Source organism: Hemicordylus capensis, chromosome 5 (assembly GCF_027244095.1).
Source record: "Hemicordylus capensis ecotype Gifberg chromosome 5, rHemCap1.1.pri, whole genome shotgun sequence".
Taxonomy (NCBI): domain Eukaryota; kingdom Metazoa; phylum Chordata; class Lepidosauria; order Squamata; family Cordylidae; genus Hemicordylus; species Hemicordylus capensis.
The window spans coordinates 60,527,774-60,649,669 of NC_069661.1; the positions used below are offsets into that span (position 1 = coordinate 60,527,774).

At 44.2% G+C, this 121,896-nt stretch overlaps 2 protein-coding genes across 7 annotated transcripts; both read left to right on the forward strand.

The window, feature by feature from the left end:
- Positions 1 to 40,837: 40,837 nt before the first annotated feature.
- SMAD1 (SMAD family member 1) lies at positions 40,838 to 101,187 on the forward strand. 6 transcript variants are annotated; one of them, XM_053255433.1, is made up of 8 exons: positions 41,055 to 41,184; positions 63,749 to 64,341; positions 80,470 to 80,727; positions 84,295 to 84,411; positions 93,286 to 93,507; positions 96,987 to 97,243; positions 98,785 to 98,853; positions 99,800 to 101,187. In XM_053255433.1, exons 2-8 carry the CDS (start codon positions 63,942 to 63,944, stop codon positions 99,941 to 99,943), a joined length of 1,467 nt encoding a protein of 488 aa, XP_053111408.1. In that variant the 5' UTR covers positions 41,055 to 41,184; positions 63,749 to 63,941; the 3' UTR covers positions 99,944 to 101,187. The 6 variants fall into 6 exon arrangements, with proteins under 6 accessions (XP_053111411.1, XP_053111408.1, XP_053111410.1 ...); XM_053255432.1 differs by lacking the exon at positions 41,055 to 41,184 and adding an exon at positions 55,967 to 56,092; XM_053255436.1 differs by lacking the exon at positions 63,749 to 64,341 and having other exon boundaries at positions 40,838 to 41,184.
- Positions 101,188 to 113,070: 11,883 nt separating this feature from the next.
- On the forward strand, positions 113,071 to 121,186 carry MMAA (metabolism of cobalamin associated A). The gene is made up of 7 exons (XM_053252233.1): positions 113,071 to 113,656; positions 115,254 to 115,725; positions 116,697 to 116,819; positions 117,776 to 117,946; positions 119,057 to 119,142; positions 119,912 to 120,061; positions 120,832 to 121,186. Exons 2-7 carry the CDS (start codon positions 115,290 to 115,292, stop codon positions 121,117 to 121,119), a joined length of 1,254 nt encoding a protein of 417 aa, XP_053108208.1. The 5' UTR covers positions 113,071 to 113,656; positions 115,254 to 115,289; the 3' UTR covers positions 121,120 to 121,186.
- The last annotated feature ends 710 nt before the right edge of the window (positions 121,187 to 121,896 follow it).

Consider the following 121,896-nt stretch of genomic DNA (forward strand, 5'->3'; position numbering starts at 1 on the left):
CAGTCTGGCAAGATCAGGGATGGCTCCTCTACACATTGAAAATTCCCAGGCTGGGACCAGCATTGCAGTGTATGCAGATCAGCCGCTGTGGGGAGGAGAGCTCCTATTTTCAGCAATCCCTGGCAAGCAGGGTGGCTGTACTGAGCACAAATCAACATGCATATGTGCCAAAGGATGACCAGACTGCCAGAGTGAGTGCTTTCACACCTGCTGTCTGCCAGTTGCAGCAACCTGTAAAGGTGTTGGTGTGGTACCCTTCCCTGGGGCTTGTATGGATCTAGCAAGGAGGCTGGGTGGTGACAGCCCTTTGGCCTGCATGCATGACTCATGAAAGCACTGTCCTTGGGAGACACATTATTAATGATTCAGCCTCTGAAACACCATCCCAATGTACCCAAAGATGGTGCTTCTCATGAATAATGCCATAGAGTGCCTGCTTGCATCCAAAGGAAGGGGCTGGGCCCCCATTCCCCTACACATTTGTGCAAAAAATAGAGCAGAGCCACTCAAGAATACCAGAGGCTGCCTTTCAACCCAGATGCCGGGCTTCACTCCACTGGCATGTGTTCACTTTCTGGGCTGCCTGGTTTATGGTATCACCAGGATTCCATGTGCTTGTGCAAATATTTTTTGATTAGTTGAGACCGCTTCACAAAGTGCCCATCTTGTCATCCCAGACCCTTTTCCTTCCTGCAAATTGCCAAAGGAGGGAAACATGAGACACAGTGGAAATTGGGCACACACACACCCATGTGGCTTTTCCCTTTGACATGCTGTGAAGCTTGGGATGTGGCAATGCAGTGTCCCTGTTGCTAGGCAACAGCTGGAGGAGTGCAGAGACAGCAGAGGGTGGGGCAGGTTCTCAGAGGGGCGGGCGGCGAGAAGCGCGATAGCAATAGCAATAGCAATAGCACTTACATTTATATACCGCTCTATAGCCGGAGCTCTCTAAGCGGTTTACAACGATTTAGCATATTGCCCCCAACATTCTGGGTACTCATTTTACCGACCTCGGAAGGATGGAAGGCTGAGTCAACCTTGAGCCCCTGGTCAGAATCGAACTTGTAACCTTCTGGTTACAGGGCAGCAGTTTTACCACTGCGCCACCAGGGGCTCTTTATAGGCATAGAGCTGGCGCATTTCTGGCCTGGTCTGAGCCGCCCTCTCTATGGTTTTGGCAGCAGCCACAGCACAAAACTCAGGTTACAGCAGCAGCAGAATTCGGACAACACGATGCTGCCCCCAAACCTCAAGCTGGAGCAGCAAAACTCACTACAAAACAAAGGTTGAGATTATGGTTTTGGCTCAAAACCCTCAGGTCGTTTTTGTGATGCAACCACAGTTTCACACATTCGGACAACCACAAAATGGAACTACTTATGTTTGAAGGCGGCCACAGATTCAACTCATAGAAGAGAGAATATGTTAGCTCCAAAGAGAATGCACTTTTCCCATGGTTCTTCCCAATTTACATGTTTAATATTTACATGTTTCCTATGATACTGCCCAATTTACATGTTGAGTATTAACCACCACACTTGTTTTGCTTATTAAAAATATTTTTAATCCTGCCTTACTATCATAGGATAGGAACATAGGAAGCTGCCTTATACCACATCATGGTATAAGACACCTGGAGAGGAGAGCTTGCCTGGAGAGTAGAGCTGGTCTTGTGGTAGCAAGCATGACTTGTCCTCTTAGCTAAGCATGGTCCACCCTGGCTGCTTAGGAATCGGAGACTAGAAGTGTGAGCACTGTAAGATATTCCTCTCGGGATGGAGCCGCTCTGCGAAGAGCAGAAGGTTCCAAGTTCCCTGCCTGACTTCTCCAAGATAGGGCTGAGAGAGATTCCTGTCTGCAGCCTTGGAGAAGCCGCTGCCATTCTGTGAAGACAATACTGAGCTAGATAGACCAATGATCTGACTCAGTACATGGCAGCTTCCTATGTCATACCATTGGTCCATCTAGTTCAGAATTGTCTGATTTTAAGTGGAGATCCAGTCTGCAGGAAAAAGCATGAATTTTCTCCTTTGTTAAGCAGGGTTTGCCTTGGTTTGATTACATGTGAGCACTGTAAAATATTCCTCTTAGGGGAGGGTGCTGTAGCTCAGTGGTAGACCTTCTACTTGTATTCAGAAGGTCCCAGGTTCAGTCCTTGGCATCTCCAGGTAGGGCTGGGAAAGACTCCTGCCTGAAGGCGTGGAGAGTCACTGCCATCAATGTAGACAATACTGAACTAGATGGAACAATGGTCTGACTCAGTATAAGGCACCTTCCTTATGTTCCTATGACTATGTTCCTATGACTCTGCACTGATGTTCCTATGATTCTACACTGACTGGCAGCGGTTCTCCAAGGTTTCATTTATGAGCCTTTCCCAGCCTTCCCTGGAGATGCCAGGAATTTAATCTGGGACCTTTGGCATACAAGGCAGATGCTTTTCCAAGCCACGGAGCTATAGCCCCATCCCCAGTTATCCCAGACAGCTAACAAAATCAAAATACAAAAACACAAATCATCATTACACAGGTCCTAAAAGAGACAGCAGGTGCTTCCAAATGGAGGGTTCTTTCCCCACTTATTTCTGTGGTTGTCTGCATTGACATGCATGTGGAAGAGAAACAGAGCTTCCACATGCCACAGTTTCTTTTTTGTACTCCTTTTGCTATTTCCTGACTCTTCTAGGAGAAGGAATGTTGCCAGCTGTTTGTCTGTACCTCTCCTTCTCCCTCCCATCTCCCAGCAGTGCTTATTGTGGCCATGTGCAGAAGAAGAATGTTAACCCAAGTACATTTAATTAATAAATAAGTACATTCTGCGTTATGGAAGTATGGAGAACTAAAATAATTCAAAGAGAATGAAAATAATTAAATTGAAATGGAATTAAAATAATTAAAAATTTTCAAAGTGCAGACACAGAAAGGATTTTAAAAAAAAAACTTCACAGAAGGCTGGATATGGGCAGACTTCTGGGGAAGGGGTCAGTCAGTGAGAAAGGCTTCTAATGTCTGGCTACCCACCCCACCTCGGGGCTGGAGGAAAACTGAGAGCGAGGGTGTCATGGCTCTGACCTCAAGCAACAGCCAGGACTTGCATCCTGAGAGGGAAGAGCTGGGCAAATCCCCATCACTGACACCAGCTGCCATGGCACAGGATCAGGCCCCAACAGTAGTGAGGATTGATCACATTACAAGGCCCTAGGAAGGGAACCCAAACTCAAACCACTGTCCTGCCTGAGCAGGACTCACCCAAGGGGTTAGACCCAAACATACAAGAATCTCTTGCCCTTTTGTGCACCAGTTCAGGCAACACATAAGGTATGAGGCGGCTGAGTAACAGTACAGTGCTCAGCAGTAGACTTGGTGGCTGACCCTTTAAAAATCCACAATATATAACAGAGGGGTGGAACCTGAGAGAGAAAGTCCGGGCTAAGAGATATGAAAGGGTTAAGCTGGAGCAGGGATTCCACAGTATCAGCTTGCTCCCCTAGCCACCCAGAGAACAATTTGTTATGGGGCAGCTAACAAATCAAGTTTATTAATTTGTTGTTGTTGTTGTAGCTCTCCGAGGTCCTGCAAACTGGCCTGACCTCATGGGCCCCTGTAGGAGGCCAGGTCAGTATGCGTCTGCTGAGAATGAGAAGTTGCATTTTGGACCAATTACAATTTCTGAACATTCTTCAATGGCAGCCCCATGTAGAAAAATTTATAGTTGACGAATCTGGAAAGGCTGGCAGGCAGGCAAATGGATGCTCCTTATTGCAGGACATCACCACTGTGTATAACGTAACTGAAGTGCTTCTAACACATCATAAAACTCAGCAGAATAGGCACCACTGTTCCACCATATACCTTATCTTTTAAACTCGCTCTGGGAAGTTTGTACTGCAAAGTATCTATGGCATGTAAAACTTCTTTGCACCTGTTCAAATATTTGTTTTGTGCCATTGACTCTTTTGAAGGGCTCAGCAGTGCATGAGGATCCAATTCCACACATGACCTGGTAAGTGCAGGTGCTGTGCTCTTCTTCAAATGTTGCAGTCTCATGCTATCCCCTGCGTAGTTATGGTATGGGGCAACCAAGCTCCCCGAGATCAATGGAGGTAGAATGACACAAGTCAACTTCAATTAGTACCATCATTTTGTGTGATGGCAAACAAGAAAGTAAGGGCAGCACAAATGTAATCTACACACCATCCCTACCCTAGACAAAGATCTCCCGTGAGAAACTGATGTTATATTATTGCTGAACACTTCTTTGGGGTTGTGGCATCCTACTGGGGGTGGAGGAAATTATGCACAGCAGCTGGTCTGCCCCAGCACACAACTTGCAAGAACTTTTAAAAAAACCACACATGTGTGAGTGAACAGAGAACAAGAACAAATGGCAAAAGTAAGGCAATTTGTCTAAATTTAGTGATGCTAACAAATGCACTCTTATTACTTCATAAATAACCAGAAACAGGAGAGGAACAGCAGGCACTAGACATGCTCCTCTTGAATCATGAACCACCCCCACCTGTACTATTTTTTGTTCCAAGGATGTGAATAAGGAATGCAAGATAATGCCACATGACAACACAAAGTTGAATCCAAATGGCCAACACAAAATGGAGAGAAGCTGCCTGGGAAAACCAACAGGAGAACTTTTTCAATGGATGATGCAAAAAAGTCATTAGGGGAATTGCTAATTTAGGAAAGGTTGATGGATAGGCCTCATATCCATGCTTAGCATGCATCCATGCTTAGCAAGCTTACCACAAATTTGCTTGGCTGATTATCCTTTGAATAGGACGGAGATTCAGGTTATGTTTTCCAGCACTGCTGTCTCTAACACCTCACCATGTTCATACCTCTAGGATCTCTCTCCTCGAACCATGAAGTCAAGAAGAAAGTTTTTAAAAGCAAAAATGTAAGTTCAAACTAAACAGGATACTCACAATTCTAACCATAAACCGATTCTGTTAGTTGAATGAATATATTAGGATATGAAAAATCTATTCTTCCTACATCAGGTTGGGCTAAATGTTTTGGCCAAGATTAATATGGAGTCAAACAGCCTAATCCTATGTTTACTTCCTTAGAAGTAAGCCCCACTGTTTAAAAGGATTGTGACTTGCGTTTCTGTGCTATTGATGTTGAGTGGTTGGAGAGATTTTATCTGATACTGAAATTGCTTGAAACAATGAAGAGATTGCTGTTGGAGGAACATCTGTTAAAGTCTCCTATGGATCTACTCCAACCTTAACTTCCATTCCACTGGGAGTTTGCTTGAACATGATCTTGTAATGCAATTAAAATAAGCATTTACGACTAATTTTTGCTCATCCCTGATGTATAAAGTTTCAAAACCATATGCCAAATGTATTGTCTCATATGCTGTAGCCCCATTTAATCATGAATGGAAATCTCAGCGATGATAATTGATAGTAAATAAATTGTTTTCCACCACACATAGTAAGATGCAAAACTAAAAAAACAATTTTATATCTGCCATTGTTGAGATTATACTAATGGGGTTCTGTTGCATCTGTTGATACCTTACAGGCCCCAGTGGTTCAGGGAGTGTCTCAAATCCACAAAACGCCTCAAGGTACTCAGTTTTATCATTTGCATCTCTGGCTTAGCAGACAGATGTGGAAAAAACACATAAGAGTCAGAGAGCTGCTTAGTAATGTAACAGCTGCAGATACTAAAAATGGCTACAGTCAGCATAAATTTATATTCAGATGCTTCCTCCTGACATGCCCTTTTACTAAAAAAATAAAATAAAATTGAAAAGGCACAGTCCAACAAGACATTTTCCTGCACAAACCATATTGAAATGCTTGCATGGTAGTGTTCTTGCACAGCTTCAGTTTATTTCAATGAGGTTTGTGTGGAGATCTTGCCAATGGATTATGTCAAATAGTAATAAGGTTCATTCTCACTATTAATAGGATAGGAGAAGCCTACTTCACTTTTTCCACTCTGTGCATAATTTTAGAAGCTTCGATCATGTATCCCCTCTATCATCTTTTTTTCTAAATTAGAATTCCCCAGATACTGTAGCCTTAACTTGTAAGGAAGGTACTTCAACCCGTGATCATTCTGACTACCCTCTTCTGCACCTTTTCCAGCTTTCCCTCAGCAGTTTCAGAAACGATTACATTGATCCACAGTGGAAATATGGGAACCTGTTCCTTTGTAACATGTGAAGCAGCTCTTGTACTATACTAGTACCCTCCCACTTTAATTAAAACAACAACAACCAGTAATTCACAAGGTGCAGCAGGAGTGTGCATTCTTGGATCAGCTTTATCTTTTATTCAATCATCTTCTTGAGTTTCTCAGAGCTGAAATACAACATTGTGTCTTTCAGTTCATTCAATTAACTCTTGCTCCTGGCCATTTAATTCGATTTTCAGAAAAGCCTAGAGCACTCTCGCTGTTAATGCTGGTTGCTCTCCCTGACTTGCTGGGAATTCTGTCCTTACCCCCACCTTCCTAGGACCACCGGGTACTGAGATCACCAAGAGAAATAGTCTCTAGGGCTGCAATCAAGGGCTGCAATCCTAAACACATTTATTTATTTATTTATTTATTTATTTATTTATTTATTATTTTTATGTATTTATTTAACTCACTTCTATACTGCCCAAAACTCACGTCTCTGGGCGGTTTACAACAAGTAAACAAAAAGTTAAAACATTAGTTAAAATAAAAAATAGTAGTTAAAACAAAATAAATGACATAGTAAAAGTTAAAACATTACACCAATTTAAATTTTTAAAACAACAGTTTAAAAAGATGTTAAAACTGTTAAAACAATATTTAATTAAAAGCCTGAGTGAATAGGTGCATCTTTAAATACTTTTTAAAAGTTGTCAGAGATGGGGAGGCTCTTATTTCAGCAGGGAGCACGTTCCAAAGCTCTGGGGCAGCAGTGGAGAAGGCCTGTCCCCAAGTAGCCACCTGCACATGGCTCTCTCCTGATGATCTCAATGGGCGGTGGGGTTCATAACAAAGAAGACGTTCTCTTAAATACCCAGGGTCCAAGCTGTTTAGGGCTTTATAGGTTATAAACCTTGTATTTTGCCCGGAAACTTATCAGCAGGCAGTGTAGATCTTTCAATACGGGAGTAATATGGTCTCTCCGAGATGACCCAGAGATCAACATGGCTGCTGCATTCTGAACCAGCTGTAGTTTCTGCAGAGGCGTAACGAGAGGAAACAGTGCCCAGGGCAAGCACTGAAATTGCCCCCCCCGCCCCTTACCGCAGCCACCTGCTGCCGTGCGTCCTCTGAGGTGAGGGGATGGCCGTGGGCAGGGGGGGGATTCTTCTGCCATTCCTTCCCTCTCCTGATCTCTCCCTTCTCCTCCAAACCTCTCCCTGCGACAGAGCAGCGGAGGTTTGTTTGGGTCTGGCATGCAGGGGAGATGGATCCCACGACCACTGCAGCCACCACTAGCCAAGCCGCCCCCCCCCCGGAGCAACACAGGACACACACACACCCCATTCCCATACTGGCAGGAGCCAAGCAAAGTGCCGCCCAGCTGGCAGCGTGCACACCTGTGCCCTGCAGAACAATAAAGTCATTGTTGTCTTCCAGATAAAAAGGTTTGGGGCAGATCTCGGGGGAAAGGGAGGCTTCGCGACACGCTGCTTGCCTTTCCCATCAGGCATGCCCCACCTCCCGAGAGCAGCTCCCGGAATCACCTTCCAGCTTAGCCCTTAGGAGGCTGGGGCAAGCACGAAGAGGGATCTCTTGGATGGCCACATGGCAGGCAGGGGGATGGAAGCAAGATGGGGGAGCGGGGAGCAGCTCTGCGAAGAAGCCTTTACCTGGAGCCACCTCTGGCAGATGATCCTGGAGTCGTCCATCGCTTCCCAGCGCCGAGAACTCGCCCCATCGACTCGCTAGTCTCCTGTGAGCAAAGCCCAAGCCCAGTGTGGCTGCTGCCTCCCGCGGCGTCTGCAAGGCCCTGGCTGGCTGCTGGGCTGGCCACAGAGGCGGGAGCGCAGGGCGGATGGGTCGCCACCGCCTCGCCTCCTGTGCTGCTGCTGCTGAAGCTCGCGGATGGGGGGCGCCATGTCAGCGCGGCAATTTGGCGGGGGGTGAGAAAGCAATGGCCTTCACTTGCTTCACCCCAGCAGTGGGCGACAGCGCGGTGGCGGATGTGTAACACGGAGCGATGCCGAGGCCTGCCGTTCGGCCTGGCGTCGCTTCTCAACTGCGAGGCGCGCCTGCGCAGTTTTCAAGCTTGAAACTGCGCAGGAGCGCCTCGCAGTTGAGAAGCGACGCCAGGCCGAACGGCAGGCCTCGGCATCGCTCTGTGTTACACATCCGCTGCCACGCTGTCGCCCACTGCCGGGGTGAAGCTCGCAGAGGGGGTGCCGTGTCAGCGTGGCAATTTGGTGGGGGCGGGGGGGTCATGGCAGCGCTTTGGTTACGCCCCTGAGTTTCTGGACTACACACAAGGGCAGCTTCACATAGAGCACATTACAGTAATCCAGTCTGGAGGTTACCAGCAGATATACCACTGTTCTGCGGTCGTTTATCTCAAGAAATGGACGCAGCTGGCGTATCAGCCGAAGCTGATAAAAGGCACTTCTGGCCACCGCCTCAACCTGGGAGACCAGGGAGAGGCTCAGATCCAGAAGCACCCCCAGACTGTGTACCTGTTCCTTCTGGGGAAGTGTGACCCCATCCAGAACTGGCAGATCAAACTCATCTCCCAAGTTTCATCCGTGCATAATGAGTACCTCCATCTTATCTGGATTGAGTTTGTTATCCCTCATCCAGCCCATTACCGCCTGTAGTAAGGCATTTAGGGAGGTTATGCCCCCTTCCAATGATGTTGACATGGAGAAGTAGATTTGGGTGTCATCAGCATACTGATAGCACCCTGCACCAAATCCCCTGATTATCTTTCCCAGCGGTTTCATGTAGATGCTAAACAACATCAGAGACAATATGGAACCTTGAGGGACACCATACAAAAAGTTCAGATTTTGAAGAACAACAGTCTCCAAGAGACACCATCTGGAATCTGCCCATGAGGTAGAAGGAGAGCCACCACAAAACAGTGCCTCCCATTCCCAACCCTCTTAGATGCTCTAGAAGGATACTTACTTACTTACTACGAATATTTATATTCCACTCTTCAACAAAATTCTCAAAACGTTTTACATCGAAAAATAAATAATACATAAATAAGATGGTCCCCTGCCCCCAAAGGGCTCATAATCTAAAAAGAAACTTAAGGTAGACACCAGCAACAGCCACTGGAAGGATGCTGTGCTGAGGTTCAATAGGGCCAGTTGTTCTCCCCCTATTAAATATAAGAGTATCACCACTTTAAAAGGTGTCTCTTTGTTCATTTAGCAGGGTTCTATATTCGATAGTATCGAAAGCCATACTATGGTCAATAGTATCAAAAGCCGCCAAGAGGTCCAAAAGGAACAACAGAGTCACACTGTCAATTCCCAATTGCCAATTCCCAATTGGAGATCATCCATCAGGCCAACCAAGGCAGTCTCCACTAGGGATGTGCAAACAGATTCAATGTTGAACGTGCTCGACGTTGAACCTGTTCAGTTCAACGGTTCAGGGTCAAACTGAACCATCACCTGTTCAGTCCGACCCCCAACTGAACACCCCCCAACTATTTGGGGGTTCACGGACCATTTATTTATTTATTTTATTAAAAATTGTGTGTCACTTATCCTCTTTGAGGGAGTTGTTGGAGGCGGCGGGGGGTGTCCGCAGAGGTTCCCCCTTCTCCTGCTGGCCTTCCTTGCAGCCCAAGCCGTTCAGCCAGCTCTTTGGTCTGTTCGGGCCTTCTTTCGCCGGTGAGGTGGCCATTTTGGAGCAATTGGTTCCAGCCGGTTCCATGCACATCCCTAGACTCCACCCCATAGCCCACCTGAAAGCTAGTTTGAAATGGGTCTAGATAATCAGTTTTCTCCAAGACTGTCTGGAGCTGGAAGGCCATCACCCTCTCAATTACCTTGCCCAGCCACGGAAAGTTGGAAACAGGCCTGTAGTTGCTCAACTCCGAGGAATCCAAGGCAGGCTTCTTCAGAAGCGGTCTAATAATTGCCTCCATAAGACAAGGAGGCATCCTACCTTCCCTCAGAGATGCATTTATAATATCAACCAGGCCTTTTACAACAACCCCTCTGCCAGATAGTGTAAGCCATGTTAGGCAAGGGTCAAGAGGACATGTGGTATGTTGCACTGTTCCAATCAGCTTGTCCACATCCTCAGGAATCATAAACTGGAACTGATCCAACTTATCCACACAAGAGGAGTCGCTGGACACCTCCACATCAGACACTAAAGTAATTGTGGAGACGGAATCTAAGTCGGCCCAAATATGAGAGATTTCCCCCACAAAGAATTAATTAAACATGTCACAGCAGGTAATCGATGGTTCCAGGTTCTGATTCAAGGGAGGAGGGGAACATACTAGCCCTCTCACAACCCTAATCAGCTCCGCCAGACATGAACTTGAATATGCAATATAGGCAGAAAAGAATTGCTTCTTTGCTGCACATATCGCCTGAGCATAGATCTTCAAATGCGCTCTATGTTGTAATCTGTTTGATTTGAGTTGAGTCTTTCTCCACTTGCACTCCAGTCATCTACCTCGCCACTTCATCCCCCATCGTTCTTCCGTATACCAAGAGGTCAAATTTAAAGCAGGTTGGAGAAGGCACTTAGGAGTGATCATGTCTGCTGCCCCAGTGAGTTTGCTGTTTCAGTTTTCCACCAGGCCATCAACAGGATCGCCGGCAGAGCTAACACTAAATCCCTCCAAGGCTTCTTGAAATCTGGTTGGATCCAATAACCTTCTCGGGTGGACCATCCTAATAGGTCCCTCACCCTGCAAAGGTGGGAAGTGACTGTAAGTCCAACCTTCACCAGATGGTGGTCCATCTATGACAATGGGGAAATCACAGGGGTCCCCACTCACAGAACACCACCCTGATCAGAGTGAAAGACCAAGTCAAGTGTGTGAGCTGCAATGTGCATTGGTCCTGAGACCACTTGGGATAGGCCCATAGTCGTCATGGCCACCTCGGACAAATTGATCCCAAAACGAACATTGAAGTCCCCCAGCACCACAAGTCTGGGGGACTCTAACACCAAGTCTGAGACCAAGTCCATCAGCTCAGTTAGGGACTCCGTTCAGCAGCGGGGCGACTGGTATTAATTATTAATTATTATTATTATTATTATTATTATTATTATTATTATTATTAATTCAATTTCTATACTGCCCTTCCAAAAATGGCTCAGGGCAGTTTACACAGAGAAATAATAAATAAATAAGATGGATCCCTGTCCCCAAAGGGCTCATAATCTAAAAAGAAACATAAGATACACACCAGGAACAGTCACTGGAGGTACTGTGCTGGGGGCGAATAGGGCCAGTTACTCTCCCCCTGCTAAATAAAGAGGATCACCATGTTAAAAGGTGCCGCTTTGCCAAGTTAGCAGGGGTATACCAACAGAAGTCCCAGTCGATCCCTGGTCCCCAAACTTAATTACACACATTCAATATGGTCCGACACTTTAACAGGGATCCTGGTCAGGGAGACGTGATTCTTATAGACCACAGCCACTCCACCTCCCTGTCCCTGGTCCCTCACCCACTCCTCAACAGAGTATTCTGGAGGGAGAAGCTGGGACCACACCAGGCCACCAGCCTCCCCCAGCCAGGTCTCTGTAATACATACCAGGTCTGCACCTTCATCCAGAATCAAATCATGGATGGTTTCTGATTTGTTCTGGACCGACCTGGCATGACAGAGGAGCAAGATGAGATTCCAAGGGTGGTCGGCACTGCTCCCCAAGGTCAAATTGCTGGCAGGACAGCCAGAAGGGGAAACAGATATTAGATTTCCAAGTCACCTCCCCTGTAATGGCCCACCGACCTGCCAACATTACTTCTTCTGTTCCCCACCACCACCGGAATTGCCACCCCACAGTCAATGGACAAACCCCCGTCTCCCCATCTCCAGGTAAGCCAGGTAATTTACTGGGAAGCAGGGACCAGCCAGGGAGCCATCAGGGAATAGCCAGCCTGCTCACGAGCCTGAGGCCACATACCCATTGGAGGGCCCAGTCTAGCCCAGACAGCCAGCCCCCACTGCCTCCAAAGCTTCCATTTTGGGTTCTGGCTTATGGGGATGCTCCTCTCAGCAGCAGCAGCACCATTTTAACTTCCCATGCCTCTTGATACAAAGAATGAGTTGACAGGTTACTGCAGCAAAGGGCTTATGATTTAAATATGTACAACAGGGAGACGACAGAGGAGGTTAAAAGGAAGTAGAGGCAGAGTGAAAATAGAGACAGTATATGTGATTGTTCTACTGAAGGAAGTAGGAGAGGAGACATCATGCAGGAGTCTCAGAAGGCAGTTCAGGGCCTAAGGGACACCATGAGAGAAAGGGTAGAGTTATTTGAGGAGGCCAGTTATTTGAGGGACCAGATAACTGAGGGTGGATTCCGAGAAATGAAGGGAAGGAATGTAACAGGAAATGAGAACTGAGAGGAGGAAAGAGGCAAGGCCATGGAGAGATTTGAAGGTGAGGACAAGAGAACTGGCATTTGGGAACTGACAGAACGGAGGTTTAGGGAGAGGTGTGATGTCATTGCAAGGAAAGAGAGGATATTAAATTCAGCATGAGGGTGCTGGATGGAGGTGCGAGGACCAAGGTGAACCAATGGAAGACTAGAGTGAACTGATTTTGTACTTTCATTATTGTATTTGTTGCTGGTTGCCTTGAAAATCAAAATTGATAGAAAGGCAAGAAATAAATACCATATGCAAACAAAGTTGCCATCTGATACAAGGGCTGTATTACACCAACCATAGGTATAAAAAAGTTGGTCTGTAAAATGATTGCCCAGTGTACCCACTGTGGCTTAGGGACATGAGCCACAGAATTATAAAGCTGAAGAGTGGTGTGTGTGTGTGTGTGTGTTTTTGTGTGTGTGTGTCTTATAGGCCTCCTGCTCCAAACCCACTGATTCAGTGCAGGGAATCCAAAGCTAGAACATCCAGAAAAGAAGGCTATTCTAGCATCTAAGACCTCCAGTGAAGAAGATCCACCCCACTCCTCCAGTAATTGGTTCAGCTATTGAGCTGCTCTTACCATTAAGAAGTTTCTCCTAATGTTCAACCAAAGTCCACCTTCCTGTAACTTAAGCCCATTGGATCTCAGCTTGCCTTCCAAGGCAGCAGAGACCATGCCTTTGCCCTTCTAGGTGACAGTCCTTTCACTGCCAGCATGAATGTCTACTGCCTTTAAAAGACTTGCAGGCACTTGCTACAGATAATGCTCTGCATTTGTATAAGAAACACCTGTGTACCTTCAGGGGCCTTTATTTTCAACACTTGTAGAAGTTAGTAAGTGGGTAAAGATAAGCATTTCTGACAGCCTTTTTCCATAAACAAAAAGTTCTTGCAATGTAGTGTTTCTCATTTCAAATGCCTTCATTGTATGTTTGACCAGGTCACAATTCAATCCTTAGAAGTTTTTATTTTATTTTTTCCAAATTGTTGCTTCTTGGAGCTGATTTTACTGCTGCATTTTTCTTGCCTTTTATGCTTTGTATGGTAGGTTTTCATTTCAACACATGATATGGCGTCTAGATACACTCTTAGGCAGTGTTGGGGAGGAGACAGCTGTCGTGGTGCACGTCAGCACCAACGATGTGGGGAAATGTAGTCGGGAGGTCCTGGAAGCCAAATTTAGGCTGATAGGTAGCGTTTTGAAGTCTAGGACCCTCAAGGTAGTATTCTCAGAAATGCTACCTGTTCCACATGCAGGTACAGTGAGACAGGCAGAGCTGAGGTGTTTCAATGCGTGAATGAGAGGTTGGTGCTGGGAGGAGGGGTTTAGATTTGTTAGGCACTGGGATACATTTTAGTGCAAGCAAGGCCTGTACAAAAGGGATGGGCTGCACTTGAACCAAGATGGAACCAGACTGCTGGAGCTTAAAATGAAGAAGGTTGCAGAGCAGCTTTTAAAATGACTCCTGGGATATAGCCGATGGGAGCTATATTTCAGATGCTGGCTGGTATAGTTCTTTGTGTACTGCTATCAAGCCAATTTTGTATGGGAGCAAGCTCCATATAGTTTTTCTGATGTGATCCATGTGCAGTAGCTTCAAGGGCTGCATTCTCTCTTGCAACAGAGCAGATTATTAGAGAAACAGGAGGGTTCTCCTAGGCTGCTTTGGGCACCTTTTTATTGGAATGGTTGGGTCATGAGAATAGCCCCATTATGTTGTACATGCATTCAGGTGTACATGTTTTGTTTGTTTGTTTGTTTTGTTTTTTAAGATTTCTATCCTGCTCTTCCTCCAAGGAGCTCAGAGGATATATGTGAGGATTAAAAAGTGTTCATTTGTATCCTCACAACAACCCTGTGAGGTAGGTTAGGCTGAGAGATACATGACTGGCCCAGAGTCACCCAGTGAGTATCATGGTTGAATGGGGATTCAAACCCGGGTCTTCCCAGTCCTAGTCCAACACTCTAACATGTGTTCATTTTAAAAGTGAATCTGGGTGCAGGACCCTCAAATGCATGGTAAGATAGGAAGGATACTGCTGTATATGCATTCAGTATAACATGGGAATAGCTGTACCTTTGTACAGATTTGTACATGTATACACTGTACATAGATTGTATGTGCATTGAACATACTGTGTGAATCAGGCATTTCCAAGTGGTGCACAATATAAGGCATTAAAATATGGTAACTGCTTGTGCACTTGCTTCTGTGTCCTTGTCATTGTGATCCAACCCACACATATGTAAATAATTATTACAAAAACACAATCTGTCATCAGTCCTCTCTGCTTCAAAGGATGGGTGGATATAAACAGAACTTGATGCAAAATAATCACCAACAAGCTACGATATGGTTCACATATTTCCTTCTAAAAAACTAAAGGGCCATTTATATCTAGAAGACTGCCTGCTCTCTCTCTCATGAATCTGCCTGAACATTGAGATCATCTTCAGAGGCTAGAGAGGTGGTGAATGAGGAAAGAGCCTTCTCTGTGGTGGCACCCTGTTTATGGAACCCTCTCCCCAGAGAAGCTCACCTGGTGATATTTGTTTTTTTAAAAAATACAGGCTGTCAAGCATCAACAGAATACAGGGCACAGTATAAGAGTGACAAACACATTATAGGGTAAGTACGTCTACTCAATTCAGCCACCTAATGGCACAGTGGGGAAATGACTTGACTAGCAAGCCAGAGGTTGCCGGTTCGAATCCCCGCTGGTATGTTTCCCAGACTATGGGGAACACCTATAATGGGCAGCAGAGATATAGGAAGATGCTGAAAGGCATCATCTCATACTGCACAGGAGGAGGCAATGGTAAACCCCTCCTGTATTCTACCGAAGACAACCACAGGGCTCTGTGGTCACCAGGAGTTGACACCGACTTGACGCACACTTTACCTTTACTTACGTCTATCCAAAATGATCCATGGCCTTTAGTTCTATGTCTGACCTGTCCTTATTCATTTGCAAGATAAATGGGTTCTCTTGATCAATAAAGGAATCAGAGTGGGACAGTCCATTTGATAGGTGTGTTTATTGGTTGAGCTTGTCCACCAGTGCTCATTTCCATAGTCTTTGGTACCACTGAATTTTTTTAATGTGTAGTAAAACAGAACCCACAAAATGATAATGTTAGGCAGTCTTACCGTGGCAGCTGTAGTGAGTGAAATGGTCCAAACATAAGTCTGTGCTACATGATTATATGCTCACTTTGTTCCTATGTAAAAGATAACCTAACTCTTGCAAATCTCTAAACTTTTTTTCCAGATTGTTATTGGACATGTTCATATGATTACCAGGTCCCCTTATCTGCTGAGGAATCTTTCCATAAACATCCTATAATGTTAGAACTAGAAGCCCATGATTGTTATGTTGGAGGCCTGGATCACATCTGCCGGCATTCACCATTTCCTCATATGGCTTCTCTCTGCATTTCAAAGTCTTATCTGTAGGAATGTTTTGAGGAAGCAAGTCTTTGACATCTGTTTGTTATGTGCTCTTTAGGTTGTGGGGGCTAGACAGGTAGATGACCTACTCTTCCTAGAATTGTCTGTTACACCATGGGAACTGTCCATCTGGGCGAAAAAAAAGCCTTGGACACAAACATTATCTGTTATTATGAAGATGAAGCTTTGTTATTCAGTCAGATATGATTCTGACCAACAGCAAATAGATGCCTCTAATACAATGGTTTATATCCTCTGTCTGTGGCTTAGCTCTGTTGACCCCAGATCTGGAAAAGCGTCCAAAAGTGGCACAGCACAAGGACTACTAACAGTTGAATCATCACTCTCATTTCCTGCAATACTTGTGGCTTTTCTTTAACATCCTCCATCCAACTGCCAATCGTACCTGGCCTGCATCGCTTGAAATATGATGAGCTCACACTCTTTGGCTGTGTAAATGCGAGCCGTAAATCTGAGTTAGGTTCCTCCATCCTGTTGGCTACTCTGACTAGTGTGTATCTTTGCTGTTATTTAATGAGTGCTGAGGCACAATTCTGTGTTTTTAATCATTACTTGTTACAAGAGTATCTCTAGGCAGATTACTACATGAGGCCTATTTATTCAATTGATATTAGAGATGCTACAAGGGGTATTCATGTCCCAGACAAGTATATACCATCTAAAAGGACTGTGGGGTTTGAGCAATTTGTTTCTCACTTTTGCCTGTCTTAAACTAGGACTGCAAGAAAGATGACTTTGCATTATTATTAATTTTTACATTTATATCTCGCTCTTCCTCCAAGGAGCCCAAAGCGGTGTACTACATACTTAGGTTTCTCCTCACAACAACCCTGTGAAGTAGGTTAGGCTGAGAGAGAAGTGACTGGCCCAGAGTCACCCAGCAAGTATTTGGCTGAATGGGGATTTGAACTCGGGTCTCCCCGGTCCTAGCCCAGGACTCTAACCACTACACCACGCTGGTGTATGTGTTTGCATGTAATTGCCATCTTTTTGCATTCTCTTGCCCTTTACTGAAAGCATGTTCTCCATGTGTGTTCCAGTTGTATATGCTTGGCCCTGTATTTGGTATATCATGTAATTAATAGCATGCTTTGCACTCTATATTTAATACTGCACTATTAATAAGGCTTTACAAAGTAACAAGCAGACAGAGAAAGAACTCTCTGCCATAAAGCACTTAAAACCAAAATTTAACAGTGGGCAGACAACAAGGAAAGGGTAACAAAAACAGAGGAGGGTGGTGGTGTGTTTTTTAAAGAGAGGAGGAAAATTGCCCAAGGACCATGCCCTGCACATATCAACTGAATTTCAGTTTTTGAAAGGCTCTGACCCTTTTCCTTCCAAGGCAATAACACTGATCAGTGAAAATTTAAGCCCCAGGCTAGCAGTAATTTCAGCAGGGTTTTCCTTGCCCTTCATTTAGTGGGATATTGACTTCAGTGGAGGGATCTGCTTTTATTGTCCTGTTGTTTGACCTGCATATTTAATCAACTTATAGTCCATTCACTCCTTTTGTCCTCCTCTCTCCCACACTCCCAGGAAGACAATAGCTTGGCTGATAGCCTGGCTGGAGGAAGGGTGATGGAGTCATCACCCTAGACAATAGCTGCAAAAGATTACTGGCTCAGCTCAAAGGCCTCACAGAAGCACTGCCTAGCATTTCTGCCTTTCAGAATCCCACTAACTTGGATGTCCAAAAACCATCAAACAGTGGGGGAAATCATCATCACACACACCCCACTATCAGGTGGTAATGTCCTTGTGCCATGAGCCAACTAATTTATATGCACCTTTGAAAAACAAATTATACTTTTGTGTATGATGCATTACTAATTAGACAATGTTTTAGAAATGGAATCCGCTATTGCCACATCTTAGCAACAACAATAGCCTTGGTCTTTCATTGCCCCTCTCTGCCTTTGCCGGGATGAGGAATTTCAGAGTCCAGGCCACATAATCTGAGGGCACTTCCTGATGGTGGTTTATTTCATCATGAACACCGATTGTTACAGGGGATTTTGCAGGGGGTTCAGTTGATGTTCTCTGCATCCTGTGTTGGATTTGCCCTACTCTCATAAAGCACCTGTTGAACACAGGAAGCTGCCTTCTAATGAATCATACCATAGGCCCATCTAGTTCAGTCTTGTCAATACTGTCTGGCAGTGGCACTCCAAGGTTTCAGGCAGGAGTCTCTCCCAGCCCTACCTGGAGATGCCAAGGCTTGAACCTGGGACCTTTTCCACACACAAAGCAGATGCTCTACCACTGAACCACAGCTCAGTTATTTTGACCTAATAATGTAAACAGAACAACTTGCACAATGAGGAAAGGTGTAGAGGGACTGTAATGCAACTTGTTTGGAGCCGAAGAGGAGTGTTGTGTAGGGTTGTTTAGGAATTTCCAATAGTCCGATAAGTCCCTCCCCATGTCACTCAGGTCCCATGACTCCCATCTCAATCTCAGACTGCCATTTAAGCAAATTAGCTTCCTGCTGGCAGGTCAATTGTCCCCTCACCCATAGCCACTTTTAGACTGCTACATCAGAAATTTTGATCAGAAATTTCTAGTAACTCACTTCCTCTTACTTCAGGATGCTATTATGTTCTAAACTTAGGACACAAGGTCCAAACATGTTTTTTAAAACCTAGGACAAAAGGCACAGACATTGTCCACAACCAACCACAATGATGTAACCTGTCATGCTCCATGGGTCTGACCCCTCTTCATCTGAGGCGGACCCTGAGATAGAGTCTGATGATGCAGAGGAGGAAGCAGTCTATCCCTTGAACCCCCTCTTCAGCCTGAGAATGTCCTCCAGGACCTGGAGGACCCTATATCTCCTGCACCTCCCCTTTGACCTGAGGATGCACCATTGCTCTCTTCTTCCTCTTCTAGTTCAGAAGAGGAGGCTGAAGCCACACAAGTCCTAGCACCAGTGCTTTGGCTGTGCCACAGCTAACGATTACAGATTAAGGCATGGGCACTTTAATCCAGCAGCAGTACACACAGAGGGGTGTGGCCAGGAGGAACGGCTAGAGTGCCAAGACCAGCTTAGAAAGGAGCTTCCAGTCTGTGGTGAACAGGTTGCACACTCCCAAACCATAGTTCCTCGCCAGGGTGTGGATGGCCGACTATTGCTCCTGCAGGCGCCAGAGCAAGAGAAAGGTGGAGTTCCACCACTTCTCAAGTTCCCTAGGGATTGTGTGTCCAGGTAGGCCACGCTCATGCTGCCTTTCCAGAAGCATCTGCCTACCCTTCTCACTGTTGTGGAAGTAAGCTGCTATCTTGAGGCACTTCTCCACAAGAGCAGCTGTGGCAGCAGCAGGCCCTGCAGTGGGGGAGCCCCCTATGTTCCCTCACTCTAGCCTCCTTGATGCCAAGTGCATCTGTCACAACCAGGTGCAGAGTGTGTGCCATTCAGGGTATGGACACAAACTGCAGCTGGCATGGTGCCCTCAGCATATTGGCACCATTGTCAGTAAGCATGAAGCCCCGGCAAAAGTTTGGCCACTCGGACAGCTATTCCTCCACCAGGCACCTGATGACTGCCGACAGCTCATCTGCCGTGTGTTCTGTGTCTGGCGGCTCCACATGCAGCAGAGAGCAGCTGGGCTTTGCTGCCTGGGATGTGGTGGCAGTGCCAACAGCAGCAGATGCTGTCCCCTTTCTCTCCTGCCCCCACCAGCATGCAGTGAGGAAAGCAGTCTGCACTCTACTGCAGCTGGTCCACACTTCTGTAGTGAAGTGAAGACTGGTGTCATGCTCTGCTGACTGCAGCAGCCCTGCATGCCCAGTACAGGGAGGGCTCTACCCTCCTACTGAAGGTGGTGAGTGGGATCTGGTACTTGGGGCAAGCTGCTGGACAAGCCAACATTCTCCACCATCTGAAACAGCTGGTCATCCAGAGCCATCATCTCTCTAATGGCCAGGGTTTGAGGCATGCCTCCAGGAGACCAAACTGCTTGCCATCAACTGCTTGAGAGCAGGAGCACATTCCTTGCCACCACTAGTCAAGGGCACAGCAGGCAGCCTAGTGCCACCAGCAGGAGTGAGGACACCTGGATGATGCCGTTTGATGTGCCTTCACATCGATGATGTCCCCAGAGGCTTGCCTTCCTTTCCCTTGCTGACCTGTGCCCTGCAATGGTTGCAGACAGCACTTGTAGGCTCACTTTGGGAGATCTCAGAGTGGAACATGGGAACATAGGAAGCTGTCTTTTACCGAGTCAGACCATTGATCTATCTAGCTCAGTATTGTCTTTGCAGACTGGCAGCAGCTTCTCCAAGTTTGCAGGCAGGGAACTCTCTCAGCCCTATCTTGGAGAAGCCAGAGAGGGCTTCAGACTACTGGTCCATCTTGCTCAGTATTGTCTACACCAGTGATTCTCAAACTTGGGTCCTCAGGTGTTATTGGACTTCAACTCCCATAATCCTCAAGCAAAGGCCACTGAGGCTGGGGATTATGGGAGCTGAAGTCCAATAACACCTGAGGACCCAAGTTTGAGAATCCCTGGTCTACACAGACTGGCAGTGGCTTCTCCAAGGTTGCAGGCAGGAAGCTCTCTCAGACCTATCTTGGAGGTGCCAGGGAGGGAACTGGGAACCTAGATGCTCTTCCCAGAGTGGCTCCATCCTCTGAGGGGAATATCTTACAGTGCTCATACTACTAGTCTCCCATTCATATGCAACCAGGGCAGACCCTGCTTAGCTAAGGGGACAGGTCATGCTTGCTACCACAAGATCAGCTCTCTACCACAAATCAGTTCTCAAAGTGGTCCCCCAGGGTGCTGCCAATGGTCCTGGACCACTTGGGTGCTGGCAGTACTACTGGGCGGTACAATTGTTGGTTGGCCACCACCAGTACCCCCACCGCCCTCCATTGTCTGTGGTTGAGAATATCCAGGTGCAACAGGAATGACTTCCTCCTGCTCCACCTCAGTCTCAAACTGGGCAGGGGTCACACTGAGAAGGGGGAATCTGACTGTGCTAGCAACTGCCACCTCCTCCCCTGCTCCCACCAAGGGAAGAAGACCTTCTTCCCTGACAGGGTTCCCCCCTACTACTTCCACCTCAGCCACCATAGATGGCTGCGCTGCAGGAGCAGGAGTCACCGAAAACATGAGCCTGTGAGCAACGACCTCTAGGAGGACACTGGCGACTTGGGGAGTAGGCCCCTCTGGAGCCTGGCTGATGAAACTGGCCCTCGCAGATGCAGCTCATCAGGGCAATCAGGACAGTGGCTCAGGCTGGCAGAAGGAATTCCAGCAGCAGGTCTTCTCTGCTGGGCAAGGCCGAAGGGAGGAGGCAGGGCCAGCTCAGCAAATCTCCCTGCTCAGGCCAGGGAGATTCAGGTGGAAACAGAGTTCCTGGCCTCTCAGCCAGCCCTCCAGTCTTCCTCACTGCCTCTGGCTTGCCCCAGTCCTTTAAAGTCCTTTACCTTGCTCCTCTGTAGACCTGACTTCCTGGCTTTCCGGCCTTGGCTTGTTACTGGACCTGCTTCACCTTACTCTCATGTAGACCTGACCTCTCTGCTTTTTGACCTTGGCTGGGTGACCTTGATTTATGTGGCTTCACTCCCTTGGTGAGTCCTTGCTGATAGACCAGAACAGCCCTGCCCTGCAGGACATGATATAATAACCCATCTCTCTTAACCCTTGCATAGCCTTATTGAGTCATCTATAGAGTGTAACCAGTCACTCTCCTTCAGTTGGCCCAAAGTCATGCCCTCCCTTCCACTCCTGAGTGCACCTTTGCCTGTTTCCTTCCAGTCATTGACTTTTGCAGTTCTTTCCCCCTGAGGTCAGTTTGATCACTTTCTTTCAACTTACCCCCAGCAGCAACAACTGTAACAACTGTTGGCACCTTAATTCTAGCCCAATTTAGTCATTATCAACACAAGCAACGCTCACACTTATAGTGGTGGGGGGGAATAGGGAGGAAGTCCCACCGCCTTGCTGTCACTCATCCCCTCCTGTCCAATGAACATACATACAGTGCTGTTTGTCTGAAGGGGCTGCAACACAGAGACTCACAGGTGAACACATTTAAGGTGCCTCCCCTTTCAGCCAAATGGCACCATAAGCCTGTTCGTCAGGCAGGACTCAGATAGGGTTGCCATATTCAAGCTTCCCAAATCCAGTGACCTAATTTGCATATTATGCAAATTATGTGGCAATCAATTTGTTATTTATTTATTTATTTGTTTGACAGATTTGCATACTTTCCCCTCATTCTCTGCCCTCCCATGTGATTGGATCCAGAGTAAAATCCGGGCAATACGGGCAGCGCATTTGAAATCCGTGTAAATCCGGGTGGAATTTAGCAGCTGGGTGGAGGAGCCAAAATCTGAGGACCACCCTAAATTCCCGGGGACCTGGCAAGGCTGGACTCAGAGGGGATGAGTGACAGGGGGTAGCAAGACTTCCTCCCCTCTTTCCCCGCCATAAGCGTGAGCACTGCTCATGCTGATAACATCTGAAGAGGGCTCCGGTCCCTAATGGCCAAGAGCTGTTATCCTTTGTTCCTGGGATGGCAGGAGTTGGCAGGGAGCATGCAGCGTGCTCCAGCCGCCTGGGATGTTCTCAAGTAAGATGGACCAAAAATGCAGAAGTGAGAGAGGCTGCAGCAGTGGCTGCCATAGAGTTGGGGGAAGCAAGAGCTCTCACGGTGCCCTTAATAGCCCCCAATAGCAGGATCGGTGGTGCAGTCCTCACTGTTCCAGGACCTTGACTGGCAAGAGCACAAGCCCAGGGGAGCAAGCAGAACTTTTGTCTCCTCACCTCTCTCTCTCTCCCCCGCCTTCCCTCACCAACCCAGCCCACCTCCTACCGCCAACCCAAATGTTGCCCTCATCTCTCTCACCACTGGATGCGCTGCACTGCTAGCTGCCACTGCTTGTTACGTGTACACCATGAGACAGCAGCTAGCGTGCATCCAAGCCACAGCAGCAGCGTTGCACGCTGGCCTCTCCTCTTTGCTGTGGCACTAGTGCCAGCTCTTTCTCCCTCTCCATCTCATTGTCTCTCCCTTCCAATCACCAAACTTGTCCGGAGTCAAGTGGTACGAGAGCGTAGTGGTGAAGAAGAGAGGCCAGCATGCAAAACTCCCAGTGCTTGGATGCATACTAACTGCGGCTTGCATGAACAGCGGTAGCATGTGTCATCCAACACGCAAGGGGGAAGAGGGCAGTGTCTGGGCCACTGAGAGATGGGAGACAGCCAGCAAGGGGGCGAGGTGGTGTCAGTGTCTGGCCCAGGGGGTGGGGCCGGTGAGTGGGGCAGAAGGGCTCATTGCCATCCACCTCAAGCAGCAACAAGCCAACAACTGCTAAATAAGTTATGTTTTACGGACAATTCAGAAATCCCACTGAAAATAAACAAACCCACTGACCACAGTTGGAAAAACTACCACACTTCTGAGTGACTGCTAGATAGCAATTTACTCCACTTCATACACTGAAAAACCACGACATTCAGCAGGAAAACCACCAGGTTGGCAAAGATGACATTGACACGGGGTACAATGAGAGGGCTTTGGACCACAGGCCTCTCACAATGTTAAGAAGCAAATGTGTTTTTTGGGGGGGCAAGCTAAGCAGGGGGCTTTTGTGGCCTGTGCTGAAAGATTCTATTCTACAACACCCTAACTTCCCCGGAGCCATAACATTCAGCTGACCCCTTTCTCTGCCTTTTATATGCAGCTTTCCAGCCATGCCCACTTCCTGCCTCCCTTGACTTGCTTATGAGTAGGCTTTTTCAAGCAGACTATTGTTCATGAGGAGGTTTCCCACTGTCTCAAGGGAACCAGTGATTTGGAAGGGTCTGCTGCCTCCACCGTGAGGCTGCTGTTTCCCATGAGACTCCCCCCCCCCTGCCGTTCAACCTTCCATTACTTGTTACACTGGCCAGGGTCTCTGCCCTCATATTTGGGGGCTTTGGCAGTGCCCCCGAGCCCACCCTCCCACTACCTCTTATTCAGTTATATATCAATTTTCAACAAAAGTTCTCCAAGCCGTTTACACAGAAATAATAAGATGGTTTCCTGTCCCCTAAGGTCTCACATCATAGTCTAACCCCCCCCCCAACCACTAGACACCAGCAATCAGAGGTGCGCTCACCCCAGGACTTCTGAGCCTAAGTCCACTGCCTCCACTGCTCCTGGGGCCCCCCATATCCTCTTTAGTCTGTCCTGGGTGGTGTGGTCACCCAGCTGAGCATGATGATGCTTAATTTTTGTGTGTTGCGGGTGGGGGGTGGGGTGGGGGGGCTCCAAAGGCCTTTAGTCCAGGCTCCAAAATTACCTAGGTGCACCTCTGCCAGCAATAGCCACTGGAAGGACACGGTGCTGGGGCTGAACAAGGCCAGTTGCTCTCTGATTCCACTGCTAAATACAAGAGAATCACCATTTTGAAAGGTGCCTCTTTGCCCAGTTCTCAGGGGAAATTTAGGCCCTGGTCTCATGACCAAAAGCCAGGTTGGAGGAGCATCCGTGCGTGTTTCCAAGACTCAGTCATGTGTTGGCAAAAATCGAAGTAGAAGGAGGGGGAAGTGAACATGTACTAGCCATGACATGGGTAGGTCAGTGGCGGTCAACCAGAGTATTGTAATACGAGTGGAGAAAAAGCCCATCCTGTACTGTCCTATCCAAATCACACCTAGCACACGATGACTTTCCCCTCTCCCTACCTTGATTTTTGCCGACACATGACTGGTTCTTGGGAACATGCATAGGACATGTGGCCTGTTTGGATGCTCCTTCTTCCCAGCTCTTGGTCATGAGAGTGGGCTTATTGTCTTACTGTTGGCTGCAGTGGTGGTACCAGAAAAAAAAAAATGAAGGGGGCCACAGAAGGGGCAAAAGTGCATTTGTGTGTGGGTGAGCTGTATTCCACATAATAGATTTCTGAAACAGAAATGGGGAGCAGGTAGGGGGCAAACTACTAGTTGGGGGGGTGCTTGTTCCCCCCCCCCAACCCCTTGGTTGGCTGAGGATCAAGTGTAAGGGGGTAAGGTTAAAAAATAACAGGTTAGGATATTTTATCACAGGGGACTATAATGCTGGCAAAGTTTAGATGAAGTATTGCAGTTTGGGATTGAATTCACATTTGCTACAGACTTTGCTCCTGCTGTACCTCTGTTTCCAACTTGTGTAGGCGTGTCACTGTCAGGATGCTTGAAATCTCTACACAACTTGCTCCAGGAGGTGCAAATGAAAACAGAGATTTGTCTCAAGACCATCTGTCATCAAGTACCTGCCAAGAACCCACTGCCCCAGGACAGATAGCTAGACAACCCACATTTTAGCTCCTATTTAAGGTTTACTTGTATCAGGGTTTGACACAGAGCCAGGGAGTCCTCCAAAATATATTCACCTAGTCAAAGAGGAAAGGCGTATGGGAGTGTGGGTGGGCATGCTGTTTGTGTTGGCAGAATGCTGGCTGCTGGCTGGCTGCTAGGTACAATTATAGCTTTGAAAAAACTCTGTTATAGGTGCCAAGCCAAAAATCCTGTATAGAATCTGCACAGTTAGGCAATAAACATTAGAGATACAGCGATATATTATTTCAGTTACTTGAAAAAGCAGATAGAAAAATCAGATAAATTACCTTTTTCCGCACGTAGCCATTATACCTGAAAACAGCTTCACTATAGCCTATATTTCAGTTTGTATCACCTATTTAATTGGTTCATTTAAACTTGATAAATTTGCCTCCTTCTACGAACAGCCTGGTACTCTGATTTGAAACTGATTTGGAAGTTCTCCAACAATTGAAGTATCCTGGTTTTGGAATTCTCTTTTATTTTTTAAAAAACATTTCTGATGTATCAACACATACTTTTAAAAGTGAGCTCAGGGGTGTAGCTATAATTTAATAGGTTGGGGGGGGGATGTCCCTGGCCCCTGATTTGACCTCTAATCAAATTGTAGAATTTGTTTCGTGCACACCCCTACTAGGGATAGGGCCTTTTCTGCACTGGCACCTAACATATGGAATTCTCTGCCCAGAATGACCCACTCACTTACATTTTCAACACCACTCAGATTTTTGATGAATGAGGAAACCATATGCTGCTGGGTTTTTTAAATTTGTTTTTGTTTTTACTACCTTTATTGATTTTATTGCTATGTTGCCTTCATGTGCATTTTGTTGTTCTATTGATTTTTATTTGGTTTTAAGCCACCTCACAAATCCACTAAATTAAAAGGTAGGCTATAGATGTCTAAAATAAATGCACCTTTGACTTATCTGAAGCAGATATTCTCTTAGCAGGTGCCTTTTTGATGGTACTAGCGTCACTGTGAATTTCCTCCATAGGAAGATCAGACTGTCTCTTTCTTGGCCCATGTTTTAGAAAGAGGTCAAAAATATTTTTGTTCCAGGAGGTCTTAAAACTCCTGCATTACCAGATTACCTTGTGCTTTACAGTTTGTATTTTATTGTTTTTACCATTTTGAAATCCCCTTTGTAAATTTATATTTAAAAGTGGGATATAAATATATTAAATGAATAACCAATTCAGCAGTACTCAAAAGGGGGACCAAGTCCACACATCCCTTTATTTGCATAGCCCCAACCTAAATTCTGTTCTATGGTCATGCTAGAATGTGATGAGTTCAGGAATTGCTTCTTAAATATATGATGTCACATATATCTGTATCTAAAGTAAAATGTGTTGTCAAGTCGATGTCAACTCCTGGCGCCCACAGAGCCCTGTGGTTTTCTTTGGGTAGAATACAGGAGGGGTTTACCATTGCCTCCTCCCACGCAGTATGAGATGATATCTTTCAGCATCTTCCTATATTGCTGATGCCCGATATAGGTGTTTACCAGCAGGGATTCAAACTGGCAACCTTCTGCTTGTTAGTCAAGCATTTCCCCACTGTGCCACTTAAGGTGACTTCATATCTGTATCTAGAGATTCCATTATCCAATGACTTTGATGCACACAAGGAAGTCCACTCGCGCCAGGGCCATACCAGTTGTTCTGTGAGTCAGGGGTGGTTCTGTATGTATGCAATGGGGTAGGTACAGACCATTTCCTGACTCTGCAGAGAACAGAATATCCTCTGTGTGCACCAGAGTTTTGTAGAGTTTTGGATTGCAGCCATAATATAAATAATCCAAGTTTCACCATGTTTCCTAGAAGGCAATTACAACCATTTTCTTCTTACTTATCTTCTTTTGAAGCCCTGCTAACTGGGCAAAGAGGCACCTTTTGAACATGGTGATTCCATTTATTTATAAGGGGGAGAATAACTGGCCCTATCCATCCCCAGCACAGCACCTCCAGTGACTGTTGCTGGTGTGTATCTTACGTTTCTTTTTAGATTGTGAGCCCTTTCCAAAGGGCTCACAATCTAAAAAGAAACGTAAGATACACACCAGGGATCCATCTTGTTTATTTATTTATTTATTACTTATCTATGTAAACCGTTTTGGAAACTTTTGTTGAAAAGCAGTATATAAATATTTGTTGTTTGTTCGTTTTATAAAAACCTGCTCATATGATAGTTTTTGAACATGTGTGATTTGTTGAATAGTTCTAAGTATGGCAAAGAACCACATGCAATGTGAGCCTGTCCATATTTACTCTGCAGTAATTCTCACTGTGTTCAAAAGGATTTATTACCACGTAAGTCTGCACAGAACTTTGGCCTAAGTCCTCAAGGGATTCTGTTAGTGCAATGATGCCACTATCCTGTCTTTTAAGGATAGCTAAAGGTCTAGGAGTCAATGGATCAAGCATTTCTTCCCAGTATAATATAATAAAGCAAGACAATGGGAATATACTCAGGACAGTTAGCTGGGAATATGTCGGAGAGGCAACCAATGCTGTTGATAAGCCTTTCTACACTATTTAGTTTATGGGTCTAAGGACCTGCATATATACTGTGTGCAAACAAACTCCCCCCCCCGCCTTCCCCAATTCCATATCATCTTTCCCAGCTGTCTCCAGGTACAGGCTTGTGTGGGGGAAATGTCGATTTGAACCAGGCGATACCTGGACACTGCCCAATAGCAATCTCTACTATCACAGCAGCACTCTTTCCAACTGTTGCTATCACTGGAATTATTGTTGGCAGTTGCCTGCTAGAGCTGTGCAGTCTGGTTCACACTGACATTTCTCCATGAGATCATGTACCCAGGGATGGTTGTATTGTTGAGAGAGAGAGAGAGAGAGAGAGAGAGAGAGAGAGAGAGTTTCCACAGCCACATGCATGTATGAATGGGTTGTGTAAATTTCCTGCCAAACAATGGAGTTTGAAAGTGCCAAATGACTAGTAAAGGAGAAGAACTTTAATTCTGTGCCTACCATATGACGAAATACATGTTAATATACCACTCTGCACTTTTTAACGAGATGTAACTGGGACAAAGCTCGGCAGAAAGTGTAATTAATATGTCAAAGCAGGCTCATATTAAGGGTGTCTTCCAAAGACCATGTTAATCCAGTTATGTAAATGCCTCCAAACAGAATGCTCAGAAGAAATAATTTATTTTCATTAGGTCCAAGGACTCTTTGCAGAATCCTCAGGCTATCTTATTAAGGCCCAAGGGGGAAAGAAATGTGAAGGGACATGAGTGAGCCTGCTAGTGACATGTTTTTCTGTGCTGCAATTTATTCAGCATTGGGGATGTTTGCTTGTAGAAGAGTAATTAAAAAGGACCATTCAAATTAGTACAGATTTATCGACGTCCACTGGACTTTTTCTGGGGGTGGGGCGGGGGCAAAAGCTGCAATCCTGTGCCCACTTATTTGGGAGTAAGCTCAGTTGAATTAAATGGGACTGGCTCAATTGGGAAGGTCCGCTTGCTGCCTCCCAGATGCCCATGTCTAGGTCCCCAGCTTCGACATGAGCAACAGAATTGCTGGATTCTTTTATCCCAATCTAAATTGTGATGACAGGCAATAAGGAAGATAAGAAGCAAGCCTGGCCTGGTATTCTCTCACTCCCCAAACTTTTAATTTATAACCTTTAATCAGGGTCTTGGCTGCTATGGATGGATACATTAATCTTACCCAAGTAATGAATTTTTGTCTGAATCCTGTCAGAGTATAAGTAGCAGAGATAATGAATGTTCAAGACAAGCAAATACTGTTTTTGGCATCTAGAAATACAATTACTGCAGAAGTATTATCTAATTTAGAATAGTGAAATGAATTTAAAAAATATTAGAATGTTTTCATTTCTCTGATGATTCTGTGAGCTCCATTCCCTGTATGGAGAACGTATGTTGAACGATGAAATAGGGCTGTGATCCTTTTTGCTTAGATATGGCAGCAAAAGTTGTCACTCATCCCAAAAGTTTTTCAATTAATTTCCATGCAATATATCTTTTTATTTTCTAGAACAGAATGCATCATAAAGAACATTCGCTTAGGTGCCCTGTCCTTTCACATGGGATGACTCTGACTTGTTTTCGCTTTGGTTTATAATTCTACCTGTTTTGGGCTACTCCTGCCATATCTTATTAAGCCTTTAAACTATTGGTCAGGTAGAGTAGTGTTTTCCCTAGTAAGCCTCTTTCGCCTTTAACTGTGGCAAAGCAGGCAGGAATAAGCAGAAACATCTTCTTCTGGCATGGAGTTTCAGTGATGGGGAAAGTTTTACCTGCTTATTTGCCAGGTTTGTATGAGTCCTGGGGAACCCCTGGGCAAGATACATGAAGCTACTTGCCCTTCTCCAAGTGAGAGCATGTCAAACAATTGCATGAACCTTCATCTACTCTCTTTGCTAGCCTATCAAGCACTAGAAGGAAGATTAGGGCGGACCCAGCAGATGACTGATATTGACATGTACTGTCATCTGCCCTGTCTTGCTTTTATGCACCTGTTAGACACAAGAGCCTTTAAGAGGAGGAAAATCTTTCCGGGCTACCACAGAGTTTAGCAGATATCCCTTATTTTACTGTCCTGAACTCCAGTTCTATACACATTTATCTTAAATTATGTCCCAGTGAATATGATGGAATTTATTTCCAAGGAGGAGCCCTAATACTTTATGGCTGCTTATTTGGAGTACCACTCAGCCTTTCATCTAAAATTATGTGATGGTGACAAATAGGATTGCATGAAGTATGTTGAACAAAATAATATAATTGTTACAAGAAAATAAAAATCTATTACACAGTAGTATAACTACTTGTAAGACTCCAATGGATGAGGTATTCAGTTTGAAGGACAAAGAATATGACAAATACTATCACAACCTTTCCCGCACCAGGGCTATCCAACTTTTTACCAAAGGTGGAGGAGGAGAGAGCTCTCCTACCCTGATTCTCCAGTTGTGAGAGCCCTCGCACCTCTTCTACCCAGATCCCCTGCATGAAAAGAATAGACGTGCATGCACTACCCTGCAAAGCGCACTCTATGATCCTGAAGCTGGAGCAACTTTGGCAGGGTTGTGTCCACCTCCTGATCCTTCATGGCCAATGGGAGGGCAATAATTGAGGTCATGAAGCTTCTCCAGGCTTGTGGCAGCACAAAGCATGCTGGGCAGGCATACACACCCTTGGAGGACCCAGGGGTGTAGCTATAATTGTGTGAATGGGTTCAAAGAACCTGCTCCACCAGCTCCTGAGGGGCCCCCAGTCCCACCCCTCCCTATTTGTTTCATTATCTTCCTCAGTCTGAGGGGCCACAGGAAGAGGGATGAACACGGGTCTTCTTTCCCCTAGCTATGCTTCTGGGAGGACCTTCCATTGAAGAGTGGAACTTGCAGATGCCAAGTTAGCGACACAGCCATGCTCATGTGTTTGCTGGGTTTTTAGAGCCAAGCTGAAGTGATGATCATGTGCTACTGAAGGGGTAGCAGCTTGCCTGGGTTCCTGTCTACTCCCAAACAGTCATGTAAATGAGCCTTATGTATCAAGATTGGTCTTTTTGGTATTTCAAGAGCAATGACCGATCAGTAAGAATTATAAATGTATACCATATTTACCTGAATCCATGACTAGGTTTCCCCCCAAGTTCTTTGATGTTAGAAATAAGAGGGCTGTCTTACATTCAGAGTCCTCTTTCTTTCAGGAACATACAGTTAATCTGTATATTTAACCTCTGTTTTTAAGAGAGTCGTCTTAAATACAGAGTTGTCTCCTATTCAGGTAAATGTGGTAAAGGTGCTTAGATTTGGGAACTTTTATCATAGGGGTACCAACTTTTGGAGGGGGTAAATCAAATTAAATCCTTGCAAGAGTTTATGGATAAGTTGAGATAAGAGCTCAAATAATGAAGGATCTGTCCTCTTGTACTTCGTAAAGCTCCATGTGCACAGATGACACTGTATTATTAATTATTACTAGCTGGGCTGGGCACAGAGCATCTCCACCTCCTAGTTTGCCTCAGCCATTTTCTCTTTTCCCCCACCACCCGCGCTTATTTCCGGCCAGGGGCCTGCCCACAGTCCCGCCGGCCACCTTGACCTGCCACCTCCTCCTGCCCGCCATCCAGTCTGGCACCTCCTGCCGGCGGCCACCTTTTCTTGCTGGCTGGCTGGCTGGCCCACCACTTCCTCCAGCCCACTGATGCAGTTCCTCCCAGCGGCCAGCCAGTCCGCCACCTCATCCTGCCCACTGGCACACTTCCTTCTGCCGGCCGCCTTGGCCCGCCACCTCCTTCTGCCCACCATCCAGCCTGGCACCTCCCACCGGTGGCTGCCTTTTCTTGCTGGATGGCTCGCCGGCCACTTCCTCTGGCCTGCCACTGCAGTTCCACCCCGTGGCCCACCACTTCCTCTGGCCCACCACTATGCTTCCTCCCAGAGGCCAGCCAGCCAGCTGGCCCACTGGCCACCCACCCGGCCGCCATTGCTGTTTCCTTCCTTGTTGCTATCCGGGCAGCTGCTCGTGAACTCTTGTGAGAGCTGCCACACATGGGATTAACAATGGGTACGTTTAGGAGAATTATATATAGAGAGAGATTGTTGCCGTTGTTAATAATAAATTATAATATAACAATAATAATTGGGTTTTGTTTTATTTTGTCAATTAAAGATCCTATTTACAAATTGTATTACCCCCAAAATAATTTACTTTACCATCTTCAGAATGCAGTCTTGTAGGATGACCAGAGGAGATGAAGGAACTGAGCATACTTTAGATTGTCAAATGCTGGCATAAATATATAATGTGTCCAATACAATTGGGAACAGAAACCTTTTCAACAAAATGGTGCTCAAAAATGAGTTTCTTTTCACTTGAGTAAATAGCATGGTGTCATTACAAGTGTGGCACAACCCACACAGAGCTTAGAATATAGAGAATAAAACAAAAGAATAAATACCATAATTGTAATAATAGCATGTGAAATAGTGCTCATAATTCCTACTCTAAGAAGTCACACGTGTATCTTTTGTGGTACCCTGCAGAAGATAATCCAACTCTTTTTATATAGCAGCCTAGATATCTTCACTGATCAACATTTGGACTTTTCAGGTTGTCTTTTTTTCCTCCCCTCAAAGGAGAAGAGCATGCTGAACCAGGATGCTAAGCTATGCAATAGTTATATAAGAAGGCTTTTGATGAGCTTGGCATCACAAGAGAGAATGCATTTACATCTCTCTTTTTGAAAAGGATTAATGACTAGGAGGAGGGCACTTCTTGTGAGTCCAAAGCACAGGAAACAGGCCCCAAGAAGAAACGATTTCCTTTTCCTGATCTGATCCTTACCTTGACTTAAAATTAAGCTGTTCTTCTTTACATCTGTGGTAGCTTCAGTTCTGCTGTGAGTATAATCTCAGAAGGCTCTTTTCTCTAGTATTTGAACCACATACATAAAATCACTAATTGTAATTCCAGAATGATTAATGTGGAAAAACCCTACCACTACCAACTTGTGTTTCTATATGCACAATTACTAATGTGAATTATCATCTGTTCTCCTGATAGGGTTGCCAACTCCGATGAAACTATTCCGGGAGATTTTCACCATATCAAGCCATTAAAATCCCTAGGGTTGTTTAACGGTCTCCTGGAGACTGATGTTGATTTGAGGAAACTTCTGGCCAACCCTGGAGGGCTGGAAACTCTAGCTCTCCACTCCCAGACATACACTGAAGGAAAGAAGATATGGGTGTACGTGTGTGTGTGTGTGTGTGTGTGTGTGCTTCCTTTCACCAGTTGCTAGCCACCTTGACCATGGTTATGGAAAGGCCGTTAGAGTATATTGAAGGGTAACTGCACAGCACTGAGTGATCTTCATCACACGTCTTCCTCTGGCAAAATGGAGCTTTATTTAATTATAAGTAGGGCTTCCAAATAAGTCATTGGTACAATTTGTTTATTAGCTGCTCTTCATCCAAAATGCTCAGGGCAGCGTGCAATAAAATATGCCATTAAAAATATAAGCAGCAAACATGTAAAACCTAAAGAGCAAAAGAGAGGAGATAGAATTCCAGCAAAAAACCTCAAGTTGTAATTGGTGCTGGCTCTGAGGGGTGAGAATTCCCAGAAACTGATTATTTAACACCCCCTTAATCCCCTGCTTCTTCTCCTCCCTTCTCTTCCCCACTTAACTAAGGTTTGTCAGGTTTTAGCCAAGAATTGGATTTTAATATCAGCCTTGGAATATATGAAGTAGCAATGGAGTGTCTGAGCATGCACAGAGTGCCCTTTTCTCACTGTTATGTAACTCACAACCAGGATCTATGTATCCAGTAGAGAAAGTGCCTTCACAGTTAAAATACTTCCAGAGAAGCTTGCGTTCCAGTACTACTTCTCACTAGAAATTAAGCATCCGCTCTGCCTTCTCTCCATTTCTGCTTTTTCACAAGTTATTTAACTTTACCAGCCCTGGGAACACAGGATCACATCTTTATCATTTCACTAGAAATAACCAACCACCACCATCTCTAGCTCTGACCTCACAATCGCATGTCCTACTTGGACTATAGCCATGTATAAAAAGAGGGGCATCAGACATAAGACTCAGAGACACTATCAGACCTAACGTGGTGCACAACAAACTAACATACTTCTCAACCAGATTGACCCATCTTTAGGATGAGGAAACCTGTGTCAGTAATAGACACAGTTTGCAAACGGGCAAACTGGTTCTTTCATTCTAATGATAATTATCATAACATTAGTATGTTATCATACTCATGATATTCATAATAGAAGTATTAAAGAACAAATATACCCCTGCTAACTTGGCAAAGAGGCACCTTTTAATGTGGTGATTCTCTTTATTGAGTAGGGGGAGAGTAACTGGCCCTATCCACACCCAGCACAGTACCTCCAGTGATTGTTCCTGGTGTCTATCCTGTGTTTCTTTTTAGATTGTGAGCCCTTTGGGGACAGGGATCCATCTTATTTATTTATTATTTCTCTGTGTAAACCGCCCTGAGCCATTTTTGGAAGGGCGCTTTGGAAAATGAATGAATGAATGAATGAATGAATGAAATATTGCATAGGAAGCTGCAGTACCAAGCCAGACTATCGGTCCCTCGAGCTCAGTATCATCTACACTGACTGGTAGTGGCTCTCCAGCTTTTCAGATGTTATTTCTCTACCTGGCTATGCAACCGATTGAACCTGGGACCTCCTACATGTAAACCAGATGCTCATCCTCTGAGCTACAGGCCATCTCTTATATTGCCAGAGCGGTAGCAGTGGTTTTCTAATTTTTCCAATTCATGCCTAGTTATTTTATTTATTTATTTATCTGATGCATTTTTATACCGCCCTAACCCAAGGTCTCAGGGTGGTGTACAACAAATAAAAACAAAACATTAAAATCAATTAAATATTAAAAACAGCTTAAAACAAATCAATAAATAATCCAGAAGTTAAAAATTTACAAAGTTAAAAAGCTAAAAGGCCTGGGTAAAAAGATAAGTCTTTAGAGACTTTTTAAAAGCTGCTAGAGATAGGGAGACTCTTATTCCCATGGGAAGCGTGTTCCAAAGTCTCGGGGTGACAACAGAGAAGGCCCGTCTATGGGTGGCCACCAGATGACATGAAGGTAACCACAGACGAGCCTCCCCTGATGTATACTCCCCTGATGGACGATGGGGATCGTGCTGAAGAAGACACTCTCTTAAATACCGTGAGCCTAGCTGTTTAGGGCTTTATAGGTTATAACCAGCACTTTGTATTTTGCCCGGAAACTTATTGGCAGCCAGTTCAACTCCTGTAATATAGGAGTAATATGGTCTCTCCGAGATGACCCGGAGACCAACCTGGCTGCCGCATTTTGTACTAATTGCAGTTTCCGGACTACATACAAAGGCAGCCCCACATAGAGCGCATTGCTGTAATCACGTCTGGAGGTTACCAACAAGTGTACTACTGTTTTGAGATAATGAACCTCAAGAAACGGACGCAGCTGGCGTATCAACCGAAGCTGATAGAAAGCGCTTCTGGCCACTGCCTCAACCTGGGGAACCAGGGAAAGGTGTGGATCCAGAAGCACTCCCAAACTGCGTACCTGTTCCTTCTGAGGAAGTGTGACCCCATCTAGAACAGGTAGATCAATATCGCTTCCCGAGTGATGACCCCGCACAATAAGTACCTCTGTCTTGTCTGGATTCAGTCTCAGTTTGTTATCCTTCATCTAGCCCACTACTGCTTCCAAGCAGGCATTCAGGGAGGATATGCCTTCTCCTTACGATGTTGACATGGAGAAATAGATTTCGGTGTCATCAGCATACTGATAATACCCAGCACCAAATCTCCGGATGATCTCTCCCAACGGTTTCATGTAGATATTAAAAAGCATTGGAGACCGTATGGAGCCCTGAGGGACCCCATATAAAAGCTCAGATTTTGAAGAGCAACAGTCTCCAAGCGACACCATCTGGGATCTGCCAGAAAGGTAGGAGCGGAACCACTGCAAAGCAGTGCCTCCCACCCCCAACTCCCTCAGACCTTCCAGAAGAATACGATGGTCGATAGTATCGAAAGCCGCTGAGAGATCCAAAAGGACCAACAGAGTCACACTTCCTCTGTCAAGTCCCAATTGGAGATCATCCATCAGGCCAAATAAAGCAGTCTCCACCCCATAGCCCGTCCAAAAACCAGTTTGAAATGGGTCTAGATAGTCATTTCCTATTTGCTAGGTGGGAAATTTGGCCCTATGAGCTATTTGCATTTGATATCCCTATCTTCAAAAAATGGGGAGTAAATCTCCCTTTTTGCCATTTATTAACCATCTTTGTAAATATGACAGGGTGGTTAAAGGTAATAATCAAAGGATAAATAACCTTTGAAGGACCCTGATTATGGCTTCATTCTCACTGAAGTGGTACACCTGTCTCAAGGCTGTTCCACTTCAGACTGATGGGGGGAGGGGCTAAAATGATCCATACACACACACACACACACACAGACTAACCCATACCCATTATATAGAAAATGGAGCTATTCCCACGATCAGCCAAAATCAGGCTAGGGGAGCCTAGCCCGATTTTGCCTGATCGTGGGAGCCACGTGGCTCCCAGGTGGTTAACCTGCCTAAATACCCCTCCCCTAAAACCGGGTTTGCGGAGCAAGCGCTCTGCAAACCCGGTTTTTAAAATCGTGAGTAGCCGCAGCACGGCTTCACGCCACGGCTATTCACGAGGAGACCCCCAGAGGGGAGTCGAAAAGCCGCCTCCTGGCTCTGGGGGTCTCGCCAGCATGCCCTGCATGCCGATTGGCGCCTGCTACCCCCACCCCCCGACGGTTCCGTCACGGAGCCGGCAATCATGTGGGCGGCCGATCCGGCTGCCCAGGGCTCCCTCCCTGATTGTGAGTGGGGAGAGCGGGCTTAGCCTGCTCTCCCCACTCAGCTCACCAAACCGGGTCTCACCAATCATGAGACCCGGCTCAATAAATGTTAGGGAGAAGATGCCCTAGCAAAGCTTTCTCCTAGACATTCTAGTTTTCTTAGTATGTATTTATTGTATGGAGAATAATTCAATAATGTCAACTCCTCTGCAGTCTGAAGCAGTACAATCTCAACAAAGATGTATCCCCGCACTGCAAAACTAGGCCTGAATCATGATAAGTATGAAACCTCCATGTTCATATGTGGTTCACTTGTGATTGCTGTTACTAGAGACACCATTAGGGAATGGTTATCTTCAACATGCCTGGCCTATGAAATTACTACAGATGTTTGATTGTTGTTGGAAATGGAATGTTGTGCTAAACTGATGTTTCCACTGACTCAGCAAGGTAAATTCTTATGTTTGCTTTTGTACTCATGGGCAGCTTATAGTCTAGGATGGACACTGGTAATATAGTCTTTGGGCATTGTTTTTTGTCCCATTTAAAGTATATTTGCATTTGACTGCCTGTCCTTTCCACTGTCATCCCATATTGGACAGACATCTTGAATCCACATGTGTTGGACTACTTCCAAGCAATATGCTGACCCCAGGGATGTGTGAGTGTGGTGTCCTGTTTTTCCCCACCCACCATCTTCACTTGTCTTTCTTTGCTTTTGAACTTATATTGGTTCAAAATTGGTGGTGATTGTGTGACTGCAGGCTTGAAAATAGTTGTGGATAGCATGCTTTGCTTAAATGTGAGAGCCTTGGGTTCAATCTTCCTTTTTTAGCCTACTTACTCAAGCAAACAAGGTATACGGTATCACTATATCTGTCTGTATGTCCTTGTGTCATTTTCCTTCTCTGTGATTAACTTTTGTGTTTACAGTCTTGATACAAACCAAACATACAGTACATAATAGTGAATCCTAACAGAACTATTTTTTATTTTTGATCTGTTATTGAAACAAGATGGTAGCCACTTAAATTTGTAGCAATTAGAATATTACATGGAACCAAGAAGACAAGGATTGAAGAATAGAACAATATCGGACCTCTGAAAAGTATAAGCATGCATATGTATTCAGTACTTGGTTTGGGCCCCTTTTGCAGCAATTACTGCCTCAATGCGGCGTGGCATGGATGCTATCAGCCTGTGGCACTGCTGAGGTGTTATGGAAGACCAGGATGCTTCATTAGCGGCCTTCAGCAATTCTGCATTGTTTGGTCTCATGTCTCTCATCCTTCTCTTGGCAATGCCCCATAGATTCTCTATGGGGTCAGGTCAGGCGAGTTTGCTGGCCAATCAAGCACAGTACACTGTATACTTTTCAGAGGTCCGATATTGTTCTATTCTTCAATCCTTGTCTTCTTGGTTCCATGTAATATTCTAATTTTCTGGGATTGTGGATTTGGGGTTTTCATGAGCTGTACGCCATAATCATCACAATTATAACAAATTAAGACTTGACTTATCTCGCTTTGCATGTAATGCGTCTTTCTCATATATCAGTTTCACCTTTTAATTTGCATTACTGAAATTAATGGACTTTTGCACGATATTCTAATTTTCTGAGTTTCACCTGTAGAGTGGAGAAAGAGGACAAAGAAAAATTTCTCCCTTTCACATGACCAGGGGTCATCCTATGAATGACTGCCAGGAAATTTAGGACCATCAAAAGGAAGGACTTTTTCACACAGCACAGATTTAATCTATGGAAATTTCTGCCACAGGATGTGGTGATGGCCACCAGCTTGGATGGCTTTAAAACTCATGGAAGACAGGTCTATCAATAGCTACTAGTCTTGATGGCTATAGGCTATCTCCAGATTCAGAGGCAGAATGTTTCTGAAGACCAGTTGAATGGAAGCAATGGCAGGAGAGGGGGCATGTCTTCATCTTCTGCTTGTGGGCCTCCCAGAAGCATTTGGCTGGTCACTATGGGAAATAGGATGCTGTACTAAATAGGCCTTGAGTCTGATCCAGCAAGGCTGCTCTTATTAACTTATGAGACTTATTATCATTAAGTTGGGCATTTTCAGCCCCAAAATTCCAAAGAGAAGCATTCTTCTGAAGAAGAGAAAGAGAAGAGAATTCCAAAGAGAAGCATTCTTCTGAAGCATATCAGAGAAGCATTCTTCTGAACACAAACGTTTGACATTTTATGTATCTCTGAATCTCTGGAGCAACTGAGAACTTCCCGCATTCTCAGGGAAGTACCCCATTCTCAGGGAGAGATTCCAAAGCAAAATGGCTAATTTGTTCCAGTCAGGGGAGTAACAAGGCTGGAGTGGGCCCAGAGATAAAATTTTAAAATGTGCCCCTCACTGATACACACACACTTCACAATATATAGTCATGTGACTTGCCTCTGGGGGGCCCCTCGAGGCGTGGGGGCCCCCAGGCAGCCGCCTCCCCTTGCCTAATGGTAGTTACGCCCCTGGTTCCAGTATTTTGTTCTGATCAAGCAGTCTGCTGCAAATACAAAAAAAGGTGGCAAGCTTTTGCTTCGGTCACACTATTAACATCCAGCTAGAGGCAGTGGAGATTTTGAGATAATACTCCAAGGTTTTAAACCCGTTTCATTCAAAATGTATGATTCCTTCAATGTTTGTGAATTACACAATTTTGATCCTTTTTGTGCTGCTGTTTCATGTCATGACCTGTGGAAAGTACAAATAAACCCTATTAACTTGATAGAATGACTACTTCTTTTTCCTGGAAAGTGCCCTAAGCTTTTAACAGCCACATGACAAGCAGCAATCCAAAACTGTAGCTCCCCCATCACTGCATATCAAGGTTGGGGAGGGGGAACAGCACTTGTTGAATATCTGCCTGCCATGTGGCTGTTTAAAGGTAATATAGAGGAAAAAATACGACGATTCTGCCATTAGTCACTCCATCCGTCTTAACCATACCCTCATATATCCATGTAAACTGAAATCCAGAATCCTTGTTTTCATTGTCAAGTTACTGAAATAGTAATGGCAGCTCCACACACCACAACTGTTGCAGTAAACACCAGTGCAGGGGGTCCCAACTTGTGGCATTCCAGTGATATTGCTGAATTACAACTCCCATCAGCCCCAGCTGCAAGTTATATTTCATCAACACCTGGAGTACAAGAAGTTGGGAACCCACAAACTAGTGCAATGCCAGACTTGGACAAGCTGTGAAACCTGCCTAGATACTGGCTTTCAAAAGATATGCGTGCCTTGTTTGCATGATGTCTGCATGCCCTGTGTGCTTGCTGTGGGGAAACCCCAGTGTTTCCAAACAACGTAATGAGTGGAGCTATTTGAAACAACGTGCTCTTTACCCTAGATTTAGGAACAGCATACGAAACAGGGCCTTAATGATAAAGCACACGTTTTTCTCTTTTAATTCATTTTTAGTGGGCTCCGCTCCAGTCCATGAAAGATTATGCCACAGTAAATCTGTTAAGTAAATCTTCGTGGTGCCACAATGTTCTCTACTATGTCTGCATACATAACAGAATAACAGTGCTATCCCTACGGAATTTATCTTTCACATACGCATTGCATCTAGGTGTTTGGAAATGTAACTGTGTAATCCTCGACCCCTTTAAACAATGTACGTATATCTTTGTTGCTGCAACTTTCTTCCTCATACACGGAGATCGTTACGTTCAGGATCGGGACCCGCAGGAGTACAGCCCGCAAACCATGCCCCCCCCCCGCCCCGCTTTTCCTTTTTTAGAGAGCCCGATTCCCTCAGAACCTGCTGCTGCAACCCTACAGACGGAGGCCCTGTTCCCAGGCTGTCGCTGCAGCTCGGTGGCTGGCTGCCTAACCCATGTCAGAGTTGCAGGGAATGCGAAACGGCAGCCTGAAAGCCTACCCTGGTTGCTGCGGCCACTCGCAAATGGTGGTTTCTGACCCAGTTCCAAACCCCCACCGCGGGCCGCCCGTCCCAGCAGCAGCAGCAGCAGAAGCAGCCGTGGCTGCGAATCCTCCTTGGGGCGGGCTGGGGCTGGCGGGGCGGGGAAGAGCAGGGAGGAAGAAGGGAGGCGGTTTGCAGAAGGCCAGCCCGCAGTGCCTTCCTCCTCCTTGTGCGAGCGGGGGCGGGCATTTGGAGAGGATCCCTAACTTGGCCGAGAGGGAGAGCGTGTGTGTGTATATATGTATGTTGTGTATTGGCAGTGGGGTAAGTGGAGGCTGGGTGGCTCCGACTCTCTGACGCCAGTGAGACCAGATCAATCCAGGCGCAGCGGCAGAGCGGGTGCAGGGCTGCTTGGCGGCTGTAGTGGTAGTAGCAGCAGCAGCCGCCGCCGCTGCTGCTGCTGCTGGAGCGACTTGGCTGATCTGCCCAGCAGCTGCAGCGGGCCCCTTGTCGGCTCGCCTTTGCGCCCCCCACTTTCAACCGGTAAGAACTTTTCCCTTTGCGGCTCTCTCTTTCCTGCTCAGCGGCTGCCTGCTGGAGCTCAACACCCGCGCCCCAGTTTCTGGGTCTTGGTCTGGATGTTTTTCGTCGTCGTCCCCCCTCCCCGGCCGCCCTTTCCCCTTCAGCCTTTGTGTGGCTCCAGTTCTCGGTTCCCTGCCTCTCGTTCCCCTCCTTGCTTCAGAGCGAAGGGGTGGCGAGGAGGCAGGGGGAAAGAAAGCTGGAGGCTTTTGTGCGCGGCGTGGAAGAACAGGCAATTCTTTTTTTCCTTTTTTTAGTGCTTTCCAGCATGATGGCGGCTGTAGTGGAGGCGAAGGGAGAGGAAGCCGCGGCTGTTTGCCGCCTCGCAGGAAAAGTTTGGGCTGCTTTTTTTTGTTGTTTGGAGGTGTGGGAGGGGAGGAGGGGGCCTTTGTGGCTCCCGGGGAAGAGCAATAAACCCGCCAAGAACGCCGCCTTGCTTTTTCCTCCTTGTCGTCCTCCTCTTATGGGGAGACGAAATAACACCTAAAAACGAGCACTCTTGTTCTCGGTGCGGAGGTTCTCCAGCGTCCTGACCCCTTTTGTGTTCAGACAGAGCCAAGCCAGAGAAACTTGCCACGGGTTTTCTTTCTTCCCCCGCTTCCCTTTTCTCGGCAGGACGAGGCCTCTGCCGTTGGAGTTCTGTAGTGAAGGGCGGGGGGGGGGGCAGCACAACGCAATAGTTTTGCTTTCTTTCTGTGCCTTTCTAACTTTGCTTTTGTTGTTGTTGTTCCTGGGACTTTCTGCTTTACTAGGAAGCTCATGTACGCCCCTGTCGCCTTTTCCTTCTGAAACGTTATTTTCCGCCTGGTAGTGGATGGAGACGAGCCATCCGTTTTATTGATGGATTGGTGAAGTAGAAGCCGCTTCTCCCTTATCCCCCTCCCCTCGGTTTAAAATAGCTGGCTGGCTCCTTATTCCAGAAACCTTCGTGGGAATTGGTGGGAAGAAGTTATGACAAACCGGGGGCAGCGATTTCTGGCCCTTTGTTAATAGCCGAGAGCTGTATGTGTGGGCTGGCTTACTACTTTGTAGGATATGAATGGCTACTTTACTTTGAGGAGTGGCTTCATGCTTGAGGAGGAAACTGATTTTTTTAAATTGTAGCTTTAAAAAAAAGTGTTACTTTTGTGGTAGTAATCTTGTGAACTACCTTTTTGGCTGCATAGTTCAGTCGTAGTTGCTGCTTGGTTGATGACTGAAAAGATGATGGAGAATCTCTGGAAAAGAGACTTCTGGTGAAAAGGCAGGTTCCACATGGGGGTCTGGGTGACTTTCTAAATCTAGGATGCATCACTACAGAGTGCATCAGTAGGAAGTTGAGAATCATGGTTGAGTCAAGAATTGCAAACTCTGATTTTGAGCACAGTTTGCCAGGGCCTGTGATAAAGCTGATACCCCCACCCCGCCCTGCATTTGTGTGCCTTTTTGTATCCCTATTTAGCAATTGGAATTGAACTGCAAAGACTCCCAAGCATTTCCTATTAGCAGATAACCTGCCATGTGAAATGGCAACTGCCTGAAAGAATATCTTAAACAGGGGCCTAACTACCATTAGGCAAGGGGAGGCAGTCGTCTTGGGGCCCCACTGCCTCGAGGGGCCCCCAGAGGCACATCACATGACTCCCCACCTGCCCATGTTGCACCCCCTATGAATTATGTTGAGTCGCTTGGAGAACGGCAGGAGCAGAGAGTAAAAAAACTAGATTCAATGTGAACTAGATATTCACCTCATAATGGGGATGTGAGTGTGAGTGCACGATATATTGTGAAGTGTGTTTGTGTGTGTATATCAGCGAGGGGCCCATTTTAAAATCTTGTCTCTGGGCCCCCTCCAACCTTGCTACGCCCCTGATCTTAAATGTATTGGAGAGGCTTGTTTTTAGCTGCAAACATAGAAAAATGGATTGGAGCTTTGCTGTGGACCAAGAAGCAACTTTGTTGTTACGACTGTGTTTATTTAAACACTGGTTTTAAATGCTTTTTTGAAGTGCTTGTCTTCATGCCGACAGTAATACTTGAACTTCATGTTCTCATGACATAACTGGGATTTGGGGGTACATTTCTCAGAAGCTAAAAGATCCTTGCCGTGCTCCCTAGCCAGCCACTTCTCCAGTTAAGATCACTTTGGTTCAAGGCCAGATCAGGTTACAAGGGTAATGATTTGTCCTTTAATTCTGACCCTTTTGCCACCCCAAATGTAATCAAATACAGTTCTACTTTGCATTGTCCCTCTCAACTTGTGGTTTTTGTGTATACCCTTGAAGATCTGATGACTTCAACAGTTCTGAGGAATGCTTAGATAGGCAAAGACAATGTAGAATCAAGATAACATTGAGGGTGACAAACCTCTTATCTATGGGTGAAATAATCCATTTTTTAAAAAACTGGTTGAGAAAAATGGGCTATATATGTAATAAAGTATTCTATGCATTTGTTACCTCCCCCCCCCACTTGCTGCTCTTCACAAGCAGTGCTTTTCCTGCTTTAAATATTGCCACACCCCTATGAAAAAAAGTGGGAGAAGATACTTCCCCATCTTCCTATACCAGATGCTGGCTTATACTGTCCTGTAAGTTGACCTGGAAGCAACACCACAGGTATCTTTCTAGTGTGCCCCACTACTGTTTCCTTCACTATGCCTCCCTACACGTTCTAGTAAAACTGACAATGGGGAGAGCCTTACCAGGTTCCCCAAAATGCCTTCTCAGTTTACTTTTTAAAGGGGGGAATGGTGGTGCACATGCCCTTTGAAGTGGGGAGGATACCTTTCTTCCATAAAATAGCAGGAGAATGAAGTGGGCAGGAACGCTTTCTCGGCATTGGTAAAAGTGACATAGCTTTGCTACCCCATGTTCCTGTTCAGGTAGGAGAGGCTAAAATGTCAATAAAGCTATTCTCAAATGTGTACAATTCTGAGAGAAAATAGTGTGTAGAGGACTGAAAATGCACTCTAGATAAAACACCACGGGTTACACAAATGCAAGAAATGTGGTTTTAAATGTGCTTTGCTATACATCTATCCATTGACTAAAATACACTTGTATCTGGCTTTAAAAACTGCATTTCTGCCTTTCACATGTGCATATTGGCAGAGGGAGAGTGGCTCAAAAGCGCTTTAAGTGTGTAGCATTTGGAATGAAGGCATGGCCGTAAGTGGAAATGATTATTTCTAAACTAATTTCTCACTGCATTCCAGCTTAATGTATGTAAACAGAAGGCAAGATCAGCCTAGGGAGTAGGTAAACTTGAATTAAGCTGTGCTGGCAATGCAGCAGCCTGTACTGTCAAGTGCAAGTGGTATCTTTTGGTGTGTAATCCTGCAAGGCTAATGGAGGCATCATCTAGGCTTTATAAATAATGTAAGCTGTGTATAATGTGGACTCCCTGGATACTGCAGAGAGCATCATTACTAGCCTTTCCAACCTGCTGTAGATCTCAAATTGACTTATAGCACTGAAATGCAAAATGATACATCAGGATGACATGAGGGGGTCAGCCTGTGAGCTTGTTAGTTGAGTCATCATAATTAAATATATTAATTATGAAAGCAAGAATTGGAACTGCTTCACCCTATTCTTTGTGGATAGTCCAGAGATGAATGCTTAAAATTTCTAAAGAATATAATCTGTCTTTGCAGGTTACACTTTTTCAAATATATATAGATCTGTTCTCAAAACCTAAATGGGTAATGGATGTCTTCTGTCAAAGACAGAAAAGCTTACACGAAGTAATGCACTTGTGCCCTCTATTAAACAAAAACATGGAAACTGCTGTATCTTAACACCTTGCTACTGTATTTTCAGTGCAGCTTTGCATTGGTTTCTTGTTCCTGGGCTGTTGGAGAACCCAGTTCTACATCCTTGCTTAACCATCATCCTCAGGAGGTGGCCTTGGGCAAGTCGCTGTTTGTGTAGCTGATATGGTGCTTGGGGCAATGGTGGGGTGCAAATGTAACAAATCTCCTAATGAAAGCCACTTTGTCTGCAGGCAAGCATTTTGCAGTTTTTTTAGATTGTGAATGCAACAAACTTCCTGGCAGTCTTTGTGGTATAGAAATAGCCGATCCTACTCTGCATATGCAATAACAATTAGCAGAAGTAAGTTGTATCTATTGTACTCTGATACCTGGTGTGTGGTATGGTCCTTGGCATAGTAGACTTTGGATACAGCAGACCAGTTGGGCTTTCTGCTGAGCTTCCAAGAGGAGTGCCAGCAGCATAGGGCCACTGCAAATTTGTTTAAAAGGGTTGGAAAATGGTAGACTACTGGAATGTCTCGGCGGTCTCTCAATTTGGGGCTAATGGTTTTTTAATCATTGAATGAAGGGCTGTGGACATTAACGATTGGTGACAGGATTTTAAGTCTGTGAAACTATCTTCTTCCATTTTTGGTAGACTTGCCTGATCATGTTTCCAGATCAAACAGTTGTGGGATTGGAAGGAATAAAGACAGTTGGATCAACTTTCTTCCCAAAATTCACTGCCCTCCAACTGACTATTGAATCCAAGCTGTATTGTGAAACAATGACTGAATGTTTTCAGGGCAAAATGCTTTAGGACTGTGATGGTCAAGATTGGAGTAGATGGCATTTGAGAGAAATGGTTCTGTTGTATGAAGGCAGTCTTTTAGATAGAGATGGACTAAAAGTAAGCATTAAACCAGTTTAGGAAAGAACTCAGACTTCTAACAATCGTCTGAATGTGGTCCCATAATGCAGAGCTTGATAAATCCCAGGTGTCAGGGAGGCATGCTGCCTGGACTAGAATTTCCAAAGGCAGAGTTATTTAATCTTTCTTTGTCCCTGGCAGTTCTGTTTTTGTTCTAAGTACCCTCCTTGTAAAAGAGATGCCAATTTATCCTCCCCCTCCACAGTGTCCATCATTGAGTATGGTAACTCTGTCATGTGTCCATTGTCTGGCTTGTAAATGTTTAGGCTGGCCCCTAGATCCAAAGAAAGTTGGTCAAGGGCTGCACATGAATCAATCAAGTTGTCCTTATGGAGACTGATAACGTATGCAATATACTCCTGAACATGAAATTGGCAAGCTACAACTCAGCTGCTACTTCATGAGAACCAGTGGTTAAAATGGAAATTGGTGTTGGTTTCAAGATTGCACCTCAGTCATGTACTTGGTGTCTTTAAAAAAAACAAAATGGCTTTCCCTAAAAATAGGTTTTTAAAGTTGGAAAAACTGTGCTGAACCGATAGCACTGGCCACAGCCAATTAGTGTTACAGACAGCAGGTTTCTGCTGCAAACTGGCAATTGTAGTATTCATTGAGCTCAATCTGAAGAAAAGATTGTACATCTGACAAAAATGCTACAGTTGCTCTTATGTGGTGGCCTTGCTCCTGTTCTTAGGTGTTTCCTTTAGGGATCAAGAGAAGAATTAGATTAGGTAGCACTTACTTGGGAATGAAGTGGGTTCTAGCTTTAAACAAACACTTATGGAGGTCCATATATCTGCTGCAATATGACTTAGATGCTGTACTCCAAAGTTCCCTAAGCATGGTGTGCAGAGCTAAATCTAGTCTAGATAGGAAGAAACAATGATTGGCAGGCCTTGTGGTGATTATGAATATTTTTATACTGATTTTCAACAATTCTCCAAGTAAAAATAAGATGGTTCCTGTCCCTAAAGAGCTAGCAAAAGAAACACAAGGTAGACATTAGGAATAGACACTGGAAAAATGTGCAGACACAGTTCTCCCCTGCTAAACTAGCTCCACTTAAAACATTCCTCTTTGCCTAGTTAGTAGGAGTTATTGGGGTGAGGTAGTATCTGGTCTTTCCTGCCTACTTGATTTTTAGAGTGTTCTGGCCAGAGGTTGCTTGTTCAAATCACCACTGGTATGTTTCTCAGACTATGGGAAACACCGATATCAGGCAGCAGCGATATAGGAAGATGCTGAAAGGCATCCTCTCATGCTGCACGGGAGATGGCAATGGCAAACCCCTCCTGTATTCTATCAAAGACAAGCACAGGGCTTGGCACACTTTATCTTTACCTGGCAGCCATTGCTGCTTATGGAAAACAGGCACAAGTGAGCATGGCAACTCCCCCACCCCTCAAGCTCCTTTGTAATTGTCAGTCATCATGCTTATGTTCTGCCTAGAGTTGCTTGGACTGGCATTGAGCAAGCACAGAACCTTCCTTCCTGTTTGGGATGCTCCGGCACTTATGGTGGTGCCTGTGTTATGGTCAAAAGTTAACTCTTGCATTGTGAATGGACCGATAAACTGGGGCTGCCACCTGGTTAGTTGATTAAGATTGCCTACAAGTAAAAAAAAAAAAGGTAGTAGTTCTGGAGCAGGAAGATGACATATATACAGCAGCCGTGCTCCTGGAAGGCAGTAAAGGAGAATGCCATTTGAAAAAAAGAAAGTACTTTTATTTAATAAAAACCTCTGCTCCATCAGGCACCTTGGTCAACTAGCTGGTAAAATTATTAGAATGCAAGTTTTTAAATTGTTTAAACCTATAGTAGATATTTTTCATTACTTGAATATATTTTCTGGCTTGAGCCAGTTGAGCTTCAGGACTCTTTAGTGCATAAGGTTCACAAGTGAACTTTAAAGGCTGAGTATTTAAGCTGTGTCTTTTAAAGCTTATGCACTAGAACTGTCAGTGGCCATGACAACCTTTGAATATTAATATACACTGATTACTAGCATTTTGTATGAAGTGTTCAGCAAGTTTCAAAAATTTAATGTACAGTTTGAAAGAAATGGACTACTTGATGAGACTTCTTTGTGATTAACATTTTGCTGCTATTTGGAACACTTTGTTTTGTCATATCTATACATGCTTAATTTCCACCCTCCTGTGAAACTTTAATGCAACTAGCTTGGATCAGAAAGATCTCCTAATGGATAGAAAGCTAGCATGAAACAGCATTGAATCTAGTGAAAGTGTACACATGCAAGCTGTCTTGCCCTTGTGAAGCAGAAATGCTTTGTAATACACTATTTAAATTGAAACCATGCTTATATTCTTTCTGAGAAGGCTGGTCTTGTGGCAGCAAGCATGACTTGTCCCCATAGCCAAGCAGGGTCTGCCCTGGTTGCATCTGAATGGGAGACTTGATGTGTGAGCACTGCGAGATATTCCCCTCAGGGGATGAAGCCGCTCTGGGAAGAGCATCTAGGTTCCAAGTTCCCTCCCTAGCAGCATCTCCAAGATTGGGCTGAGAGAGATTCCTGCCTGCAACCTTGGAGAAGCCGCTGCCAGTCTGTGAAGACAATAGTGAGCTAGATAGACCAATGGTCTGACTCAGTATATGGCAGCTTCCTATGTTCCTATGAGATGCTGTAGCTGACTGCATGAGAATGGAAAAAGAGGGGAATCTTGCTATAATCTAATAACTGAGATCAGTAGTTTCACTTCTGTTTTACTGACTTTCTCACACTAGTACTATATGGAGAACCTCTTTGTACTTCTGCAAGTGATGTATAAGTTGGAGGACTTGTATTGCAAATTTTGACTGAGGAGACAAAACATACGTTACAGCTTCCTTCACTTGGAAGGGAACTCGTAGGATTCCAGATGCAACTGGAAAACTTGGACTTGTTATAGTATGCGTCTGTGTTCTTTTCTGGGGTAGAGAAGCCCATCTTGGAGATGGAAATGGGTAAGTATCTAATGCCCTTCCATAAACTGAGGATAAGGAAAACATTCCTCCTTGTTTGATTCCCAAGCATTCTCTAGTTGTAGACTGGCTTTGCCCCATTCTTCCCCCTACCCAACTCCATCATTCCGCTCTTGGAAGACTGGCAAACTGAGATGGTATTTCACTATGGAAACAACTTGATGAGATCCTATCAACCCTCAGTTAATCTATTATATTTTGAAGAATTTTTTATGTGCAAAATAATCATTGTGAAAGTGACCCCACTGGAGGAGGTTGTTGTTGTTGTTGTTTATATTTATATCCCGATCTTCCTCAGAGGAGCTCATGTTTATTATTTTATCCTCGCATCAACCCTGTGAGGTAGGTTAGGGTGAAAGATACATGACTGGCCCAGGGTCACCCAGTGAATTTCATGGTTGAATGGGGATTTGAACTCGGGTCTTCCTGGTCCTAGTCCAACACTCTAAACACTATACTATGCTGGCTCTCATAGTTTTACTCACTCACCCCTTCTCCAGGGCAGTGTCAGGTATCAGGTATTCACTAACCCCACTCTGCTTCCAGAGAGAACTCAGTCTGGGTCTGAAACACACACCCCACTTTTGAGGATCTCCTCTATCTCTACAGAGTGGGACCTGGGAGCAGTTCACCCCATTCAGGTAAGTTTCCTTTCTAAGTAGCTTAACCAAGTGGTCATCTCATGGGGAGCGGCAATTCCAGAGTCTCTGAGCACACACACACACAAGAGGTGAGATTGTTCTCTAAAAGATTAATGTATTAATCTACAAGGACCAAGGTAGGTAGAAGAGTAGGTAGGCATTAGTAAAATAAAACAAGTATTTTTCTAGCTCGTAACACATTCTGCAGTCTAAGCAAAGCACTTGTATATCTTGGGGATGGGTGGTTCAGCAAGTAGAAGGAAAATAGCCAACCTCTTAACAAAGGTAACACACAACTTTTAAAAGAGTTTCTTAGGTGGTGAATTCCTTCTGTAAATCAGAGGTAGGCCACGAGGGCTCAGGTTGACAGCTCCTCAGCCAGTGAGGAGGTGAGGTGAGGTGACTGGGGCTGGCACCTGTCCGTAGTTGAAAGAGTGTTTTAGTTACCCTCGTAGTTGAAAGAGTGTTTTAGTTACCCTCGTAGTTGAAAGAGTGTTTTAGTTACCCTCGTAGTTGAAAGAGTGTTTTAGTTACCCTCGTAGTTGAAAGAGTGTTTTAGTTACCCTCGTAGTTGAAAGAGTGTTTTAGTTACCCTCGTAGTTGAAAGAGTGTTTTAGTTACCCTCGTAGTTGAAAGAGTGTTCTAGTTACCCTCTCCCCAGGCTAGGGAAGTGCAAAGTGTCCATTTCTTCTGTACTAGACAGGATTAGGAAATTGGTGAAGGGCAGGTCTGGTGGATACTGGAGACGTGCTGCGCTCACTTTCAAGATAATGGAGGCTGACTCCTATCATGCACACAGTTCTTTCAGTCGTACTTGAAATTCTACATATAATTTAACTGTTCTCAACAGTTTCAACACTCAGTCTTCTCAATTCCAAAACAACATGCCCAAGAAAAACAGGCACTTTTTCCAGATTCACATTTGCCATGATTCAAATTTACTGTATATGGTAACTAGTCAGTCATAGTTACTTGATGTATGTTTGCTTGAAGTTGCATTCCTACAAATGTCAAATGGTTCTCTTACTTTTTGCAAGCACATTAATTAAAAAAAATCCCATTCTTTCAACATACAGGTAGCCTTCAAATAGTGATGTTGTACATTCATGGCCTCCTCCCTGTATACCAATTAAGTTATCATGGGGGGTAGTTCTGGTTATTCATAGCTTTGGTGTAAAGTTTAAATAGCCAATCTTCCCAATTCTCAGCTGGCTCGTGGGGAGATTTAAAGATGGGGCATGACAGGTGCAGGCTGCTCCACCCACTCACCTCTTGCACTGCTTTAAACTTCCCTGTGCCTCAGACGAGAAGCAGGGAGAGTGGCTATTAAAACTTTACTCCTCCCTGTGCTGTTCGCTGATGTACAGGGAGGCTTAAAGTTTAATAGCCACTTGCCTGCACAGGCTGCTCCATCCACTCTCTGCACGAGAGTGGATTGTTTAGCTAAGGAACCCAACTTCGTGTTTTGGTTAGGTCAAGCACTCCAGTATTGCATCTTCTGCAGTTGTTACCCCTGCGATATTAATGCCTTCTCGGTTTCATTTCTTAAACTTTCCTGGAAATGTAATCTATACAGAATAACTCGGCCTGATCAAGAGTTGGCCTCGCCTCTCCCCTTATGTTCATAATGGATGCATTCTTCTCTGAGATATAAGCTGATGTACTTCTGTAAAGTACAATTCAGGATAGGACTGAACCCACAATGTATGTGTGCTGGCTAATGTAATGATCTCTTGGACTGTGCTATTAAACCCTAGTTCTACTTGCAAGAGGGTTGTACCTGGTAGTTGCCTAAAGCATGTAATTGCTGCTGTACTGAATGCTTGTACAACTATTTTGGTAGGGATGTGCACGAACCGGGTTGGCGCTTGCCTCCTGGAGCGCTGAACCAGTTCAATTAGCCGGCGTTCAAAGGGTGGGGGGTTGCTTTAAGGGACAGGGAGGGCACTGCCTACCTGTCAGCCCCTGCCAGCGCTCTCCCAAAAAGTGGGCACGCTGGGCTGCAGTGTTCCTGCTTGCGCCACAATCAGTCAGTGTCGCCGGCAGGAACGCTGCAGCCCAGTGCGCCTGCTTTTGCACCAGTGGGGTGAAAGTGGCAGGGGCTGACAGGTAGGCTGCACCTTCCCTTTGCTTAAAGCAACCCCTCCACCACCCTCACAGGAGTGCATGAACAGTTTGTGAACATCCCGGCATTTTGGGGGTAAACAGTGCTTTTGGGGGGGGCAACATTTTTCACTCTTGTTTATATATGTTCCTGCATTGTTGTACTTGGGAGATTCAGCCCATAAAAATGACAATAACAATGTCTCTTTCATCAAAATCATAATTAAAAGTATAACTAAAACATCAGATTGAATCAATTTTGTGTGCAACCTTTTATCTAATACAAATCACTTAATATTACAAGAAACCATCCGATAACTTTTACCAGCAACAGTAACAAAAATATAAACTTGGTCCCCTGAAACCACCATTGGCACCTCAGCTTCCTGTGTGGCGTACAACTGTGGTTTTTCTTTGTTGCTTCTGTGTCTCTTCTCCCTCTGATCTCTTATCTTGGGAGATCCCCACTACAGATCATGCTTCACAAGCAGGCCCTTCCTTATTTGACACTTGCACCTTCTGGTACTCTTAATAGCCTTTCTAAAAGGAAGGGCATAGAGTTGCTGAACTAGGGGGAAGGTGATGCCTGTACAGTGTCTCCCTGTACAATATAATGGAATAGCCCTCTTCTCTTTCTACAATACCCTTTGCAGAACTTGCTGAAGGACAGGGTGCTTTCCCCATCTATCAAATGTTGGAAAATCCCACTGACAGTTTTGGCTTGGCGTTACATGTGACATCTGCTTTAATAAACAAAAACCTTCTGCCATGCATCTGCCCTGGCTGAAGATGCATAGGAAGCTGCTTAATACTGAGTCAGACCATTGGTCCATCTAGTCCATCACTGTATTTCCTATACAAGACTGGCAGTGGCTTCTTCAAGGTTACAGGCAGGAGTATCTCCCGCTCTATCTGGAGATGCCAAAGAGGGAACTTGGAACCATGCTCCTCCCAGAGCAGCCCCATTCTCTAAGGGGAATATCTTACTGTGCTCAGATGTGTAATCTCCCATTCAGTAGGCTTGTGCTCGAAACGTTTCGGAGGCCATTGTAAAGGCCTCCAAAATGTTTCGGCGCTGGGGCAGGATTTGGTGCACAACGGGCGCTCGCGACTTCCGGCCACTTCCGGCCGACGGGGGGAACGGGGCGGCAGGGAGGAACGCTGCCGCCCTGAGGGGCTTGAAATTTGGAGAGCGCCGGTGGGGGAAACACGGCGGGGGGGGGGTGAGTACACCCTCCCCCGCCCTTAAAGTAGTACTCCCGCCGGTGCTGAAGCCTATTCGGGCACATCCCTACCATTCAGATGCAAACGATGGTGAGCCCTGCTTAGCAAAGATGTGACAATTCATGCTTGTTCCAAGACCACCTCTCCTCCCACAGATCTCCTGTACAGAGTTGGTGCATGTATTGCTCTGTAATTAGGAAGAAGAGAGGGGCTTTTTGACTCTAATGGCTTGTCAGAATATTGGGGATGGGTGAACTGGCTCAAAGTCGAGCTGGTTTGCACTTTTAACTGTTTCAGCTTGACCTTGAACCGAACCAGGTTCGGTTGAGACTGAACTGAACCAATGAGGCCAGTTTGGAGCCCTACCAGCAAAGGGTAGAGATGGGGGGGCCTGGTCCCAGTGGGGGGGTTTCTTTAAGGAGCGAGGGAGGTGCTGCCTAACTGCTTTCCCCCCCGCCCTGCCGCTTTCCCCCCTGCCAGTACATTCTCTAAAAGCAGGCACATGGGACAGCTGCGGCCCATTCTGCATCACCATGCATGTGGACATCAGCCATTTGCATAGCAAGGCAGAATGGAGCATAGAGAGGGATGCTGCTGTCCTGTGTGCCTGCTTTTAGAGAGCACCAGTGGGGGGAAAGCAGCAGGGCAGGGGTTGGCAGGTAGGCAGTGCCTCCTTTGCTCCTTAAAGAATCCCCCCTCCCCAGCCCTCTGAACCGGCTCGAATGCTCCTAGAATGGAGCACTGAATGGTTCTGTGCACATCCCTAGCAAAGTGGAATCTGGTGAGGATTCCCCTTTACCACTAAAGGTTTAGTGAGAGTGGAGGGCTTCCCTTTTGCTTGTGACTACTTTGTTTTACATAAGAGAAGTATGCACAACACACTCCTGTGGTGGCCATGGGGGGCAGTGGCTATAGCTCCCCTGAACTCCACCGGCTGACCCCTGAGTGTCCAGGGATGCCTTCAGGCCTCTGCATGTGTGTGGAGGCCACTTCTTTGACCTCCATGCATGCTCATGGGCCACTTGCATGACCCAGGTCACACAAATGATCTCCACACACATGCAGAGGCCTGAAATGGGCTGAAGAAGGCCTGAATTGGGCCAGAGCCAGTCTTGGACATTGGACAGGGTGTGGGGGGAGGTTGGCTGCCGCTGCCCCGCCAGCCACTTGCCATTGTTGACGACTTCAATTTACATTTAAGAGAAGCCTGCCACTCACCCCATTCTCATTGCCCTTTTTCCAGTAAAGGGGAATTCTCACTGGATTCCCATCTGCTGCTGGGGCTTCAAACCATTTTAGATTCTAACCAAACCAGGGCTGGTCTGGAGGGGAGCAAAAACAAACCAGTCCCAATCCAGTTGGGGTTCAAACCAAGCTGGGGAAACCGGTTTTGTGCACATAGCTGTAGAACACTAGCAGTCTGCATGTGGAGTTCAGAGAAGCAAAGCTCCTGAATATCTGAGTCAAGTTCACAATTCTTGTTGTCGGAGAGTAGTACAGGAAGCTGGTAGAGATCAGATGAAGTGGTGTCTATGCAAGCCAGGCAAGTTGGAGACCTGTGGGGTAGGGGATGGAGGTCAGTGAGGGTTGGGCTTTGCCACTCTTTCCCCTGTCTCTGCATACACACAAGGGGTTCTTAGATTGGGGAAAGGGTCAACAATGATCCCCCTCGGGGCTGTGTGGGAGCTTTTCAGCATGCCCTCCCGGTCTCCCATGTCGAAGCACCTCCTCCCAGTCTCCCATGTTGAAGCACCCCCATAATGGCTCCTCATGGCGCACAGCTGCTTTGGGGAAGCTGAGGAATGCACCATTAGGAAGTCTGCTGTTGCCTGTTAACTCTTCCCAGCAGCAGTATATCTGTGAAGACTTTTATGTTCCTCTCATCACATAGATCTGAGCATTCCCGCCCAAGCAGCCTTCCTTGAGGATGTGCCACTGCAGACCTTCCCTTCCTTCCCCTTGCAGTTCTGCACCATGAAAGTTCTCTTCCTCGTGGGACATGCCTGTCAGCAGGGACAGCTGAATACCTTTGAGCAGAGGTGGTAAACCTTGGCTCTCCAGCTGCTGCTGCTGAACTACTTCTCTCATCATCCCCAGTCACAATAAATTGGTACCTTAGAGTCATGTGTGAAGCAGTTCTAAGTGGGATGGCAAAAACAGGGAAACCAATCTGGGGAAAGCTAGTCTAAGGCATCTGATTCTCAGAATACAAGAAGCAGAAATAGAAGGCAAGAGAGGATCGATAGTTCTCGGGGTTATTTAATGGCATGCAACTATAGACGTATGCCCCAGGCCTCCACCCCCGACACACAACGCAAAACAAGCACTGAGAATTTGAGTCATTCTGTCTTCAAGGTTATTTTAGAAAAAGCAAAGCTACCTGCAGTATTTCATCATAAAGCATAACAATTATGCCCTTTTCCCTGCACACTTGCCTTTGAAAAAAATTTTTAGAGTCAAGGTCTGTGTGTTTGAATAACCAGTTCATCAATACTTGGAACCTCCTGGGCATCCATAGTTTGCTTTTCTAAGTTAGATATCAACTTCCCTTCTTAAAAGCTATATACAGTTCTGCTATATGCCAAGATGGAGGGGGAAAGGTTACTTAAAAAAAAATCAAAATATGTTGCTAGTTTCCAGTCACTGATGCAATTTAAGTTACCATATCATTTAATTCAATACAAAAATAATCTGCATCATGAAGTTTTAATAAACTAACAAGTTGGACATCACAAAGCAGCAAAACAGATGCAGAAACCCATATGCAAAGAGGTACATTAGATCCCTGCTTCCTGTGGATGGCAATATATGACTGCTGCTCTAATCCCTGTTCCAAATACAGGAATTCTTCAGACTTATCAGCGCTCTATTCCAGAATAGTGAGTGACTTTTTTTTTTAACCCTCTGCAGCTTTGTGTGGGATGGTTTGGTCAAGGAACTACAGGTGGTAGCAGTTGCTCATTTCCAAATGTTGATCAGGGCTGTTTTTCTCCTTCTTGTTGTTGCTCACCTGTGAAGGAAACTCCACCTTCCTTGCCTTGCAAGCCATAAAGGGAAATGACTTTGCAAGTGACAAATAAAATTCCCTGCCCTTCCTAAAGTAGGAATTCAACAATTGGGGAGAGTGGTTTGTAAAAGGATATGGCTTGTAAAGATGTTTCCTTTGATGCCTGCAATGAATATGGATGCATTTCCGTTGCAGAAGGACCTGATGAAATTATGCAACTGCAGCTGACCAAGCAGATCTAAATATAGGTAAAAACGTCTGCTATCCTACTTTTGTGTATGTTAACACACCCACACAGTGTGTGAAAACTGCCATTAGAAAACAGGTGTTTATTATGGTTGCATTTGGGAGTGGTGTTGGACCTCCGTGGAAAAGACAAAAGCACTGGGGTCTTATGATGCTTGGTGCTTGATTCTTGAAATTAGAAGTATGTGGTGGGGTTACAATACTTGTAGCCTTTTCTGCCAGTGCATTCAAAGTGGTATATAGTCTCACTTAAAAATAAGTAAACTTTTCATGAAGTGTGTTGCAGGCACCTATGCAAGAACAGTGCAGGTTTCATGCCACACTTGCTAAACCATTTTTGTTGTACTCCTGGATTACTTGTGCGATGTGTCTCCTTTCCTTGAAAAAACAAAAAGGAATAACCTTCTACACAATCTGTGCAGATACAATATTCTATATCCTGGCTCTCCTGTATCATTGTCCTGTCCCCTATTCTTCATATTTAGAATGACAAAATAATTTCTAGGTGTATTTTGCTAGGGCTGTGTACTGAGCAAATTACAATATTGGTTCTGATTTGATACCAGTTAATTTGCATCATGTTGCCAATGCACAGGATTTTATGCATTGAATCAAGCTGATATATTGGATTGTTGTGATGCTTTCAGGTGGGGACTTACCGGAGTTCAAGAAGTGGCTTTCCTTTGATCTTTTAATTAGAAATCAGCTGTCTTCTGGGCAGGTGCAGCACTTTAAAATGCCGCCACCCCCCCAACATTGCTTTCTTTTCCTTGGGGTATTAATGAGGGGGTAATTGGCTGACCTCTGTATAGTTACAAGGAGCAGCCATCCACCCTCACTCCCCAAGGAATACCCCTGGGAAAGTATGCAGTGTTGTCATGTTGCTGCTTCCCTAGTTCATTATGGGCCGATGCCAGAGGGAAAAGGTTGCATTTTGAAGCAATATGGCTGTCTCAGAGATGTCTAGTTTCCAGTTAGAAGAAGGAAGGAAGCCCTTCTTAAAATTGATGTCAATCCCACTGAAACAACTTGATATGATACAATACTGTTTTTCATTGGATCCCATTGAATGAAAAATTGCCTGATTGAGTCCAATAATCAGAATCTATTGCAATGCACAGCCCTGGTATCTGCACCATCTGAGGCGAATGCCATTTGTAACGAATATGCAGCATCTCTTAATACATTGAGAGAACCCAGCAAACCCAGTGTTGGTGGAGGAGAGTGTCTGTCAACAGAAACCTTTGTTTATCTGGATTGCTCTTTGGTCCTTCCACAAAGTGATATGACTCATTAATTTGGAAGAGTGGTATGAGCACATCACTTGTGTATGGTGGTTGGAGGCACTTTGTGCACATATGTATGCTGTGCTTATTGTGGGTTGGAAGTGCTATGGTGTGTGATTTTTACTGTCCATGGTTCCCTGATCCTCGAATAATGGATTCTGTGCCCATGCAGCTGGGTCCATAAGGTGAACCACTATATATGCACCTTGAAATAACTGGTGAGGCTCCTCTCACACTAATCAAGTCATCAGCCTTACTGTGGCTAATCTCAAATTTTGAAAACTTCAATTTCCCCCTTCTGTAGTTCACTCACTGGTTGACTCTGAAGTTATGAAACTTTCCCAACACTGAACAGTGTGGATTGTTTATGTATTTATTTTACTGTTAAATTTATACAACACCTTTCATTAAAACAATCCCAAGGCGATTTACACAAAAATTAAAAACAAGAATATAAAAATGACAAAGTTAAAATATAAAACAAATCTGACTAAAAAGATTTAAAATACAAGCATAAAAACTGTACAAAATACAAAGAAGCAGCGGTAGAGACAATTATATAAAAGCCTGGGTAAAAAGCCAAGATTTAACATGCTTTCTAAAAACTGTGATTGAGATGGAGGAGCAAATAGCCACTGGGAGAGCATTCCAGAGTCTGGGGGCAGCAACAGAAAAGGCCCTGTCCCGCGTGCACGACAACCGAGCCTTCCTCATTGTCTGCACCCAGAGCAGAGTCCCCTCAGATGACCTTGTCAAGCAGTCAGCCATCAGGGTTGGCTGGGATACCTGAGCAGGAGGTTGCTCTGGTATCCCGGGCCCAAACCGTTAAGGGCTTTAAAGGTCAAAACCAGCACCTTGAATTGGACCTGGAAACAAACTGGTACCCAGTGCAACTCTTTCAAAATGGTTGTGATGTGATCCCAACGGGCAGCTCCAGATAAAACCCTAGCTACTGCATTTTGCACTAGCTGCAGTTTCCAGATATTCTTCAATGGCAGCCCCACATAGAGCGCATTACAGTAATCCAGCCGTGATGTGACTAAGGCATAAATATCTATAATAAGAACATCTTGTAGATGCACATTCAATTGAGGGCTGTTTTTTTCCTTCATCGCTTAAGATAAATATTTTGCATTATATGTATGCATGCTTTCATATCCTCTGTCCACTTTTTTAAAATTTGGGAATAAGTATTCAAATTAATTTGAGTGATGAATGATAAAAGATAAAATTCTCCCCAAACATCTTTCCCTCTTGACTAGGGCAGTCAAGAGGGTAGCCTTTCCATTGTGCTGTGGCTGACATACCAGCATCTTTTCATTGGTAAATGAATTCTAGTAAATACTAAAAATCTAGCATTGGGCAGTTACTGATTTGGAGAATGGTGATGAGGAGGAAGCTGAAATCAAAATTTGATCTGTCTTCTACAACTCCACAGCCCATGTATTTCTCAACCTTAATGAGGTGGACAACTTCTTCCCTCTGGGCAATCTTGTTGTAACTGCGGTATACATTCTGCAGGTGCTGGATCATCATATGCCCCAACTATATCAAGTGCGGGGAAAAAACTAACCAGCACATGTTCATTTTATTTTGTGTGTCTACAAAAATATCAGTTACTGAGCCCATTAACTCTGCTATTCCAGCTCTGCCAAAGGGAAATGCTTACTGATTATTTTTCTCTTCTCTTGCAGCTGGTGTCATGCTCAGTGCACACCCAAGGCTTTTTATTTTTGATTCTGAGCATAATATTTGATCCCAGCAGCAGACTACCTTTATTTGGTCAAGGGTTAAATTGAGCATCTGCACAACATTTGAAGGAATTTCTTTAAACAAAGTCAACAAATGGGAATGGGACACTGTTTAGGCCTCTAACATTTTAAAATAAAATCTGCCACACTTGATGTAAGAACAGGGGCTGCTAAACTGGATAAAAAGCAGTGTATGACAAAATTAGGGTCAAGATAACTTTTGGGGAGGAATTAGGCTGACTTGTTCTATTGCCATGCCTTCCACGTAGACATGTTGGTAGTTTGCTATAAGCAGAAAAAGTTCTCTTTAGAAGGGTACATCTATGTGGGGAAGAAGGTAATAGTGTATATATTATGCAGACTTGTGTTGGAAGTACACAAACTATAAACTGATAAGGCCACTTTGTGCATAAAGTAATACAGGATATGGTGATATATTGCAAGTGTCAGAAAGGAAAATGTATTTGCAAAGAGCTCAGAAGTAAGGAGGCACTTGAATTCTTGGAAATGAGAAGTTCCATGTTGGTTTCAAAACACCTACCTACTATTTGCTTAAAATCATCTATAATAGTTAGAAGGCACAAAAGCGTGAATATGTATCCAAAGTTTTGCATGTGCAGGTTTTGATTCATAATATGAACTTACAAGTAGCAAGCCAATTGTGTACTCACGTACAGGGTGACACTTTGTGGAATGCAAAGGCTGCTCAGTTCCCTGGGTAGCCCCTTGAGTGGGCTGAAAAGCCCTTGCTGAGGGACCCTTGGCAATGTGGAGCTTGGGGAGCTACAGGGGAAGAGAGAGCTGGGCAGAAACTGCTCTGCTAGTGGGTCTATTTCTGTTTCCATACTCTTCCCTCCCACTGTAGCCACCCATGCCACAGCTCACAGGGTTGCCAAGGGTCCCTCAATCTTCATCAAGCACTTTCAGGGGTAGGAGGAGGCAACAGGTGAATGAATTTTGCATTCCCCTGGCATTGTTCTATATGTGAGCTGCTGCAAATCTGTCCAAAGACCTACATATCTATCTATTATGACTAAACTGCAAGCACTGCATAGCCCTATTCACATATTGTATTCAGTACATTACAGCTATAGATGTTGCAGTGACTGGAGCCCCATTCACATGTAATGTGCAACGCACATACAATCAGTGTACAGTGTGTGTAGATACAGATCTGTATTAATGTACAGCTTCTCGCATGATATTCAGCACGTACAGTAGTCCACTTCCTATCTGTTCTCTGCATTTGAGGGTCCTGAACCCAGATTTGGTTTTTAAATGAATGCATGTAGACAGGATTATACTCTTGTAGCCATGTTGATGGATCATCTGCTACAGCAAAACTTGTGTAAAATATTAGGTTTTTAAAAAAGGCACCAAAAACTCTTTATAAAGTAATAGGTTCTCTTCATTCAAAAGTGCTAGTAAAATTGCTAGAACCTCCTTATTATGGCAGCGCTGAAGGAGAACGTGGGCAGGCAGGTGGCACTGCCTCCACAGGAAAAGAGGCCTGAGTGCGGGATGGTGGTTGTCCAACCACCGCCATGGGGAGAGATGGCAGCACTCGAGGAGCACGCGTGCAGAGGCACAGGGGAAAGGCCAGTGTTCGAGGAGCACGCAGGGTGGCGGCCGGCCATCAGCTGTAGGGCAGCCCCTGCTCTACAGGGGATGTTTCCTTAGCTGGGAGAGAGGCCAGCAGTGAATGTTGTGCCTTCTCATGGGAGAACAGCACTCCTTTTGTTTCCTTGCTACCCTCTAGGAACCTAACACCTCAGATTTCAATTGCATTAATGTCCCGACATTCGCAGTTTCGTTATCTGTGGTGGTGGGCCAAGAACCTAACCCCCGCGGATAACCAGGTCCTCCTACATAGAACTCATGGGGATTCTACTTGTATAAATCAACTTCATAAAAGCAGATATCAAAACTAATTGTAACTATTAATCTATATGTAAATGCAAACAAATTGGCAGTCTCACGTAACTGTCTACAAATTTCACTCTGAACTGTGTGCTGAAAAACATAAACCTGGAAGAGTTACTTGAAAACAAGAGTGCTCTTTATTGATGAGCTCACACTTTCCTTTCAAGTAACTAGGCAAAACCATGAAACCTCCTAAACTGGGGGTGGCGGGAGGAATAGACTGGGTCAGATGAAACAGTAAGCCATGGTCTAGCATTACATGAATGGACTTAAATGCTTACCCTCACATGAGAAAAGAAGGAAAAGCTGCTCCTTCCCCTGACATTTAAAATTTTTCACACAGGATGAACAATCTTAGCAAACATGTTAAGGCAAAGAAACAAACAAATGAAACTTCATCTTTCAGCATAACAAATATTTCCCTCTCTCAACTTTATAGTATATAAATACCCATCACATTCCTCCAAAAGCTGCCCCCCTTTAAATAAATATCACTCTGACCACTCTTTTCTACCAAAAAAACCCCCTCCAGGAATGGTTTCCAAAATACCTGGAACTTGTCATCAGCTTCCTTCTGAAAATAAGTGTCCCCCCCCCCGCCCCACCGCCCGCACCCAAAAGCAGTAAACTGGAAATCCACTGTTATATCTCAGAAGTGTTGCTTTTCCTGACTTGATTCAATCACTAACTTTAAACAACTGCAATTTCTCAAATTCAGATGTGAGTGGGGAGCTGTGGCTTGTTCTTAAAGCGGAAGCTCATATTCTTCCTTTTGCACATGTGTGAAATGGGAAGAGTGAACATGTTAGCCTAAGACTCCATTCACACATGTTCACACCATGCTAAACCTTGATTTAGAGTTTTATCTGAACAGGGCCATGTCTTGGTTTGATGTTGATATAATGCTGTGTACTAGATGGTGTCTCCCTTCCTTTCTCTGAATGCCTCTGTATTCACCCTGTTTACCTCCCTCTTCCTAATACACGTATTATTCAATACACTTCTGGAAGGGGTTTGATGGCAGCTTTTTTTTTTACGGTAGCTGAGATTCTGGATTGGAAAGGTGATCAGGCTCCGATTAGTGAAGTGACCTTACTGCTCTCCTAATGTGAAATTCCTTGGAGTACAAAACTCTTCTGACCTACTTATTATCCCATAGGCTATCTGGCATGGATAATAGCAGGGGGAAAAATTGTCCTCTTTTTAGGTTGGATCTGGATATAGATATTTTAGCCCGGCTCCTAGTTGGGGTTAAGGGAGTGAGCACTCGCTTAACCCAGGCTTCCTGATTGTGTGATTCCTCAAGCTGTGTTGAGCTCAAGGAGACAGAAGAGCACCTAGAGCACCCATCTCCTGTGGGAACCCCCCACTGCTCTGCACTGCACTCTGCACGCACTGCATTGTGGGATACCCGGAGGCCCGGACACATTGTCCCAGTCTCCGGAGCTCCACGCTGCTTGGCACAGCAGTGGATCATCTGGGATCATGATTTAAGCTCCCAGCAACGTTCCATGGCTTGTCTGGGGTGGGGAAGGTAAGATTTGTGCAGCCTTCCACCTAGTCCCCTGCCTGCCCGCCCAGCCATGTGAATGGCCCCATCATCTTACACTTAGGTAGATTGTCAAGTGACCAGTTTAAGTGTGCTGGCTCCAAATGTTGGGTTCAAACTAACCACCCAGTCAGTACACATGTCATGGAAAACTTATATTACTGTGCTTATAAAGTTCATGGCAGCAATCTAATTGCTTTTAGACTTTTTCTTAGTTTATGCTTAAGAGAACTGTTCTGAAGTATTCAATTTGAGTGGTGTGAAAACAAAATAGAATTTATCCTGACTGCTGATGGCAACTTGGTAAGGAGGCACGTGTGGCTATTGAAAGGGTTGGTATGAATGAGGCACATACCACTTTTCAACAAAAGTTCCCAAATTGGTTTAAAAATAAATCGATAAGCAAGAGGTCTCTCTGTCCCTCAAGGGCTCACATTCTAAAAAAGAAACACAAGATGCTGTGCTGGGGATGGATAGGGCCAGTTTCTCTCTCGCTGCTAAATAAAGAGAATCGCCATTTGTAAAAGGTGCCTCTTTGCTCAGTTAGCAGGGGACACATGTCGGCCACCTTACTGATAAGTACTTAAGAACAATGTATCAGACCAGGCATCTATGTAGTCCATCCGCTTATTTACAACTCCACAAATATATGTTGGTATTGTATACTTTGTCCTGTACACGAAATGAATCAGACCGTTTTCACCAGTTACTTATAGTTGCGCGCCTCAAGTTTATACAACCATTCAAAAGCAAAGGAGGCAATCAGTGTATCACAGCTGACCAGTTGGATTTAGACATCTTGTTCAGCTGTTGAATGATTTTAAAGACTGCTGTAAAAAATACTTCCTACTCTTTCCACTTCCGGTGGTTTCTCCACTAAGTTGTAGGTTGTCTGGATGGGAGGTAACGTGTCTTCATCTGTTAAAAGGAGTGGTCTGGTTCATAGCCAATGAAAGAAATGGCTCTTCTTATACCAATCAACTTCTAAATAACCTCCCACAAACTCTGAGTTCTGTAATAAACAGTTGCCTTGCCAGATTCTGAATTGTCAATCCAACAGACTGACATGGTACCTGCGCTTCTTAAATTTGTATTGATTAAAGAGAACCTGTCTGTCCCCCCCACCCCCCGCCCCCTACCCTTTTGTAGGTGCCTGGCTTGGATTTGGAAGTAAAACGACCAGAGAGAGCATCTGTCAAGCTGGAATGTTTCCGCTTCTCAAGACCTCAGGATAAGAGAGCTTAAAGGAACAGTATACATTTTAACAAGATCGTTGCTACAAATACTCATAGGATTTGCTGTTCTAGAGCTTGTGTTGAGTTACCTTTTCTGACTAGTCACCATGAATGTGACAAGCTTGTTCTCCTTCACCAGTCCAGCTGTTAAAAGACTCTTGGGATGGAAGCAGGGGGATGAAGAGGAGAAATGGGCAGAGAAAGCTGTTGATGCCCTAGTTAAAAAACTGAAGAAGAAGAAAGGAGCCATGGAAGAGCTGGAGAAAGCATTAAGCTGCCCAGGCCAGCCTAGCAATTGTGTCACAATTCCTCGTTCTTTAGATGGCAGACTTCAGGTTTCTCATCGGAAGGGTCTGCCCCATGTAATTTATTGCCGTGTGTGGCGCTGGCCAGACCTGCAGAGCCACCATGAACTTAAACCACTGGAATGCTGTGAGTTTCCCTTTGGTTCAAAGCAGAAAGAAGTTTGCATAAATCCCTATCATTATAAGCGGGTGGAAAGTCCCGGTAAGTACCTTTATTTATTTTTCTGGGTCCAGACAGCTTAATTAGAATCACTTTTTATATACTGTTAAAGAAATTAGTTCTATAACTCTGAATTTTGCAGGTGTTTGAGACTAAGAGTTCGGTAGCAGAACTAAAATAAGCAAGACTATCAAAGGATCCTAGTCACCTTAAGTGAAGGGGTGCAGTGGGGAAAATGCTTGACTAACAAGCACAAGGTTGCCGGTTCAAATCCCCACTGGTATGTTTCCCAGACTATCCCAAGAGTCCCAGACTATGGGAAACACCTATATTGGGCAGCAATGATTTAAGAAGATGCTGAAAGGCATCATCTCATACTGTGCGGGAGATGGCAATGGTAAACCCCTCCTGTGTATTCTACTGAAGATAACCACAGGATTCTGTGGGCTCCAGGAGTTGACACTTACTTGATGGCACACTTTACCTTTTAACTTTTTATCAAAGGATCCTAGCTGATCACACCCACATTTGCTCTCAAATATTTCAGATAGTATGTTGAGGATAAAACTTCAGTTGTACTTCGTTCTGGCTTTGGAGCATGGCTGGGATTATTCATGTTGCTGTGTGTGTTGCTACTGTACAACTTTCGTTTAATCATTTGATTAGCAATGGCTGTTTCCCTGTGGGAGAGGAAATGAAAATAACTGTACAAAGGAATATGACCATGAGTGCATTGTGCTTAAACAAAGCAAGCTTGGTGCTTGCATGACTAATAGGGCTGTGTGTCAGATAGGGTCCAACATGCTGATTTGGCAGGGGCCTTACCTTGGCAGCAGCACAGTACGGTGGTTTGGTTCTCCCTTTTTCTCTGCTTAAACACTAGGGTTTAGGAATTCCTCTGTCCTTCCTGGCAGCCACTCTGCAATGCCCTGAAGAGAGGAAGGAATGTTATGAGGTATCTTTTCCCCAGTGCATTACCCCCCAGGGCTGGGCGGTTGGATGTAGGGTTCCTTTAACAGGGATTCCCAGATGTTGTTGACTACAACTTCCAGACTCCCCAAGCAAAAGCCTTTGCAGCTGGGGTTCTGGGAGTTGTAGTCAACAACATCTGGGAATCCCTGGGTGGATGGCTGTGCTCATTCTGGAGTGGCTGACGGGGAAGGAAGCATCTATATCTTAATACGCTTAGCCAGATGTGTAGGGATGCATGGCAGACTGGATGCTAACGAGGCAGTGAGGAAAGGCAGGTGGCGGAGGAGGCCACAGTGGGCGAAGCCCCACCGGCCAGGAGGAGGAGGCAGGAGGCCACGGCAGCCCCACAGTGGAGCCCAGCAGCAGGCAGGTGAAAATGATGGGGAGGGAGGGAGCCCAGTGGGGAGAGAAAGTGCTGCCGGGGGGGTGGGGGGGGGAAGCTGCCAGTGGTGGAAGGATGACGGGGACCTCCGGATCGACGGGGAACAGATTGGGGCGGAAGGGTGGGGGGAAGCGATGGGGAACGGACTGGGGCAGAAGGGAGCGGGGGAAGCAGCGAGGAGATAAAGTGGCAGAGCCCGGCTGGGCAGAGACAAACTAGCGGTGCAGATGCAATGCACTGGGTCTGCTAGTTGGTTCTAAACCAGATGGAGGCAGCAGTATTTCCGAGCTGAGGAGAGCCCACCCACACTGCCACCACGTAAGTGCCCCATCTGTGCAGCTTCAGACTATCCATTGCACACCCCCACACTCTCTATTCCATCAAACCTGATACAATTCCGGTCATTGTGACACACGGCCCTAATGACCAGGCTGGATCCCATACTGGCATCTGGAACACTTACTTCCCAGGCTAGAGTTGCATTCAACAGTTGCTTCAGCAGAGAACGTAAAAGTCTGTAGCTGATAGTTGCAATTTGGGAAAGCCTACAAATTCTGTGAGAAGCATGGTTCTCATGATTTCTGTCGGACCATCTAATACTTGCCTGGTGTTGGTACGCTCTTGGCTACAACAGTCTATAATATAGTGCCCCTATCCTGTGAAGTGAGTAGCAACTACGCCAATTTCTTGTTGATGGAGCCCTATATGTGGTCCTCTCCCCAGAGACGGGCACTTGTGCAAAAGACACAATCTTTGTCTTTTTGGTGCCAAAGAGCTCTTTTTCTAGCCAAGCCTTTAGTATTGACTGCTGCTGACTCACTCTCCACCAGCTTTAATTTGCTAGTGTGCTTTGTTTTTGTTTGAGTACTCCAAGAGGTCTAATTAAATTAAAAGACTGGATATTAAACGTAAAGGGTGCATTCTTACACAGGGCAGCAGGTCATGCCTTACAATGGGTTGTCACCCTCAACTTTTGCTGCACTAAACAGGGCTGGTCTCAAGGTAGAAATCAGGTGGGTGACCAGACGGGTAGTCCGGCTTCCTTAGCCAGCAGGTAGAAACAGGACCCTCCTAGTTCCTTCCAGTCTTTTCCTTCCCTGTCTTACTCCAAAAAGGACACCTATGCAGGAGCTCCTGCTCCCATCTATCCAACCTTCAGCTTCTCTTGGTGGGATCTACCCCTTTTCTTGTACCTTCCTTCCTACAAAAAAGGACTCTTAATTTCCTTTACTTTTCTGTCTTCACCCTTTTGCCTTCCCATCCTTAATGGATCCTGCCCAGGCAGAGGACATTCTAGCCGGGTCTCTCTCAGAAGAGCCTTCCTCAACTGGAAAGGCCTGGCTCCCTGCCAAAGCAAAAGTGGCATGGCCCCAGACAGCTGAGGGGTGGAAAATCTAAGGCGGCAACCAATCCCATGGCTATGTACTGCTTGTTGACCCGTGATGAAGTACAAAATGGTATTTCTAGAGGAGAAGGTGGGGCATAGATGCATCATAAACTTATTTTTAATGGATTTGGAGAACAAACTTTGTTTAGGGGATTACTTGTTGGTTCTGTCTTACACCGAAAACTGCTTTGGACAAAGTTCAGCAGGATCCTCTAGGGCAGGGGTGGGGAACCTTGGCACTCCAGCTGTTTTTGGACTACAACTCCCATAATCCCCAGCCACAGAGGCCAATAGCTAGGGATTATGGGAATTGTAGGCCAACATCTGCAGGAGTGCCAAGGTTCCCCATCCCTGCTCTAGGGTGTCAAATTGGATACTTCATGCTCTAGAAAACCTTGCACTAGAGACCTTTTTGTGTGTGGAATGGTCAGAGTATCGCCATATAAAAATGATATGTGAGCTAGAAAGCTGAGAACTGTTGACTGTAGGTGAAGAGCAGGAGCAACTTTAACTGGAAATTTAAAGCTTCAAGAGGCCAAGCATGCTTCCTGATAGTGTGTGTGTGTGTGTGTAAGAAGTGATGTGGGGGGAAGCTGGTCGTCATCTGGCAAACTTTCCAGCACAATAGTCGGAAACGAGGGTCTTGTGCAGGCAAGTCTGTAACAACTTTCCATAACTGACAATACAGAATGATTTGTCCATGTGTTACATACATGGCAGTGTTGTTAAAGTCAACAATCAGGCTGTCTCACTTTTGGCAAATTCTAAGCACACTTTTATGAACCTGATGTGGGAATGTTCTGTTCAGTTCTAGTGAAAGGGATATTGAAGCTTTTAAAACACGGTGGTATACTGTAGTGAGAAGTTAATATTTCTCTTCTTCTGGAGCAGTTAATAATGTCAGTTCATCCTTGGGAAATTTGTTTGAGGAAGTTTTTACATGCAGTGCAATTCTACAGACTCAATTTTCAATTTCAATTTTTCAATTTCAATTTTTATTACAGCTATAGGCCATACAAAAGACATAAAAAGCATTAAAACAAAATAGTATACATAGTAAACACAATAAAACAGAATAAAACAGTAGCTCCTGTTTTCGACAGACTCTTCTTTCATCTCATAAGATACAGAATTAATTTCTCCTCTTTAGATGCATCTGAACCAGTTGCTTATATCTTGTTGCAGCATACTTCAAAGTAATTATGCTTAGGAATGCACTGTGGTCCTGGGCTGGGCTTTTCTGAATGTATGTATTTATTTATTCATTCATTCAATCAATTCCAGAATGGCTCTGGCAGTTTACAACGGAATAAAAACAATTAAAACCAGTGAACAATTAAAACCAAAACTGTAAAAACAGAATAAAACCAATTAAACATTCAAACAGCTTAAAAAAAAAACCCTGGAAAACCAGGGCAACCAAAACCCTGGAAGGCCAGGCCAAACAGATAGGTTTTAAGGGCTCTCCTGAAAGATGGTAATGAACTCAAATTACAGATTTCTGCCGGGAGTGCATTCCATAGCCCAGGAGCAGCTACAAAGAAGTAAAGCCTCTGAGATGCCACCAGACGAACCGGTGGTAACTGGAGATGGACCTCCTTAGATGACCTTAGCATGCAGTGAGGATCATGCAGAAGAAGGCGCTCTCTTATGTGACCTGGACCTAAGCCGTTCAGGGCTTTAAAGGTAATAACCAGTGCTTTGTATTTTGCCTGGAAACATATGGGCAGCCAGTGCAACTGTTTCAAAATAGGCACAATATGGTCTCTCTGGGTTGCCCCTGAGAGCAATCTGGCTGCCTCACTTTGAACTAACTGAAGTTTCCGAACTACGTACAAAGGCAGCTCTGTGTAGAGCGCATTGCAATAGTCAAGCCTGGAGGTTACCAGCTGATGCACCACTATTTTGAGGTCATCCTTTTCAAGGAATGGGCACAGCTGTCGAATCAACCAGAGCTGATAGAAAGCACCCCTGTCCATGGCCTCCACCTGAGATACCAGGGTGAGGCCTGGGTCCAGGAGTACTCCCAAGCTGCTCACCTGCTCTTTCTGGGGGAGTGTAACCCCATCCAGCACAGGAAGATCTAACTCAGCCCTCAGATTCTGAGCTCTCACAATGAGCACCTCTGTCTTGCTTGGATTCAGCTTTAATGTCATCCTTCATCCAGCCCTTTACTGCCTGTAGGCAGGCATTTAGAAAATGAGTGCCATTTCCTGAAGATGAAAAGACGTAGATTTGGGTGTCATCAGCATACTGATAACACCCAGCACCAAATCTCCTTTTAAAGTTGTTAATTAAATTACTTGCAAGAAGTGTTCTCTAAACACAGTCTTAAGACTCAATTGACTTAAAATAAAATTGACTTAAAATAAAATTGCCCCCAATTTGGCTAATTTATTTATGTCCAACTTGGAAGACAGTACCATACTAAATCCCCTTCAGAATCCATTTTTTGATGAAATTTTCTTTTTAAAAAGAGATATGGATGATATTTTCTTAATTTTCAAAAATCCGGACAATTTTACAAGTTTACTGAGTGGTTGAATACCATACATCCCACTATTAAATTCATCTGTCAAGCACATTGCAGATCTATTTCATTTCTTCACACTATGGTGAATATTAGTGAATTTAACAGAATATACTTCACGTTGTATATTGAACCTACTGACAAAAATGTTTTTTTACATTCTTCTTTTCATCCTTCACAATTAAAAAATTCTTTACCATACAGTCAATTTTTGCGACTTAAAATAAATTCTTCATATCATGGGATTTTGAATCGGCAGCAGATAAATTGAGTTCTCAATTAAAAGCAAGGGGTTATCCTACTCATGTCATACAAAAAGCCAGACACAGGTCACAGCATCGTGATAGGCAGTCTTTACTAGGGACAACATTGCATGTTAACAGAAATAAATTTCGAGTGACATGGTCAATGCAATTTTCATCTTTGAGCTATAAAATAAAAAATGGCCTTAGATGACATTGGAGACTACTATCAGATTTACCAAGTTGTAGTAACCCCCCTTTAATAGCCCTTCGAAAAAGTCCCAGCTTAAAAGATCTTCTTGTTAGAGCAGACAGCCTACCTCAGAGGGATGTTGTTGAGCCTAAAGGTTTCTTTAAGTGCAGTCATTGTATTGCATGTCCCATGGCATTACAGACCACAGAATATAGAAACAATAATACCGGCAAAAGATATGCTTTGGACTTTTTAAAAATTGCTAAACAAAAAACATCATTTATATAATAAAATGCCCATGTTCTCTTAGGTATGTTGGGATGTCGACTAGAACAGTCAGGGCTCGCATTTTTGGAACATCGTACCCGCATAAGGAATCAAAATTTGGAATGCCCCATGGTTAGCCATTTTATACAGGCTGGACATTCCCCCAGTGATTTTGAATCTTTTGTTATTTATAAATACAAACCTAAAGAATTCTCCTGTTTAGATATTAAAACTGTTCTCCTACAAAGGGAAGCTTTTTTCATATACCAACTTCAAACTTTAGAACCATTGAGTTTGAATCAGGTCAATGACCTGGCCAGTTACTTGAGAGTTGCAGTGAATAACAGCAAGAATGGATCTTTTGGAGCAGTAGCAAGATTGAACAAATGTAAGAACTGATCCTGTGACATACTACAGGAAGCTTTTGATTCATTATACACCTAAATGGAACTTTTGATTACCTTCTGACCCTTCAGCTACAACCTTGGGACCCTTTCATTGCCATTGTGTGCTTTTTCACTGTTAATATATCCATACAATTGTCCATTGTGAAAATTATCACAGATGTGTAAGAAACTTGTTTGTATGGCAATTTTTTGGATACAGTGGTTTTCTGGCAATATGATATTGATTTATGGTGTGTTAATTTTTCAGTAGATTACTATGCACAGTTTACATACATGTTCCAGTCTTCTAATATAAACTAGCTTAACCTGCTCAGAGCATCTGTGCACTAGTACTTGATTGCTCCCTTCACCCCGTGCCACAGCCCCCCCTCACCTCAAGAGACCTCCCCACCCTCACTTGAGCTGTACTCCTGCTCCTCCTCCACCCAGTGCTTCCATCCCCCTCACCTCTCTTGGTCGTGGCTACAGCGTTGCTGGCGCTTATTAGCCAAGCTGCAGCCTCCTGTCCCCAGAGACCTCCCCACCCGAGCCCCACTCCTGCTCCTTCCCACAGGAGGAACAGCAGTGGTTGACCGGGCCCTTCCTTGCTGCTGCCACTGCCATGGCCACTTAGTCTCCTCAGGCCACTGACAGCCCCAGGCCCATCCCTTGCCTCCCTCCGACAATGGCCTTGGTATCCCCAAACAGCAGCAGTCGTTGACTGGACCCTTCCTTGCTGCCAGTGCCACCATGGCTGCTCATTCACTTCAGGCTGCTGGCAGTCTTGGGCCATCCCTCACCCTTCCTTCTGTCTCTCTTCATCTCCCTTCTTTCTCTCTCTCCTCCACTCGCTCTTCCCCACTCTTTCTTCCACCTCCCTTCATGTTTTCTCTTTCTCTCCCTCCCTGACTTAACAGATCTCGTTCATCTTGTTTCCTCTTCTAATTCATACAGCAACAGCTTCTTCTTCCTGAAGGGGCTCTTTCCTCCCTCACAACCCCTCTCTTCGCAGACCCCTTCCTGCTATCCAGAGAGAGAGAGATGAGTGTGTGTATATATATTCCTCTCCTCTACAATCAAGACCATCTTCTGACCAGTAACAGTTGCATTCCAACTGACTTTAACCGTCACAGGCTCCTCCTCCTTATCTGCATATGGAATCCCCACTGCCCAATCACCATGGTGCTTCTGCTCTCACAGGTTCCTTCTCCTTATCTGCATATGGAAACTCCACTGCCCAATCAGGCGCTTCTGTTTGCAAACTCTCGCAAGAGCTGCCACACATGGGATTAGCCACGGGTATGCCTTAGAGCAGGCTTCCACAACCTGCAGCCCTCCAGATGTTGCTGAACTACAATTCCCATCATCCCAGCCACAATAAGTTGTAGCTGGGGGTGATGGGAATTGTAGTTCGGCAATGTCTGGAGGGCCACAGATTGGGGAAGCTTGCCTTAGAGAATTAAATACATAGATACATAGAAAATATATAGATGTTTCAAAGAGCTTGGAAAGGGCTAAGGACGGTGCCGTGAGTACAAACATTGCAACTCTTGGCTGGAAGTCTAGAACATTCAGTAGTACAAAATTGCCTGTGTTGACCCTTTGAACAGGATTAAAGTCCCAACTTGCAGTGTTTGGGCTGTGTTTGGTAACTACTTTCTTGGTCTTCTCTTGAGTGTGACTGGTCAGGGGATCTGGAGACCCATTGTGTCTTCATGAGACTTGATACATTCAGGCTGTAGCCCCCCCCCCTCCAATTATTCAGAAAGTAAGAAATCTGCTTCCACCTTCTAGTGTTCTGATAAGTGACCTCACAGGGCTGATTAGCACAATTTCTGGCTAACATTTCCTGCTAGCCACATTTCATATTGCAGCCATCCTTTGGGTAGTAACTAGCCTCCAGTGAACCACAGAGCCTTTTTCTTTACCAACTCCCCTTTAGCCCTGCTGTATGTTTTGGTTCAAGCTTAGCTGATGGGAGTTCAGATGCTTTTGTTACATTAAATGGGGCTTTCAGATCTAATGGTTAGGGTTCTCCCCCACTCTGAGATAAGCAGGATGCAGCTGCTAAGATCCTGGAAGAAGGAAGTTTAAGAATTAAGTTTATTCACAGCAAAAGCTATATAACCTCCTTGTATGCATCCTGGCTGATGTAGAATCCATCCTCTCAACTTCAGCACCTGGAATAATTCTGTCTTCTATTCCCTGGTCTGTTTCTGACCAGATGGCAAGGCTGCACTTGGAAGGCTAGAGGAATAGCCCAGCAGAATAGCACACAGCAGAATAGGCCAGCTGTGTGCTGGTCTCCTGCACTCCAGCCTTTATTTTTGGAAGGGAATGTTGGACAGTAATAGACCCAGTGGGAGAGACAGGATGATACTGTCAAGAACAAGTGCAAAAGAGAAGCTCCTGCTGCTCTGAGAGAAATGTGAGTGCCTCTTCAAAGAAAGGTAGATTAAATAGGCCAAATGGGAGAATGTAAGTACTAAAATACTGGGGTAGCTTCCCCAAAAGAAGAAGAAACTGCCATCAGTCACATGGAGCTATCCAGACAGATTTACATGATAGAATGGGTTGGCTTTAACTCAAGGTGACACTTTAACTTATTGATTTAAAATGCAAAGATAGAAGAACAATTCTTTGCAAGTCTTCTCAGGGTTCACATCTTGAAATGCATATCTTTTGAGCAAGCATTCATGCTAGCTAGTTGCAAGAACATTAAATGGTTAGCAACGTAGGGGAATAATTCAAAATTCTTGGTCATGCAGCCCATATGCCTTTTGGCTCTAAGCAGGCATACAATCTGCAGTGCAAGAGAGACTTCTGTTTAGCATGTTCTGTACAAGAATACTAAGCAAAATCACCTACTAGAAGGCTAAAGCTGGAGTCTTGTACACACTTATCTGGAAAAGAGTCCTGCTTCATTCAGTGGCACACTTCAAATAAAACCTGTATTTGCTTGAGCTGTAGCAAATGTGCAGAACTATGGTGCTTCTTTATATGGTGGAAAGAAAATATCTACACTATTTTTGAGTCAACTAGGTTCATAATTTGAGAACTGGAAACATTGTAGAGCTTGGGTAGTGCCGGTGATGTAGAATCAAAATATGAGAACATCTGTGTAGGCTCCGTGGATCCTGCTGAGACAGGCTGCTATCTCCTACATCCTAGCATCTGTGATGATTTGCTACTAGACTCTAGGTCCATTAGGAAGCCCACAACAACAAATACAGTATATATGATTTGTTAATGCTTAACCTCAGTCAAATATTTTCATCATGGCGCTTTCTCACAATGGCATATATTTAACACACACACAAACAGGTATGCCATCTTAAGTACTGTCATGACGGACTGGAGGTCTTTGAAACAGAATTGGTTTGAGATATCAAATTTGCATCTCAATCTGCTCTCCCCCCCTACCCCCGGCAGATGCTCTACATTTGTCTTACTGCTTCATGATATAGTTGGCTTGTACTCTATAAATAGCAAACTGCAACAGGTGTATGCCATTATAGGGTGGTGTCTTAAATAGGAATGACTGGTCAGTACCAAGACATCCTTATCTGAGGTTTGATTGTAGTCTTGAGTTCCTTGTCCTCCCTAAGCAGGCCAATCCTTGGGGATAATTATTATTCTGCTTTTCAACAAAAAGATTCTCAAAGTGGCTTACATAGAAAAGTAAGATGGTTCCCTGTTCCCAAAGGGCTCACAGTCTAAAAAACGGTTTGTGACCTTAAGGACCACCTGCTCCCAGCTGAATCTATCCACCTGACTAGATTGACTAGAGGGCTCTGCTCCATGTGCCGACACTTGCTGAGGCCTGTTTGTTGAGTACACGGTACAGGGCGTTCTCAGTTATTGACCCCAGGCCTGTTGAGTACATGGAGCAGGGCCTTCTTGGTTATTGCCCGCAGATTGTGGAACTCATTTGCGAATGAGATTTGCATGTCTAGCTTTCTCTCCCATCCTTGGGAGGAGAGTGAAGGGCTGCTCTTTTTATTCAGGCTTTTGGTCAATGAGCTGTCTCTGCTCTTCTTAAATTTTTAACTACTTTTGTTACCCAGCGTTATTGTTTTATCTGGTTATTATGTTTTGTTGAGTTTATCTTGTTAACCACCCTGGGGTCTTAGGACGAAGGGTGGAGTATAAATAAACGTAAGATAGACCCCAGCAACACCCACTGGAAGGATGCTGTGCTTGGTTAGAGACAGTTGCATTCCTTGGTTAGAAAGGATGGACTTTGGACATTAAAGCAAACTGTGTGAGGACATGGGCTAGTCCTATGAGGCATCCCGAGCCTTGGGCACAAATGAATGCTCCCCTTCACTTATACTCTGCTGTGTACTGTGTGTTGTGGTGCTGGTCTCTGACTGTAATAAAGTTTGCTATCTATGCTTCTCCTCCCATGCCAGATGTCTACTTCCAATTTAGGCTAGAATAAACCACGATCAGTTGTGGCATCCAGATCAACCAAACTTGGTTTGTTTGAACTTTGAAATAAACCACGATCCAAATTCAAATGTGGGTTATGCTGTGAGAGCTGCTAATTCCTTTATCATTTATTATATTTGTATATCACCCCAAACTTGGGTCTCTGGGTGGTTCAGTGGACTTAAAGATTCCAGTGAAAGCTACAGATGCTGAAAGCTGCAAAACAAACACCCTAAACTGTTCACAAGACCAACCAAGGGAAAAATCAGCAATGGTACTTCTTGACACTGGAGCTTGTTTAAGCTTTAAAGATTTGTTGCCTTTAAATCCTCTGAGCATTTGGTAAAAATTGTCTAAAATACTCACTGAGTTAGGGAACAAAGACCACTAAAGACAATTTGATAATAGCAGTGGGACGCAGTAATTGCAGCTCTGTCTACCATGTTCAGTAGTTGAAAACTAATCTGAACAAAAAGGTTTTCAAGGCCTGCTTAAATGGACCAAGCTCCCAGATCTGGCAGATTGCTGATGGGGAGGTGGTTCCACGGTCTGGGGGCTATAACAGAAAAAGTAATCTGCTGCAGCAGCTAGATGTACCTGCCGCAGAAGGACCGTTATTTGGTACCCTAGACCCTAAAGGGCTTTAAAAGTGAGAACTAGCTGCTCCTTAAATTTGGCCTGGAAATTGTTAGCCAGTGCAGCTTGTGGAGGACTTATTGTGTATGTTCTCTAGCCAGCTTGGTGACTGTTTTCTGTACAAGTACTTCCAAATAGATTTCAAGGACATCTCTACATAGAACACATTACAGTAGTCAGGGAAAATTGTCAGATCTTTTGCCAGGAAGGGGCATAGATAACATGATTCCAAATGGATGAAAAATATTTCTGGCCTGTGCTTCAACCTGGAACATCCAGAAGGAGACCAGTGTTTCTGAGTGACCATAACCATAGAATTAGCACAATTGGCTTTGCTGATCATTAGTAACTCCATCTTGTCTGGGGTTAGGCTCTGGTTTGTCCCCTAGTCTACTGCAGTTCTCCAGCAGTCTTTCAGGGATGAAGCTGCCACACTGGGGTCAGGTGAAACGTGAAATTAGAGGCGAGTGCCATCAGCATATTGATAGTAGACTGAAGCTCTGGACAACCTCATAACTCTAGTGAAAAGTTTGGAGAACAGAATAGATCCCCATAGAATTCTGTAAGGGTTCTTATAGGATTCTGTTGGGAAGAACAATCCCTAGCATCATTTTGTGAGGACTCGTAAGTCCTCTTCACACCCTGAACATAATCTGTATACTGTGTATGCATGTAAGATCTGTATGCAGGTACTATTGTTGTTTGCATGTACAGCAGTACACTTGCTATCTGAATCCTGCATTTGAGAGGGCCTATATCTAGAGTCACTTTTAAACTAAATGCTTGTACAGTCATTTGCACAACATGTGTATGCATTTACAGTGTAACATCTGAATAGGGCTCTAGTGAAGTAGGAATAGATTCACTGCAAGCAGTGCCCCTTTTACCACAGTGACTCCAAAAGGATACATAGCCAGTGGTATAGAAACTTGTTCAAAATCCAGAAGAATGAACAAGGCACACTTGCAGTGTCTCCCAGCAAAGACTGACTAAAGTGATTCTGAAGCTGAATTGAAATGGATCTAGATAATCCTTAAGGTTAAAGAAACACATGTACTTGTGTATGGGGCTTGATGTAGAGGGAGAACAACAGCAGCAGCACAAAATTCTTCTTCCTTCAGCTTCTTTATTATTAGCTTATGACATTCTGCAAAATTGCTTCATATAAATTAGTGTCATAACCTCAACACCTGTAGTTATAGTAAGCCTGAGGCTCTTTAGATGGTTGATAAGGAATGTGATCCAATCATAGCCAAAACTTCCAGAGCTGCTTAAAACTTGCTTTGAAGAGTGGATGAGAATGAAAGTAGTTTCTTCTCTCCCTACCTGCCTTTTTTTGGCACCAAGATTGTTTTGGTAACTTGGTGCTAGGGTGAGCATCAAAATATAACAGTGCTCCAATGTTTTGTTAGGTGCATTTACTGCAACTAAGAATTCCAGTTAGTTGGACATGATTTGCGCTTTGAATTATCTGAAATGCTTGTCTGATGCACTTTCTCATCAAACAGAAAAATTACTGGATTCTTAAGCCTTTGTTACTGTACAGTTTAATGTCCTGTTTAAGCAAATCTCTCCCACCTCAATCTCTGGCTCTTCTGCTTCTAAAGTATGCTGTAGATTACCTACATTGCTGTTGGGCTGTTGAAATACCTGTCAGTGCCCAATAACAGACTAGCCTTATTACACAGTGTTCCCCAGACAGGAGCAACTTCCATCTTGACACTTGTATTCAGCATTCCTAGCTGCACCATGTTGCTGACCTTCCTCACCTCGCAAAATGCATAAAACGAAAGCCGTACCAGAGGTTACGTCATGAGCCAGTGCTGGTAGCAGAGACCCAGTGGGAGCCTAGATAACTTTTTAGACTCAAATGCTGAGGAGGCCTTGTAGAACTACAGAATAGGCCTGTGAACCTACTTCTATGAAAGCTACTTTAATGTAAAGTTAACCTGCTTGGCCAGCACAACATGGTTAATTCATAACAAAGCAGGCATAACTGGCAACTGAAATAAGTGTGCTAGACAGTTCCAGAATACAACAGCTCTCCCTTACGTTGAAGAAAGGCGCTGCACAGCTGTGTTCTCCAGTGTCTTGCCATCTCTCGTAAGCAAAGATCAGTGCCTCTTGATTATTCTGTAGCAACAGGTGTGCCTGGCTCTACACACCATAAAGTCTCATGCTGTCTCTTCAATTATGCCTCTTCCCCCTGAGCTGGCAACCACCTTTGAGATCGGCCTCCTCTCCTGCTGTGCTGAATCTTGGCAGTTTATTTGTACAGTGAAGGTGTTTAACTTGATCAAGCTAACTTATTTTATATTGTTCTTTGTCCGACCCAGATGCAGGCAGATTTTTCATAGTTTTCATAGGGTTGCTCTCCCTCTCAGGGAGATTGTCATGGGACTCAGGTTGTTGGAGGGCTCCTATACCTTTTTAAATAGTTGCAGCCGAGGAAAAATTATGGCATGATCACAAGAGAAGCCCCCCACACAAAGGAATTGCCCTCTCTATGTGGCTCTTGAAGGTACAAGACCCCCAGTGGAGTCTGGGACTGCCAGCTTGATTCAGTTCAATCACTGCTGTGTGTAAAGAACAGAAGAACTTGGCAGCTTGGAAATAGGTCCATTGTGAAACCTCTTGCCAGTTCCGGGATCTAACTGACAGCTGGCCTTGCTGTTGTTTTTTTTTAAAAAAAAAAAAACACGAACATGATACTGATAAAAGGCTCTATAAGAATTTTGCAAATGAGTTTTAAGAAAGGAAAACTTTCAATTCACACTACTTATATTGAGCATTTTTTAAAAAAAATTAGTGGCATAACTTGCATGAGCGGATAAAATGAGTCATATCTTTAGTCTGTGTAGAAAATCCAGTGTCTGTGTGCCCTTGGAAAAATCTGATTAGTGTATCCCCTTTCAGATCACTAAAAGCACATTGAAGCTTTTCTCCCAGCTATTCCACAAAAAGAGCAATGAATGGGCATAGCTTGCAACAGTGTTTCATATATTGTGAAACATGAGAGAAGGTGAGAGAGTTCGGAGTTGTTTCCAAAATCAAGACATGAGCTATTCTAGGCTTGGTCTCTTCTCAGGAAATGAGGAGAAAGTGCAACATTTTAAATGGTTGAAGAAAAAATATATAGATGAGAGCGTGTTGTGTTTAAATGACATCTATCTCTCCTAAACAGGACTCTGAAACTGCTAATTTTGTGGTTGGACTTTTGAGGAATGAAGGAAGAAATAATGGTCAGAATATTGGATTTGCATATGTGTGAATTGTTTCAGGTTTCTGCTCAGTCATAAAAGCTCATTAGGTGGTCTTTGTCAAGTTGTGTATCATGGTCAAAGAGTGGTTGTGAGGGGAAAAACCAAGTGGACTTTTGTGTGCTGCCCTGAGCTCCTCCCTGGGAGAAAGAACAGGACATATGTTGAATGTCCTCAGTCCTAGTAAATCTCGCGAAACCCCCATACTCTCCACAAATAAAATGGTGTGCCTGACAGCTGACCTGCCTTGGTTTCCTCCTTGAGTTAGGTTTAGGGTGCGAGGAGTTGAACTGCAGTAGTTCCCACTAGAAATTGAACATCAGCAGCTCTAGGCTGTGTTGGGGAAGCCTAGGCTCCCTTGTGCCAGCACTGCTGGAATTGCTGCTTGAGTTCCCTTCATAGGTTGGGAAAGAGCTGAACTGTAGTGGCTCCTCTATCAATCCTAAAGCAACATGAAGCACCATCTTGCATTCCTTGACTGCCAATGACATTTATGACACATTTATTTGGAGTGTTAACACTTTCCATCTTCAGAAGTAGAGATGCTAACAGTTTTGTAAGAATGAAGAGGAGCCAAGGCAGGTAGTGGACCACCAAGTTCTGCACCAGCTGAAGCATCCTGAAGAATGAGGGTGTTCACATGTAGAATGTATTGTAGTCTAGCCTTCTAATTAGTAATGGTCAGAATCTAGTAAAAAGGGTTGTCCTTCTAGATACAAACATGGAGTTCATTCAATGTGATGCAGTCTGTATTCCCACTGAAATCACTGGGCTATCTTCCAAACAGATGGACAAGACTGCATGGTGAAGTCACTGTACCTGTCAGTGTGTGTGTTTTCAAATGAAATGGGTGTAGTGACCCAGGCAAGTGATTAAAAAAGAAGAAGCTCTGGGCTGTGCATCTAAGTATCTGAAGCATAATATGCTCTTCCATTTGCTCACTACAGATGCACAGAGTAATGCTTGAGTTCCCTTCACACAAAAAAGCAAACTGGCATAGTTAAATGAGTAACGCTTTAATATTAACCTTTAGCACATTGCTTACACTAAAAATAAACTCCCAGCTGTTGTCTGTTAATTCTATTCACAGCCTATGTAGTATTATCATTGTTTTCTGAAGAATCTCCTAGTTAGCAAAGTTTTAAGATGATAAACCATTAAGCGGCTAGCAAGACGCCAAATGTGCTAAAAGTGCACATGTTGGCATTGCGTCTATAAATTACTGTTCAGCATGTTGTGAATAAAATGGACAAGCAGCCCCTTTCCCCCCAGCTATTGTGAAAACTTAGTGTGTGACTTTAGGACCCTGGTAGTCCATGTGCCCACTATGAATTTGTTATGCAGTAACTTAGTCTCATGGAAACGTTCTTGCTTAGACCTGCTTGTTCCTAAAATGTGATTATCTGTAACAACTTGCCTCTTGTCCTGCAAATGTAGTCTTGGGAATTAAATCGTCAATTCTTCTTTATTTCCCTTTCTAGTTCTTCCTCCAGTGCTTGTTCCAAGACACAGTGAATACAACCCTCAGCACAGTCTCTTGGCTCAGTTTCGCAACTTGGGACAAAATGAGCCTCACATGCCACACAATGCTACTTTCCCAGACTCGTTCCAGCAACCCAACAGCCACCCATTCCCTCATTCACCCAGCAGCAGCTATCCAAACTCCCCTGGAAGCAGCAGTGGCACCTATCCTCACTCGCCTGCCAGTTCTGACCCAGGAAGTCCTTTCCAGATGCCAGGTGAGCTAACTCTAAGAGACCTTGTCGGCAAGCTCTAAAGATGGAGACCTGTTTGGACTATGTGTTTCGCCAGACTCCGACTTGAGGCAGTAGTTGCACATGCAAATGATAACATTGTGGGAGACTTAATGTTGTCTTAGCCACCTAATGGCACAGTGGGGAAATGACCTGACTAGCAAGCCAGAGGTTGCCGGTTCGAATCCCCACTGGTACGTTTCCCAGACTATGAGAAACACCTATATTGGGCAGCAGTGATATGGGAAGATGCTGAAAGGCATCATCTCATACTGATGGCAATGGTAAAGCCCACCTGTATTCTATCGAAGACAACCACAGAGTTCTGTGGGCGCCAGGAGTTGAAACCGATTTGATGGCAAACTTTACTTTAATGTTGTCTTGTGCAACTAGAACTTGAGCATATTTTGTACAAGTCTTGAAAACCAAGCAATATAATGGTTGCATATGGAGCACTGTTTAAAAACCTTGTCCAGTGTAAATGGGAAAATGGAATGGTCCTTGCCTTCTAATCAGTCTCTTAAAAACTCACTCACTCACCCCCTCCCTCCATCCCTCCTAGTCCAGATCATGTTCTTGGTTGCTTTATAGGTGCTGAAGTTTTGCCGAGAGTTCTAAAACTGTGGAGTATCCACAAATCTTTGTGTACCCTTGCTAGCCAGCTATGTGGATGGCATTAAGCTCTTTCAGTTGATCACTAAAGGTGTTTTGTTGGCTGTTCTTTGGCCATGATATTTGATGTTTAATCAAAAGTAGCCTTTCTAATTGTGCTGTAAGAATGTTGAGTAGCCAAGGCAAGTGCTGCAATGCTGGGATAAAGGTCCTCCTGGTGGACCACCAAGTTCTGCACCAGTTAAAGCATCGAATAATGAGGGTGTTCACATGGTTATACTTCTAGATAAGTGGAGTTCTTGAAAAACTCCTGTCTGTTAGGAACATAGGAAGCTGCCATATATGGAGTCAGACCATTAGTCCATCTAGCTCAGTATTGTCTTCACAGACTGTGAGCAGCTTCTCCAAGGTCGCAGGCAGGAATCTCTCTCAGCCCTATCTTGGCAAAGCCAGGGAAGATACTTGAAACCGTCTGCTCTTCCCAGAGTGGCTTCATCCCCCTGAATGGAATACCTTACAGTGGTCACACTTCTAGTTTCCCATCTATATGCAACCAGGGCAGACCCTGCTTAGCTAAAGGGACAAATCATGCTTGCTACCACAAGACCAGCTTTTGTGGTAAAATTAGATCCAGGTACATCCTGGGTTTCTTAGACAGCGATTTAGTCCAGGTATTTCTAGAGTGAACATGAGCAGCCATAGGAATACAGTTGTGGTTGGTATGTAGAGCAGCATTGTAGCTTGGTTCAGGAAGGAGCCCTAACTTTGGCTCGTCCAACCTTAATGATAAAAGATCAAGCCAAAAGACCAAATTATTCCCTGAAGAACCTGCTGTGTCTTTGCTCAAAAGAAGTACCGTATTCACCTTTCCAACCATGTAAATGAGTTTAGTTGTTGCAGATCACTTTTGTGTCTTGAATATTGAAAAGGTGCCAAGGTATAGTGTAGTAGATTGAGAGCAACTCCTAGCTTCAGAGAATCTGCAGGAATAAGTGTTGCTGTTCGTGTGTAGCACACCTTGAACATTTTCTTAGTGGAAGGGCAGAGTATCTGTTTCTAAAGGCAGCATTTAAATCTGAAAGGCAGTGTTGCAATCTTTGTGATGTGTTGTTGTTTTTTTGTGGGCGGGGGCGAGAATCCTAAGCCATCAAAATATGGCAGAAGAGCAGGACTTCAGTAGAATGGTAGCAATCCACAATGGGTACTCTTACCTGGACAGTTAGTAATAGCTGAAATCTGTAGACACTTGTTGCCAGTTGGCAACTGATCATGCTTAAACAGCATTGATGTCAATAGTGCAGAAGTTTATCTTGCTGGCCACTGGATTGTAGCTCCTGTCTGTTGGTAAATGCACACAGTTACCTTCATTTGGTAGGTGACTATTCATTGCCTTGCATATGAAGCATCTTCTGTTATCTTAAACTTGAGTTTCCAGTCCTGCGCACACAACATACATGGGAGTAAATCCCTTTGAGCAGAGTGAAACTACTTCTGAGTAAACATTCATAAGATTGCACCACAGGTTACAGTTGGTGTTCTTGCTGCACCATAGTTTAACAATGTTACCCTTGAAATGAGACTGTTGGGGAAGGCAGAAACTAAATGAAGAATAGAACAAAAATAATCACTCAAACTACAAGGATGTTGCCTTGATTTTTATTCCTGCAGAACTGTTAAGCACCTAAAATGGCTAGGTGTTGTTAAGTGGCTGTGGAACCCCTCCTGAGAATTGTCCACCCACTGTGTACAGCAGTTCAGTTCTTCACCTGAACCTCACGCCTAGTTATCTTGAAAGAGAACTGTGGCACGGTTTCTTAATCTGAGAGCAACCTTTTTCACAGCCTTGTTTTAAGAAGTGAGGAAGGCTTACTAGACAGAACTGAAGAATTGGAGGCAGAGGAATGAAATGGAACTAACTTAACCTGCACAGATCCTTTGCCCTCTCGTACTTGATTGCTCCCCGCACGCCCTGCCACAGCCCCCCTCGCTTCTCTCAACCCTCTCCTGAGCCACACTCCTGTTCCTCCTCCTCCTCCATTGCATTGCCTCCATCTCCCTCACCCCTCTTGGTCACTCTTCCGTCCCTTTACTCCATCTCCCTCACCCCTCTTGGTTGCAGCTGCAGCATTGCTGGTGCCTATTGGCCAAGCTGCAGCCCCCTATCCACAGAGACCTCCCACCTCACCCCACTCCTGTTCCTCCCCACCGGAGCAGCAGCAGTTGACCGGGCCCTTCCTTGCTGCCACAACTGCCATGGCTGCTCGTTCCCCTCAGGCCACTGACAGGCTTGGGCCTGTCCTCGCCCTTCCTTCTTTCTCTCTTCCCCTTCCTCCTTTTTCTTTCTCTCTCCTCCACTGGCTCTTCCCCTGTCTTACTTTCCCTCTCTCCCTCCTTCTTCCTGAGTTAACAGATCTTCTTCATCTTCTTTCCTCTTCTAATTCACACTAGGGCAGCCTCCTTTGCCTGAAGGGGCTCTTTCCTCCCTCACGACCCCTCTCTTCACAGACCCCTGCCTGCTAGCCTCCAGATAGATAGATAGATACACACACACCTCTCTCCTCTATAATCAAGAACATATTCCAACCAGTAACAGTTGCATTCCAACTGACCTTAACCATCACAGGCTCCTCCTCCCTATCTGCATATGGAATCCCCACTGCCCAATCACCACAGTCCCACAGGTTCCTCCCCCCAACTGCATAAGGAATCTCCAATGCCCAATCAGGTGCTTCTGCTTACAAACACTCGCAAGAGGTGGCACACACGGGATTTGCCACTGGTACACCTTAAATATTTATTTTTATACACACACACACACACACACACACTACATATATAGTCTATCTTTCATTATGATGAATGGGTGGAAATTGTAGCCTGATCTGTCTTAGCACTTTCTACTTGAATGTACAAAGGATTCTCTTTGTGTCTTGTGCTTAGCTGATACTCCCCCTCCTGCTTACCTGCCTCCAGAAGATCAGATGACACAGGATGGTTCACAGCCAATGGACACCAACATGATGGCACCTTCAATTCCTCCAGAAGTAAACAGAGGAGGTGACTTGTTCTTATTCCCCAAAAGTATTAACCACAGCCTTTACGCTTGCATATGTCATCCAGTGTTCTCTCTAATTTTTTCCACCTGTGTGTAGAATGAGTTTTGTTCTGGGCAGCAGTATCAAGGCAGTGTGTGTACACACATATTCAGAGTGGGACCTTCCTAATTCAATCTGAGGGGGATCTAAAACTGACTGAGCAGACCTCAAAAAAACCTGTGTGTGCACATGCCTTAGAGGAAATACTGACATTGGCATCTCTTCCTTGGTAAAGCTAAGTGTAATTATGGTACAAAACTATGAATGGGGGCAGGATTATTAAAGATTTGGAATATACTGGTGGATGTGCTCCCTTGGCCTGTGTTAGCAACAGGTTCTGGAAAACAGCATGCCAGCCAAACTGTCCCGATTAGGCCCTGGAGTTAAAAGGATGCCCTACCTCTCTTTCTCCACAGTAGGAGAGCTGGGCAGATGGCTCAAACAACCGCAAAGTGGATACCATGCCAACAAGATTAGATATGCAGCCACCTGGATAACTTGGCCACTGTTGAGCCTAATGTACCAGTAAAAGTAAAAGTATGTGAGAAATAAGGGCCAACAATAACCTCTCAGCAATACTAACCTCCTGTTCTGCTTTAAAGCAAGCTTGCAATTGATAAACACCGTCTTTTGGAGGTTCCTCCTCACTGGATGTAGTCCTTGTAGCTGACGAAAGCAGAAAGCAAATCTTTTCAGTGTTTATGCTGGACTCTGTAGACTTTTGCACAAATTTTATTTCTGTAAAAAATAATTCTGTTTCCTGGAACTCTTGCATTTTATAAGAGTTCCCCAGTAACCAAAGGGGATGGCTTTTTTGATGCTTTTCACCAGAGACTTTCAACCTGTGGTACTCCAGATGTTGCTGAACTACAACTCCCAACATCCTTGGCTGCCGTTTGCTGTGGCTGGGGATAATCTGAGTCATAGATCAGCAACATCTGGAGTACCATAGGTTGGGAGCCCCTGCTTAACACCATAAGGGGTCTGTTATCTTTTTAATGTTCTGGTTGCAACACTGTTTGTGGGGTCATAAGAGGATCATCCATACACTGCAGCTGCCACCACTCAATGTGTTGGGCAGTGTCCCATGTCATCTAACCATGATCACAAAAGCTTTACCTGAAAGTACTCTTTAAGTCTGCCAGTTCTACAAGCTGTCGTGCAACCAGAAATGGCAGCATGTGACACTACCTGCTAAGGATGTGGACGGAACCGGCTGGCCCGGTTTGGTTCATGTCCGGACTGGACTCGAACCTGACCGGGCCGGTTTGGATGGTCAACCCCTTGAACCCACCCGGTTTGGTTTGGTCTGGGGGTGGGATTTGCAGACTTTAAAAACAAAAACAAAAAACCCAACCACTTAAACTCTGTGAACCCCCCAAACAGTCAGGGGGTGTTTGGTCCAGGGTCAGACCAAACGGGGTGGTTTGGTTTGACCCCAGATCATCAAACCTATCTGGCTCGATGTCGAACCTGTTTGCACATCCCCTATTACTTGCTCCGTTCTCATAATGGCACAACCTTTTCTGTGCCTTTCCTGTTGTGGATGGGGCCAGAACAACTGCTTTGCATGTGGAAGGTCCCTGGTTCAATCCATGGCACCTTGATGGAGAACTGGGAAAGAGTCTTGGCTGAAACCCCAGAAAACCACTGCCAGTTGAAGTATGTATGTATCATATTTTTATACCACCCCAAACTTGTGTCTCTGGGTGGTTTACAACAGTAGACAATGAATTAGATGGGTCAGTGGCTCAACTTGCTATAAGGCAGCTTCATATATTCAAGTGATCTGGAGTTAGATACTTCAACAGGAAGGAGAGAGCAGATACAGCGCTCAGAGTGATAGTTTTTTTTGGGATTTGGCCATTTATCTCCCTCCCACTCTTAATCCCTCACCCATTTTTTATGGAGGGCCAAGTTTCATGCATTTCCTTGCATTCACATTGTTTACCCACACCTGTTTCCCGTAATTCTGAGAGCTCATTTCTCATCTCTGTAGCCCTACCTGTTGTGTGCAGCCACATCCTTTGTTTAATAGCCCTTCGAAAAGATCTGGCGCACGTCATGCTTGGGAAGGGCACTTTTGCAGCAAGAGTAGGCTCTCCGCTCTAGCTGCAGACATCGAGAGGCCTGTTCTTTGTGGTGATTTGTTAGTCTTAAGAGATTTGACATAACAAGCTGCATCCTGTCAGTGAAGTTGGGTAACTCCTATTGTTGGCTCATGCTGGGAATGGAGAGACAAAACGCACCTGCTCTGCATGACTTAAGGCAAATGTGAGGAAGTTAGTATGAAATTGGTGTGAGAGAGAGATGATTTCATCCTCCAGGAATGGCCAACTGGCAGGATTTCTTCCCGAGTTTGAGAACTAGGGCAAAGCTGCATAGCTTTAATAGTTGCTGGCATCTTGGTGTGAAGAGTGCACCCACTTACTAATAATTAAAGGCTGCCTTACAGTTACTTGAAAGGATTAAAATGGCTGTGGCTTGTTTGCACCCACATTTCTTGGCATACCCCTGATGATCAGTGAACTGGACTTAAGACAAGCAGTTTTGTGTTTTTTCTTGAGATGGCAGACCATATTGAGTGCTTTTCTATAATCTTGTTTCCAGTGACCGAAACGCTAGGCCTGTGCTGCTGGAATCTGTTGCCATTTCCAACATGCGCTCCCCCCCCCCCCCCAAAAATCAGGGCAGTAGTTACTTTTCCCAGCATGCTGGGAGTGGGCTTTGTACTGGAACTGGTAGCTGTGCAGGGAATGCTGGAAGGCACATGGGGGATGCGTGGAGATAGTACAGTCCCCAAGTGTTCCCCATGGACCGTCCAAGAGCCCCTGTGTAGCTGCCGATTCCAGTACAAACCCTCCTGCAACTCATGTACACCAGAAAAAGTAACTACCACCTGGCACTGGTTGCATTGGGAGTGTCCACTCTGGGGGTGGGGTAGCAGGTGTTGGCAGTTCTGACTGCACAGACCTTTTAAACGCTATACTCGTGACTCTAAGTGGCTATCCTTTTCCACAATGGATCCCATATAGGTTACTTAGTGTCACCTTTTTTATGCTTTAATTGGTTTTCATTTCCATGGATCTGTGCAAGGGCAGCTTTCAAACAGTAAAGCAGGCCTTCTAGAAGGAATGAAACAGTGGGCTAGAGAAGGTTGGTCTGACCTGGTTAAGCCAGGAAATAGAAGTCTAACACATGGGCCAGAGTTTTTGGCCAGTCAGTACAATGTCTGTACTGCAGGGATAGCCCCCCTCCCACTTCAGTCACTGTTGTAGAAATTCTGGTTTGAGCACTCAATTTCTTTATAATCCCTTAAAAATTGGGACCAAGCCTGATCGTTCCTGTTAGGAGAATTGATTAACGTTGTCTGTGTTGCCCTTTGAGTTTCACTGATGTGTCTGTTGCCAAGGCTTGAGAACTCGTAGTCTGCAGTACACATAGGTTTGAATCGGCAATGTAATCTGAAGAGCGAATTTGGTTGCACCTTTCCTATTGTAAGTGATGTTAGCTACATATGGATGCCTAAAATGACATAGTTAGAGCTATCCTTGATCATATTGCACATTCAGGAGGATCGACAATAAGGCTATTCTTGATGACTGGATATTTTGAAGGGAAATGGAGCAGTGAGCAAGAATGACGCTCTGCCTAGATGAGGAGCCATTCGTTCTTCAACAAAGTGGGTTGTTGGATTTCCTTGTCTGAAGTATTCAAGGCACCGTTTTATTCAAAGAAAAGCACTGATGGACTGACCTCTATTAAGTCTTCATCCTAGGGAATATTGCCTTGATAAGCTCTTCTCATTGTAATCTTAAACATTCATTTGGAAGTAAAATTAACTTGATAGCGCTTCAAGCAAAGTGAGCTTAAGATTGCTGCCTTAGTTTGGACAGTCCTGTCAAATATGGTTAAACTCATCTGGAAAAAGTCTCTGCCTATTCTGTGGCTGCATTCTTGCTGTTAGTGGTGTAGAGTATCAAGTGCATCTGAATTCTTGAAAGGCAAGCTGTATTTTGAATGTCTTCTGGTTAGGTGGGGAATAACTATCCATCTGTTTCACTGGCAATAGGGCAAATGAATACTCATGAAATTCATTGTTACAAATATCCTTGATAGGGCAAGGAATACTTTAAGAAGTTATTAGAAGTAGATGATAGGTTCCAGCAATGGTCTTGCCATCCCCTTCTAGTCTTGAAAGACACTTCATTTGTTCAGTATTTGATCATTATTTATTTTTATTTAACATATTTATATACTGCCAAAACTCAGTGTCTGGGCGGTTTACAATAAAATGTTAAAATTAAAAATTAACACAATATTAAACATTGTAAATTGAATTAAAAGCCTGGGTGAACAAATGTCTTCACTGCCTTTAAAAAAAAGTTGTCAGAGATGGGGAGGCTGTTATTTCAGCGGGGAGCACATTCCAAAGTCTCGGTGCAGCAACCGAGAAGGCCCATCCCTGAGTAGCCACCATACGAGCCAGTGGCAAGTATAGATGAACCTCTCCAGATGATCTCAATGCGCACTTGAGCTCATGGTAAAGAAGACGTTCTCTTAAAGACCCAGGGCCTAAGCCGTTTTGGGCTTTATAGGTTACAACCAGCACCTTGTATTTTGCCTGGAAGCTTATCAGCAGCCCGTGTAGCTCTTTCAATATAGGAGTAATATGGTATCTCCTATATGACCCAGAGACCAACCTGGCTGCTTCATTATGGACCAACTGCGGTTTCCAGTCTATATACAAAGGCAGCTCCAAATAGAGCACATTGCAGTAGTCGTCTAGAGGTTACCAGCATATGTACTACTGTTCTGAGGTCTGTTATCTCAAATAGATGCAGATGGTGTAACAGCCAAAACTGATAGATAGTATCTTTGGCCACCATCTCAATTTGGGACCCCAGGGAGAGATTTGGATTCAGAAGCCTGCCCGCCCCAATTCTGGGGAAGAGTGACCCTATTCAGAACTGGCAGATCAAAATCTTCTCTAAGTTCTGACCCAGCCCAATAAGTACCTTTGTCTTACCTAGATCAGTCTGTTAGTTCTCCCTCGTCCAGCCCATCAGTGCCTCCAGGCAGGCATTTAGGACAGCTATGTCTTCTCTTAATGTTGACATAGAGATATAGATTTGGGTGTCATCAGCACACTGATAAGAAACTGCACCAAATTTCCTGATTATCTCTCCAAGGGGCTTCATGTAGATGTTAAAAAGCCTTGGAGACAATATGGAGCCCTGAGGGATGCCATATTAAAGTTCAGATTTTGAAAAACATGGACACCACCTGGAATCTTCTGGAGAAGTAAGAGCAGAACCATGGTAAAGCAGTGCCCCCCAGCTCCCTTGACTGCTCCAGAAGGATACTATGGTTGATGGTATTGAAAGCCGCTAAGCGATCCAAAAAGACCAACAGAGCCTTTCAATTCCCATTGGAAAATCATCCATCGGGCCGACGAAGGTATTCGGCACCCCATAGACCGCCCAAAAGTCAGTTTGAAATGGATCTAGATAATCAGTTTCCTCCAAGACTGCTTGGAGCTGGGAGGCCACCACCCTTGCCCAGCCATAGAAGGTTGGAGACATGCCTATAGTTGCTTAACTCTGAGGGATCCAATGCAGGCTTCTTCAGAAGAGGTCTAATGATTGCCTCAAGACAAGGAGGCATCCTTCCCTCCTCCAGAGAAGCATTAGTAATATCTATAGGCCTTCTACAACAACCTCCCTTGCAAGATAGTATAAGCCATGTCAGACAAAGGTCAAAGAAACAGTTGGTAGGCAGCACCATTCCAAGCAGCTTGTCCACATCCTCGGAAGTCACAAACTGAAACTAATCCAACCTAACAACATAGGAGTTGCTGGATGCCTCTGCTAGGGATGTGCACGGAACCAGTGCACAGGAGGGTGGGGAGAGGTGTCCTTATCTCCTCTGCCACGTTTCCCCTGCCGGCGCTGCTGTCAAAATCGCTGGTGTGGGGCAGCTGTATAACCTCTTGCCACCCCGGCCAGCGTAATAACAGACTACTGGCACGGGCGCACACACACCGGCCACTTCCAGTATTACGCTGACCGGGGTGGCAAGAAGGTATACAGTCGCCCTGCGCCAACAATTTTGACAGCAGGGCCAGCAGGGGAAACGCAGCAGGGGAGGTAACGATACCCTCACCGGACCTTAAAGCAACCCCCTCCTCGCCCTCGAACCAGATGAAATGCTGGTCTTTTGAACTACCGGTAGTTTGGTGGTTTGTGAATAGATCACCAAACTGGTTAATGCACATCCCTAACCTTTGCATCAGACACTTGCAGTAACTATGGGGTCTGAGTGCAAGTTGGCCCGAATACGAGAGATTTTATCTACAAAGAACTCATTAAAAAATGTCACAGCGGGTAATTAATGGCTACAAGTTCTGATTAAAGGAGGGAAGAGAATGCACTAGCAACCGTGAACTCCTCAGCTGGGTGTGAGCATGCAGATGCAATACAGGCAGAAAAGAATTTATTCTTTGCCACACACATCGCCTGAACACAGATTTTCAAATGCGCTCTATGTTATAATCTGTCGGATTAGAGTCGAATCTTTCTTGACTTGGAGAAAGGAGGCAATCCAGTCATCTACCTTCCCTCTTCAGCCCCCGTAGTTCTTCTGTATACCAAGGGATCAGTTTTGAAGCAGGTCGGAGAGGATGCTTAGGAGTGATCATGTCTACTGCCCTGGTGAGTTTGCTGTTCCAATTCTCCACCAGGGCATCAACAGGATCACCAGCAGAGCCAACACTAAATCCTCCCAAGGCTTTCTAGAATCCTGTTGAATCCAATAACCTTCTTGGGTGGACCATCCTAATAGGCCCCTCAACCCTGCAGAGGTGGGACATAATTGTAAGTTCAACCTTAACCAGATAGTGTTCCATCCATGACAATGGGGAAATCACAGGAGTCCCCACATACGGAACACCACCCTGATCAGAGTAAATGACCAGATCAAGCATGTGACTAGTCTTGAGACTACTTGGGATAGGCTTGAGACTACTTGGGATGCATCAGTCTTGAGACTACTTGGGATAGGCTCATAGTTGTAATGGCCAATATGAACTCCTGAGCCAACCTGGACAGATTGGTCCTGAAGTTAACATTGAAGTTCACTACCACCACAAGCCTGGGGGAATCCAATACCAAGACCAAGTTCATCAGCTCAGTTAGGGACTTGGTTGGGCAGTGGGGTGACTGGTACAACAAGTTCCAGTCTTTTCCTGGTCCCCAGCATTAAGTATACACATTCAATATGGTCACACACTTCAGCAGGGATCCTGGTAAGGGAGATGTTCTTACAGACAGCCACTCCATCTCCCCATCTATGTCCCCTCAACAGAGTACCCTGGAGGGAGAAGCTGGGACCAGACTGGGCCATCAGCCTCTCCCAACCAAGTATGGATACATACCAGGACAGCCCCTTCATCCTTCCTATCTTGCAAGCTTCCTGAGGTATCCACCTGTCCACTGTTGAGAGGCAGTGCTGGCCTAGATAGATCTTTTGGTATGATCCACCTGGGCAACTCATACGAAAGCCTTCCAAGTGTTAATTTATCAAAAGTCTTCCTAGCATTAATTCCTAATGCAGTGCTTGTATTAAACTGTGTGCTTAATAGTCTCATTCACAGCATTGGCTGATAGCACACCTGAGTTCTTCTGATGCATTGGAGCATGCTTATACATAGTTACTTATTTGTGAATAAAAACTGTGACCCAGCAGACAACTCATCCTTGTAAATTGGGCTGAAACTTGGCTCTTGTCTTTCTGACTGATGACTTTATGCTTACATTTATAGTTTGCCTTTCTTCCGAAGACCCCAAGGCACTTACTACCTTAATAGACACCATAACAACATAAACAGTGTTAAAATGGCCACTCCTTGGACTTCTGGTACATCTGCTTCCATTTTGGCTCTTCTTGCTGTTACTCCTTGAACAATCCGTGATTACCATAAAGGAGAGAGCTGGGCAGTCTGCAGCTCCTAACTCTTCCCAGGGGCAGGGGTGACTTATGAAGACTCCGGAGGGGTGATGAGGGCAGTACGTCATAGACAACACAGTAGCCTGCTACATGGTTCAAGGATCAATCATGCTGCTTTGACTTTGTTCTTCCTTGGTGTCTTTTGGCAGTGTCTTCTAGGCAGCTGCTCCCTCTGAGGAGCTCTGAGGGAAGAGAGTAGGGTTGAGCAGGTGTGGTTCACTCACCTTGTGGTGGAGCCAGGTCTTCCTTTGCTACATGGATTTATTACTGTGTTTGCACAAGTAAAGTTACCAGTTAGGGCTGTTGCCCAATGAAAAATCTAAGCAACTAAAATTGATATGTTTAATTGCCTAAAGTTCACATGACAGCAAAACAATAATGCGGGCAGGGCAGAGATAGTTTTAGATAGAGCATGTGTATCTTAAAAGATGAGCAGGCCTCGTCTTAAAAGAAGAATTCCCCCCTGTGTAAGAGGATGGCAGTGTTTAGAAGTACTTGTAGCTATTGCAGCCCTAACTCTTGTTTACGGACTTTCAAGGCTGTGTAAACGTGCATCTGAATGCTACTTGTCCAGATACCTGCTGCACTCCCTTCCCTCCTCCCTGCTTGAAAGCCTTAACTGAATTCATGCAAGGAGCTAGCATGGCTCCAGTGTACCACATAAAAGGGCATTGTGGGAGAATGGCTTCTAATTAGCAGCTGCATAGGCAGATTATTATTTTTTCTTTAGTGATCATAAGCCAAAGCCTACACACTGAAAATAAATAAAACTTTAAAGCTCAGGAACTCATTAATTCCAGTGTCAGAGATTGTTTTTCTTCCTTTGCAGATGTTCAGGCAGTTGCCTATGAAGAACCCAAACACTGGTGCTCTATTGTCTACTATGAGCTCAACAATCGCGTTGGAGAGGCATTTCATGCCTCTTCCACGAGTGTCTTGGTGGATGGATTCACTGATCCTTCAAACAACAAGAACAGGTTTTGCCTAGGGCTGCTTTCTAACGTTAACCGGAATTCCACCATTGAGAACACCAGGCGGCATATTGGCAAAGGTAATGTTGGCTTTATTCATAGTTGAAGGGGCAGGGAGGGAGAAGAAGAAGAAATGCAGGGTGGCTTATTGCCTCTAGGATTTCATTGAGAAGTAATGAGTGCATATATAACAGTCTTTTTTTTAGTACATATGCAACTCATACCAGCAGGAGTGGGGTTACTTCTAATTAAAGTATTTGCTCAGAGTAATTTTTCTGAAAAGAATCTGATAAATTAAAAAAAGGTACTAAGCTGAAGTTGTTGTTTTTTTTTTAATCCATTAAACTTCCACAAGTACTAATGTAGCTTGCAGAATAATGGGGAAGGCTTCTTGTAAAGAAAAGATGGTATCTTCTGCCTTCCTAATCCAAAGCTGGAAAACGCTGCTCACTTTAATTTCAAGGTCAAAATATATATGGGGAATAGATGAGGGAATTTCACTTAAATGGCCAAATGTATTAACACAAGTATGTGTTGACTTCCCTTATATTTAAGGGAGTAGTTGGCAATGATCTAGTTTTCATTATGACTTGAATTTCAAAAAGCTGCCTTTCTTGTGTCTCTCTTATGGAGATCAGTTTAGGTGAAATTTATGACCTTTGTTTTGAATTAGTTTGGAAGGAAAGTATGTCGGACTCACTGGCTGGCTTGAATGGTGGCTTTAGAGCTTATTGAAAATGGAACCAATATCTCACAGTGGCTCAAGTGCTTCTCGAGCTGTATGGTCATGTTTTTAAAAGCCAGATATGAACAAATAAGCGTTCCCCTCTCTTTCAAGGTAGGGCAAACATATTCAACTATATAGAAGAAGCATTTCTGTCCCAGGTGTGTAAAATACATTGGGGAACATCCACAATTGGCGCTCTTCAAACCACTCAGCACATCTTTTTGGTGTACAGAAGGGCTTGTGGGTGTGTCTTGCAATGCTTGTAACTCAGTACTTGAAACCCAGCCCATTTGCTTCTCATGCACAGAACGGTGGTGGTGGGGAGCGTAAAGACATGTCCAACACATGGAACTGGTTTGGGAGAACTCTGGATTACAGCCATAATTGATACTGATAAATCAAATGTCACTTAATAGAAAGAGCACTAGAGGCTGGCACTGCTGGTGTGCCTGTCTCTGGTCAGGCATACTAGGGAAAGTATACCTGCCTTTTCTAGTTCAGTTGGTAGCATTACAGTTCCTAGGACTATTTATCTCATGCGACCAATAGAGATGCAGCACAAAGGAGTCCTATTTCCTTGGTCTAAATGATTCAGTGAGGCATCTTAATCACAAATTTATTGGAAAGCAGGTTTTGCTTGTAAATTCAACTGATCCTATAGTAAACGCTAGAAGATTTAAGAAGTTAGAAAATAGTGTGCTATATACATACATTCACTGATGTAACCCAGCTGTAAAAAGGTACTGTAGCTTTTGAACACACTTGCATCCCCAGAAATGACTTCTAATTAGGAAAGGCCTTATAATATAGGAACAGCCCTGCTGGATCAAGCCCAAGGCCCACCAGATGCCTCTGAGAAGCCCACAGGCAAGAGCTGAGGGCATGCCCTCTCTCCTGCTGTTACACCCCTGCAACTGGTACTCAGAGGCTGGAGGCGGCCTATAGTAATCAGACTAGTAGCCATTGATAGACCTGTTCTCCATGAATTTGTCTAAGCTTCTTTTTAAAGCCATCCAAGCTAGTAGCCATCACCACATCCCATAGCAGAGAATTCCATAGCTTTATTATGCACTTTGTAAAGAAGTACTTCCTTTTGTTGGTCCTAAATTTCCTGGCCAGCCATTTAATGGGGTTTGTTTGTTTTTTTGTTTACATTTTATATCCCGCTCTTCCTCCATGGAGCCCAGAGAGGTGTACTACATACTTAAGTTTTCTCCTCACAACAACCCTGTGAAGTAGGTTAGGCTGAGAGAGAAGTGACTGACCCAGAGTCACCCAGCAAGTATCATGGCTGAATAGGGATTTGAACTTGGGTCTCCCCGATCCTAGTCCGGCACTATAACCACTACACCACACTGGACCCTGGTTCTAGTGTTGTGAGAGAAGGAGAGAAATCTCTCTACTCCATGCATAATTCTATATGCTCCTATCATGTCCCTCTGTAGTTGCTTCTTTTCCAAACTAAAAAGCTCCAGATGGTTTAGCCTTGCCTCATAAGGAAGGTGCTCCAGGCCCCTGCTCATCTTGGCTGCCCTCTTCAGCACCTTTTCCAGTTCTACAGTATCCCCCTTAAGATATGGTGACCAGAACTATACGCAGTACTCTGCATGTAGACATACCATAGATTTGTATAAGGGCATTATAATTTTATTTTCAGTCCCCTTCCTAATGATCCCTAGCATGGAATTTGCCTTTTTCACAGCTGCCGTGCACTGAGTTGACACTTTAAACAAGCTGTTCACCATGATCCCCTCTCCTGGTCAGTCACTGTCAGCTCAGACCCCATCAGTGAATATGTGAAACTGGGTTTTTTTACCCCAATATGCATCACTTTATACTTGCTTACATTGACCCGCATTTGCCATTTTGTCACCCATTTACCCAGGTTGGGGAGAGCCTGTTGAATCTCCTCACAATATATTTTGTATCTCACTATCCTAAATAGTTTAGTGTCACAAATCTGGCCACTTTGCTGCTTACCCCAGCTTCTAAATCATTTATGAATAAACTAAGTCTGCCCTAGTACAGATTCCTGGAGTATCCAACTTCTTTCTTTCCTCCATAGTGAAAATTATCCATCTATTCCTTCCCTCTGTTTCCTGTCCTTCAACCTGTTACAAATCCACAATGAACCTGTCCCCTTATCCCATGACTGCTAAGTTTACTCAACATCCTTTGGTGGAGAACTTTGTCAAAAGCTTTTTGGAAGTACAAATATACTGTGTCAACTGGATTATCTTTATCCACATGCCTGTTGACACTCTCAAAGAACTCCAAAAGGTTAGTGAGGCAAGACTAAGAATCATTCTGGTTCTCCTTCAGCAAGGCCTGTTCTTGTATATGTTTTAACAACAATTTTGTCCTTAAGTATGCTTTTCATCAATTTATCTGGCACCAAAGTTCAGCTAACCAGCCTGTAGTTTCTTGGATCCCCCCCCCCCATCCCTCTTTGAAAATTGGAGTTACACTAGTTACTTTCTAGTCCTCTAATACAGAGCCTGACTAGGGACAAGCTACATATTTTTGCAAAGAGATCAGCAATTTCACATTTGAGTTCCTTCCAAATTCTTGGATAGATCTTGCCTTGGTGATTTGTTAATTGTTCAGAACCTGCTGTCAAATTCAAGGGTATGTACAGAGTCCTAAAGCAGCAACAGTGTGTACATGACTTGACACACAGCCAGTGTAACATGCAAAGAAAGAATATGTGCATCTCTACCATAGTGATTTAACTAGTTCAGGTGTACAGAATTCATGTGTTACTGTGTGGTACAAATGTAGTTCTTCATCTGCATATTAGACTAAATGACAAATCTTCTATACCTTTTTTAGGAGTTCATCTGTATTATGTTGGTGGAGAAGTTTATGCAGAGTGCCTTAGTGACAGTAGCATATTTGTGCAAAGTCGAAATTGCAATTACCATCATGGCTTCCACCCAACCACAGTCTGCAAAATTCCAAGTGGTTGCAGTTTGAAGATCTTCAACAACCAAGAGTTTGCGCAACTTCTGGCTCAATCTGTGAACCATGGCTTTGAAACCGTGTATGAACTCACAAAGATGTGCACTATCCGTATGAGCTTTGTAAAGGTAAGTGAGACTTGTTGGGGATTGCATGTGTGATATTATGAGCTAGGCAAAATAGCAAATTTGTGGCTTATGGTTTTAATGTCTTATTTACATCCTTTCCGTTAGTAGGATGGAGTGCTCTTTATTTGGCAACTGTATAGAATAAAAGTTAACTAGCTGGGCCAGGCAACAAGAGCATCTGTGCCTCTGCTGGCCTGCCCGGCCCGCTTCTCCCCCGCCTGGCTGCGGTTTCTGGCTGACTTTCAAGCTGGCTGGTCCCCATCTCCTGCACCCCCCCGCCTGCTCCCAACAGCTGGGCCAGTGCCTCCTCATCCTGGTGGCCATCCCGGCCCACCGCTAGTCCGGCAGCTGCTTGCGAACTCTCACGAGAGCTGCCACGCATGGGATTAGCGATGGGTACGCCTAGGAGAAATAAATATATAGATAGATGTTTCTATCTAGAACAATCTTGTTTCAAAATAAACTTCAATTATGTAACATCCACTTCTGAGCTGTTTTAACAAACATTTGTGGCAGGCTTTAGCTGTAAGGTAACATTACACAGCCAGTAAATCTTGGCCCAGGTCTCTCCATGTGTGTTAACATGTAAGCGGTTCCTCCTGGACAGCATTTGTGTAGTATAGTCCACGGGTTCCAAACCAGTAAATCCTAAAACAGCAACAGGATAATGTTGTAGTTTTAGCAACATCTGGAATACCCCTGGTGTACATTGCAGAGCTAAAGCTAAGGAGTCCTTCACTCATAAAATCAATATGAAAGTTACACTGTAGACTTTCAGAGGAGGGGTGGTGGTGGAGGAGGAGAAAATTAGAATCCTAGATGTCATGGAGGAAAACCTCTAGTTTTGAAACTAGATTACCTGCATGGAAACCAGGTAATTGAATGAATCAAGGTCTTGCATTGGCTGACTTGCTTGGCCATACCTCAGCATCTGTTAAAATCTCTCTCTCCTCTAGTGGTGCGTGTATGTGAACACATTGGATACTAAGCGGATGTTCATACTTCTTAAGACACCAATGGGTATTTTCCCTTGCAGATGAACATAAGAACAGCCCTGCTGGATCAGGCCCAAGGCCCATCTAGTCCAGCATCCTGTTCCACACAGTGGCCCACCAGATGCCACTGGAAGCCTACAGGCAGGAGTTGAGGGCGTGCCCTCTCTCCAGGTGTTACTCCCCTGCAACTGGTACTCAGAGGCATCCTGCCTTTGAGGCGGGAGGTGGCCTATAGCCCTCCGACCAGTAGACGTTGATAGACCTCTCCTCCATGAAGTTGTCCAAACTCCTCTTAAACCTATCCAGGTTGTTGGCTGTCACCACATCTTGTGGCAGAGAATTCCACAAGTTGATTATACATTGTGTGAAAAAGTACTTCTGTTTCTTGGTCCTACTGGAACTCTGGTGCCCATACTTCTCCCATTCATGTTTTTTGATGGCTGGTTCCAGGTGTTGTCTGAACTTGTCTATTGTTCAATGAACTGGTCAATAGATAAGAATGTCTATTGGATTGGGATATAGTTGCTAAAGCTTTTTCATTTTCAGGATCAAGTACCGTATCTTATGGACTATAAGATGCACTTTTTTCCTCGAAAAATAGCCACCAAAATTCAGGTGCGTCTTATACTCGTATCTGCGTCTTATACTCGTAAGCCTGCCCAACAGGTTCGAGGAGGGGGGGCTATCCCCCGGCAAAGCCTGTACCAATGCTAAAGGAGGGGGTTGGGGGCAACCCTCTATTAACCCCGTGCTGCCTGGGGACTGCCGCTCCAGCTCACCCTCAGCCGCTTGGGCCGTGGACTCCTCCCCGACGAGCCGGTGGCCTCCGAGGATCGTGCCACTGCAAAAGCTTCCAGCACCTGGGCCCTCCTGCGCTGCCGCTGGGCCCTCACCTGGACCGCGTCGGCCTCGAAGGCAGAGTCAAAATGGCGGCCATTGCTGTGTGCACCTGCACGCACTGCCGCGGCCCTTCTTCGAGGCTCCCGCAGTGGGGAGCGTCGCCGTAGATGGCCCTTCGCCTGTGGGGGACGCAGTGGTCCTGGGCGCGGCTGAGGCATGCTTGGCGGTGGCCGCGCTCGCAGCGGAGTGGTCCGCTTTCGCCGTTTGCGCCCTCGCTTTCTCCGTTCTGGGCTCAAGGCCCTGCAAACAAGGCACTCTGTTCTGCTCTGTGGCAGAAGGAGGGAAAGGACAGAGCGGGGTGCGGTGGGAGGGCTTGGAGGGGAGATGGAGGCGAGAGGAGAAGGAAAGTTCAGAGAAGTTAAGAGGAGGAGGACGACGATGACGAAGAAGAAGAAGAAGTGGGAGGGGAGGAGGAGAAGGAAAGTTCAGATGAAAGTTTTCTGGGATTTAAAAGGTCTGTTTGGTTTTATAAATAATGGCAAATGTTATTTTTTTAGTTTGGCTTTGTAAACTATTGATAACAGTTTAATATGTTAAAACTCTGAAAAACTGGATTAAAATTAAGGTGCGTCTTATAGTCCATAGCGTCTTATAGTCCATAAAATACGGTATAACTGTGCCAAAACGAATAGCAATGAGATATATGCTTCTCTCTTTCTAGGGCTGGGGAGCAGAATATCACCGGCAAGATGTCACAAGCACACCATGCTGGATTGAGATACATTTGCATGGCCCCCTTCAGTGGCTGGATAAAGTTCTTACCCAGATGGGCTCTCCTCATAACCCAATCTCTTCTGTGTCTTAAATGAATCTGAGCAGCTACTCTCTGGAAACGTGTTGAGCCTTGCATGTACTTGAAGGATGTATGAGTCAGACACATGTACAAAACTGGCAGCAGCCTTTATTATACTTGACTTCTGTGACCAACTGTTAGATCAGGAAAAAAACCCACTAATAAGTTGTTGGCATTGAGGTTTTTTTTAGTTTACAAAGTAATATTATCTTGCAAATCTTTATGCAGGGCAGTGTGTAATAATTGGGGATGACCAAGTCAGTGTAATCTGGACCCTGTTCCTCAAGCAATCTGTACCTAGCGCACTAAGATCCCCTTGTGTTGAACATCCATTGTATTGTATGTGACACTCAGGGGTCAAGAAATGTTGACCCAATTCACCAAACAGACAGAATATTTTACTCATCAGATGGTTCCTTGAGTTGGGTTGCTACATTATTTGTCAGGACTTGTTTCATTAGACATCATTTTTCACTTCATAGATTCGTAGACTAGTGGATTTTCTGAGCCCCTACATTCATTTTTTTTTTAAAAAAACAGCTTCCCACAATATTTAAAAGCCATTGGTCTTGGTAATAGTTGCTATCCTCTGAAAAACTAAGGCTTTTGTATAACCTTCTGAAATTGTGTACTGACCATACTGCTGCCAGAATTTTTAGGTATGCCCTTTGCTAAATGTATGTACAGTATATTTGGAAGTTAGAGATGGACTAGCCTACAAAAATTAGATAGATGAGGGAAGGGAGTGGGAAGGGAAGCTGACAAGGACAGATAGAATAATACTGTAAACATAGCTTGTTAAACAAGTCCAAGTCTTGCTGTGTGCATTTCATTTTTATAGTGGCCTCATCTTACTAACTGATATATTTCTGCCCATCCACAACTTTACAGAGCAGGGATGGGCCAATAAATGCTTTTGTCATGTACTGCAGGGTCTGTATATTTCAAGACAAATTGTACAGCCTTTTCAGATTCGGCAGTTTAATGCAGTCACATAACGGAAGTGATTGTTTTCATTTTGTAAGAGCTTTGTGTTTTGCCAGTTTAGCAGATGTTAGCACATGTTGGGAGGACTTAAAAAACTTCAAGTGTTTCAGACTTAAAGGTTGGTTTTTTGACCATTTAAATGTTTTCTTTCTGCTAATGTTTTATATTCACTCAAGCTGTAGTACTTTTTCAGTATTTTTTTATTCCAAAACTTAGTGGTTCATCTCTACTGGAAGTTCAAATAAACCTATTGCTTACTTTGATTAAAATGCAATCTTTTGTGTATTTCTTGCTAGTTGGGTTGTAACAAGCTATATAATGCTTTTAAAATGTGATAGGAATGAACAGAAATTGTGAAGAACAACAATATTTTTTAATGTGCGTACTCCTTTTCAACCAAAAGTTCACAAAGTTATTTACATAGCAAAAAGAATGTGAAGATGGTTTCTTGTCTGAAGGGGTTCACATTATAAAAAGAGCTGCAAGGGCCAATATCCATTAATGTCCCACAACTTCAGGGGAGGTATGTTTTTTTAGAGGTATAGGCACCTGCAGAGGAAAGGGTGAGGATTGCTGGAAATAAACCCCCGTCATGCAATGGAAGATGCTCGTCTGTGAGCACTACATGAGCTGATGTCAGTCCTCATGTTTCTTTGTATAATGTAAGCCCTTTTGGAGATGGTCACAAGTCACCCCTTGCATGACAGACACTCTTCTGTGAGAGTGACCTTTAGTTTGGAGCTTGACCAAGAGAGGCAGCAGTCACTGGGAAGGGGCATTATGCAGAGTTATGGGGTCAGTTGCTCTCTTGCTGCTAGATGTAAGAGAAGCACTACAACTTTGCCCAGTTAGGGGCTTTCCTAACAAGGTACAAATATAACATGTACAATGGAACTTGTAAACAAACCACCAACACAAAGGACCAAACAATATTTTTTAAATCCCCTTTAGTCCTATTTGACAAAGCACTTGTTTGTGTTTTGGTTTTTTAAAATCTTGTATTGAGTTTTTGCAGGAACTGCTCTGTAAACTCTTCTGGAGCTGTTAATGTTCCCACACCATGTTGCTAGTGGTCACTATTGTTTTAGTGACTTGAAAGTTGCTTGCACTGTGTGTGGTCCTTTATTAGTCTAAAACTAAAGAGTTGTCTAGCTTATTGCTGGAAAACTGTTGGGCACCAAAGTACAGTTAAGAGTACAGGGATGTGTGTATGAACGTGATCAGTCTTTGTAAGAGATGTGTTTTGCACATTAAGTATACAAGCATTCTTATATCAAACTGTTTCAGTGGGACTGATGGTACAGTCTTCTACACATGTCTTGGAAATGTCCTGAGAGATCAATCTTTGAAAGATTCATATAGCTTTTTTAATGGTTGTGCTCTTACTGTGAACCACCTTGTGAGGCATTGTGCCTAAGGTGGGATTTAAATAAGATAAATTCACTTTCTTGAATCTGCACTTAACAGCAAAGTAAAGCTTTTATTCCTCCCAACACATGTTTCTGGGATGGATGGGAATCTTGATATGATTATGATATGGAAATCTCCTTAAATACCAGAATGTACATGCGGCAGAACAACTCACCTCATTCTGTCCTTTATACTATTGCAGGCTGCCTTGTGGAATAGTGCATGTTACTACAGGTTGACATCTGTGGATATAAGCCTCTCTTTTTTTTTTCCTGAGTGAAGTGAAGCCTAGGCAACCCATCTAGCAGTGGTGAGAATTGCCCAGTAGGTAACTGTTCTCCTGGCCCAATGATATGAGCATGTCTGCCCCTATTTGTGGAAGTTCTTGTGCTCTTAATGTACCTTAAGATGAGAATGTGTGAGTTGTCCTACTACTGGATCATGCTCCTGTGCTATCCAGCCCAGAATCCAGTTTCTGAGAGTGGCCAAAATTTAAACAAATGAGATTAGACAAGTTCATGGCCAATAGATCAATGGTCATTGCCTACAAAAGGTGGGAGGGAAACCTCCAAGTTGCAAGGCAGTGCTTCTCCAGTGACTAGGGTAAAGCTCTGGCTACATTGCTCAGTGCTCTCCCACCCATGTTCTTGAGGGTTACAGCATTCGTCTGAAGAGGCAAATGCCATAAGCATAATCACACCCGTTTCTGTGATCAACAAACTGGGGCACCCCAGCCTGCTGATCATGGAAATGGGGTGCAATTGCACTTAATGGCATTTGCCTCTTCAGACAAACTTCATAACCATGAAGAGCATGAGAGGTTCAGTGACATGTTGGGGGCAGCACTTCGCAACCCACTTCAGACACTAATCACATGCAGCTTTTTTTTTAAACTGATCAGGGCTCTAGTCTTTTGAGAAAAGAAGAAAAATGTATGTCTTTTCTAAATCAAAAAGCTCCAAATGCTTTCACCAACACTGAACACTGAGTTGTTTTGATTGAACCTCCTGGTTAATGGCAACATGGGTAGCCAAAGCCAACCCCATTCATGTATATGTGAAGCTAGACTGCATTTATCCCAACGTATATCATTCAAACTTCATTGCTTTGAACCTTATCTGCCAACTTCTTGTCCCTTCATTCACGAATAATGTGGTGTTACTGATTAACTTGGCTACCTTGCTACTAATCTCTGACTTGTTTATGAATAGCACTGAATCCTGAGAATATATGAATCCTTAGGAGTAGGGGTATTGCTTCCTCCCATTGTAAGGAGAGCTGGTCTTGTGGTAGCAAGCATGAAAGGTCCCCTTAGCTAAGCAGGGTCTGCCCTGGTTGCATACGAATGGAAGACGAAGTGTGAGTACTGTAAGAGGTTCCCCTCAGGGGGATGGAGCCACTCTGGGAAGAGCATCAGAAGGTTCCAAATTCCCTCCCTGCCTTCTCCAAGATAGGGCTGAGAGAGATGCCTGCCTGCAACCTTGGAGATGCCGCTGCCAGTTTGTGAAGACAATACTGAGCTAGAAAGACCAAGGGTCTGACTCAGTATATGGCAGCTTCCTATGTTCCTATTGTGGGAACCACAAGTTTGCTTCTTGAACCACTTAGCTACATTCAAGGAAGATCGATCTGTTGTGGCCAACTAGTTGTTAGTTTGTCAGCTCTTGCAATACCATGTGGCAATTAATTCCATTGGCTACTTGTGTATTCTATGGGGGAACTACTTTTGATTAATCCTAGACCCGCAACAATCAATCTCTTTGGCCTCGAGTTGTAATAAGGTTGCCAGAAACAACCTCTCTCTTTTGGACACTTTTCTTAGCTAGTATATGTGAAATGGTCAAAAATCTCCTGAGAACTTGGCAAAACTCACTCACTCGCAATAAACAAAAGCCCTAGAACTTAAGTGGGAGACAGAAGTCTTGTTTTTCATATGTGGTGGCTTGAGTGTTATACAATCCACTGTATCATCAGAAAAACAAGCTAACGTGAATAGGTTATTTTAATCAAATAAACAGACATTTCTGCTTAATGCTGACAAGCTGAAATAGGATATTTGAGCAAGAGCTGCAAATATTTCAGCTTCTCTCTTGCTACTAAAATGGAACAGCATCAAAATAAGTGGAGCTAAATGTGGCTTTAAAGGGGCAATAACTTCTAATCATGAGCAGCTGAATGTGAATCATTGGAGGCAAACAATTAGTAATGTCACCCTGTAACAAATAATAAAGGAATGGATACATAATGGAATTATACTGCAGGCTCTCAGATCACACCTTCTTAATGTGATCAATTATCGGTCCTTTTTATCTTGCCTTCAAAGTCATCACATATGCAATTGCTTCTTCAAACTATGCTTTGCATTTTAGTTCTTTTTACATGAAAAATAAGATGTTTTGCACACATACAGGAAAGTATACCCTGAAATGCAATTTGGTTTGCTTTTCAAAGTGTTTAGCATCTCTGCTTTCATTTTATGAAAAAGGAGAAAAAGTTAATTGCAAGTCTTCATTATGGGTGGGTGGGTGGGTGGGTGGGGGGACAGCTTGAAAAGGCAAGTAGTGTGGTACTCCCTAGCTTGAAAAACATAGACCTCAGAGTCTCTTGATGTGTTAAAGCTAATTTGGCTGAGATCTGCATTGCACATAGCTGGATGGCTGCTCCTCCCAAGACTGCTTGGTATGCAGCTCACATAAGGGTGTCTTGGCTTAGGAAGTTTTTATAGTGTTGACAACACAGGGCAGCATTTGCCAGTGGATATATATCATGCAGGCACTTCAGTGCTGATGGTGCTTTGTAGAGGCTGAGCAAAATATGCAGCACACAAGTGTTTCGGATGTGTACATACAACTGAAGTGCACTATGTGCCCACAGCGGTGGCTTACTGTTGCTGTGTAAATACCTATTGGAAAACTGTGTGCTCTTCTGGTCACACAGTCTTTTAAAAAGGAGATTGTAGAGATGGAAAAGTATACCAGAAAGGGGGAACTAAAATGATCAGGGGATTGAAGCATCTTCTGATGTGGAAAGAATCCTAGAGTGTGAGAATCCCATAAGCCATGTAGTCCAACCTCCTGCTTGATGCAGGAAGTCCAGAGCTGGGGCATCCCTAAGAGATGGCTGCCCAGCCTCTGGATGAAGATCTCGAGCCAAGAACCCACCACCTCCCTAGGTAACTGGGGACCATTGTTACGCTGTTCTTACCATTAAGAAATTTCTCCCTCTAGCAATGGAGGACAAGTCTCTGTCCTCTTTTATGTGATACACTTCATTACCTGAAGGGCTGTCATGTCCCCTTTAAGTCTTGTTCAGGTTAAACATACCCAGTTCCTTCAACTTTTATGCAAAGGGCTTATTTTCCAGAACCCTAGCCATCTTCATTGTCTTCCTCTGAACCTATTCCAGTTCATTTACATCCCTTAAGTGTAGTGCCCAGAACTGGACACTATTTCAAAAAATATGACTAGTGTGAAATAACAGAGAACTACTACTTCCCATGATTTGGAAACTCTGGTTCTGTTAATGCAGCCTGAAATCACATTAGCTTGGGGCTCAATAATGCCTAGGAATCAGCTTGCTATGATGCCTGGAAATTTAAGTATGGTGCCCAAGCCAGGCTATTGATCATGAGCAAGCAAGGCAGGAAGTGTACCCTCCTATGGAGCAGATGCTCTTACAGCCAAAGAAAACTTGTCTAGGCCTGCATTTTGAAAATCACCTAGAGATAAATTTAATTATGTGGTATAAATAATGCCATCAATAAATAAACCTTCATCAGCTTGTGATTAACTGCAATTCTGAGATAACTTTTGCATGTACTACCACTAAGCCAGGTATCCTCCATCCTGTACTTATTGTGAACAGGATGGGGAATGTACAGGTGAAACTCGGAAAATTAGAATATCGTGCAAAAGTCCATTAATTTCAGTAATGCAAATTAAAAGGTGAAACTGATATATGAGACAGACGCATTACATGCAAAGCGAGATAAGTCAAGTCTTAATTGGTTATAATTGTGATGATCATGGCGTACAGCTCATGAAAACCCCAAATCCACAATCTCAGAAAATTAGAATATTACATGGAACCAAGAAGACAAGGATTGAAGAATAAAACATCGGACCTCTGAAAAGTATACAGTGTACTGTGCTTGACTGGCCAGCAAACTCGCCTGACCTGACCCCATAGAGAATCTATGGGGCATTGCCAAGAGAAGAATGAGAGACATGCGACCAAACAATGCAGAATTGCTGAAGGGCGCTAATGAAGCATCCTGGTCTTCCATAATACCTCATCAGTGCCACAGGCTGATAGCATCCATGCCACGCCGCATTGAGGCAGTAATTGCTGCAAAAGGGGCCCAAACCAAGTACTGAATACATATGCATGCTTATACTTTTCAGAGGTCCGATATTGTTCTATTCTACAATCCTTGTCTTCTTGGTTCCATGTAATATTCTAATTTTCTGGGATTGTTGATTTGGGGTTTTCATGAGCTGTACGCCATGATCATCACAATTATAACCAATTAAGGCTTGACTTATCTCGCTTTGCATGTAATGCGCCTGTCTCATATATCAGTTTCACCTTTTAATTTGCATTACTGAAATTAATGGACTTTTGCACAATATTCTAATTTTCTGAGTTTCACCTGTACTTGTGCATTCAAATGTATTTGTGCATTTGAAAGAATAAAGGGTTTGGGGCTCTTTTGCTTAAAAAAAAAAAAAGACTGGGTTTATAAGTTATGCATAGTTTGGATAACATGTATAGAAGTTCTCTATCCTATTAGAGAACAGATGCCTATTAAGATCATTTGGGGAGGTCCGGTTAAGGTTGCCTCCGGCTAGTCTGGTGGTGACATGGCCTTCTTTTTGCCCCAGGACTTGGGAATGTACTCCCTGTCAAAATAAGAGCTTCTCCATCTCTGATTGCTTTTCAAAAGACCCTTGAGACACATGTTTTCTCAGGCTTTTAATTAAAATTAATTTTAAACTGTTTAACTTCTTATCCTGTGAAATTATTTTAATTGTTTTGTTTTTAATGATTTTTATTCTGTGAAAATGTTGTTTGTTTGTTTTTGTAATTTGGATTGTATATGCTGCCTAGAGATGTATATACGTAAGATAAATAATTAAAATCCCACAAAACTAGAACTCAGGATCATCCAACAACAGATACTGATACTATCAGAATAGACCCCCCCCCAAAAGTACTTCACACAATGCATCATTAATTTATGGAATATGGTGCCACAGGATGTGATGATGCCTACTAGCTTAGAACGCCTTGAAGGGGAATTAAGCAAATTCATGCAGGAGAATAGATCTATCAATAGCTATAAATAACCATAATGGCTAAATGAAACCTCGAGGTTCAGAGGGAGTACAGGTGGCCTGCGTTAACCACAGTCCTGGCATTTGTAGTTTTTTTGTGTCCATGGTCGGGTAATGTAGACCTGACCAGACCTGACCTCATTATCCATGGTTAGAACAATAGGTAAAATTCACCTATTTGCAGTTCCTAGGTGGCCAGAAATTACTTCCTATGTCATTTCTAGCCACTATTTTGCAAGATGGAGCCATTTTGTGGCTCTTATTAATTTTTTTTTTTAATTCCCCACAATTTTTTCTGGAAAATTGGAGAAACTGGGGTTTGGGGGAGGCATTGCTGGACAGCTGGAAACCTTGAGAGCATGGTACCGTACTTTATTTCACTTATATCTGTCTTCATGCTGTTTTAGCCCTTTTTTTAATCTCAAGGACCCGAACTCCTCAATTCCCATTGACTCAAGGTTTCGTTATCCGCGGTTGTAGGTCAGAATGGACCCCCTGCAGGTAGCGAGAGCCACTTGTATTGCCAACAGTTGCAGAGCAAAAGTGAGGAAACAAGAATGCTGGACTTGATGGCTCCTTAGTCTGGGGGTCAGGAGAGCTGTATGGTTATGGTTATGGTTATGGTATGTTATTTAAATAGAATTTTAATTTTAAAATTAAAAAATAAAGGAGAGATACAACAAAAGTGTTCAGAAATCTCAAGTAATACAAATTGTGAAAAAGAATTTTTCATAAGAGCTCTTGTGTTCTTAATGCATTCTTACAGTATATGGAAAACTGCATGGCTGCAAACCAGATTTGTGGTCACTTTGAAATCTTGCGCTTAAGTTAGTTTTTTTATATTGAACCTGTAAATATTGTGAGAGTACACTGAACTTTGTGCACAATCAGATTCTGCTAAAATTAAGTGGAATTCATGTGGAATAAACAATGCCTTTTAAAGATCTCAAGTAATTTGGACATTGCTCAATTGAGAGATTTATTGTTGTGATGGGGTAAACAAGAATCCAAATAAATTCATAGAACACTGTACATGAAAACTCTGTATAGTAATAGCTTCCCCTTCTGGCTAAAAGAAGTACCAGTCCAAGCAATAACCTTTTGCTGGTAGGGCTCCTGTACCTTTATTATCTTTTAATTATTATTCTTTTAACTCACATACTAATTTCCTTTGAACAAGCATTCAAAGTATATACCCAAACAAAATGTTTAACATCTATGACAAGCAAAAATTTAACAAATGAAGCTTTTCCCAGCATGGAAGATGCCATGATAGGGGAAAGTTTCACTGGTTGAATTTTAGCCTGGTATTAAAGGCAAAGGAAACCTATTCTCTCCTCACCCACCACCACTACAAAGATGGCAACACCAACCCCTCTCCCAGCAAAGGAATTTGGTATGCAAGAGAGAGAGAGCCTACAAGTGTGTCAAGGATTCCATATGCAACAAAATATAGAAAAAGACTTGCATTGGAGTGGTTGGTGAGTGTCAGCAATGTCCGATTCACAACTATTAACTTCTTTGCTGCTTACACATTAATAACTGACACACCACCAGTTTTGAAAGCAGTAGGGGAGAAGTAGGGTATCTGTAATCCGGCCATAGTTTTGGAATCATATGAGAAAGGAGAAAATCTTGCAATAGAGTAGACTACCCTTACATCAGCTGAGGAAATGTACATTCAGCTTCACTCACAACAAAGAGAAAAATTCTAGATCCAATAAATGACTGTGCCTTTGAATAGTTGGTCATGCAGCTAATAATGGTAAGGGGTATTGTTCACATGCCAAATATCAAGCTGGTCACTGTTGGGGTCAGGGGACAGGATCCAGACTAGTTAGTTATGACTAAGCACCACTGAAATCAATGGGTCAAGTTAGTCCTGACTAATGTTAATCTCATTAATTGGTTTATATTAATATTTGGTTTAATTATGGCATTTGTGATGACTTGCACATTAATGAGATTAGGGTGCTACAAAAAGAGCCAGGGGAATCCCCAGCAAACCATTTCCAGTGCTGTTTTAGAAGAGACTGCAGGGGGCCTGTGAAAACTTCTTCTACAGCAAGCCCCACACGTAACACTGAGCTGAAGGAGGCATGGGGAATAGCAGTCAAATAACATAGCAGGTGGTGAAAGAAGCCTAAGAAAACAAGGCAGGGGCGTAGCAAGGTTGGAGTGGGCCCAGAGACAAGATTTTAAAATGCGCCCCCCCCCCACTGAAGCTCAGTTAATGAAGTAAAGAAATCTTAAATGAGGGCTGAACAGTGGTAACAAAAAGCATAGTGTGTGTGTGTGTGTACACACACACACACAACACCCCTATGTACCTATATGCCACAACAGAACATCATCCTAAATTATTTTTTGTAAATTGTGGACGATGCAAGTCATTTAATGGTACTAGAGAAAGACATGCTGTTCTGGTAGCTCCAGGTCTTAACACTCACACCAATTTTGGAGGATGAATACAACTGAAGGAAGCCTGGGCGGGTGTGTGGCTGGGGGAGTCAGACTTGCCTCTGGGTGGGGGCAAGGCAGTGGGCCCCCAGACAACTGTCTCCCCTTGCCCTATTATAGTTATGCCCCTGAAACAAGGTACTAAGGAACAGGTACCCCTGATCTTGCGTGGAGTGCCTTTCCTTTATGAAAGCTCTCCTGGTGTGCTCTGGAATAGAACTCCCACACATTTTAGTTGTCCTTAATAACTGCAATTGGTGGTTGTTAACGCCCTTCACTTCCCTTTCAGCACAATTTGATGGGTGTTTACCCAGAATCAAGTCCAACTGTGTCCAGCAGACCTTACTTTCGGACAAGCCAGTAGACCTTACTTTCGGGCAAACATGCACAGAATTGGAGCCTTAGTCCCTGACATGGTGTGACAATTGAATTGGAGGGGGGCAAATTGCCCCAGAGCATGACAAGGCTGAAGGCCTCCTAAGCATATTGGCTCATATTGACGGCAATTGGAAGGGTGCAGGAGGAGGACTCCAATTCTATGGTTTGTCCAGGGTCCCAGGTTTCCTCTCTGTAGAATAGTGGAGCCCTGCTTTGGAATATGAATTTTATTTCTTGCCCATCTCCCAGAAACTTCACCACAGATGTGCTGAGCAGTGGCTCAGGACAAAATGATAGGCAGCCTGTTTGGATTGTGTGGCTGACTTCCTTGCCCTGGGAGGGGGACCAAGAGATCTACACACAGAGGCTTGTCCAACATACCCTAAAAAATGGTGCCAGCGGCTTCTGTGATCCCCTTATTCATGGGAGTTTGAGGATTTTGCATGCTTTTAGCATGTTCATGCACCACCAGCACATAGCAGCCACTCAATCTCCAATGCAATGTCCATTGTAACAGCAAATACATATATAAATGGACGAGCTGGGACAGTTTGTGCCTTCCTTGGCATCTTCCAGCAGATGTCTCTCTTCCTCTCCCCCCACCCAACTTTTTAAGACATCTCTGAGCCTACACAACAGTAAATAAAAATGCAAAATTCAGCAATATAGTTAAGCATCCTGTTACGGGGGAGAAGTGGACTGAGAGGTGGCACATAGGAAGGCAGGTGCCTCTGTGACTGTGAGGAGGAGGTACATCAGAGAAGCTGGTTTGGCCTGGTTTTCCACGGTTTTAAAAACTGTTTTAATTGTTTTAATAATGGTTTTATGTTGTTTTTATCGTTTTTGATTTTAACAGTTAATTGATTTTAGTGTTGTTTTAATGTAAACTGCCCTGAGCCATTTTTGGAAGAGTGGTATAGAAACCAAACAAACAAAACTTGTTACATTTCCCAACCCCACAATGGAATCAGGTTTCCTCCATCCATGCCATCTCTCAACCTGCTCCACCTCCCTTCTCACACACGCAAGCAGGCAGACGGAAACAATTGTCTTCCTAACCTTTCCTGTGCTCTCCCCCACTGCCCGCCTCTTCGATGCAGCTTCTCAGTTCCACACTGAAAAAGAATAGCTTGCCAAGTCCATTCAGTAGTTGCTTGTGACTCTATATCATAACTGACTGATATCTCTAAAAGCTGTGCTTTACATTTATATCCCACTCTTCCCTGAAGAGCTCACACAACTACCCTGTGAAGTCGGTTAGGCTGAGTAATGTGTGTCTAAAGGAAGAGAGCTGGTCTTGTGGTAGCATGATTTGTCCCTTTAGCTAAGCAGGGTCCATCCTGGTTGCATATGAATGAGAGACTAGAAGTGTGAGCACTCTAAGATATTCCCCTCAGGAGATGGAGAAGAGCAAAAGGTTCCAAATTCCCTCCCTGGCTTCTCTCCAAGAGCGAGCTGAGAGAATTTCCTGCCTGCAACCTTGGAGAAGCTGCTGCCAGTCTGTGAAGACAATGCTGAGCTAGATGGACCTATGGTCTGACTCAGTATATGGCAGCATCCTCTGTTCCTATGAGTTTCATGGTTGAAGGGGGATTTGAACTTGGGTCTTCCCAGTCCTAGTCCAACAACCCTCTAACCACTACCCTATGCTGGCTTTATGTTCTTTATGGTGTGTTCCCTGCATTTGTTTTCCCCTGATCACCGAAATAAAGGGAAAAGATACTGTATGCTCATTGCACTTGTTGAAAAGTACAATTTTAATCAGCTCTGGATTTCTGCATGGTATCCTGTGAACAAGTGCCATTGCTACCATTCTGACGAGAGACAGTGGCAGGATCCAGATTAAACTAGTCATGACTAAGCGCTATTGAAATGAACGAGGCAAGTTAGTTCTGACTACTTTAAATCCCATTAATTTCAATAGCCATGACGTTCTTGAGTCCAAGATGTTAAACATACGCAAACGCTCCAGGAAATCTGGTCTGTAGACAATAATCTTGTCCTCTACTATTTCTTTAGGTCTATGGGCAAGCAACAGACAATAGACCTCGTTGCTTTGACTGCGCCTGCGTGGGTTCCATGTTGCCCTTTCCTGACTTTTCCGCAGGAGGCATTTGCGCAGCCGCAGTCAGAGACCTGAACACGGAGTAGGTGGGGCCGGGGGTCAGGGCAGACCAGGCTGTAGTTCAAGGTTTTTGCTGATCGGACTCTGACGTGTCCCGGATGTGAAAGATTCTGAGCGCGGTAGGTCACTTCCTTGTGGGGGTGGGGTGCGTCGCTGCAGTCCTGGGTCTTCTGTCAACGCAGCGCCTAGTTCGGTTTCAGCTGGAGGGGAGGGATTGGAGGGCAGGTAGGGGAGTAGGGCTGGTTTACGGAATTCTCTGTCGCTAACGTGGGACAGCTCTCTGCCCTTGCACTGTGTTTGCAGTTAAAGTAATCTTTTGCATGGGTTAACCACCCCCACAAAAGCTACATTAGGGATGATGAGGATCGTCTTGCAGTGTGCTGAAGAATATAGTTCACCATGATTTGGACCGCAGTCTGGTGCACACTGCCTTAAGAGTATGTCTCATTGAATTAAGTGAGACTTACTTCTGAGTCAACGTGGCTAGGATCTTCTTGTTGGAAGCGTCATTGTAATGCAGATATATGTGTGTCAACATTCTTTACAAAGAATGTTCTTTGTAATGTTCTTTACATATTCATTTCAGGTCTTAGTGTTTTCTTGCTGAGAAGTCCCTTCTAGGTGTAGAGTCCTTAGCTTATGTTCTCTAAAGGGAGGCCCAAATCCAGCTCTTTCTGAAGTCAGTAGGAGCTGCGGATGTTCTGATCCTTTAAAAAAAGTTCTTTTCACTGAACTGCCTACATGTAAATCTTAGCCTGCTTCTAGAAGCCTGTCTTAAAGGTGGTTGTGCAGAAATTTTTTTTGTTTCCTTTGTTGTCACTCAGCTAATTTTGTGACTATCTGAGATTACTTCCATTGTACCATGAATGTTGTATGTAAAATCAGCCTTGTTTTACCAGTTAGCAGATCAATGTCTTCATATGTGTGGTAGAATTTCCTCTGGAATGTCTTGCAGAATCCTTTCATCCCGTTCCTAGATAGGTTTAGTCAGAAATAAGTTCCACTAATTCCAGTGGGATTTGTTTGCAGGTAAACATTTTCTAAGTAAATATTCTAAATATGCTTACAAAGGTTAGGCTTCTCTCCTCTTACAATGTGTCATTTTAATTCTAACAGCTGAAAGGTGTTATGAAGGTGGAGGAAGAACCCTCTGTGTGCCTAATACAGCTACTGATTTATTTCAGAAACTCAAGCAAATTCTGTAACTTAATTGCAGATATACCCATTACAGTTATATAAGTACAGGGTATATAATCTGCTATAATTGAGCAGATGGGTTCAAAGAACCCGAGCACCTGAGGGGTCCCCCAGCCCCATCCCTCCCTATTTTCTTCATTATATTCCTCTCTCGGAGGGGCCACCGTGGAGAGGGGTGAAAACAGGCCCCCTCTCCCCTAGCTACACCCCTGGCCCATTAGGTTATTGTATTTTAACCTGTGTGCTTGTCATTTTGAAGTCAGTGCAAGTAATACTGCTGTGACTAACCATTATATTTTAAAGTTCACGTGTTCAGAAGGGATTGTTGTTTCCTGTATTGGGGGGTGCTGATCCAACTTAAGTGTGCAAAAGTGTTCACGGTCTTCTATTGTACTGTTTTGCTTACATTTTCTTAGAGACTAAGTTGACTCTTAATTTTGTTTGAACTCACTAGTTGTTGAGTGACTGAGGCAGCAGATCTGATCTGTTTGATTTGGAAAAGCTAGCTATTGAGAGTGATTTCTGGGCATTGGGAGCCAGTCTGCTGGTGATTGTGGGTTAGGTTGATAGAAGTGGCAGGGAAATGCAAAATAATTATGCAATGGAAAAACAGGCTACTAAGTTTCTTCTGACATTTCTCTTCTGTGAGATCCAAAGTACATGTTACATGCTGACAGGGTAGGAAGCCAGGGGTGCTTCCATTTTGCTGATAGCCACCTCGTGGTGCTTGTTTTTCTTTGGAAAAGCAGCTTTCAGGTTTTTCTTGTATACACATGCATGTAACACGTAGGTCTGCTCCGCAGCTCTACTCTCACCTTTACAAGCCTGTTGACCGAATTATTTGAAAGGAGCAGGATTGCACCCACTGGTACTGCCCTCCAACCTCTGTGTATTCAGTAGAAGGTGCAAACAAGGCTCTCTGTGCATACAAGTGTACAAGCATAGGCTCTCTGGGTGATCATACACAGTTGTGTGTGGTGTAGTGGTTAGAGTGCTGGACTAGGACCAGGGAGACCTGAGTTCAAATCCCCATTCAGCCATGATACTTGCTGGGTGACTCTGGGCCAGTCACTTCTCTCTCAGCCTAACCTACTTCACAGGGTTGTTGTGATGAGAAACTTAAGGATGTAGTACACCACTCTGGGCTCATTGGAGGAAGAGTGGGATATAAAATGTAAAAAATAAAAATAAATAAAATAAATAGAACCTCCACTGAGTGCAGAAATTAGAAGTGGGCCCAGCAGGTGAAACCCTGCTTTGCCCCTCTTTGCATGTTGAGTTGGGGCAAATGTGAAGGTGAGAGTAGAGCTAAGTGTGGCTTATTGAACATTTAGCAAGTTGGCTGGAAAGTGTGTACATGCCCTATTATTTATAGCTGAAAATAATGTGTGAAAGCAATTACAACCTGGGAATTTTTCCTCCCTGTTAGATGGACTAAGAACAGATCTCTCTGACTCAAGACGAAATGAATGCATCGTTGCTACTGCTACGGTTTCCTTATTACTGTTTCCATAGGACTCTTAGGAAAACTTCTTTGAATAGTTTCTGCCTGCTCTCCAACCCTGGATCTGCTTTTCCATATGGGTACCAGGTTAATTCAGTACAACTACGTTGTTCAAGAAGGATGGTGTCTTCAAAGGGCTTGAGGATGGGCCCGTATTGTCCTGCAACATTAAAACAGCAGACCCAGGCACTCTCTGATAAGGAGCAAAGGCTTCTAGACAAATTGTACAGTGGACTTATCCAAGGACACAGAGCTTGCTTGGCAGAAGCCATTACACTCATAGAATCCACACACAGCAGAAAAAAAGAGCTTGCTCAGGTGCTCCTTCAGAAGGTACTATCCTACCACAGAGAACAAGAACAGTTAAATAAAGGAAAACCACTTGCCTTTAGAATGGGTCAGTCCTCTTCTGTTTGTGCACTTATTGCTATTATTATGACTTGTCTTGATTTGTCACATGTTTAAAGAAAGATGACTTCTTTAAAGGGTTACAATATTTTTATAACTTCAGATTGTAATATCTCTCACTATGGTCATATTTCTGCATTGCTGAACTCCTCTGTGATGAAATCCCTCTCCTGTGAAATATGGTCAGTTACGAAAAGATCTTCCCTAAAGGCCTATTATTTCCAAGTGCTGCCCAGGTCACTCCCTGTGAACACACGCTTCTCCAGATGTTGTGCTCTTTAGTGTGCTAGCCCTCTGTGGATGTGTTTTCCCCCCTATTGCAGTAAATGTAAATTTATTTTATTGTTAAAGGTACTATAACATTACTACTTCTAAGGAGAGGAAGAAAGCTTGTTGCACTTTATTTAAGGCTGGGCTGCTCAGCTCGGCCCTCCTGCAGATGTTGGCCTACAGCTCTCATAATTTCTGGCTTTTGGCCACTGTGGCTGGGCATTCTGGGAATTGTAGTCCAAAAATAGCTGGGGGGGTGCTAAATTGAGCAGGCTCGATTTAAAGAAAGATGCCATTTGGAGTGAATTGTTATTGGGCAGTGCCATTTAATGTGTGTATTTTCAGTACTGTCATATATGGACATGATGTTGGGGGAAGAAGAATGTCTTTCATGCTGCTTCATTTTAACAAAACAAGCATTTAAAAAAACACCGATTATGATGACAATTTTGCAATAAATTTGGGAAGAGAGCAGCACTCGGTGATTAAGAATAGAGCATACATATGTTTAACAAATTCACTACAATTAGAACAGATTCCATTTTTGTTTCCTCTCATCTTTAGTTGTGTATGCAAAATGCTCACTTTGGTGATATATGCTTTTGTGTAATATGCAGATCACATTATACTGGGGCCTCAGATGTGATTGCATGTTGTGCTAGGCTCAAGGATTTTTCTGCTGTTACTTAGGATTGTCTGGCCCCCCTGGTGCTGGAAAATCAACATTTATTGAATGCTTTGGGAAAATGCTCACAGAAAGAGGACACAAAGTGTCTGTCTTGGCAGTGGACCCTTCTTCTAGTACTAGTGGTGGTGAGTATGTCTATGAAAACATTACTCTCTTCTATGCTTCTCACCTTGTCAGTTGTAGCAATGTAGATTTAGTGTATTATTAAATGTATAGCCTGCCTCAGTTTCAGGGAAGATGGTAACAAAATCAGGCAACAGATATAAAACCAATCAGCAGTTTTCCAGATACTAAACTGCCCAGAGACGTAAGTTTGGGGCAGTATAGAAATGTAATAAATAAATTAAATAAATAAACAAACAAACCAGTCCTCCAGTCAGCTTAAATCCTGCCTGTCCACCAGTGGTTCCTCTAATTATTTTCATCTCTGTGTGGAATGAGTTTTGTTCTGGGTGGCAGTATCAAGGCAGTGTGTGCACACCTGCATTTAGAATGTGGCCTTCCTGATTCAACCTGACCGGGATCTAAATTGCACTGAGTTAACATCTAAAAACTTGTGAGCGCACACACATGCGCACGCCTTAGAGGGAACAATGCTGTTCACCCCAAACTAGACAGAATAGAAAGGTTTTCTAAATGGCACTTGGCTTTAAAAAGCATGGCGTGTTTTCAAATGGAGTTCAAATTTGTGGTATGTCTAAAGACATATGCATATAGCATAGATCCTTCCCTCAGTAAAACAGGTATGCCCATCACAATAACTTTCATAAAATAGATTCAGTTGGCTGAGATTGCTGCACTACTCATTCACTTCTAGAACATATGAATTTCTGGACTCAGGTTAGGTATGGTCCTTTTCCATATGAGCTGCTGTCTTGTCCTCATATCGTTACAGCGTAAGGGAATTAAGTACATGCAGTACTTCTAAAGTACATGCAGTAGTTCTCATCGTAAGGCCTATCATCTGTAGCTTCTGCTTTTTTTCCCTTTTTTTTTCTTTTTGAAGAATTGACTTGGATCTTGGGCAACAGTCTGGTTATGTTTGAATGGAATTGTGGAACTTTTCTGTTCGATGTTTAAGGTTCACTCCTGGGTGATAAAACACGAATGACTGAGTTGTCAAGAGATATGAATGCTTACATCAGGCCATCTCCAACTAGAGGAACGCTAGGTGGTGTGACTCGGACCACAAATGAAGCCATTCTACTGTGTGAAGGAGGAGGGTATGACATCGTTCTTGTAGAAACAGTAGGTCAGTGAAACTCTTACTCTGTTCTGTGTGAGCCCACATCATGGCTTCCGGGATGACACCGTTCGGTGGCTTTACTTCTCCCTATAGCTCACTGAGATCAGGAGAGAGAGGAGACCCAAGCTTCATTCACAACTGAATCAATGGTGCTCTTTGGCAACACTGCCAAAGTGTGCCTCCCATGAACCATCGTTATACTCCCTTGGCACCATGCAGCCCTGCATTTACATCTCTCCCGAAGGAGTGTCTCACTCCTATTCGACAGGTGCAGTTTGTCCCTTGGGTGTCTGCATGGGGGCAATAGATACTCAGCTCTTTCAAGTGGCAATTTATGAAACTGGCCTGTGTTAATGTACTCTGATTCTCTCTCTCCTCCTCCTCCTCCTCCTTGAGTTCTTAGGATTCAGGTTGCTTGCTTCTCTTGCTCCACCTAATTATTTAAAAAGCAAAATGCCATTCCCATAAAGGCTCCATGCAGATTTTTCTTTCTTCTAATCGTGTCTTATCCTATTATTTTAATGTTGGGGCTTGCATGGTATGCAGCCTACTGTCGCCATAATGATCTGCCCCAGAGATGTGGTGGGGCAAATTTTCCAAAAACTTTTGAGATATAGTGAGGGGAAACCAATACGATGGAGGTGTGTGTTTCTTTATTTACCCTATAATTTGTCAATCAGATCACAAGTCAAGTAATTGTGAGGTCAAGTAATTTGTCAATCAGATCACAATCTATTTCTGACATCAGAAAAATTTGAAGAATAATTTGAGAAGAAATTAATGTAAATTGTATGCAAATAAGGGGGAAATTTGCATGGGAAAAATTTCAGTCTCCAAATTGAAAACCTTCTGAAAAACCCACATCTCTGACTGCTGTGAGGGTGCTGTGGACATCAAAGCAAGCTCCAGTGCTATTCAGAAGCAGCGGGTGTGCAAGCAGTGTTTCTGTAGGTTTCTCTTGTCACAAAAGGGGAAACCTGTGGGAACACTGCTTCCACATCTGCTGCTTCTGAACAGTGTCAGAGTTTGCTCTGAAGTCTGTAGCAGCCCTGGGGCAGATCATTACAGTGCCTGCAAGACTGCACATAATGGTTAATTTCTGCTTTTGATTCTCAGGTGTGGGGCAGTCAGAATTTGCTGTTGCTGATATGGTTGATATGTTTGTATTGCTGCTGCCACCAGCAGGAGGCGATGAGTTGCAGGTATGGATTATTGTTGTCTTATTCTGCATTTGCCAAAGTCAAAGCTGGATGTACCATAACTGTTGTGGGCTTTAAAAAATATTCTATGTAAGTTTGCTCCTACCAGAACTGATCAACAAAAGATGGTGAAAGGTCTTAAATTTTAACAATATTTTATAGTTTTAAGAAGGTAGATTGTATTGCTAATGTTTATGTTGCTCAAAAGCTACCATATTTTGAAATAGGAATGGCTGCTCAATTCAAAATCATTAATACAATTTGTATATGTTTCATTAGGACAGCTCTGCGAAGACAGGTGACTCTTATTCTCTTTTTATGAGGAGGACAGGCTGAGAGAGTTGTGTAGTGTCTTTGGTCAGGCCCAAATCTAGCATTGTTTTGAAAGGATGACATTGCAGGTTTAGTTTAGTTTAGTTTTATATGCCTTGCTAATATGCATTAGCATTAATTGTGTCACCATCAAATAATATGTTAACCATTGTTATACATACTTTTTAATGCATACCTAAAGGTGCAAGTATTTTATACTGAATATCTAAACACAGTTATTCTAAGAACTGGCATATGCTTTTAAAAGCTAGTGAAGGCTTCTGTTACAAACTACTCCTCTGCAATTATCTGGTACTGGGAGTTTTAAGGTGAAGGAGAAGGGCAACTAAAATGCTTGTTGCTTTATTTCAGCAATGTGCTCTAACTGCTGAAGAAGCCATATATTGATTGTAATAGTGTCTCTGAAGACTCCACTTCTCTCTTTCCTTGTTCTGTTCAGGGTATCAAGCGAGGTATAATTGAGATGGCTGACCTTGTGGCTGTGACGAAAGCTGACGGAGATTTAGTTGTGCCGGCACGGAGAATTCAAGCAGAATACGTCAGTGCTATGAAATTACTTCGTAAACGCTCAAAGGTTTGGAGACCAAAGGTTGGTACATCCAAAGCAATCTTTCTCTTCTTCTTCTTCTTTTTTTTTTGGTCAGGGAAAAATAGGAGGCACATTAGAGTATGCTAATGTTAATATGATAGAAATCATGTGAGAATAGTAAAATGCTAGCTTTAATTGCCTGGTTTGCTGGATATCTTTAAGATATTTACCCGCATTTTCCTGTGATGGTGATACAATCAATAAGCCTAATTCTTTGTTGTGCCTGTTTGAGAAATCATATTTACAAGAGTCTTGAATGTATAGTTTTGCTTTCCCCAAATGTTGGCATTTTGGCTCCTTCAGAAAGTGCATGCATTGGTTTGCCTTTTTCTCCTGATTTGCATGAACATTTGCTGAATTTTCATGTATTTGGTTTGTTCAAAGAATATGTATACCAATTTGTATACCAGTTAAAAAAAACATGATCTGTTTGTGTGTGAGTGTGTATGTGAAAAATGGCATCAGTAGTTACACAGTGTATGGGGAGGGTTGATGGACAAGTTTCCCCCTTTATTTATCATTATTACTTTGGAGTTCAAAGCCCTGGACAAGTCAGGTGTCTTGGTTTTAAGACTCTTTTTTAAAATGCCCATCACTAAACGTAATATGAGAGTCTCTGTGTAATGTCAAATCAATGAAGCTGAAAGGCTGAATGTGCTATGCTGCAGTTTGAATCTTGTTTCATATATCTAATCGAGAACTCCCATTTAGGCTAACCCAGTTAGCCTTATGTTGTCGTATATTTTTAAAAAAGATACTTCATCTAATAGGTAATTCGGATCTCTGCCAAAACTGGGGAAGGCATCTCTGACCTGTGGGATAAGGTGACAGAATTCCGAGACCTCATGTTTACAAGTGGTGAGTTGATCACCAAACGACAGAGACAGCAAAAAGTGTGGATGTGGAATGTAATCCAAGAAAGTATGCTGGACCATTTCCGGAGTCATTTGGCAGTGAGAGATCAGATTCCGCTTCTGGAAAAAAAGGTTGTAAGTGGGATACTATCTCCAGGGCTGGCTGCAGACCTATTGCTCAAAGCTTTTAAAGAGACGTCTTAACATTCACCTGCATCTGTGACAGCATTTATATCAAATCTATGAACATTAAAAACAAATTTTGAAAGCATGGCTTGTGTTACTTGAATGAACTTGTGCACGTTACCGGTAGAAACAGTGCTCTGTAAATGTAAGTGAACCCCAATTATTTGCAACTAGTATTTTTAAGCCCGTTATGATAACGGGCGCTAGCTTTCTATCCCGTCTTTTCTGTCTCTCTCTCTCTCTTTCTGTCTCTTTTTTTCCCCCTTGTCCCCTCTCTCTTTTTGTTTTTTTTTTGTTGTTGTTGTCTCTGTTTTTGTTCTTCCTTATTTTGCTTATACTTTTTTTTGGGGGGGGGGTTTGTGTGGATGAATAACGGCCAAAATGGCCCATGAGAAGGTCGCCGCCCCTGCCTATCGCCCTCCCGCGCACCCAGCTGCCGGAGCCCACCTTACCCGCTCCAGCCCGAAGGAGAAGAGAGGAACTCGGGAACAGAGCTACTCTCTGTGTTAAGCTGCTGCCCATACTGTCGCAATGGACGCAATAGGCGTCCTTTGCGTCCATAGCGGCAGTTTGAGCAGTGACTTAGCACAGAGAGGAGCTCTGCTCGTGAGCTCCTCTCTTTTCCCTTGGGCTGGAGCGGGTAAGGTGGTCTTCGGCAGCTGGGTGGGCGGGAGGGCGATAGACGGGGGCGGCGACCTTCTCATGGGCCATTTTGGCCCTTAATCTTTTTTGGGGGGGAGCGGGGAAGGTGATTTTGGGCAGCTGGGAGGGAGGGTGAGCAGGCGGGGGCGACGG

Bases quoted from the DNA above. Each gene is read 5' to 3' on its own strand.
- SMAD1 (XM_053255433.1), top strand. From the start codon at position 63,942: ATGAATGTGACAAGCTTGTTCTCCTTCACCAGTCCAGCTGTTAAAAGA. The intron at 64,342-80,469 runs GTAAGTACCTTT...TTCCCTTTCTAG, and splicing joins TAAGCGGGTGGAAAGTCCCG to TTCTTCCTCCAGTGCTTGTT. The intron at 97,244-98,784 runs GTAAGTGAGACT...TTTCATTTTCAG, and splicing joins TCCGTATGAGCTTTGTAAAG to GATCAAGTACCGTATCTTAT.
- MMAA (XM_053252233.1), top strand. From the start codon at position 115,290: ATGAATGCATCGTTGCTACTGCTACGGTTTCCTTATTACTGTTTCCAT. The intron at 117,947-119,056 runs GTCAGTGAAACT...TTTGATTCTCAG, and splicing joins CGTTCTTGTAGAAACAGTAG to GTGTGGGGCAGTCAGAATTT. The intron at 120,062-120,831 runs GTTGGTACATCC...TTCATCTAATAG, and splicing joins CAAAGGTTTGGAGACCAAAG to GTAATTCGGATCTCTGCCAA.